At 42.5% G+C, this 131,015-nt stretch overlaps 1 protein-coding gene across 1 annotated transcript; it reads right to left on the bottom strand.

Annotated features, from left to right (window-relative positions):
- Positions 1-10,086: 10,086 nt before the first annotated feature.
- Positions 10,087-93,894, bottom strand: RNF24 (ring finger protein 24). Its single transcript, XM_072637031.1, has 6 exons — positions 93,752-93,894; positions 36,754-36,903; positions 30,686-30,728; positions 28,381-28,422; positions 18,709-18,788; positions 10,087-17,087 (listed from the first exon to the last, which is right to left on the bottom strand). The coding sequence occupies exons 2-6, from the start codon at positions 36,894-36,896 to the stop codon at positions 16,949-16,951; spliced, it is 447 nt and encodes a 148-aa protein (XP_072493132.1). The 5' UTR covers positions 36,897-36,903; positions 93,752-93,894; the 3' UTR covers positions 10,087-16,948.
- Positions 93,895-131,015: the final 37,121 nt, after the last annotated feature.

Genomic DNA, 131,015 nt, shown 5'->3' with positions numbered 1-131,015 from the left:
TCCAGGAAAGCAGTGATTTTTTTTTTTTTTTGCACCATGCCTATGATTTTATTAGTGTAGTGAAATCCCACACAGAAAACTCCCTTTGCTAATGTGACTCTGTGATTACTCTGGAATTTAGTCTTAGAGAGATTCCCAGAAGCCCTGAGGGGCCTTGACTTACCAGAATTTGAAAGCCAATGGAGAGGTGGTCGCAGAGGGTCAGCCTTGAAGGTGGTGACCACAGCCTAAGACAGCCTGAGCACCACTTTCTATGTGATGCCTTTCTTGACACCACTTCCCCAACCCAGCTGCTCAGGACTCCCTCCCATACTGTCTTGTATTAATTCTCTATATATGTTTTCTACTTTTTATGCACAATCTCCTCCATTAGCATGTAAGCTCCTTGAGGCCAAGAATTGTGTATTTTTGTCATTGTGTCCCCAGTGTTCCACCTAGTTCCAGGCCCATAGTAGGCACTCTGTACTTTGACTGATGAGGAAGTGACTTGCCCAGAGTCACAGAGCGCAGGTAAGAATCAGATCCAGAGTTGGAAAGAACTTTAGAAATCTAGTACTACCCTCTCTTTTAAAAGATGAGGAAATTGAGGATGGTCAATTGACTTATCTAGGGGCACGCAAGAGACAATGTGGTTCATGAGATAAAGCAGATCTAGACTTGAGTTCAAATCTGGTCTCTGACACTTACTAGCTTGTGTGATCTTGGGCAAGTCACGTAACTTCTCTTTCTCACAGTTTACATATATGTAAAATAGCACCCATCCCCACCTCCATCCCAACATTGTTCTGGGGATCAAATTAGACAAAAATTGTAAAGTACAGCCTAGTGTAAGTGACATATAAAATCATCTTCATCACCTCCCCTGTTGAGTTTGATTTTCTTTGAACCCCACCCATATTGCCCACTAACCCAATCCAGTCTGGGATCCTTGAGTTGCTGTGGAGACCCTGGAAAACGAATCTAAAATATCTGTTCTTCAGTCTCTGGGCAGGAGGTGTTGGCTACCGCCAGAGGGCAGCGTGGCCCCATGGGAATGATCCCAGAGCCCAGTGTCCAGGCTCTATATCCCAGGCACAGAGCAGGAGGCTTGTTTATGGACCACAGTGGTTCAAAGTGGCTTGTCTTGTGGAAGACTCTTGTCAAGCAGTGTCCTGGGGGTGTGGCCCCCACACCGATCCTCTCCCCTGAGAACCAGCTGTGAATGGGAGAACTGCGTGTGTCCCTAGCTGTGTATAGGGCACCAGCCAGCCAGGACCCTGGCCTTTGTCTTCCCCTGCCCCCATCACCCTATTCCTTTCCCAGCCAGGGTGGTGACTCAGGGGCAAGCAGACCGACGGAGCATGGGAAACAGGGATGGAAAATCCCCAGCCCAGCCCAGGCTGGGAGGCAGTCCCTCCTAGCATTGTGGGAATGCCTGGGTCTGTTCCTGGTTTCCCGGCTGGGGAGGGGGGGTAGTGGTGGTGGCAGGAAGAGGAAGGGAATATTGGGGAGTATTTCCTCTCTACCCTTTCAGAAGGGGCTACTCCACTTAGAACCTCTTTTGTGGCCTAAGGAAGAAAGTCAAGATGTAGTCTTAGCCCCTCATGTTACAGATGTGGACACTGGGCTGATGCCTTGTCCAAGGGTCCAGCGAGGGAGGTCGCGGAGCTGAGGGTCAAACCTGGTCCTCATATGAATCAGAGCTAAGATCTTATGCTCTTTTACCATACTATGACAGCTCATTTCAACTCTTTCCACCTGCCCCTGACCAGAGAGCCGAGGGCCCTCGGACACCTTCTCCCACCACCCCCAGGAGAAGAGGGACTTGACTGGAGCTTCCTGCCCTTGTGTGACTACCCACATGATGTGAATGAAGAGGAGAAAGTGCTGTGTTGGGGACGGCGTGAGGAAAAGCGACCCTGGTGACTGAGTGCTCTGGAGGGGAGCCCACCCTCTCACTTCTGAGAAGGAATCCTGACCTTGGGTCTCTAGTTTGTCTTTTCAGTGTCCCACTTAGCACTGTGTGACCTTGGGCAGATCCTTTACCCTCACCCCCCACAGTCTATCAGGGGGCTTCGAAGGTACTTTCCAGCTCTCTCACCTACTTTCCTGGCCATGCCAGACCCCTTGGATCCCCAGGGCACAACTCAACGATGAGGTTTGTCCTGGCAGTGACTACTCAAGTCCCTGGGGGTTTCCCCCAAAGCTTGGCTCCCATAGTGGGCACTATCAGAGGATCTACCCCTGCCTCAGGCTCCTGCCAGCCTGACATCAGCTGCTGAGAACCTGGGAACGGTAGTCCTGGAGAAGACTGAATGCCCACAACAGTACACACAGAGGTCCTGAGGAGCCTGGCTCTCAGAGGCAGAGGGGCCACAGGGTATTGCCCTTTATTCAGGCTAACACACTACTGGTTCTTGTAGAAATGTTGATTTGGATCTGGGAGGGACCTCAGAAGTCATACAGGCCACCCTCCTTATTTTACAGATGAGGAAACCAAGGCCCAGAGAAATTAAGACACTTTCTTTCCCAAGGCAAAATAGATGCCAAATGACTAAATTGGGATTTGAGCCCAGGCCCTCTCTCATAATCTGACAGGGTTTATGCCTTTTGATGGGCTATTTCCAAGCGCTTAGTGAGGTTAGGAACAGGGGACAGGAGATAGAGACACCCAGGCTGGTGTTAAGTCCTGCTCTCTGCCTAGGACTTTGATGGGGGAGAGGGAGTGGATCTCCAAGGGAGAAACCCACCTGACTAGTTATGGAAAGGGGAACAAGCTAGTCTCGTGGGTCCTTTGAATAAGCTACTAGTGGCCCAAGGCCCTGGATACTCAGGAGCTGCAGATCCTCTAGGTTCCCTCTCGTTCTGTTCTACATCACATCTCTTGGAGGCCATCTCTGAAAATGTAGCAGAGGCTCACTTGTCTCCTAAAAGACTCCAGCCTGGAGGCAGTTGGATAAATGGCCCTGGGGTCAGCTTAGGCACTCCCCTTCTAACCCCCCTCCCCAGGCCAGTGACACTTCTGCCCACTCGTCTCAGGCAGATGTGTGTGCTGGAGGGAGAATTTCTGTTTCTTTGAACTCCCTCTGAGAGGAAGGACAGAAAGTGAAACTTTGAAATAATTTGGCTCTGGAAGCCTCTGGAAGCCTCTTGGGGGAAGAGAAGGAAATGAGGGAGATTTTTTTCCCAAGAAGCCCAGTCATTCCAGGAAGCCAGTACTCTTCAGAGCTTCCTCCTAGCATTCTCGATCTGCTCCTGCACCTCTTGTGAAAAGCCAAAGTAACAGACTTTCCACTTCCAGGTCCATCCCACGGTTCTATCCTGTCCTGAACCAAGTGCCCTCCATGCTGGATGCTGGGAGGAGACAAAGAAAGCAGAAGACACAGTCCCCACCTGCTCTGGGGATTTAGTGTGATAGGGCAGTCAGAAGTGAATGTAAGGCTGCATTTGGAAACTCTGGTCTTAGATCTGAGGGCCCTGCTGTCCTTGGTCCTGGTCAGGCTGCATCTGGAACAGAGTGCTTTGATCTGAGCACCCCACTTTAGGAAGGACACTGACATACTTCAGTGAGGTCACAGGAGGGAGTCCAGGTGGTCTAAAGCAGGGTTCAGGGCCTTAGAAAGTAGAATTAGGAGCAAAGGGTGGAGGTGGCAGAGAGGCAGATCTAGGCTTATTAAAAAGAAAACCTGAAAAATGGCACCTGTTCCCAGATGGAAGGGGCTGGCTTGGGAAGTAGTGGGGTTCCCTTCACTAGTAGTCTTCTGGAGCAGCCAGGTGGCCCGGTGGATAGAGTGTTGAGACTAGTCAGGAAACCCTGAGTTCGAGCCCAGCCTCAGACACTCACTAGTTGTGTGACCCTAGGCAAGTCATTTAATCTCTGTTTGCATTAATCTACTGGAGAAGGAAACCTCACAGAGAATGGTTTACAAGGTCATGAAGAGTCAGACATGACTGAACAGTAAAAATGATCTAGCAAAAGTTGGATGACCACTTGTTGGGTATGATGTGGACGGGATTTTGCTCAGATGTGAGGCGGACTCACTGGCTTCTGGGGTCGCTTCCAGTTCTGGAATTCTGTGGAGACCTCAGTTCAGTGGAAGGAGGACCTGACTTGATGGAGACATGGTTCCTACCCTCAGGAGGCTCTGGTCTGCTCGGGGAGACAGGACTTACAAGTGAAGGTCAAGCTCTGTCAACCTCCATGTTTAACTCAACATTTCCTTTCTCTTCCCTAGACTACGGCAATTACATAGTTGATGTTAAAGAAATAATTACTGCTTCATTCCTTCATACCTCTAGAGGGGGAATGTCCTCACATTCATCCATTCCCTCCTTTCCACTGGCCACTGGAAGAGATAATTCTCAGGGTTTGTTTGTTTTTTCTTTTTATCAATTTATTTATTTATTGTCACATTTGAGTTCCAACATGTTTCTCTTCCTGCCTCCTAACCCCACATTGGAGAATACTAACATTTGTCACAGACTCAGACACACACACACACAACCATATGATACGTAACTTCTATTTTATCAGTACTTTTTCTGTATGTGGTTAGCATCTTCATTCAATAGTGCTATTACTGTACAGTGTTCTCTTGGCCTGCTCATTTCACTCTTCATTATTTCATGCCAATCTTTCCAGGTTTTTCTAAAATCAATCTGCCCATCATTTCTCATAGCACAGTAGTATTCCATTACACAGTACAGTTGTACATTCCACACACCACAACTTGTTCAGCCGTTCTCCAATTGATGGGCATCCTTGTAATTTACAAATAGCTGTGACAAATATTTTAGAACAATTAGATCCTTTCCCTTTTTCCCTGATCACTTTGGGAAACAGACCTAATAGTGGTATTGTTAGGTCAAAGGGTTTACACAGTTTTATAACTCTTTGGGTAGGTATAATTCCAGATTGTTCTCCAAAATGGTTGGATCAGTTCACAATTCCACCAAAGGTGAATTGGTGTCCCAAATTTTCCACATCCTGTCAAACATTTGGCATTTTCTTTTATCATTTTAGCTGATCAGATAAGTGTGAGACATCTCAGAGATGTTTTAATTTGCATTTCTTTAATCAATAATCATTTAGAGCATTTTTATATGACTACATATAGCTTTGATTTCTTCCTCCAAAAACTGTTCATATCCTCTGTCCACTTATCAACTAGAGAGTGACTTGTATTCTTATAAATTTGACAGTCTCCTGTTACTTTGAGATATGAGACCTTTACTCAAGAAACTATAAAATTCTTCTCCCCCTCATTTCTCTGCTCTCTAATCTTGGCTACATTGGTTTTATTTGAAGAAAAACTTTTTAACTTAACGTGATCAAAATTATTCATTTTGCATCTCACAATGTGCTTTATCTCTTGTTTTTTCACAAATTCTCCTCTCCATAAATTTGATAGGTAACGTGTTCCACGTTCTTCTAATTTACTTATGGTATCTCCGTTCATATTTAGGTCACGTATCCATTTTGATCTTATCTTGGTAAATGGTATAAAATGCTGGTCTGTACCTAATTTCTACCAGACTCTTATCCCAAAAGCTTAAGTCTTTACATTTGTTAAACACAAGATTACTATGGTCCTATAGTACTGTGTTCCACTGATCCCCCATTCTATTCCTTAGTCAGTACCAGAAAGTCTTGATAATGACAGCCTTATCATGCATTTCAGGATCTGGGCTTGCCAGACCTCCTTCCTTTCAATTTTTTCCATTAATTACTTTGATATTCTTGACCTTTTGTCCTTCCAAATGAATTCTGTTATAATTGTTTCTAGTTCAACAAATTTTTTTTTGGTAATTTAATTGGGATGGCCCTGAATAAGTAGATTAATTTAGGTAGAATTATTGAACCTGGGGCTTGAAGCAGAAGGAAGACTCTGAGGTGACTTCAAGGTCATGAACCCGGGTGCCATCAACAGAAATGGGTGCCTTTGAAAGGAGACACGAGTTCTAATGTGGACATGTGGACTTTGACCTATTTATTCATCATATAAAGGTCTCTGAGGCTGTCAAGTCCAACTTCTTCATTTTACAAATGAAGAAACAGGCAGAGAAAGATGACTTACTTTCCCATGGTCACATCTAGTGTCTGAGATAGGATTTGAACCTGGGGTATTCTTAAGATGTGTGGCAGGCAGTCGATAATATGGGACTGGGCCTCAGGAGAGAGCTTAGGGTTGTGTATATAGATTTAGCAGTCATCTGTGTAGACATGATGCTTGACACCTTGGGTGATGAAGACCTTGGGAGACCTTGACACCTTGGGAGATGAAGAGATCACCAAGGCAAAGGGCATATGGAGAAATAGGACAGAACTTTGGGGGAGACTTAGTGGACCTGACAGGAAGATCCAACAAAGGAAATAGATTAGTGGTGAGATAGACCACTATGGGAAGAAAATCAGTGGAGGCCAAGGGAGGTGAGACTGGTCTCTTGGAGAAGGATACGGCCTTTGGAGATACTTGGAAAAAAACAGCTTTAGTTGAGTAGGAGGGTTGGAAACCAGATTGCAAGGAATTTGAGAAGTAGGAGGTGAGGAAATGGAAGCAACAAGTATAGATAACTCCTTCCTAAAAGGTGATCCCCACAAGGGAGCCTAGTGTGTGGTCTAACCAGGGTAAGGGTATAGGTCAAAACTACCCACCCCATTTTAGCTTGATACCTTATGTAGGTGAGAATACATTTGATCAATCCATGATCAATCAAGAAGAGGCCACAGACCAAGTGTGAAAAAACCTGTGCCATTACATCATGCACAAGAATTGTGCTCTGATAGGCCAAGGAAGTTCCAGGGATCATTTATAAATTATCCAGCAGGGGAGAAAGGAGAAGAATTCCAGAAATCAGAGGATGTGGCTTTCTAGCACACCCCTGAGGAATCACTCCTGGGGGGCAGGGGAAGGAAAAGTCTTAGCTTCAGCCAGGTCTCCTTTCCCCTTATCACTCTGGCTGGAGAAGGGCCTTCCAACTTCAAAGGGACTGGTGGATGTTAAATGAGATTCCCACCTTCCCTTTGGTGTACTAAATGGTACCCAGGTAGCTGAGGGCAGTGTCTACATTCTGGGGAGCTGATGGAGGGGAAGGGAACACACATTTAGTAAGTACCTACTCTTTATAAATATATAGAATTTCTATAAACTGTTTCACCTTAAGTACATACCTTTCTATACGCTGCTTAAGGCTGGTTGATTGATAAACACACGAGTGTGAGCATGAGCCAATGGCATCCCAGAATTCTCTCGCCCCTCAGTATTACTCTTGGAATCCTGGGGGGCAGATGGAGCCAGCCCAGCTCTGGAGACCCTACTCAGCTCCCCTGGCACTAAAGAGGGCTGCAGGATGCTCCAAGAATATTTGAAGAGAAAAGGGATCCCTGAATATTGGAGCCGGAAAGAATGTTGGATCTAATGCCATGCCCCCCACCCTCTTATGGCTGAGCCAAGGGAAATGACTCACTTAGGGTCACCCAGCCAGCTAGTTGAGGGGCAAAGGGATCCTGCCTTCACAGACTTTCTTATGTCCACGTTCTGGCCAAGTTCTTTCTTCTCTTTGATACCTTGGTGACTTTCTCTGCCTTAGCCCTTCTCTGTCACCCTGCTGTCTTCTGGAAGGCCAGAGATGCCCATCCAGGAGAGGGCCTGGCCCAAAATGCTTCTGAGGCAATGTGGCAGGACAGAAAGACAGGGTCCTTGTGGTCACAGGAGCAGGGTGGGGTCCTGCATGCTGGAGGCAAATGCCACCTCCCACCAGAGCTAGGCTGTATGAGCTCCGCAGACACTTGTGAGCTGTGCGACCTGAGCAGCTTACGAAACCTCTGGGAGCTCCTGCCAACAGGGTCATGGTGAGGATTAAATGAGATAGGGGATGAGAAAGCTTTATTAGTCTTCAAGCTATATCCATGTGAGTCATTATGATGATCTCAACCATGTCTCTCTTAGGATAGGGAAAACCGCAGGGGCTGAGCTCAGTCCAGTTTTGCTGAATGAACAGCCCCCTCCTCCATTAGTGGGGAGGAGAAGGCAGCAAGGAGGGGCTTGGGCTCAAGTCACTGCACCTCTGGCTGCCTTAAGGGGTACGGTCCCTACCCCCCAAGGTGGTCATGAGGATGAAAGGAGATATTTGTAGAGTGCTTAGCATGGTGTCTGTGGGCAGAAATTGTAAGTTGTTCTGGGTCCCCTGACCCTGGCCCCCTCAGTCCGTCTGGTGAGTATATAAGTAGCCAGTATAAAGGAGCAAGAGCAGGAAATGAGATGGCCACAGGGAACCTGGGAGTCATCCCCAAACTCTCCCAAAGGTCAGAGGAGAAGAATTCACAAATTGTATCCTATATTGGCCAAAATTCAGGTCCTGGGGTCATGTGCTGACTCAGTAGAAGTCACCTGGGCTTTGCCGTCAGGGTTTGAGGTGTTATGATACATAAATCCCAGACAGATTCCAGACCATCAGGAACATGAGAATAGCTCTGAGATGATGTGGATATGTTAACTTTAAAGTTTTAGTGAGTTTTGAGATGATTTGGATAGGCTAATGAACTAACCCCCAAAGGCACAGAAATTAGTCTGTTCCCCCCCAAACCTATGAGACCTCACCCTCGTGACTCTGATGACTCCTCCTCCCCCTCCTAAGGATCTGAGCTGCTTGAGGCTCCCAACTCCAATCCTATGTGATGTGACTCATCCCCTTGCCATCCTCTTCCTCACTCGGCTTGCCTCCTTCCACACTCCCATTCCCCCATCACCCCCATCTGCCCCTGGCTTCATGTACTTTCTGCCACTGTACTGTCTGTGCTTAATTAAAGTGGGATTTCCTGCTGCCAGTTGTAGTCTGTCCTGGAGAGTACCTGAAGAACCAGGCATGCCTGCCATCATTTAATCAATTATCAAGTCAGCCTGGCACCCAGAAGGCATTTAATAAAGGTTTATTGATTGATTACTGTCTTAACTGGGAGACAGAAGAGATTCATGTACAAAATGGTGGGTGTAGGTCTTCTGAGTGGCATGGTGTGGGGAGAGAACCCAGGAACAGGCCTTCTTCTCTGTTTCTTCATCTGTCAAATGAGGAGGTTGGAGCAGCTGATGGCTAATGCCCTTTTCAGCTCTGGATCTGTGATGCCCTGATGCTGTCTTAGGCACTTATCCATTAGGTGTATTAATTTGTGCCTGTCTACAGAGCCTTTCCCTGAGGGAGGAGGCCATCTTACCATCATAGCCTTTCTATTACCACCTTGGGCACCCTGAAGGTCTAGCACAGTGAATGATAATTCTTCTCTGTCATCACCACCAATGGATAACCACAGGGGACATTGGTCTGTTTTAGCAGGGAATCCTGGACTAAGATTTAAGCCTTCTTAGACAGCTGGATCCCCAAGTAAGCCCAGAAGGCAAAGGCCAAGGAATATCACACTGGGAACGAAGAGGTAAAAAAATGAATGTGAGAGCTTCTCAAGAAGACATGACAATTATTTGTCCCCAGGGGTGGAAGTTCTAGTACTACGCATGAGAGGGCCAGGTCTGGAGGCCTTGGTGACCACAGCAACTGGGCTGGCCTGCAGGGTTGGGTTCTATTGGGGTAGAATGGTCACTCCCCATGCCCTGCCCTCCTTCCTTCTAGAGCAGCCTTGGGCCATCAGCCCTCTTGAGCTCACTACTGGTGTTGTCCAAGGTACACTGGGAAACCCCAATGGCTGTTCACCAAGAGTCAGCAGGCAAGGATGAGAATTATGTGAAACGAGAAATCTCTTTCCAAAGACACATCTGCCTTCCCATTCTGGCGGAGTTTAAGCTCTCCTAGCCTTTGCGGTACAAGTGTTCCATGGTGTGGACCACTTTCCCTCCCTATTTCCTGTTCTTCTGCCTCCTCCATGTTGTCCAGTATAGCACACGGGATGTTCCCAGCAACGGGCTCAGCCAACGTCACGGGCTGGTTAATCTTCTAGAATGAGTTTCACCTCCACTAGGAAATGCCCACACTTCACGATATAGTTTATTTCTTCACAGATGCCCCAGCTGCTTGAAAGGCTTTTGTTCAAATGGGACCTTGGCTGGGTGACCCCAAGAGATCGCCACAGAATGAGAGAATGTCAACTCTGACAACATGTATTTTCAAAATCTGCTTTTATTTACATTTCAAGTCAATCACATGCAAACTTTTAAAACAAGAATGTGATTAGCAAAAAGATGCATTAGAATTTTAAAATAGCAATTAAATATACAAAAATATAGCTTACAAAAACAGCAAATGTTTTAAAAAATGTTCTGCTGCAGAATCTTTAGTGTACAAATAGTCCGTGAAACCAGAGGCTCAGAGCTTCATGAACTTTTTCAGGAGTTACACGATATCTACTTGAATAACCCACTGGCACCACCACACAGAGTTATCTCTAGGACTGCCATGAGACACAAACTCAGTGACAAAAACACTCCCTTTCACAGGAATGGAGGAACTGCTGACCATTAATACTAGACATCTGGCCTTGCAATTATTCTGTTAAAGGAGAGTGGCACTCCAGCCATCCCAAAGGTCAAGAGATGATCACTGGGGATCTTGGGGGAGCTTGCTGGAAGAGCAATATCTTGGCAGATCCTGCTCAGGTTGAGCAGGGGCCTAAGCCTGTCCCCAACTAACAAGATGGCGCTGATTTTGGGCCCAGGTGCCAGCATCCGGGCTTGGATGGCCCTGGTGCAGTTAGAAATCAGTTCTCTTGATGTGTATAGGGATTTAGTTCTAGGAGAAATCTGTTCCAGCATCAAACTTCACGGTGGGGGTGAGAGTTTGGGATCCTTGGCCGCTCAGACAAACTGTGGTCTGGCAAATCAAGATGGCAGACAAACAATGCTGACCAGAACTACTTTTCTCTACAAACCTAGATTCTAAATTTGAACTTCAAAATATTTAGTTTTCAAGACATTTTTACATACTCTAAAATGGGAGTAAGCGTCTGAGTCCTGCTTTCCTGCCCCACTCTACAATCTACACTAACCTTTGAGATTCTCATCTTCATTTAGTAAAAACGTAGTGATTTTCTTACCCAGAGAGCGGCACAGTGCACAACATCCCTCCATTTCCTCAACAGTCCCTTGCAGTTTGGCTAAAGAAATGTTTAAAGTCAGGCTGTGGATCTGAGAGAGAGGGCTGGATGGATGGAGAGGAGATTCACAAAGTGCTTCTGAGTAGGATTTCTTTCAAGTTTCAGTTTTGAGGCTCAGGAATCAAATGCTTTTGGCCCAAGGTTGGGACAGGCTGAGTTTACTGGCAGGCCATGGGGAACCAAATGCCTTGTGGCCCAGCCCAGGAGTGAGGAGAGACAAAGGGAGATGGCACACAGCTCTGGATCTTGGTCTGTGTGTTTGGTGGATGACCAGAGAGGCAGTCTGACCTAATGGGACATGCACTAGTCTTGGTGTCAGAAGAGATCTGGTTTCAAATCCTAACTCTGTAATGAGATCCAGGGCGCATGACAACTTCTCTGGGTTTCAGTCTTACTTGGCTGTAAAATGGGGACATTAGACTTGTGATCCCTGCCCCACAGTCACTGAGGAAAGGGTTTCTGAGGGTGGAGGGGGTGAGATGTGGTCCCGACTTCACTGGTGACCCTACCAGAGATCGTCCCATGGGAGGGTGTCCGGGCACCTTGGGTTACAGAGGTGCACACTTAAGTCCAGAGACAAGAAGAGCTTGCCCACGGTTATGCCAGTAGCAAGTCAGGATTTGAACTCAGCTCTTTTGGCTCCAAATTCTGTTTTAACATAATGCGTCCCCCCACTAAGGAATAACTCTGGAAATAAAAATGGATAACCATGACAATGCTCCCATGACCTCAAAAAAAAAAATATGTATAGCCACATCCAAATCAAGATAATTTGACCTAATGCATTAGTGATCCCCCCAAATTCACAATAGAGGGCCCCTTTTCCTGACCAGGGTAGGCCACATTTGGCTTAGTGAAGACTCTGCTCCCAGCAGTTTGTTTCAAAATAGGATAAAAGGATGTGTAGGGAAGGAATTATGTAAAAAAGAGAAACCATTCTTGTTTCCTTTTCAAAGCAATACAGGGAGAAAGGAAAATAAATGGATTAATATGGTACACATAACAATACACATGCATGCATACACATAGCTAATTTCAAGCATGGTTACAAGCCAGTTTAGCTGCCACTAGGACACTGGACCTTTCCAGCTCACCAGATGGAAAACAATGCAGGCCAACCATCCACATACAGTTCCCTTCATGTGGGTGGGGGAGGGGGAAGAGGAAGGGAGAAGAGATCTTCAAGGCAGCCTAACAAGCTTCCTGTGGTTCCCTTCCTTTTCACCCACCTCCCATCACATCTGGAGTCTTCCTCTTTACTAGGGAATGAGGATAAGGGAAACGTTTCAATGAGCTCTAACAATCTAACAATGGAAAAGACCTGGCTAAACTAAGGGAAGTTAAGAACAAGGATTATGCCAACCACTCCCATATACTTGGCTCAAGCTGCCATGAATGCTCTGACGAGGTCTAGATCTGATCACTCTTTAGTTGGGCACTTAAAAGGTCAAATCAAGGGCATTTATGGCAAGGGTGAGGGAGGGAATGGAAAGTTTCTGATTTGTATAGAAACAAAGCATTCCATTATGTTGCAACAAAGCCAATGATATGCCTTACTGGAAAGGAATGTGTTTCAAAAAATGTTAACTCCATTTGTTCTGTGATTCTGGAATCAGTATTTCCAGATGAACTGACTATGACCAATGGAAGAGCCGAGGGCCCCCCTCTGAAATGTCTGTCACCAGTCAGCCATCCCCAGGGATGAGCTCCGGTGACCCATCGCTGTGTTGGGGTAATGTGTAAAGATGCAGCTGATGAACTGTGTGAGGGGGGACACCCCTCTCCCCCACCCCAGCTGGAGGCAATGGTGCATCTGAGGTAGTCATGAACACTACAGGACAAGAAAGCAATGGACGGGCAAGCCTTCAGAGGCAGGGAGAGGCTTCAGCCCCGGAAGATCAAGAGTATAGCCTGCGGCCTGTGCTCCTAATGGAAGATGCAGGGATCACTGGTTCCTGGGCAGCCCTTTGAGTGCTGCTGGGATAGTGAGTAATCAAAGCCTGAAGGAAATCCAGTGTCCTAGGGAAGTCTCAATACTGTATGAAGTCCGCATTTCCCTGTGGGTCACTGACTGGTCTGATCATGTTGTCAGTGTATCATAATGAGGTAATATGGCATCGTGCTAATAACACTGCCACTGCCAAGTGATACAGGCTAGTGCTAGGTGGGAGGGATTCAGCAAATGGGGGAAAAGACAAGCACAACTTGCTTTATGTTCAAAATCTGATTCTACAACTGTTGTCTCCATTATGAGAATGTAAGTCTCAGGGCACTTAAACACCTGTGCCCCTACTGCCTAGTACCATGCTGGCTGGGCACAGAGTAGGAAGTGCTGAATGCTTTTCCATTTGTTGATCTATTCATTATCCCTAAATGCTTTCTAGCAGGTATCCTGTCTACCTTCGCTGCAGACTGCTATGCAACAGACCAACTGAATGACTCTATAACAGGAAGTGCAGCAGCTGAGAAAGCAGGGAGGGCTGGTGCTGCCTTCCAGGCCTGGAATCAAAGCACCCCAGTTTCCATGTTCTATCCCTGAATCCCAATGAATTCGACAGATTCCAATTCAGCAGCTGGAGGTGAATGAATGGCCAGTGGCCTGCTGATTTAGTCCAACTTTCCAGCTTCCTTTCTTCATGTTTCAGCTAAAAGCACAAAAGTCACTGATCAGTAAGTAGGCAAAGGTCCCCAAACATCTCAATTAACAGATAAGATCTTCCTGGTTCTTCACCAAGGGACACTAAGAGATCAGGCAGTACCAGTGACTTTACCAGGGCTTTCGGCTTGATGCAAGGATCAAAGGGATTTCTTCCTCATTCCTTCTTTCTCTATCTTGGATTTAATACTGGTGTTAAATTTTTAACTACAAATAACCAAACAGTTCTGTATTGTTTTGGCCAGAATTCAAGGAATACACAATCACAGTCCATTTGGTATTTACATCAGTGCAGAACAAGTCCGGGAAAGAGTAGAGAATCCAGCTGGGGAAGGTCTTTAAGCTTGACTGAGAGGATCTCTCCGGTCCCTCCCAGTGCAAAGATTCTAATGGAATCAATACCTCCTTTATCTGCTCTGTCAGGGACTCTAGATTCATAGGAAACTGAGAAATGTGGTTGGCTTTTGGCGTGGTATCTTTATACTATATCTGAGGAGCTGCTGACTGAGCAGAACAGAGGGTAGATTTCTGTAATCTCCCAGCTCAGTTCTCCCAATAACTTCTTCCTTAACCTCAGTCCACACTTCATATTAACAAACGTCAAGATGGATTTGTGGGAACAGATGCAACTTTCTTCTCAGGAATTAGCCATACGGCCACAGTGTAGACATAAGATGAACTTCTGTAATACCAAGTTCAGATACCTTCTGATCCGCAAATACTAAGACGTTTTGGTTCTGCTGCTTTGGTTCAGTTGGGAATACATAGTAAACATCTGAAAAGCTTGCAGTTGAAAATAATATTTAAGATATTGGACTAAAATGTTTTGCCCTTAAAAAATAAAAGTCACTTGGTGAGGTCCCTCACCCAATGAAGCAGGGCAGTCAACATGCCTCAAAGGATGCAGTTCCACAGACAGCTGGGGTGGAAGGAAACCCCTTCGGAGGGGGAGGAGAAGCACAAGCTAAAAGCTTCACCAGACCCCAGATTTTTGATTTCTCTTTTGATTGTAGCCCTATATGGAAGACATGGCACTTGTTCCAAAGCAGCTCCATGTTCCTGTAAAGTTCTGGGATCTGGCTGTGAACAATAAAGCTAAGCTGTAAGGATCCTGAGATGAGTCAAAGCTTCTTTCTTGACGTTGGTCACTAAAATACTTTACTGTAAACCTGTCTCATCAAAGCTCAGGCAAATCCATTGGTTTCTAACATTTAACAACTGCCACAAATACAGAAGAAGGACAGACATTCAAAGCCATTACTGGCTCAGGAAACAAGCACAGAGCGGAACACGTGAAAGCACTACTAGAAAAGCAGCCTTCACTTCCACTGCCTGGTTAAGGAAACAACATGGCCTGCAGGGAACACAGTCATAGGCAGGAAACAGTGGATCCTGGCTCTCCAGAGCAGCAGCTTCTAAAGTGAACTCAACCTTCAATGTTTTTTCAAGCTAATAATAATTTTCCTTCTCTAACCTCTTAATCACTTCAATCAACTGAATGCTCCCTTTTTGATTCCTATGGATGGTGGGGATTGGGGTGCAAAGTTTGAAACACTTGAAGATGAAATCTCTTCCTTTTAGTTCAATCTTATGCCTGCCATGTTTCAAAGTGAAAGGGTCCCACCACCCACAGGTGGGGGACATCTTAAAGGTATAGCAGCCTATGTGGATATGAAGAGGGCAGTCAAGAAATTATGCCAAGTAGGTAGGATGGACTCTGAGAAATAGCTAACTAGAACATCTGCTTCTTTATAAGAGTTAATTTACAAAATATTTGGGTATCTCCAAAGATCAGACACTCTTGAGCCACTTCTATAAAAGTTTGTGAGTGCTAAGGAGAAAAAAGCTATCTAAATTCTTCTATAAATATGCTTTAAACCGTGTTCCAGATCCAAGTACAAAACTGAACACACAACCAATGGGTCCTTAATCCTGTGCTATTGAAGACAATATTTACAAGTTCAAATATTATTTTAAATACTGAGTGCTCCCTCCATGGGATGTTTTAAGTACAGTGCCTTGGAACTAACTTGAAACTCAACAACAGACACTTTGTTCTAATAAGAACAAAAGATGGAAAGAGGAGAGCAAGTAGCAAAGGGTAGAACTGGGATTGAATAGACAGGTTTTTGGAGAACAGAAGGAAGGGAACAATGGTGGGATTAATATTCTTCACTTTGCCAAGTTGGCTGGTCTTAGATATGTGGCTCTTGTAAGGGCACTGATTTTCAGGGGCGTTTGTGTCCACTCTGACTACATAGTCATTGGTAAATCCATTGGTGGTCCGGTCCATGAACGTTGTGTAATTGTGAACTCACTTTGAGTCAGTGGGGTAGTGATGACCCAGTCCAGAAGCTCCCTCGTCCAGTGGGTCTCCTGGCTGCCATCATCACTGTTGAAGACATCTGGTCACTCAGTTCTAGCAGGCTGGAAGTGCTGATGAAAACATGATGGTTTCTGCCCAGACTTTATCTGTCTCCTATTATTTGAAGCAAAACTCCAGTGTGAAGAGCTATGGAACACAGAGTCACAAACCCCTTTTGCCGTTGCTTAACCTTGCATATGCCATGTTTCCAGGTGAAAATGTACCCTGCCCACTGGGTCTGAGGCCCACAGTGGCTCAGGATTTTTCACTGGAACCACAGGATTCCAGGAAAGCCTCCCTCAAGGAAGAGAATGTCAGTGAGCCTTGAGCTGGCGCTGCTGGCCTCACCAAACACTGGTTCATCAGGACTTGTCTCGGGACCCACAGGAAGCATTCTGCTGCTGCAGTTTCATGCGTGGTCTACACACGTCTTCACCTGGCAGTCCAGTGGGGGGCAAGTCTCCAAGGCTCAGCCCCCACTCCTTTCTGTCATACTTACCATCACCCACTATTGCTTAGCAAAGGCAAACTCTACTTGGATATGAGTGCTTGGATTGCACATAGATTGACAAAGCTCACAGGAGACACTCCTGAAGCCAATGCTCTCTGACACCCACATCTGCAGGCTCAGACACTGCTGGGCCCTTGGTGCCAGGGCATCGGGTGGTCACAGAGGATTTTGGTGGTGACGAGATCCAAACATCTGGGCTCCAAGCTCATCAAAGAGCTTCTCAGGAGACATGGGGATCACTAGCATCACTGCAGGAAAAGGCCAACTCAGAGACTTGACATTCTCTGCTTGGGGTTCACTTCGATACCACGTGTGCAAGAGTCTGTTTTGTTGGAAGAGCTATACTATGTTCTCTGCTCCAGGGAGGGGTCCCTGTGGGGGACCATGGTCCTGCTTACTGTGCAGTTGGGCCAGCTGGAGAACAGGCATGTTGCAGAGGGGGCACACTTTTCGAACTTCTAACCATTTAATGAGGCACCTGGAAAGTGAAAGACAAAGAAGGAATTGGGGCATCAGTCACCTGTGCTTTAGCAATCCTTTCATCATGCCAGGTAGCTTTTCCTTTATAGTCAGATACTTCTGGAGGGTAGCTTTTCCTTTATAGTCAGGTAACACCTTCAAAATCCACAGACATTTCTTGCTTATAGTATTCACACTATTGTTGGGTTTGTCCTTCATTCATGAAGAGGACCATGACATCAAGATGATGACATGACTTGTAGTTGACTTTGATTTGAGTGAGGGAGGGCTATGCAAGGTCACCAACCTCACCTTCTTCTCCTGAGCCATCTGGGTCCAGTGGCCTGATATTCATCAGGATGGCTGGAGATGGCCCAGGATGCACTGGGAGACCTTGGGCACTTTCAGGCTAAGGTCTTCTCACATTCTTACTTTGAGTGAGATACACCCATTCGATGAATAGGCTTCTTTAGGTTGTTACCCAAGGGATGGCCCCTTTAACAACAACAAAAAAAAATCAAACTGGGAGGGGAAGGTCCTCAGAGTTCCTGGGTAAAAGAGGAACAATTACTATTTAGTAATTGAAGACAAGTGCACAGTTGGGCACCTGCATCCTACTGCACCTGTCACCTCCTCAGCATTTGACCTTTCTTCTCACCAATTTCCACCCACCTCCCCTACAATCTGCTTTCCCTCCCTCTCTGAATCTCTTCACATCCCCTCGGTCTGAAGGTGTGGGCCCAGATTTCCCAACCTCATCTCTCCAGGAAAGTAAACCAGAAGGCACCCAGGATGCACAGGAATGGAATGATGAACCATGGATGAGTCCTGGCTCAAGAGAATTCGACAGGTAACAACCAAACCTCGACAGGGCTGAAACTGTGTTTGTCCCTTCTAAAGAGAAGGATTTCTTAGGCATTCCATTTGCGGCCAAGGTTAGCTGCTTACATTTTATGTGGTTTCCCCAGTGACAGGCCCTTCCCTGGACCTCTTCTAGTCAAAGTCCATGCTGTAGAGGTGGTGTTCTTTGTCACTCACTGGTACTTGAAGGAATATGAGGTCTTAGAAGGTGGGAAACTAGGAGAACTATCTCTTATAAAAAATGAAGCACATGCAATTTTATTAGGACTACTAAAAGGGGCCTCAGGAAGTTGCTTCCAGGAAAGAAAGGAGAACAGCAAGAAAATGATTCTGTCTCGCTGAGCACAAACTCCAGCTTCTGATCACAGTCATGTTGTGGAGCACTTTGCGACGAGGGGGTCATTTTAGGGATGTGACCTCCAATGGTTTTGTGCTGGCCTGGCTCCTAACTGAGGAGAGCTCTCGACACTAGGGGCAAGGTGGAGTGAGCCAGTCAGTCCGGGTTATTTTTCTGCTTCCAAATGCTCATGTGATTCTCCATTAAGATGGTTCTAATAGTAATGGAGTTTCCTGGGATTTAGTAAACACAGTTTCAATTAAGGTGGGGCCACCAAAGTAACGTATCTGATCTTGGCCAATGCTTTTAGTGTGGAGGGGATACACATAAGCATTTGAACCTATTCCACACAGGACCTTGGTTTCAGAATGAACACCCGTATAAACTGTCACCAATGTGAGCTAGTAAATATACCATGACGCTGAAATAGCTCCATACTTACTTCCTGTGGAAAGCATGCTTACACGGACAGATCCCCAGCTCATCTTTGGGCTTGAAATCTTCTAAACAAACTGCGCAGATCTGAAAGAAACATTCCCGAGTGAGAGGAATCTATTGCTAGAAACACTCTAGCCTGTGAAATAGCCAAGCCCAAGCCAGGGGTTATGTGACACCCTCAGGGGCCTCCCACCTGCTGGGGCTCATCACATCTTGGTCAGTCGCTGTGGAAAAACAAAGACACAGACACCACAAGTGAGTGAACACTCCAGGCACTAGCTCAGCGTTGTGTCCTTTGTTATGTCTGGCCTGCTCACGCGTATCTAGAGAGGTCATGGCTAGGCTGTTCATATACCACAATTAGCTACAGGTAGACCCTGAAACAAGGAGCAGCTCCTCTTGGTTTCTGCGAACATCTGCTAAGCTCTTTACAAATATGTAATTTGATTCTCACAACAATCTTGTGAGGTAGGGGCTCTTATTTTACTATTGAGAAAACTGTAGCAGACTAACTAGTAAGTGTCTAAAACCAGAGGCAAGCTCAAGTCTTCCTGAGTCCAGGTCCGATGCCCAGGCACTGTGGTGCCACCTGCTAATCTATACAGGTTTTGATTCAGATACATCGTGATTAAGAACGTTTTGAAAACATGAAAAAGGTAATAGAAAAACCAAAGTGTCTGAAACGCTGGCTGCATTCTCACCAAATCTGGCATTCCCTTGGGCTAATCTTGCAGGTCAGGCTCTCTGACAGGCAAGGAAAGAGCCAGGCTGTCCTAGGGTTGACTGTGACCCCCTGGGGCAGCCACCTTTGACACCAGCAGCACCCAGGGGCGTAAGAGATGGTGTTACATAAATACACTGAAGAGAAGCTAAGTGTTTGAATTTGACCAATACAATCCCCCCTCCTCAGGCCCCTCAGTTCAGCTTCTCACTGTGCTGGGGAAAGCAGCCAAGAACCCCCAGCAGAGAACTTCTAAATTTACATGCCAACTTTCCACTGCAGATTATCTGAGAGCTTTGCATGGAAGGAAGGGTTCCTCAGCAGACTGGTGGCACTTCTCTGTAGCAAGCAGCAGGGATGCACAGAGGGTGGGCCGGTCAAGGCCACAGGAGCACAGGCTATTTTTAAGGCAGCATGTGAGGTTTTCAGGGTTCATGGGAAAAGGTTGCTCATGTACAAGGAACGTGGACTTGTTCTCTCCTTTCTGCTGCTTCAACTGCGATATGGAAAACTCTATAAACAACACGTCAGCCTGTAGTAAAATGCTATTTATAACCAGTGGCAACTCTCAGCTTGGCATCACCCTAGGGCTGTCAGCACCTATTTTCATCTGACATTAAAAAAAATGTATTTTAAAAAGTTGCTGAATTAATGCTCAGCAAAGTTCCCATCAATTTAGTCCTGGGAACCGTGAAAATGGGAGGTTTCTGTAGCAGTGTGTGTTTCAGGAAGAGGCATGATCCTGGGTTGCAGCCCAGTAGGGGGTTGAGTCTTTCCCCTTTGTGGGTCAGTGCTGGTCCCAAAGCTTGACCTCGAGGTCAGAGAAGAGGCCGGGGTCTCTAAAAATAGCTTTCCCATGCAAGGGTCTTCAGTCACACATGCTGCTTCTGCTTTATGCCAGGGCGTTTTTTCAGAGTGAGCAAGGCTTTCGTATTCTGGATAAACCCTAACCATTCTCCTGTCTGGCCTTGGGTGTACAGCCCCAGAGGGATGCTAAGGAGTGGCTCACATTATAGATGAGGAAGAGGGACTGATAACCACATTCTCCTTATACACCTTGAAACATATAAGTAAGTTAAATACTTGGATATGCCTTCAGTGCCTGAGGTAGCTGGCTTCTGAGCTAGAGGACCTGGGTTCAAATCCTCCCTCTGCCTCTTATGATCTGTGTGACCTTAGACAAGTCATTGACCTTCCACAGGCCTGTAAAGTGAGGAGTACTGGATTAGATGGTTCCTGAGTCTCTTCCAATTCTATAGCTATGATCCCATGAAACTGGGTGGAGGGGGAGAATAGGAATGAAAGGCACGGAATGAGCTTTTAATCCAAGCAGCCATGCGATGGCTTCTCCAGGCCCTGATCGGACCAGCAAGGTGTCTGCTACCAAAGAGCTTGTTACGTTTCTGGGGCTAAAAGCATTAATACCTTTTAACTTCATATTTTCTTCTTGTTCTTTGGGGATACTCCAGCTCACTTGAATCCTGATTTATAATAATATCCTTTCCAACTGAAAACAGAGGGAGAGAACCTATTTCTAATCCTTTTTTATATTTACAGGGGATGGGGACCGCACCTATGATGTCACTCACTGGTCTAGAAAACTTCCAGATGAAGAATTTCCTCCTCCAGTGTGGGTTGGCTCTTTCTCTGCAGCTCGGAGTCCTCAGATGGGTCAGAGGCAGGGCTGAGACCTCAGGCTGCCTCTGTTGTACAGGTATGTGCATGTGTGTATGTATGTACGTATGTGTATATGGGACTACTGACACATAGGCTAATTCCCATCCCCTGTAAATATAAAAAAGGATCAGAAATAGGTTCTCTCCCTCTGTTTTCAGTTGGAAAGGGTATTATTATAAATCAGGATAGTATAAAACTGACAACAATTTGGTTAGCTATTTCCTGTAAGAAAATGTTACTTCAAACAGGTCCACGGACAGCTACTGCTCACCCTCCTTCTGCTGCCTAGGATGCCAAGGTGTGGGAAGATTCAGAGGCCTGCCCCAAACACCAGAGTGAATCAGACCTGAAGGACTTCTGGTTCCTCAATCAGTTCTCTGTCCCTAAAACAAAAGTCTCCCAAACGCTGACAGACGTTCTCTAGGGAGGCTTCCATTCTCAGATCCACTTGATGACCCTGGCCTGTGAGAGGGGAAAGGACTTCTAAAGCTCCCTCCTGCTGGGACCTGAACACCAGAGTTCACCATTTTAGATCTAACACACACTTAGTTTTCTCCTGACCCTAGAGCATGTACAACTTCCACCCTTTAGGACTCATTTCAGGCACATAGCTGCCAAGGTGATAGGGTCACAGGATCATAGATGGGAGCTAGAAGGGGCCAGCTAAGGGAACTGAGGCACAGAGGGGAAGAAGAATTGGGGTCAGAGGCATGTGTACTGACTCCAGGTTCAGTCCACATTCAACCATATCACAAGGTCTAAGGTCGGAATGAAAGTATTTCTCATTTAGTTTGTACTTCCAAACTTATCTTCCCCTTGAAGAATTTAAACAACTTTTGATCAGAAGTGCTTCCTCCAGTAACTCTCAAAGACAGTATTCACCCTCCTAACCCAAGTACATGGGGGCCCAAGTGGGTTTCATCAAAGATGGCCCCAGCAGGCTTATGGGCAATGCTAACAGGTCGCTGCTGCTTCCAATATAGATGCATTCTTGACAAATACAAGTCTTTTCCAGTGACTGCTGACAAGATGAGAGTCTGTGTGTACAGTCAAAGTCATTTCCCTGATACTTCCTTTAAGGTACAGCTATCAGTCTTGTCCCTCTGCTGGCCTAGCAAGCACAACTCCAATACCCCCGAAGACTTCCAGCATGGCTGGCCCCTCATTCAGGGCACCACATTGGTCCTGACAGTAGACCACTGATGGCTGGGCGTGAACCCAGGTCTTCCTGACTTCAAGGATCTCTCTCCTACAGCAGGTTAGGGATGCATTTCAGAGTTGGAAAGGACCTTAGCAGCTAAGGCTAAGCCAGACACGAAGGAATCCCTATAACATCCTACCTGACAAGTGGTAACCTAGCCATCTGACACCACTCCTTCTGGGCCCAAACAATCAGACAGTAGGTATTTATTAAAGGCTTACTGTGTGCCAGGCACTGTGTTAAGTGCCTGGCACTTCCCTGACCTCAGGGAGCTCCTAATCCAATGATGGATATGCAAAGGAATACATACAAAGCAAGTTATATACAAGATCAATAGGAAATAACCAACCAAAGGAAGGGGAAGGCTTCCTGTAGAAGGCAGGGTTTCAGTTAGTACTCAAAGGAAGTCAGGAGGTCAGAAGGTAGAGGAGGGAGAGCACTCTGGGTCTGGGAGACAGATGGAAAAAATGTCCAGGGTGAGAGACAGAGAGAGGGTCTTGTTTGTGGAATAGCCAGGAGGCCTGTGTCACTGGATCAAAGCACATGTTTTGGGGAGGAAGGTATAAGAAGACTGGAAAGGTGGAAGGGGACTGGCTTATTTTAAACACCAAATGGAGGATTTTCTGTTTGATCCTGGAGGCCACAGAGCCTGGAGCTACTGGAATTTCCTGGGGGGGAGGGGGGCAGGGTGTGTGACATGATGAGGCCGATACTTTAGAAAAATCACTTTTGAATGCTGAGTGGTAGAAGAATTGAAGTGGGGGAGAAACTTGAAGCAGGCAGACCCATCATTAGACTATTGTAACAGTCTAGGCATGAGGTGATGAGGGTCTACACCCGAGTGGGGGCAGTATAGGAGGAGAGAAGGGAGCATATCTGAGAGATGGTGAACAGGTGAAATCAACAGGCCTTAGCAAGAGCTTGGATATAGGCGGGGGAGGGAATGAGAGATAGTGAGGAGTCTGGAATGACTCCCAGATTGTGAGCCTGGGGCCCTGGGAGGATGGTAGTGACTTCTACAGTCATGGGGAAGGTAGGAGGGGGAAGGATTAGGGAGAAAGATATAATGTCTGCTTTGGACATGTTGAATTCAGATGTCTGCAAGTCATTCAGTTTGAGATGTCTGAAACGCAGTTGGAGATGGGAGAGTAAGGCAAATCTGATTTCTCCTCAACACTCTGGGCTTCCCAGTGCTTGGAAACAGCTTTAATGCCCACCCCGGCCCCCCCCTCCCCCCAGTCACTTTTATTTCAGGTTTATATGTCCTTCAACCAGCCCTCACAGGTTGTGGACTCAAGTTCTCTCCCCATGCTGGTGTTCTTGGAATGACCTCCAGCTCTTCAAAGCCCTTCTTTAACAGAGGCCCCCCAAGTGAACACTGCCCTCCAGATGAGGTCTGATAATGTGAGGAGACAATGGGATGGTCACCCACCTCCTCGAAGAAGCTCTGCCTCTTTTAATTCAGACCAAGATTGAATGTGCTTTCTTGGTTGCCATACTGACTATCACCTATGGAGCCTGTTGGCCCCTAAAACCTCTACATCTTTTTCAGAATTCTTAACTAACCTTCTCTCCCATCTTATGGCTATGAAGTGGATTTTTGTGCCCAAGTATAAAACTTGACATCTACTGCCACCAAACTTCACTTTTTCACACTCACTTCAGTGCTTTTAGTTGTCAAGAAGGTGCTGTATTAATTCTGCCTTCCAGCTCTGTGCCTCTGCCAATGTGAGAAGTACAGCAACTATGCCTTTATCCTAGTCACTGATAACAGTTTTAAACTGCACTGGGCCAGTGCAGACCCCTTGGAGACTTTCTGCTATGGGGTCATCGAACCATTAACAAGTTCTCCAGAATCTGAACAACCAACCTGTTTGCAATCCATCTGACTGTATTATCACATTTTCATATCATATTATCATATCCACATTTCCCCATCTTCTTCAAAAGAAAAGCAGAGATACTTTATCCAAACTTTGGCTGAGTTCGAGGTGATATATAGCATTCCGCTCATCTGATTAGACTTAGTAATTCTGTCAAAAAGGGAAATGAGGTTAATCTGTTATGACCTCTTCTTGATGAAGCCAAGCTGGGCTTTGTAATCACCACTTCCCATTCTTTAATGAAATGCTTAAGAGTAATCAGCAGACAAAAGAGTGAAAAATTAAACATGAATACAGATGAAAACCCAGAAAAACCCTAGGTAACTCTATCCACTAGATAGCCACAGAATCCCATTCTAAACAGAGTGTCCTTGTCTAACTACTTGATACAGGTCCCTGAGCCAAATGGAGTAAAGGCTGCTGCTATGCTCTGCCCTGGCTGGTCACCTGATGATTTTCACAGACTCAGACATTCCAGAACTGTGGTTCAACTGCTTACTGGTTTCGGTATCAATATTAAAACAACGTTCAATGTGTAACCATTTTGCTCGGTTGGTAAGCATTTAATCAGCCACAGGGTGCCAAGCTCTGTTCAAGGCATTGTTTTCTTAAGCTACAGGAATGCACAAAGAAAAACACTTTGGTACACGACTCCTGCCACTAAGAAATCCAAAGAGAATGGAGCCAAGGGAAGTCAAGAAGCTCATGATGGTCCCTGGGAAAAGACTGTAAAACAAGGGTGGTTTTTCTCTGCTAGGCCTTCAAGTTATGAGTCACAAGTAGGTCAGCAGCATCAGCAGGGCAAAAGAAAGAGGGGGGAATGTAGATGGCAAGCTAATCTCAACAGAAGGCAATGAAAGGCAGAGATCCTAAGCAGGAGCTGGGTCACAGTACCGGGCACTGTAAGAAACAAGCCTCTTTCTGTTCCTATGTTGTCATTGTCCAAGTCTGAAATCACAACTTGTAATTCATGATCTTAAATAGGGCTTTTGGATTTGGAAAGGTTAAAATCCAGCAAAGATCAATGCGATGGTCAAACCTGGATACATTTTACCCAGTGTTAGGCTTGAGGCCTTGGGGAATAACTGTAAGAAGAGCTCTTTGATAAAGGAATCTAGCTAAGGGAAAAGGGAATTTCAGAGTTGACATGACTAAGTTTAGATGACTCAGGAAGACTTGAGTTCAAATTCGGCTTCTGACACCTATTGGGCATGTGATGCTGGCAATTTAGCCTCTCAGTGCCCCTAAAAACTCCCTAAAAATATAAACTGCAGAAGAATTGGCCTTCTGTGCTGAGGGAAAGCTTCCCTCCACCCTGAGAACTTCTTACAATAACGATCATAGGTCTGACCCCAGCCCAAAAACCAAATCCACCAACCCTGTTAACTAAAAACATCTGGCAGATAACAATGCCACTTTGTAGTAACATCTTCAAAATCCAAACCCTGTAGTAAAGTCATACACTCACTCTCATGGCACTTGGCTGACTGCCCGATTTATAAAGCTGCATTATCAAATTAACTGTCTCCAAATGTTATTTCACTTAATATTGTGTTTCTCTAGGACCAAATAAGTCAGGTGAGGATATGTCTGTAGATATGGGTAACACGAAAGAGGGGAAGGATACAAAAACCCTCACAAATATGAAGTCATAGCCAAAGTTATATAATAAATTGGCATCTTAAAGCTCCAGCCCAACCCCCACCCCCACTTCTGTCTGGCTCCTCCTCATCCCCATATGTCCTTGCTTTGAACTCCACGATGTCTCTCCTCTCAACTGGTACGGCCTATCCCCCACCTGGACTGTTAGAACTGTCTCCTTCTTGGCTTCCCTGGTTCAGGTTCTTCCCTGGCTAATCTTTCTTCCACCCAATTGCCAAAGGGATCAAAAATGCACAGGCCTAACTCCATCACCTCCCTTGCCCTAGAACATGCTCCAGCAGCTCCTTGTTGCCCCTTTGTATAAAAATGACAAGCTCTTGTTTGGCTCTGAAAGCCCTTTACATACATTCGAGGCTAGCCTCCCAGGCTTGTCCCTCACCGAGCCTCATACCTGATATTCCATCTCCTGTCTCATGTCTTTGAACAGCTGCCCCTCGGCCCTGACATGCACTGCCCACTAACCTTTATTCTCCTCCAGAAGGCTCTCCTAGGTGCTAGGGCCTCTTCACAAAAACTATATCTACCCCACATGCACTTCTAGGTGCACTGTACACGTGCTTTTCCAATAATAGGTTGGATGGAAACTCCTGGAACGTGGAGGCCATTTAGATTCTGTCCATCCTCACTCCTTCCCAGCCCAGAGTCAGGCCTCTCCGGCCTCCTCCAGCCATGCAGCAGCTCTGTCCTCTTTCTCCTCTCTTCCTACTGCTTTTTTCTGTGCTGTCTTGAGGAAAGGGGTTATTGTGCATGCATTTTGTATCTCTGACACTTGGCAGAGTGCCTGGCACACTTATTAAATGCATACCCATTTATTCACCCATTCTGTGCAGAGCCTGACACATAACTGGCCCTTAAGAAATAACCATCAATTGCATTTTGCAAAATTAAACAATTCAGTTGAACACAAATTACAAGAGTTTGAACAGAATATGTAAATTCCTTGCATTCATTTAACAATTCAATTCAGGTACCAGGGACACCAAGGCAAGTTCCTGCCCTCTAAGTCCACACATTCTAGTGTGGAAACAACACTCTGTACCCAGCTAAGGTTTTACAAGACACACTGAAGCTAGCCCAAAGATCTGTGATTCTCTGATTCAGGAGTTCTCTTCAACAATGCAGATCAGAACCCTGCTATAGAACTCTTGTCCATTTGCTGCCCAGTGGTCACTGCAGATCATCCATCTAAGCAGAAACCTCCCTGCTTTCTCCTGACATCACGACACTGGTGGAACTTTCTGGCTCTTCACTGGCCTTTCCTCCCTCTTGCCATGTGATAAATCCAACTGCTCACTGTTCTTTGGGGTTCCTTTCATTGGCCTATGTGGGTTACTCAATGGGTTTTTGGAGGTAGTGTATACCATGTCCCACTGCTACATAGGCAATACTGGTAAGATGCCTGTGTTGAAAAGAAAGACTTGTTTTACGGACAGCTTGGGGTCAGTAAAATAGCTTGGCAATTTCCTAAAAGCAATCTATCTGTTTTCTTCCTCTTCATTTCACGTCTGCCCCAGACAAGGTGTTGGACAAGCCTTATAGAGTGTCCAAAGTCCTGCTGAAATTTGGGCAACAGACATTCTTCATCCGTTTTTTCTGTTCTGTAGGGAGGGACAGACCAAATTCCTGTGAGGGCTTGTAGAGCTCTTCTAAAAGGACCTGCAATGTCTGGGGCCAAAATACCATCTGCAAACACCCATATACTGATATCACTCAGGGCTCCTTGGAAGATCCAACAACAGAAGAATCCCTGCTGAATTACTCTCTTCCATGAGGTGAGGCATAAAACTGGGAGATGTGAGCTTACTGAACATATCTAACACCATTACGGAAGAGATCCAGTGTAGCATAGTGGCAAGACTGAAGCAGGAGTCCTGGTGGGGGATGAGGTCCTCACGATATAAAACACGGGCAGCATAAACACAAAGTAATTTCTGGAGTTGCCACTGGGAAATCAAAGAAGGTCACCTGGAGGACGTGGCATTGGGGCTATGCTTTGAAGGCAGCTAATGAGTTACAAATTTAAAAAAATACCATGTTGGAATCTCCTCGCTGCTCTGATTTCAGAGGTAGTATTGGGAAATTTAGGATCAAACTTGAGTAACGAGCAGGGATTTTCTAACTAGTAGAAGGACACCAGCTGGTTAAGTAACCTTAGCTTATCCTGTACAATCAATAGTCTCCTGATGACCGGTCACTACCTGGGCATGTTTTCATTCCATCAGGTGACACGGCCCTCCATAGAATGGCAGGTGTCTTTGCTCATAAGCAGCCACAGGCAAAACTGCATAAAGGAATCACTACCAAACCATCAGAAGTAGGAAAACAGATCCGAGTTCAACTTCGGCTGAAAGGGAGGGTCCCAGCACAGCCTTCAAGGATACCTCCCCCAAACTGTCTAGTGCTTTCTCAGAGGCAAGTCAGGGGACTCAGCTGTATGAAGCCCATTACGGACTGCCATTCATGCTCTTAGAACAGGTTCTGTTTAAAACAAGAATGCTCCCAGTTAACTACCACATAAGATTCACTACTCACCTCATGCAAATTCAGTTCCTTAACTTTTTCTTTTAATATAACCTGAAAAACAAAAGCTTAAGTTTTTATGCTGATCTGCTTGTGTCCTCAGACTTGGTTGTCATTCTATTCATAAGCTTTTAGCAGTTTTTCTTCTGCACAGGCACCTCATTCCCCTGGAAGTTTAATGCTTATCAGAATTTTTTGTTTGAAATGAACTTACATAGCATTTTAATTAATTACTTTGTGGATCATGTTCAGAGACCCTTTACTCACTCCCAAGACAGTTTAATGCTATGTTTGATCAAAAAAAAAAGTCATCTAAATGTTTCTCCTAATTGGAGGATATAAAAAAAGGAACGACAACTAAAATGAATGTCAGAATAATGAGGTCCTTTCCACCTCTTAGAAGACAAAAGAGAAGGGCAGAGTATTTTCAGGAAGGACATCTGGGATAAAACTGGTTTTATGTTGTAGGAAGTACATTTCAGTTTAAAACAAAAAAGCAAGGAAGTCATGTTTAAGAATAAGAATTTGAGAACTGAGGTAGATCTCTTCCCTGTTCTCACTAAAGTAACAAAATAACTTTTATGGTAAGTCCCATTAAAAAAATAATTATTGCATACTACCATCCTCTGCCTTGGGAATGTGCCCATGTTCTAACAGCGTATCTCATCCACTCTGGGATAAGTTTATTTCCCTCTTTGGAGGCAGTTTTGCTTTCTGACTCAGCCAGGGGCCAGTTTCACTTTCTAGCTGAGCCTGCCCACGTATGGCTGGTGTGTTGATGTGCCAACATTACAGGAGGAAGCAAATAGAACGTAATGTTTGTGTAGTGTTACTCACTAATGTTAAAGGGCAACCAATGCTAAATAAAACAATTCAGCTACTGAAGTCTCTCTGAAGGTTTCTTTCACTTGCCTGCCTTTTAAATTGTTTTTTTATGAGACAAGAAAAGATAACTTTTATTTCTGAAGAACTCTTAAGAATGGTTGATGGGATAAGAGACCGCTGCCAACAGGTAAAAGTACTTTTTGGGCTTACTTAGCCAAATTTGGTGATCACCATTAATACAGAAAATTGAGAACTACTGGATGTATTAGGGCTTGGGGCTCCTTTGGACAGGTCATCACTAACACGCCTCTATTTAGTGCTTTGCTAGGTTACTTCACTGGCAAGTTATGCATAAGCTGATAAATGGGTGTGGAATCTGAAAAGAAAGCAATTCCTACCATAAGATGCTCCATTGAAATCAAAGCCAAAACAATGGTTTATTGAATGGATGCTAGCAAAATTGCCATTTAAAAGTCTAGGGCGTTTTAACTCCAGACAGAGAAGCTTCTAAGGTGATTACGATCAATGCAAACCACAAAGTCCACATTAAGTAGCTTCAGTTCTCATCCTCTGCCCTGTTTTCCACTTTATGGTGCTGTAATCTACACACAAAATCAGAAAATGTTGTGCCATGTAAAAAGCCAGCCAAATGCTAGTCAATTCACTCTTTGATGACAGAAACTTAAAGCAGTACACATAGCATTTACATACTTCCTTGCAAATGACTTCAAAGAGATTTAAAAGCAGACACTGACGTATGCATTAGATTTGGGGGTGATCATAAAATAGGAAGATTATGAAGAAGCAATTTACTGGGATGTTGAATACTATAACAAATGAAATTGTAGCAGCCTTTATAAATCATTCAATAAAAATGTTTTCAGATTAGATCTAAAATGTCCCTAAATAAATTTAAGAGCTTTTAGTAAGTAGTTTCTTGGTTTATTCACAGGTTCTTCAGCTCCTCCTGCTTTTAGCCCAAACTTTCCACATTTAACTATTCTCATTACAGATATACACATCTGCTTGAAATGTATATTTTTGTCAAATTCAAGTTTATAGAGCATCTACAAATGGCAACAGTAGAATATTAAACGCAGGAACGATGGATTCCTTTAACAGAAAAGAAAGCTCACTCCAATTGGCCCAACAATTTTTTTTATCCCAAGCTGTGGTCAATTTCCTGTCATGTCACTATGTTGGGCTCTTAGTTTTCAGTCGCTCAAAGTTCTAAGTAAAAAGGCCTGGCCTTGATATATTTATTTACAACTAGCCTAAAGGTTCAATGCTAAAATAAATTAATCAATTGACAGGCTTTACAAGGTGCTTAACCTTGGCCTCAGTGCTGAGCACTGGAAGAGAGAAGCCCAAAGACTTTCCACATTTCCAGTGGAAACAGCACAGTCACGAGCAGCCGGTCAGAGTGCTGGCATTCCTTTTTAAGAAAGAAACCAAATGAAAGAAAAGACACAAACTACTTTTATTATCTTACCTGTTTGTAGGCATAAAATTCTTTGTGGGCCTGGTGTCTTAGCCTAAAAGAAAACAACAGGAAGAAGGTAAGATTCCCCATGTTTTAAATCACCAAAAACCATGAACTATGCTAAATGCTGAGGAAACAAACATACAAAGTAAGAGATACCTGCTCCCAAGAAAATGACTCTCTAATTGGGGAAGACAACACACACAGGAGATTTCAGTTTCAGGGCCCATGGAAAGGCTTGGGACTTGGCCCTTTGGGCACATTAGTAGGGGTCAGAGGGCAGTGCCTGGGGATCTGGAGGGCATAATGGCAGTGCTGATCAGGAGGCCCAGAAGATCTCTGGACAGAGGAGCAAGCAGGGCAGATGATGAGGCCTGGTAGGACTCCATCTCACTGGATGTGTTACTCCAGCAATGACGCCCAGCTCATCCAAGCAGTATGGGCAGCCAGGTCTCTTCTCCAGCATCTAGGATGGGGTCTGGGCAAAAGGAGGGCAAAGGGGAAGGGCATGCGTACTGGTGGTTCTTCCTATACAACAGAAAAAAGGGGGACTGTTCCTTGTAACAAAGATGTAATCTGCAGCGGCTCATTATAGATTCCTGAGTGAAATTCAAATACCTTTGACTCTCATTTGAGGCTTTCTATAAATTGATCCCAACCTGCCTATCAATACCTTTACAATCTTACTTCATAGTACTCCCCCTACACATTCCAGCCAAGAGACAGTTCTTTGCCTACAGAACACACACCATGTATCATTGCTTTCAAATTTGGCTAGAAATGTCCCTAGTCTAGAAGGCCTTAAGCCCAACTGATTTCACCCAACTGACCTTTTACAGAGAAGGAGTACTTGAGACTATTTTTTTTGGCTCTGATGTGCTGTAAATCCTCAAGTTGTTTTGTGAATATGCTTTTTAGATGAACCTGACTGCATAGGTACAGCAGTCCCTCGGCATTTTTCTAAAAGTGTAACATCCACACTACATTCTTGAAATTCCATACATGAGGAGTTGAATCCCAAACACACAAACCTGACTATCAGTTTACAAAGAAAGGATGATAGAGAAGTGAGGCTTCAAACGGAGTTCTGGTCTTGGTTCTGCGATCTACTGGTTGCAATGGTCTGAGCTCTGACCCTTAGTAGTCAGGTGACCCTTTGAACTTCAGCTTCCTTAGGGGGTGTAATACTTGTATTACGTATCGCCTCACAGGATTGTTGTGAGGAAATTTCTTTGTAAATCTTCACATTGCATAAATATGAATCGTCATCATGGTTAGTAGTTGAGGGGACCTCCTCTCTCTGGGTCTCAGTTTCCTCATCTGTAACATGAAGCAGTTGAACTAAATGGTCTCTAAGATTCCTTCTAGTACAATATCCAGTGAATCTCAACACACACTATTGAAAGAAATTGTTTCTTTTTGTAAGGCAAAGACTCATCTCGTAATCCAAATAATCATTCATCAATGGGCTGGTTTGGTTTGCATTTCTGTGGACTAGATTTCCTTAAGGTAAAGATATATCTGTACTGCTGTGACTTACTATGTTCAGCACCTAGCACTGCCTTCATTTCAATTACATCATGCTCTCACCTCGACAAGGATATTAGGAAATGCTTATAGAGTTGGAGAGAATGAAATTCACTTACTAGGTTAAGAATCAAACATGATAAATACATTTCAATTAGATTTAAAATTTTTAGAACACAATGTTTTTTTTTCTGGGGAAACCCCCAAATCCTCAATTTAGCTTTTACCCTAAATACATTTCATTCTAAGTACAGTTTTTATTTCATGGTTAATGACAAGTCAAATATATGTAAATTTCATTTGTAAGCTTTAGCTAAAATTGAACCTTTTGCACAATGTTCTGCTAAGTTTTCTTTAAAAAAGAAAAAAGAATAAGAATATTTCATTTTTTAAAAAGTCTGCAAACTGCTAAGATTTATCTCAGGAATTAAGGTATAAGCTATAAAGGTAAAAAAAAAAAAGGAAAAAACTTTTGATACACTGAATCCCTAACTCCTCTGTTATAATCATTAAATTGGTGGCAAGAACCACAATCTAAAAATGCAGCATCTCTAATCATGACCTCATTGAACCTACGGATAGTAGCTTCCTCCAGGAGGATCTGCTCATACCTGCCTTTTGAAAAAGGTGACATCTTTATGAAAGAAAGTTGCTGAATGGATGAACTGTAGTCTTTGCTAACATAACACTTTTTCTCCTCTAAATGTGGATCTCTCAAGGTTGTGAAATCTTGAAAATACATGGATCACAGAGGTCGTAGATCTAGATCTAGAAGAGACCTCAGAAGCAAGCCAGGCCAACTCATTCTGCAGATGAGGATATTAGGCCCAAAGACACACAGGTAGCAGGGGGTAGGGCTGGGTCTTAGAACTGGGGTCCACAATTCGGAACTATCTGGCTGCTCTCAAACTCTCTTAATGCTCAAGGAATTTATTTAAAAGCAAATAGTCAGTGTTCCTGTATTCAGTAATTGCAGTACTATTTCCCAAAGTTATTTCTATTTATTAGGTGCCAAAAATTTTACAGAGATGAATAAAATTGCCAGTCTCAAGGTCAGAACACTGAAAATTGAAGTGCTAGCTGAGCAGGCCTTCATCACATAGCTGCTATGACAAGCCATATTTATTTCCAGAACATAACTCTTCATGTAATAACATTTAAAAAATCTAACAATCCTCTTGAGCTTTTGAACATAATGTCTGACACGCCACCAAATAAGAAACAGCTTTTTTTTAGCCTGAAGATTTCATATAATTTTTGTTTATTGCCCATAAATAGAAACACAGTTTCTAATCATGAAAACACATGAGTATGAAACCACAAAATTTCCCCAAACACTCATATATTCCTTAATAGACAAATGAAATTTTCTGTATTCTATTAAAACTATGAGATCTTGCATTTTAGCTCTCCAGACTGACAAGTTATTTGTTTCTTCTAATTTTAGAGTCTGAAAGGCTAAAAAGGAACAAACAAAAACCTCTAGTTTCTACATAATTGAAAAATTAAAAAGATCAATAACCTACATATATAATGTGTTAAGCTTATATAATCAACAAATTATCCATGTGTATAATCAGATTTTATTCCTTTGCTTATGTTTTCGTAGTAAGTAAACAAAATTGTCTGCTTCTTTTTTTGTTGGCTCATTAAAAACAATCTAATGAAGTACAATGCCATTGCATAAAGCCATGCTTTCAAGACTGGTAGATGTTATTAGGATTCTTCCATTCTTTTAATAAGATTAAGGGCTTAGTGGGGTTTTAAAATAATCAACAGCCTATAATAGGCCCTTCTATATTTTGGAGTGAAATTAAATATTTGATTCTCCTAAGCCTCACTTAATAATTGTTTCTTTTTCCTTTCGCTTCATGTGAAATGTATTCTGTCCTCTTCAGTAATTGTTTTGGTTTTAACATTAAACTGGCAAGTTGCCCACAATCTCCATACTACCATTCACAACATATATTGCTCTGACTGCAGTGGTCCTGAAAGTAGTTCTATTTCAATGATCACAAAATCCTAGAATTTCTGAGCTGGAAGGGATCTCGGAGGCCATCTGGTCCCAACCACACCCAACTGTACCCAACAAGCATCATCTAATCTTTCCTTGAAGGCCTCTAAAGAAAGGGGAACTGGGAAGGAGTAGTTTGTCAACGGGTAGGGAAGGAAGCTGGACAGCCAGAAGGTAAGAAGTAAATGGGAGGTGAGTAATGATAGATGGCTCTGTCTAGGAGGCTGGCTGCCAAAAGAAGAAGCACAGGACTCTACTCAAGCAGCCACTACATAATTTCAGGCCCTTGTCACCTCTGGATGAACTGTTGCAATATATTCCTGTCTGGTCTTCCCGCTCTGAGCCTTTCCCTACTTGAAATCCATCCTCCTAAATGACAAAATGATTTCCCTAAAAGGCCTAGGCCTGGCCATATCACCCTCCTCCTCCTCCACCGCTGAATAAATTCTTTTTCTTGTTCATTTGTTTTAGCTGTGCCTGATTCTGTGACCCCATTTGGGGCTTCTTGGCTATTTCCTTCTCCATCACATTTTACAGATGAGGGACTGAGGCAAACAGGGTGAAGTGACTTGCCCAGGGTCACACTGCGAGGAAGTGTCTGAGGCCAGTATTCCTTACTCCAGACCTGGTGCTCTATCCACTGCTGCACCCCCTATCATCTCTAGGAGAAGATCCAAACAGCTCTGGCTGGCATTTTTCCTAACCTGGCCCCATCCTGTCTCTTTCCATTTCCTTAGACATCTTTCCCTTCCATGAACTTTACAGTTCTGTTGATGTTCCTTACACATGATGCTACATTGCCTATCTCTCATTCTGTCTTTCCTAATCCCAATCTTCCGCTGATCTCCTAGTGACCTCCCCTCCTGCTGCTCCGCAGTTCTTTCCCAGGCCATTCAGTGGACACTAACTTTCCTCATCTAACGCCCTTAGTGAAACAGGAGTTTCCACTCTACGCTAGCCATGCTTCCATATGCTGTCACTAATCATGCCTTACCAAGCCCCAACCTTGGATCACTCCTCCCACTTGTTGCCTTTGCTCCTACCTGCTTGCTGGTCAACTGTATTGATTGGGTTCACTACTGATCACTCTAGAACAAATGGCCATAGCCTGGAAAATATTCCAGATCTTTTTCAAACTGCTTTCCAGTCATGCCTCTCCCATCTTGTACTTATGATGTTGCTTTTTACATTCTCAAAGACTTTATGGTTATCCCTATTGCACTTCATTTTATTATATTCAGGTCAATGATCTAACCTGTCAAGATGTTATTGGAGACTGACCCTATCATCCAGTGTGTTAGCAGTCTCTATCAGTTTCATGTCACATGCATTTTGGGTAATCAAATTATTTTGAGGCCTTTTCCATGTGATGGCTTACTGCTTCTGTGTCATGTAGTTTTTAGAAACACTGTTTTGTAATAAATTCAATTACAACCAATTTGTGAACTATACTGGAGAAGCCTGGAAAAACAAGGGTTCTACCAAAAAATGACTTTAAAAACACAAAGGATCTTCTTCTTTTGGCACAGCCACAATTAACTTTGGAAAATACAACATAGTTACATCTACGGTTAAGGCCTAAAAATTCATTAGAAGAGGGGTTTATGAGTAATTAGAATTTCAGAGAACAGCGAATAACTCACTGTACACAGCTTTTACATTTCTAACCAAGTATTTCCATGATTTTCTCTGTATAGAATGAAATCCTTGTTACCAGAAAAGCCAAAATTTTACCATGGATTCTTTGGTTTTGAATCACCAAGAAAGAACCAGTCAGCCCAAAGAAGGATCCACAAGAACCCACTGACGGTTAGAATAAGTTATTATAAAACCAATTTTATAGGGATTTTTTTCCTCTCTTCCAAGCTATGATTTAAACACATTAAACGAATATTAATTGTATGGTTATTTAATAACGTGGCTCATTTTTCACTCCTGCCACAAAAAGCTCTTTCGTTCATCACACTTTAATGGTGTCATATATTCTCACTCTTAGATTTGAAAATTAGGGCTCATTTTTTTTTTATTTTAAATCTGGGAACCACAGTGAAACAGCTGAAGGAACTAATTTGTAGCTGGTGCTGCAGAAGAACAATGGGACATGGGCTGTCCAGTGGCTTATGATTAGAGAGGGATTCATCAAAAACACTCAAACTGTCAGGCAAGAAATAAAAACATTAAATATTTTGGGAAAAAGAAACTTGATTTTTGAGTGTACCATACAGTTCCAGAAGGTCTTCATTTCTGACAATGTCCTACATTCCTGAACAGTGATTCTGTGTCATTCTCCATTATCATATGAAGGCTGTAGGTCATTTGAAACTTGTGGGAATGGATCTCTCTGTATCAGAGATACTATAAAAAAAGACTACTTAATCCTTCAATACAACTTAAAAGAGTAATACATATTGGCAACCAAATATCAATTCTGCAAATATACTGCTTCAATCCGTAAAAAAGTTTCACTTGAATGTATTTCTTTTATGACTTAACGTAGGCTGAAATGCCATAGAAAGGAAGTACAAAGTTGATTTACCTGATTAAGTAGCAACAGAAGAGTAAGCTAAGTATGAAGACAAAAATGGCAGTGCCGAAAACCACAATGTATATGTTGAGAGGCAGATTCTGGAACCCGATGTTAGGCATTCTGAAACCGTAATGTTGGAAATCGGAGCTCATGGATATGCTGGAGGGGAAAGAAAAATGGAGGGAAGGGAGGAAAACATGAGTACATTAAGGAGAGGACAAAAATCAAGCAGCATTAGCTTTGTAAGATTAAAGAAGAAAGGTGGGCACGCGACCACTTGCTGGTGCGCTCTTTTTTAGGCATTTCTGTGGTCACAGACTGATAACAGCACAGCGTCTAAGCTTGGAGGGGAAGGAGAGAAGAAGAGGGCAGGGAGACTGTAATGCACCAGGAAGAGTAAATAAATAGGAAGGGTCACTGATAAATTTATCTCATTTCCAGAGATCTTGTCTTCTTTTTGATAGAACTATGAATGAATGAATGAATGAATGAATGAATGAATGAATGAATGAATGAATGCCTAAATAAATGTTCTTCAGATTCCTCCTTCCATATGACACAATGATGGGCACACCTTGGGTCTTGCCATCGCCCACAAGTCTTCTACTTCCAACTTCATCAACTAGAGAATTCCTTTATTTGATCACAAACATTTATCTTTCTGCTTCCCCTCCACCTTATGGCCCTCACTCTTGCTCCTCACCCTCCCAGTGGCCCCACTCCCTCTACCCCAGAACATCATGCTTGGCATTGGCTGTACCCTCTTCCCCTTCCTATGGTGACCCGTTGGCAAAACAGTTCAGCTTCATACTATTCTTCGTACACAATCCCCTTGCTGCTTATTTTATCACCAATCATTTCTTGCCAAGCCTCAACCCTGAACTTTTTCCAGTATCTGAGGCTTTTGCTTCTCCTAATTTGCTGCTGAATGAAGCTGGAAACCACACTAACTGGATCCACTACAAATTTGGTACATTTCAAATGGGACCTCACTGGAGCAAGGCAATTAATTCTTTTACACGTCCCTGACTTATTCATTATCCCAATCTCCACTGTGGCTCTTTCAAACCTCCCCATCATTCCTCAGATTTCTTATGGTATCCCTTCCCCCACCCTCTCAGCAGAGGACCTTGCCTCATATCTTACTGAAAAAAATGAGACCATCCCTCCTCTCCCCTCTTCTTCACCTTCCATCACTTAAATGCCTTTTGCCCCTATCTCCACCTTCAACACTTTTTGCCTGAAGAAATGGTCCTTCTCCTTGCCAAGGCAAACCATCCTATGCACACAAGTGATTCTATTTCATCCGACTTCTCCAGGAAGCTGCTCCTTCTCTCATCTTCCTTCTTAGCTATACCCAGTTTCTCCTCAATTACTGGCTGCTTCCTTACTGCCTACCAATAAGCTCATATTTCCCCTCCCCACCCTTAAAAAAACCTCACTGACTCCAACCAACCCCCTAACTACATACCATCCTCTATTTTTCATCCCTTTCATGTCTAATCTTGAGAAAGCTATCTATAACAGGTGCCTCCACTTTTCTTCCCACTCTGTTAAATCCTCCACAACTTGGCACCAGACCCCAGACTCTCTCCAAAGTGACCGGTGACCTCTTATTTGTCAAATCTAATGGCCTTTCTTTAGTCTTAGCCCTCTGGGACCTCTCTGTAGTCTTGGACATTATTGTCAATCATCTCTTTTCCTTGAAATCCTCTTCTAAGTTTTTGCAATCCAACTAGTCCTGGTTCTCCTCCTACCTGTCCTCCTCAGTATCCTCTGAAGGACCTTCATTCAGGTAACCAGCACGATGAGTGGCCCCCCGTGCTCTGCCCTGGGCCTTTCTTCCTTTCTCTCCTGCTATTACTTTGCTTGGTGATCTCATCAGATCTCATGATTTCTTAACTATCATCCCTATGCAGCTGATTCTGAGGTTTCCTTTGTCTAGCTCTAACCTTTTCCCCAAATTCCAGATATTCCACATATCCCACTGCCTACTGGACATTTTGAAGTGAATTACCAGACACCTTAAACACGCAGCAGGTTCAAAACTGAACCTATTACCTTGCCACCCAAATCCTCCCCTCTTTCTAACCTCCTTATCATTTTCAAGGCCACCACCAGACTCCCAGTCATCCCAGCTACAACCTACATGTCAAACTAGCCTCCTCACTTACACTCCCTCCATATACCCAATCTGTGGCCAAGTGCTCTCTATCCACCACACCACCTCGCTGCCAGAAAGAAACGTTTTTAACAGTTCATTTCTAATCTCCCATCACTTGTACATCAAGAATTGCCTGTATCAGAGGATCACTCTTCCTCTTCAAAGATCAACGTCAGCCTATGGTAGTTCCCCTCTCAGAACTCGAAGCAAACTGGAAGCAAGAAAACTTGAACAAAAAGACAGCCCAAACATTCTAAGCTATGGTTTGACTGGGACAAGTTTCTCCCCAAATACACATTTTCCCCTTCCTATCCTCAGATACACATGGAGCAAGGAGAGAAAGCTAGAAAGCAATACTAACAGATTCCTATCACACACATAGCGAACACTAGAAAACTATGGCCATATAAAATTACACTGCACATTCTCAATGCTCATGACTGTTTCAGTAGTGTCACAGTCTTCTGAACCAGTCATTACTAGGGTTTAAGCTACTCCCTCTGCTTAATAGTGAAATAATTTCTTTCCTTAAACAGATGGTGCTTAATAAATTTTATCATTTTCAAAAACATTAGGCTTGAGTCAGCTGTGAGCTCGTTAACAGTCAAGGAGGAACAAAGAACGGAGTGGAAGAAATTGTGGCTTATGGAGAAGGAGCCTGAGGCTTGGGGTCAGTAAATCTCGGTTGGTTGTACTCCCAGCTCAGCCACTCAATAGGAAGTCAGTTTCCCTCACAGTCACAGATTGGTTCAGTAGAAAGACGGATGACCTGGGTCCTGGCTCTACTTCTGCCACTTACTAAGTGTGACCTCTAGCAAAACTCTTAATTTCTTAGGCCTCAATCTCCTTACCTATAGAATAGGCAATGACGAGTACTCTTAAGGTCTCTTCCAGACCCAACATTTGTGATTCTCCGTTATCCTGAAGGGCTGTTGATGCTGATGAAGAACTGGGATGGCAGATGAAAGCAAAGAGACTTCATTTTGTCTGTCTCTTGAGCACTTAGTGTACAGTGCCTGACATGTTGTTGTGCAGTCATTTCAGTCGTGTCCAACTCTCTGTGACCCCAGTTGAGTTTTTTGGGCAAAGATACTGCAGCGTTTGCCATTTCCTTCTCCAGCTCATTTTACAGATGTGGAAACTGAGTCAAACAGGGGGAAGTAGCTTTCCCAGGATCACACAGCTAGATCTGAACTCAGAAAGATGAGCCGTTCTGACTTGGGTTCAGTACTCTATCCACTGTACCACCTAGCTATCCAATCTGACACCTAGTGGTGCTTAATAAATGTTTTCTGGTTGATTAAATTCAGAGAAGCTCACTACAGAACAAAATAAATAAAACGAAGGCAATTCAAGTCAGCAAGCATTTCCATGTCCTTGGACAGTACAGTGGAGCCTGATACACATGTATACTACTGGATATATAAAGATTATAGGTTGGCCAGTTTGGGAATTGTTTTGCTTAACTATACATTTTTGTGACAGGTTTTATTTTTCTTGCTTACTCAATGGAGGAGGGAGGGGAAAATGGGAGGAAGAAAATGGAGATTTGAAAATAAAATATAATAAATCCCTCTAAAATTTAAAGAAAATTCGAAAAGAAATATAAAAAAGATTAGGAGAAAAAACACACAAGATATACTCCCACAGAATTCGTAGGGTCTTATTAAAAAGGGAGAAAAAGAACAAAAATAACGACTCTTGTGATTTCTGATAGCAGAAACAACAAATTACATAAGTTAATAAGAAAGTTAGAATAACTGGTCATAAACGTAAAACACAGTAATGAAAGCATGAGGTGGGGAGAATGGTTGGAGGGGTAAAGAGGAATTCAATGTGCTTATAAAAATTAAGGGCAATGATGGTGATGTTTGTTGATTTTTTTTCTATTTGATGATAAAGACAGAACCACCAATGTGTGTTCTGTCTATAATTTAGATAGATGGATACAAAGTTCATTAAGCATTTGTCACGTTCCTGGCGTTGTGCTAAGCTCCGAGGATACTGTTGTTCACCCTTGGCTCCTGAAGAGACCAACAATGTCAGGAGGGTGATGTCTGGAGGATATAAATATGAGAAAGCAGATGTCCCTGCCCCCAAGGAGCGGACGTCCTAGTGGTGAAGGCACTGCGAAGAGGGAACTGAAAGGTGGCCCCCATTGGGCAACTGTCTGGAGAAGAATGAAGTGTAAAAGACTTGTGGAGATTCTCCCCAGCATGGTCTCATGATAGTGGATAGGGAGTCATCAACTGAAGAATTTAGGATGGAGATCTATGGGGGAGGTTGGGCAATGGATGAGGAGGACGAAGAGGAACAGGAAAAAAAGTCTTGAGTTTGAAAACAAAAACCATCCCATAAAATTTCCTTCTAAAAGATTAAAAAAATCTTACTTGTGATTGAGGCAGAGTAAAGAACTAGAAAGACTGACTCTACCCAAGTTGAAAGGACCAGAGACCATTCACTACAACTTTCCCATCTGACATAAAAGAAACAGGTCTAAGGTGGTAAAGACGATCTTCCCACAACCACAGAGTTAGCTTTGCATCATCCGCATCTCCTAATGTCTAGGTCTGTGTTCTGTCATCCCACCTGTGCCTCTGAATTTAAAGGAAAGAATATAAAATACATACCCTATCCCACGTACCTAAGTCTCATTAAGCAACTCAACCAATCACCAAGTATTTAAATGTTTACTATATTCAGGGTCTGGGCTAAGTGCCCCATAGAGAGGAAGGGGAAGAAATGGTCTCCACCCACAAGGCGCCTACATTTGAATGGGGGGTTCAAAATATAAACAGATTTTGACATAGAAACATATACAGAGAGAAATACAGAGCAGATGGGAGGTAACTTCAGAGGAGATGGCACATTTTAACTTAAACGTTTTGGTAAGCTGGAAGTCCTCAGAAATGGAGTGCGTTAAAATAAGAAAAATTCTCTATTCAACTGTAGCCTGTTTTAAATGGTCTGAAATGTAACTTGGTTACTCAGAGTTAGTGAAATAAGAATTCCATAATGAATCTTAAAAAAAAAAATCCACCTATCCCTTCTACATACTATTAAAGAGGAAAAGGTCCTTGTTAGAAATACCAAGATCCAGGAATGTACACTGTCTAACTTATCCTATTTAATCATTTCTCCTATTTAATCAAGTAATAATTACTAAGTAATGTTTACATTCTCAATACACATTGGGGAAAGAACTGCTTAATAATGGGGAAGCAAAATTAATATGCATTAATCTTTTTTCCCAAGTTTATTAAACTATAATTCTTTTCTAAACTAAGAGAGGATATCATGATGAAAATTACATCATAAAATTATTTATTACTCAATCAAGATGAAGAGGCTTTCTAGAAGAGACCTAATATCTATTTGAAGTTTGGGCAATGGGTCATATGCAGGCGGACCAATTTATCTTCAGGGCAACTGCCTGAAAATAGGTTTCTCTTTAAATGAATTTGAGCCTAATTCCGAACATATATATTCCTAAAAATGAATAATTCCTGCAGAAAAAGTTCAGGGTTTTGTTTCAAATGGTACTCCTTGAAACAAAGATGTGGGACAAATTCACCACTTTAAAATCTGCAAATAATTAAATGTTTTAAGAAGCTCCCACAAAGCAGACCTTTTGCTTTGCCAGCAAGGTACAGCCCAATCTTAACAAAAAGGTCTTACGCCGTGACTTGAACTCAAGAGACGGACTTTGTCCAAACAAAAAAAGCCAGAAATTCCATCGAAGCAATTTGTCTATGAGAAGATGAAAGTCACTTTGCAAAACCAAAGGGAGTAAAAGTCTTTCATTATAAAAGATAAACACTAACTATGGTGTTATAAAGAATATCATTGGACCATGTCTTATAGATCCTACCTTAAAATACTGTATATTTATCTGATTGAGCAAAACTAAAATCTAACGTCACAAATTCTTAATTTGAACATTCCAGTTTTTGGAGGTGATGCTGGTAATGGCTCGCCATATCAGAATATTTCTATGTCGAGCCATCTATTGGTTGTTGTTGTTCAGTTGTTTTAGACATGTCCGATTCTTTGGGATCCCATCTGGGGTTTTCTTGGCAAAGACCATTTCTTTCCCCAGCTCATTTTTCAGATGAGGAAGCCAAGGTAAACAGGGTTAAATGACTTGCCCAGGGTGACATAGCCAGTAAGTGTCTGAGGCTGAATTTGAATTCAGGTTTTCCTGACTCGAGGCCCAGCACTCTATCCACTGTGCCACCAAGTGGACCCTGTAGTAGTGCCTGCTATTAAAATGACTCACTTTTCTGGAAATTGCTGACTGTGAAATGCATTCATGCTACAGGATCAAGTTTGGTTATACCAAATACTGTCGTGGCAAAAATTTCTATATAAGAAGGTTCTTAAGCCTAAGGAGAAAACATACTGATTCCCAAAATAATGAAAGCTCCTTGGGCCAGTTTCTTGAAATCTGTTGTATTAAGAGTTGATTTATAACAAAGGGAAGGGAGAGGAATAAGGGCCTGCTAAGTCCCGGGCACAAATACTATCTCGTCGGATTCTCCCAAGAACCCTGAAAGTATGGGATAGTATTGTTCTCATTTTAAGGATACTGAGGCATACAGCAGTTGAATGGCTTGCTCAGGGTCAGTGTCTTAGGCGAGATTTGCACTCAGGTCTTTCTGACTCCATGCTGCACCACCCAGCTGCCTCTAAATAAAAACCACAAACCCATATTTGTATACTGAAGGCTAATATTTCAGGTTAACATGATTAACCTAAGTTGCTAGAATTGAGAATAGCCAAATATGGTTGTAATGGCTGGAGCAAACGGAGGATGACCAGTTAAAGGAATGGTGATTACTGGGACACCTCCTCTCTGACGGTTTCTCTCAGAGGCCATCATCCTCCCAGTAACCCAGGGTTGAGGCATTAAAGTTACTTCGGACTCATCCTTCTCATTTTCTCCTTCAGATTTGGCAAAGTTCTTCCTTTGCAATCTCCCTCAAAGCCAAATTTTCTTTTACATTTCCCTGGACTTCCATTGCCTTATACTCAGACTTAAGTCTAAGAACCTCCTAAACTGTCTTCAGCCTCCAGCCTCTTCATATGCTTAATCCACCCTACTTATGGAAAACCATACACCACCACTCTTTCCAAAGCCTTCCAAGGCTCCCCATGACTGACAATACAGGGTCTTGGCATTCGGAGCTCTGTAGTCTTATCTCCTGCCCCTCTGATTCCTGTACTTCAGTCAAACTGATTCATTCCTACCTTGAATGCCCTTTCCAGTCCTCTTAAGTCCTACACTTTTTTCTCCTTGAAAGTCTAGCTCGTGTCACTTTCTTCATGAAACTATTCCCAGTTTTTTGTAGCTCTTGATATTTTTAAACACTTACTTTAGTCAGTAAACATTAAGCATCTACTATGAGTCAGGCATTGACCCTGCCTTCAGGCAGCTCATAAGTCTAATGGAGGAGGCAATAGACAAATATATATAAATATATACAGAACAAATTAGAAACAACAGAAGGAAGGCAATGAGAATTAAAAGGGATTGGGAAAAGCTTCCTGCAGAAACTCGGATTTTAGTTGGACTTAGAGGAAGCCAGGGATGGAGATAAGGAGGGAGAGCTGTCCAGCCTGTGTCACAGGATCCAGAATAGATGGGGTAAGGTATTAGAAGATAATAGAGGTGGCAGGGCAGGTTATAAAGGGCTTTGAACACCAAGTAGAGGATTTTATATTTCATCTCAGGTGATGGGGAGCCACTGGAGTTTACTGAGTAGAGAGCGATGTAACTGGACCTGCACTTCAGGAAAAGTCATTTTGGTGGCTGAAAGGATGGGCTCTAGAGGACTGACAATGAACAATGACACACCTAGCTCTTGACAAAGTGGCAATCATTTAAAATGCAGAATGAGACATACATTTGTGGACATGGACAATGTGAGAATTAGTCTTTCTTGACTATACATATTTGTTGTAAGAGCTTTCTTTCCCCTTTTATAATGGGAGTAAGTGGTGGCAAGGAGAGAAAATAAATGCTTGCTAATTGAAAATAAAAGCATTACTAATTCACAGGGTTTTTTTGGTCAATCTGTATTTTCTTTTCTTTTTCATGTATTTTCTTAATGAACTTTAATAATATAACTACTATCATGTGCATGATTGTGTTTGTCCATGAAATTGTTTGATATTAGAAACATGTCCTTGTCCTAGAAAACATAGGAACTGCTGTGTTCAAATATAAAAAGATACAAACTGGCTTAAACACCAAAGTCCATTCAACAAGCATTCAGGTTTGCTCAATATTCTGTCCATGACAGTGATGCCAAGGGAAGGTTATGGGCAGTTCTTCATTATATCAACCTTGAAAAAATTAGTGATCTTCCAAAATATACTCCTTTTCTTTAATACTTTACTGTGAATCTATTGTTAACAAATTCATTTCAATCTTTTGGAAATGACTTACAATTTCAGTTTATTTTTCTTGATCTTTAGTGACTCTCTACTTCTAGCATATTCATGATTTTACACACTTCATTCTTCCCAGTGGAAAAGTCTTAGATTTTGTGGCCCATGCTTCTATGACAGCCTCTCCATCCCTTTGTTAATTTTAGGTGCTCTTTTTTGGGTCTCTGTCTGACTCCATTATGTCCTTCTTAAAGGAAAAAAGCCAAAGAAGGTATCACAAAAAGAGGTTATAGCTTGTTCTGTGCTCCAGACAGGCAATTTAAAAATAATATTCAATGTATATTTCCAGTTAAACCATTTTTCTTTTAATATACTCAATATAAGAGCATTATTCTATAAACTGACCCTAGTGAGAAAACAATTTATTTCCTCTCCCCCCTCCACAAAAAAGTAAACACCTTTCCTTTTGGTGCTTTTCTAAATTGCAAATATTTATTACAAACAAATTTATTTCAGATCTCTAAGGTACAACTCAGCACACCAAAAAGGGGTGAATTGTTGGATTATATTTCAGTGGCCTCATTAAATTCATTTGCCAACCAAAAGATAAAGAATTTATTTCTCTCCTTAATGGGTTTAATGGGAAAGAAAAATGTCAATCAATGGAGCTTATTCATAGAAAGACGAACAGAAATGAGAATTTGACAATGAAATTTCTGTAAAGAGACTTTTCATCTTATTTCTGTCTTATATCTTGCTTTCATGCAGGGCTTTTTAACCTGGGTTTATGGTGCTCCAAGGATTTGGGGGAGAGATAGATGTCAGGGGCTGTGAACTTGGATGGGAAAGATACATTTTTATTTTCACTATCCTTGGCTTTTTTTGTAATCCTTTGCATTTTATTTTATGTACTTTACACCATTATTCTGAGAAGGGGCCTATAGGCTTCACCACACTGTGCCAAAGGGGTTTAGGACACAAAAAATTCTAAGAGCCCTTGCTTTGATGTGACACCAAGCAAATTAAAGGAATAACAAAAGACATTTGAGTTATAAAAATAACATCTGTATGTGGAACATTTAAGAGCTTGTTACTAACTTGGCTCAGTTAGATCTACTGATTATTCCTTAAACAGGCCCATAAGGTAGACCATCCATTCTAAGATAAAAAAAGACACAGAAATGTTTTTTTTTCCCCAAAGTAACAGCCCATGGCAAAGAAAATTTGTTCTATTTTCTTCTTTCATTTCAGCTTAAAATATCTAATTATTAGGTAGATGAACTACCAGCAACCATCTGGATTTTATTTAACATGGGAGCTAAAACTGCTCTGATATCTATAAAATAACTAAGTTTGTGGAAATTTTATTTTTTATTCAACAATGCTTCATCCTTGATGCAGTCTCTGAACAAGAAAAAAAAATGGAAATCATAGCCCACAAAGTTTACTTTAATTCTGACCACAAAACATGAAAAATGAAAATATTTCATTCAATTCTGATGGACAGAATTACTTTCTCTTAGATGTCCTATCTCTAGTCAAAAGGCAAAAATAAGACAGTCTCTACTCTCAAGAAACCCTCATCTTCTGGGGGGTATACAACATAGTCCTATGTCCATAGAAAAATAAAGTCTAGAAAATTGGAGAATGGAGAGCTGGTAAGTAGGGAGATAGGAAAAGGCTTCATGGAGGAGGCAGTACCTAAACAGAATCCTGAAGGAAGACAAGATTCTCAGGGGTGAATCTGAGGAAGGACTTCATTCCAGGCATGGGAGAAGGTTTGTGTGAATGCATTAGAAGGAAGGTCCTTTTAGACTAGTTTGGCTGGAATGTGGTGTGTACCTCCACAGGAAATGATAAGGCTGGAAAGGTAGGTAGGATGTCACATTTTATCTATGGGGTGAGGGAACCATGGGGGGTCTTTTTCAACAGGGGAGTGATATAGCCAGACCTGTTCCTTAGGAAGATTATTTTGGTACGTGTGTGGGAGACACATTGGAAAGGGAAGAGAGGACAAGCAGGGGAGTCTAAATGGGAGGTAACCATCAAGGTGAGAGGTGTTGAGGGGCTGATTGAGGTGGCAGCCAGGTGAACGGAGAGAAAGGAAAAGACTGAAGAGAGGGCTTGGCAACTGATGGGCTATGGGGGTTATGAATGACTCCAATGTTACAAACCTGGGTGGATGAAGAAGGAAGGATAGTGATGTCCTCAACAAAGACAAGGAAATTTTGAAGAGATACTGGTTTGGGGGAAAGGGAATGATTAATTCAGTTTTGGACACGTTTAATTGAGAGGGCAACAGGGCATCCAGATGAAGGAATACAGCAAGCATCTAGCAATGTGGGATATGGCTATGTAGATGACAGAGATATCTGCATAGTGCTTAAAATGAAATCAGTGCTTTACAAAGGTAGTACCTAAAAAAAAGTAACTTCCTGCACTTCTCCCCCTCCCCATCCCACTGATGAAGTCTCTACTTTTTATGTTAATTAAGCATTGCAAAAATTCTTCATAGACCTTTAGTTTAATAATGACCAGGGACTAGAATTTGTTGTGAACCACTGGCATCAGACATGGTCTATCTTAATCCTACTCCCTCGGTGATATGCTTATATTATAATTTTATGTAGAATTTTAATCAGTTTGTTTCATTCATTCTCCTGTGACTCAGTGAGAGTAAATTTCAGAATGCACAGTTTGAAGTAAAGGCAAAATGAAGAAAGAGTTAGAGGAGAAAAAAAGAGAAACAGATGGATTTAACCTCCATTTCAACCACACTACTGAAAAGCCCCAGGAAACTGCACATAATCTCTATCACAAAGCATCCAATGAAAGCCTGGCTTTCTGAATAATTCTGCATCAGCTGACAGAAAAGCCAACGTTTTCTTTCAGCAAATCTATGTGCATTCCCACTCAAAAGAAGGAAACTACAGGGAGGCAAATAGCTCCTTCACATGACATGGCTAAGTACATAATCATCTGTGTGTGTGTGTGTGTGTGTGTGTGGCACTTAACATTACAGGCCATATGGATCAATAACACAACTATATCACTCTTTATCCAACACTCAATTCAATGAAGACCATTAGGCCTCCTTTCATTTAAGCTGGTACTCATTCTATACTAACATCTCACTGCCCACTCCTTGGGTCAGGTAAGCACGAGATGTGGCAGTTAAACACTTTAGCCACCAAGGCAGTACTTCTCAATGTGTACCTTGCTATCTAGAAAATCTACTTTGTGGATGGATTAGTGAACAGAAAGAACTTCACTAAGTCCTGTTGCAGAAGGGTTAGCCCCAGGTCTAAGGGCTCTCCATGACACAGTCTTGGTTTACCAGTGTATCCCTCCCTTGCTGGTGTCATATCCCTTCAGGAGAATGCTGGCTCTCCTAGAGCTGGCTTTGCATCCCCAGCACCTTGTACAGGGTCCTGCACTTATGGTTGTTGAACTGAAGCAAGTTATTCTATTGTATGTGGAAGTGTGTTTCAACAACTGAAAATGGGGTTAATGCCAGCCTACCTCATCGGATTATTGGGAGAATTGAATGAGATGAGATGTGTTTATGGAAGCTGGCAAACTTTTGACAGATATGAGATACTATACTCCATGGAATAGGGGAAAACACACAATTTCCAAAGCAAGTATTTGGAGAATGTGAGTTCTATCTTAGGTTACACTAAGAGCCCTAGTGCCTAGGAGGAAAGAGATGATCATCCTGTGGAACAAAGCCTTGTTCAGAACATATCTGTAATGCTGTGATCATTGCTGGGTACTGTACCCCACAGAGAAGAGAAGCTTACTGAGAGTAAAGAAAAGCTATGCTTAATTATGGAAGTTCAAACAGGCTAGTTAGGCATGAAAAAGGGCCAACATATCAAAGAAAAACAGGCAAGAAGATAAGCCATAGAATTCTTGAGACAGAAACCCTATCCTTGTTTTCACAGGTCTTTATTTTACTTAGAAGAAGGAACATGAAAAGGAGTGGATGACCACTATATTAATGCCAACCTCACAGTCTAGGCCTGGCAGATGCTAAAGATGGTTCTCTATGCCAATTTAAAGATGCTGACTGAAAAAATCTACGAATGAATATGCATCAGAGCTGCTTTCTGTAGAACTGGTAAAGGATTAAAAAAACAACAACTTTAAGGACATTAACAGCAAAAAAGAAAATGAAGAAGCTAGAAGGGACTTATAAAATTACATTCAACCATTAAAAAAAATAAGTCCAAAACTGCCTGATGGATCTAGATTAACAATTCCTCACCAGTTAATTCCTTCAGTGAGAAAATGCGTTCATAGCTTCAGTTTGGGAGGGAAAAAGTCAGATTGGACTGGATTAGTTTCCCTTAAAATAGCGAAATGATCCCAGGATTGTACAAATAAATGGTTTGTGAGAATTTAAGTACTGACATCAATGGAAATTAACTACAGTATTTTCATTGAATTTTGAGCACTTCTGGGAAGAAATGTGGCAAAGTATGGATTTGGGAAAATGAAATGAGGCCAAAGACTTGTAGATTACATAGAAGCTTCACACTTTAAAAAAATCATGAACACTTAAAAATAATTTAGTGGGCACTGGACACAGTGTGCCCCAAATAACAAAGAAACAGATTATATTCTGACAAACAAGATGAGATTTGTTATTAGTGATGGGGGAGTTATCCCTGAGTAAACTGTCAATGCACAAACCACAAAATCATCAGAGCTAAGATCAGAAAAAAAGAACAAAGAATAACAATGAGAAATTATTGAACTGAAAATCAAAAATGGGAAATGGACAAGTGAAATCAATGTTGACTATGATTATTTCTTCCAGAAGTTTAACTAATTTAAATTAATTGCCAAAACAAGGAGACTAAAGGAGCCCATAAGGTGGGCAAACACCTACTGCCAAAGGTAATGCTGGTTTTAGACATAAACTTCTTGGAAAAATCTTACAGACAAGGATAACAGACAATCATGAATGGTATTACCTTATAAAGCAGAGAGGAGCAGTGGAGGGTAATATCAGGTTAAAAAAAGCATGGCAAGACAGCCAACTAAGCAAAGTCTTCCCAAAGACATTCAAGGATGAAAATGAAAGTAGAACTACAAACATAAGAAAAATGGAAAATATATGTAAAAAACTATTTTAACAAACAGTTTTCTCCATTAAAGATAGTGGAACCTTCACACTTGTACCTTGAGATCACAGTCTCCAAAGATGCTTATAGAGGAGACAGAAATGGAACTAAAGAGGATAGAGATGGGAAAAGCAGCTAGACTCAACCAGGTCTGCATTCGTCCTTTGTTTATGAAGAAGACCACACCATCAGAGAAATGATGACACGACTTGCACTTGATTTTGTTTTGAGTGAGGAAGGGCTGTGCAGCTCACCAGCCTCACTTCTCCAGAGCCATCCGAATCTAGTGAACATATATTCATCAGGATGATGGGAGAAGGCCCAGGTTGCCCTGGGAGACCTTGGGCTATTCAGGTACTCACTTAGAGTGAGGTAATGCCTATTCAGTGAATAAGGTTCTTTAAGAAGTAATCAGGGAATATCCCCTTTAATGAGCAAAAGAAAAAAAATAAGTAGATCAAGCTGGGAGGGAAAGAGCCACACTTACCATTGATAATCACTCTGAAGCCAGGAGGGTCTCAAAAAGGGACATTAAGTGAAGTTTGGGCAGGCACCCATTGTTGTGCAGTGTATGGGCTTCAGATTCAACCAAGTATGTAAAGAAGAGACACAGGCTGGAGATGATACAATTGTAAAGGCACCGAGGGACCACGTACAAAGTATCTGAAGATAGCAAACGTGGGGAAAAAATTTGGAGCCTTGTTACTGCTTTAGAAATAGGTGACTGAAAGAATATTAATAGCTACTTTATATCCACTCTCCCATCTACAAAAATTGGATGAATATACATACATACAAAAACTTCATAAGAATCATCTACAGACGAATCAAGAGCATTAGTGGGGAACAAATAAGTTTTTCTTAAGCCATCATCAACAACAGATACTATCTCACAACTAAATGAAGGATGTAAAGCATATAAGATCCCACTGTACGTGACTGCTCATTATGAAAGAACATTTGATTTGGCAGAACAAAACACCTCTTCACAAACTCCTTTTTTTTCAGCAAAGAATCTTCTATCCATACATAGAGGTCATTCAGTATTTCTTGCAAAATTTAAACTATGGAAATAATCCTGTTCAACAACTCTTTGTAAACACCAGGCAAAGACATGTATGCTTGCCAAAGGCATTCACTACTGTGATAGAGGAAATCCCTTCCAGAGTCCAAGCCAAGGAGGTATTTCCTGCTGATAGAAAGATTCTCCAGATGATCTTATTTTTAAAAATGACCTTGTGCTAATTGCTTCAAGCCTCAGGATACTGAAGAGCTTACTAGAAGAGACCGGTATTCAGAGGAGTTTGGCTTGTCCATCTGGACAGGAGAGACGAGATGGATGAAAGATGTCTATTGCCCAGATTTCAACAGTATTTAGATGGCTATCTATAACACCTGTCCAACAGTATGTATATCTGAGGAAGAGGGTACAGACAGACAATAAGCCTGACCTAGAACTGAAGGAGAAAGAGAGCAGGCTATATTATTTTTGGGAAATTGCAAATTTTTTACTACCTCTAAACTTCCACGAAAGTAAAGGCCCATCTTTTCAACTCAACATTTTATGGATGTTGCTATAGGGCGGCAAGACTTGGAACATAACTGCCTCTGAAGAACCACCCAGAGGACGGAGAGGAATACAAGAACTCTGAGGGAGAATAGGAGTAAAGGCACCATATTAAGTAAATGAAGGTGAACTGTCAGGAGTGAGGGAGGACAGGTAGACAGAATGCTTCAATAGTACCCTCTTATTTTGGGAAGAAAGCAAGGAAGACCCCCAATAGGATGGGTGGGGATGGATGGGCTGCAAATCTGCATGATTAGAGGGAAATTCTGAATCAATGAAATCACAGATGTGTTTGAGCATTTCAGTGAAAGTATTTATCAGTTTAGAACAATGGGTTAGATACTATAGGGAATGGAGAAAAGAAAAAGACCCTGGTTCTTCCCCTTGTGGAGTTTACAGCTTAATAGCCTAGAACTTATAGTTTTACGCGTTGTTTATTATCAATAAACCAAAATTACAGTTTAAAACTGCACAGATATGAGCTCCTCAGTGAGTTTGTGTATAAGCTAAGGCAAATAAGAGGAATCATGGCTTTATCTGGATAGTCTATTACTCCAGGTTTAGGTGAGGTGCAGCCATAGTGATCACTCTCCATCACTCATTCACCCTCTGGCCTGCTCTACCCCTACAGTGGCTTCTTGGCCCCCTGGGGACTCTAAGGCTGAATTAATTTCTTTTTTATTTTTTATTTATTTATTTATTTAACTTTTAACATTCATTTTCACAAAATTTTGGGTTCCACATTTTCTCCCCTTTTGTCCCCTCCCCCCGCCAAACACCGAGCATTCTAATTGCCCCTATCACCAATCTGCTCTCTCTTCTATCATCCCTCTCTGCCCTTGTCTCCATCTTCTCTTTTGTCCTGTAGGGCCAGATAGCTTTCTATACCCCTTTACCTGTATTTCTTGTTTCCTAGTAGCAACAACAGTACTCGACAGTTGTTCCTAAAACTTTGAGTTCCAACTTCTCTTCCTCCCTCCCTCCCCACACCTTCCCTTTGGAAGGCAAGCAATTTAATATAGGCCATATCTGTGTAGTTTTGCAAATGACTTCCATAATAGTCGTGTTGTATAAGACTAACTATATTTCCCTCCATCCTATCCTGTCCCCCATTACTTCTATTCTCTCTTTTGATCCTGTCCCTCCCCATGAGTGTTGACCTCAAATTGCTCCCTCCTCTCCATGCCCTCCCTTCCGTCATCCCCCCCCCCCGCTTATCCCCTTATCCCCCACTTTCCTGTATTGTAAGATTGAATTCATTTCTTAATGGTTACCAACTCCCACCCTGTCATACTCTTCCCATCTCAGTGATTCTGAACCTTCACCTATCACTGTATAAACCTGTGCTCTTTGGAATGCGTGCTCTATAGTTAAGAAATTTGCCTTCATCTTCAATCATGCCCTTTCTGACTCCTTTCATTATCTTGTACTCAGAAAAACCTGAACCCTTCTTGATGATGCAGTAGCCCTGGCCATTCCTTACTTGCCCTTTCACTCCTTTCCCCAATTTGGGGCAGCTAGGTGGTACAGTAGACAGAGCACCAGTGCAGGAGTCAGGAGGACCTGAGTTCAAATCTCACCTCAGACATTTGACACTCACTAGCTGTGTGACCTTGGGAAAGTCACTTAACCCCAACTACCTCATCCTGGGTCATCTCCAGTCATCCTGATGAACATCTGGTTACTGTATTCAGATGGCTCTGGAGGAGAAGTGAGGCTGGTGAGCTGCACAGCCCTCCCTCACTCAAAACAAAGTCAAGTGGAAGTCATATCACCATTTCTCTGATGGTGTGGTCTTCTTTGGCAACAAAGGATGAACACACACCTTTCCCCAAATTACTGGGCCTGGTGGGGGGACTGGAGCACTCTCCTTGCTTCCACTGCCACTTCCAGATTCACTCTCCGGCACCACCATTCAATAACCTCTCCTCCTTTGAGGTTCATTAAATCCATATTTATCAATCAATCAAGATTCTGATCCTCAGGACACCCACTTTTCCTTCATCAAATTTGTGGTCTCTCTCCTTCCCAACTCTTGCCCTCTTACTAGGGGACTTCAACGTCCGTATCGATATTCCCTCAAACACTCTAACTTCCAAGTTCCTCAACTTACTCATCTCCCATGATCCATACTTCCACTCTGCCTCTGCTACACACAGAAGATGATCATACTCTGGATCTTGTTTTTACCCACAAGTCTTCCACTTCTATGTTAATGAATTCTGAAGTTTGTTCATTGAGCATTATCTTTTATCATTCCATCTTTCCCTCTGCCTTACAACCTCTAACCCTGTTCTCTGTCTCATAGTGACCTCCAGTCTCTCCAATCTTCAATTTCTTCCAAGCCTTCACTGTCCTTCCTTCCCCATCTAGACCTTAGGTAAACCAGTTCAAGTCTACAATACCTTCTAATCTCAAGTCTGTCCTCTTTTCCTATTACTACTCTTGCCTACTATCCCCAGGCATGCATTACTCCCACTCTCCACTGACTTCCCCTGTCACTTGCTGCTGAGCAGTACTGGAAACCATGCTGACTAGGTACATCACAGCATTGAGGATAAGCTAGAAGTCTTTCTAATAAGATCAGGGATGGAATAAGGATGTCCATCATCACCATTATTATTTAATTTTATATTAGAAATGCTAGCTGTAAGACAAGAAAAAAGAAATTGAAGGAATAAGCATAGGAAAAGAGGAAACCAATATCACTTTTTGAACATCATATGACTTACTTAGAAAATCTAGAGGAGTCAAATAAGAAACCAATTGAAATAATTAACAACTTCAGCAAAATTGCAGGATATAAAATACACCCACATAAGTCATTACCATTTCTGTATATTACCAACAAAATTCAGCAGGAAGAAATATTAAGAGAAATTTCATTTAAAATAACTGCAGACAGTAAAAAAAAAAAAACTTGTAAGTTTACCTGCCAAAACATACACAGGAACCATATGAATACCATTACACACAAACAGAAACAAATTTAAATAATTGGAGAAATATTAATTGCTCATGCGTTGGCTGCACCAATATACTAAAAATGACAATGCTACCTAAGTTAATTTACTTTGTTAATGCTATATCAATCAACCTGCCAAAGAACTACTTTGTAGATTTAGAAAAAATAACATCTGGAAGAACAAAAGGTACAAAATATCAAGGGAATCAATGAAAAAAAAAAAGGATAGGAAGGGGGCCTAGAAGTACCAGATCTCAAACATACTAGAAGGCTGTAATCATCAAGACAATTTGGTACTGGGTAAGAAATAGAGAGGCTGATCAGTGGTACAGATTAGGTACACAATATACAGAAGTAGACAAGCACAGTAATCTAGTGCTCAATGAACTGAAAGATCTCAAATATTAGGGCCAGAACTCACTAACAAAAACTGTTGAGAAAAATGGAAAGTAATCCAATGGAAACTAGGTATAGACTGACACCTCCCACAGTATGCCATGATAAACTCAAAATGGGTGCATGACTTAGACATAAAGGGGGATGTCATAAGTGAGGTTGTGGAGGAGATAAGAGATCACTCGTCAGATCTGCAGATAAAGGGAATGAAGAAAGGGGTATGAGCTGGCTCTGTCTGACGGCCTGACTATGACTGCCAGACACCCAAGGAGTTCACAATTATCTCAACTTTGGGCCGCTGGTGAGCTGATAGAAGGATTAACAATAAAAGAATATTTCTGTTTGTTTAATGGGAAAGAAATTAACTGAGAGAGTTATTTCACAGTGTGATAAACTACACTGAAGGAAATACTGGAATTTGCATTATTCTAGAGCTTTAAAAGTAGGTGACTGAATCATCTGTGTTAGACTATCTAGGTGTTAACTAGCTTGGAGTCAAGGATTGGCTTGGTTGCTTATTGCTCTATAATGCTAAGTCTCTCTTTTCCAACAAAGTCCCCCTTCCTTCAAATCACACTTGAGCTTTCTAAGATATTCACAATGAGTCCTGGTTTATAAGCTCTCGGGAACCAGGAATGAACTGGGGCTACCCAGGGCCCATATCCCACATTCCTAAGGCTAAACCAAAACTAAACTGTTTTCTAGAGCTATAAGGAATAAACGGGTATTTCAGAGGGAAGTGTTTAGCTAAACCATAGTCTCTTAAAGGAAATTTGCGTATGGCCAGCTTGTGTGAATTAAATGCCTATAATGTAGTTGTCATTTTAGACTTTGATCTCTGAGAAAGGTTGCATGGTTACGTAACTAGACAACATTTTCACTACAATGGTTAGGATTGTATTCTTTAGTTTAGCAAAATCTCAGGTCATGGTAGCTTGAGAGGAAAAGTATTTTCAGTTTCTGGGGTTATTCTTTCTTTGCCTACCATTATCACTTTACTCTGCTAAACTGAACTATAGCCAGATGGATTTATTCTGGGGTCTATTTCTGCTAGATAATGAAACAGCTGAGACAATAAGACAGCTGAAATATATTATACAATACAACATTCTGGGGTGTGTCTGGTTTCTACCCTTGTTATACTTTCAAATATTCTGAACCGGTCACAGACATTCCACAAGGAGTGAATAATTCTACTGTAACTGAGTCACGAAGTGACTTAGTACTTGAAAGATAATTAGCACTGGCAGTCTCTTCTCTTTAAAAGTATTTTATAAGATAGTAACTAATCCTCAAAATACAAGGCAAGATTAGTTTGATTTTGCAGCCAAGCTCAGTGAGGTTAAATTATTCCTTCCCCTCCCCACAAAAATTAATCTAAGGTCAGATTTTTACCACCTTTTGGTGGAAGGAATACTTGGGTAGAGCATAGTTCTACATTATGTTAAATGGCCAGTACCAGTCTTGCCATGTACGTCCCAGGAAACATCAGAGAACCAGAGAACATGAAGTAAAAGATGCTTCACAAAACATATTTGCCCAGTTCTCTTTGCATCTCTTTCATTATCTATTTGGTAATACGAATTCTGAGGTATTCAAAATGTCAATTACATTTATTTTTTCCCCTTAAAATATCAGACTAAAAGGTTATGATGTAAGGTTACTTTCTAAGATCTGTATAGGGGACTAGAAAAGAATGATATTCCTACATTCTAGGATCTTATATGTTTCCTGTGGTGTAATCTTGGGAATATGACTACTATGCAACTTATTTACAATATTATACTATAATTCTCCCAAAATAATAAGCTGTCTTGGGAGGCAGAGAATTGTCACTAGGGGTCTTCAGGAAGAAACTGAATGATCATTTAAAATAATCAACCAACACTACTATGTGGCGGTGGCATAGAAAATGCTTCCTATATAACAAGGGCTCTTGAGTTGAGGCTTGAAGAAAGCCAGAAGTTGTAAGAGGTGGAGATGAGGAGAGAATTCATTCCAGCTATGGGGGTCAGACAGTGCAAAAAGCATTGACATGGGATATGCCATATGTGAGGTGTGCGTGTGTGTGTGTGTGTGTGTGTGTGTTAAGGGGAATAATCAATCAACAAGCATTTCTTAAGCACTTACTTTGTGCCTAGCACTGTGTTAAATGTGGAGGGTACCAAGAAAGGCAAAAGTCTCCCTCCTCTTCAGGCAATGCCATCCAGGAGGAGGAGGGACAACATGTAAAGATCTGGGGACACACAAGCTACATGTAATGTACACAGGAGGTGATCACTGGCAGAAGGTGGGATTTGAGCAGAGTCTTGAAGGAAGCAGTCCAGGAAACTGAGAGGTGGGATGAGGAGGGAGAGTCAGTCCATTCTGCATATGGACGGCTAATGAGAAGACTCCCTGAGTGTCATTTGTGAGGAATAGTGAGGTAACATCACTGGATCACAGTATGGAAAAGGGAGTAAAGTATAAAGAGATTGAAAATCCTGGAGGAAATGGAGAAGTCCTGGGGTTACTGGTGGGGTGTGACATGGTCAAATTGACATTGTAAGAATATCACTTTGGCAGTCAAGTGGAGGATGGGCTAGAATGGGGAGACCTGAGTAATGGAGGCTGTTTTGAAGACTGCTAAAATTCTCCAGGCATGAGGTGATGAGAGTGGGCACCATGGTGGCAGTGTGTGAATGAAGAGAAGGGCATGTTGACTAGACATGTTGCAAAGGTAGAACTGACAAGAACTGACAACAGATTGGATATTGGGAGGATAACATCAAAGTGTGAGAACTTGGAAGGATGGTAGTGACCTCAGCAGTAACAGGGAAGCTTGGGAGAAGGTTTTGGTGGGGGAACAATAAGTTCTGTTTGGGACATGTTGAGCAAGAGATTTTTCCAGAACATCTAACTTTAGATGTCTGAAAAACTAGAGATGTGAGACTGCTAGGTAGTGCAGTAGGTTGAACTCTGGACCTACAGTCAGGAGACTAGAGTTCAAATCCAGCCTCAGACACTTACTCAGGCACTAGGCCCCTGGGCATGTCACTTCACCTGTCTTCTTCAGTTTCCTCATCTGTAAAATGGGGATAATAATAGTACTGATCTCCCGAGTGTGTTGGGAGGAGTAAATGGGAGTGTTTGTAAAATGTTTTGCAAACCTTGAAGCACTATAGAAATGTTAGTTATTAGAAATAAGAAACAGAAATAAATGTGAGCTAACTAGAAATAAGGACCATCTCCTTGGAGATGAGCATCAAGCCTATGAGAGCTGATGGTAAAGTAGTACAAAGAAGTGGTCCTAGACCTCAGGGGGCACCACAGTCCACTGGAGTGACTGTGAAGGGACCGAGGAGCTGTCAGGGAGGAGAGTGCAGGGTAAGGGAGACCTGGACAGGAGAGAATACCAAGAAGAACAGGGTGACTGGCAATGTCAAAGGTTAAAGAGAAGCCCAAAAAGGACCAGGGCTGAGTAAAGGCCATTAGACTGGGCAACTAAGAGATCACTGATAACTTTGGACGGACAGAGCAATTTCAACTGAATGATGAAGTCAGAAGCCAAACTGTAGGGGATTTAAAACAAAAGGGGATAAGAAATGGAGGCACTGATTGCAGATGGCCTTTCCATGAAAGGGAGGGGAGGATATTGGATGACAGAGAAATGGTTGGATCAAGTGAAGCCTTTTTGAGGATGGGTGAGACATGCATGGATTCGTCTGTAGGCAGCAGGAAAGCAACGAGTAAACAGAGATCAATAGGAGAATAGTGATTGAGTAAGGATAATAGAAGGGGTAAAGTGCTGGAAAAGACTGTTTAGTAGGCCTGGAAAGGCAGCTTGGACCCAGGCTGTGAAGAACTTTACATGATGAACCCAGAGGTCAGAGGGATTTTAATGGGGGCAAGTCTTTATGTGACAATGTCAGACTTGTGCTTTAGGAAAATCAGTCTGGCAGCTGTGTAGACGATGAATTGGTACAAAGGGAGACAAGCTAGGTGGCTACTGCAACAGTCCAGGCATGAGCTGATGAAAACCTAAAGCAGAACTAGGGCTATGTGACTGCAGAAGAGATGGTGGAATGGAGAGATGTTTTGGAGGCAGAAATTGCAAAATTGGGCAAACAGGTGGATCTGTGGGATGGGTGAGGAGTCAAGGATTTACACTGAAGTTGCAGCGTTGGGTGAATGGAAGGGCAGAAACAGGGAAGTTTGGAAGAGGGGTGTTTGGGGAAGAAGATGAGTTCTAGTTTGCACATTTGAATTTGAGGTGCCTATGGGACAGCTAGTTCAAAATGTCCAAGTCAGTTGGTAATGCAGGTCTAAAGTGCAGGTGAGAACTATGCCTGCACATACAGATGTAACTTGGTAACTGAATTGATGGAAGTTAATGAGGTTTCCAAGAGGGAATGTAGAGGCAGAAGAGGGATCAGAACAGAACTCTGGTGTACACTCACAGTCAGAATGGGCCATGGATAATGAATGATCCACCAAACAAGAGTCAAATGTTAGACAGCTGGACCAACAGAGAGGAGAGGGTACAACATCAAAGGCTGCAAAGAGGTTAAGAAGGACAAGGACCGAAAAAGGCCACTGGATTTGATATTTAAAAGATCATTGGTAACTTTAGGAAGAGTAGTTTCAGTTAAGTGATGAGGCAGGAGGTAGTCTCTGAAGGGCTGAGAAGAAAATGAGAGGAAAGGCTGCAGAAACAGTGAATATTGACAGGTTTTCATGTTTGTCTGGGAATGGGAGAAGAATCCAGGATGGTATCCTAGTGTCTAGAGGGGTTTTTGAAGAATGAGGGAAACATGAGTGTACTTCTAGGAAGCAGAAAGGAAGGGAATTCCTATTTTAGGTGGAGACTAGACTAGGTAGGTAAACTCTGTCCAATTCTAAGATCCTGTAATGCTATGGTGCCAATTATGCAAGAGAGAAAATGGATCGTGAGAACCTAGTTCACAAACACCATCTGAGTTCTGGGGAAAATTGAGCAGGGAGGCACACAATCAAAAAGAATAAGGCACCACACTGTTACACCTGATGTGAAAAAGAATGTGTGAGCGCTATCTTCCATATTAAAAGAGGGTTCTGACCAAGATGGTTACTTATGTATTCCTATGGCCAGAAAAAAGTGATGTGAGACCAATGTTTTTCGTGTGGTAAATCAGGACCACAGTTCTTTGGTTAGAAGTGCCTGCCAGTCTTGTAGAATTTTCAGTCTTTTATGGCTCTAACCCTGAATCATGAGCTACATGCCATTTTTGCTATTAAAAAAAGTCACCTCATCTCTCCAGGGCAGGGCAGGGCAGAGACAGGTGGACAATCTCTCTCGAAGGAATATTAACATGAAAGAGCAATGACAACTCACTAGACAATCATCAGGCATTAGATGGAAAAATCAGGATACGCTGCAGTTGAAAAGTAGCTCCATTGTTTCAGTCATGTTCAGTTCTTGGTGACCCCATGTGGGGTTTTCCTGGTAGAGATACTGGAGTGGTTTGCCATCTCCTTCTCCAGCTCATTTTACAGATGAGGAAACTGAGGCAAACAGGGTAAAGTGACTTATCCAGGGGTCACACAGCTAAGAAGTGTCTGAGGCTGGATTTGAACTCAGGGAGAGGAGTCTTCCTGACCCCAGATAACAAGCCCTTAATATAGGCTAAAGACACTGAAACCCAGTCACCTACCATACCACCACTCTCTGTGCCACAGTGTCCAAAACTCCTGTATTATCAGTGGGCATATTAATGAAAAGGCAAAAAGGGATAGCAAAGAGTCTGTCGTGCTCTTCCATCATGCCATGCCACCTCTGTATCTTTCTCCAACTATCTCTTCTGTTTTTAAGAAGATAAGCTTAGAATCCACTGCAGGAAATTTAAAAAAAATGCACGCTAAGAGGAGAGTGGAGAGTTCATAGACTCCATCCCTTTTGCAGAATGTTACTTTTTAGCATGTAACAGAAACGCATTAGCAACACGTCACCTGAAGAAACAAGTTTGAACTCTTAGAATCAGGATGATCTATCCTTTCTTCTCCCGGTGTCATAAAGCAATGAGCTGGACCCTGACGTCATGGGCAATAGAATGTCCTGGTGCTTTTCTTTTTCCTAATGAAACATGAGTCAACATGATTGCTGATGAGAAAGCGTGTCCTCGTGGTTCAGAGTGAAACGTGTTCTTGTTTTGCTTGATTATGCATTTTTATTACAAGGATTCTCTCAAAATTTGGAACGTGGAGGTGGGCTAATGATAAAGTGGCCTCTTCCAACACCCAGAAAAGGTTGCTAAAGTACTTTTAAAAAAATCACCAAACAGAATAGAAATAAAAGGCAGAAGAAAACCCAGACAAGCAGGATACATGCTGAATTTATCATATATTTAAAACAGAAATTCACAGTTTTCATGTACAATCCTCTTTTTCTGTTCAACTTTGCATGTGTAATGGCACACCAATGCATATTTGGTGTTTAAGTTCACAATAAAAGTAATTAAAAAATAAAAACACCTTGAATAAAGTAAAAAACAAAACAAAACAAAAGATGGGAGAAATAGGAGGGGAAATGTATGCGCAAATTATAAAGGCAAGTGGTGGATCCAAACAGCATATTGAATAGAAAAGTTGATCAATTCTAAGAAACTGACTTTTCCTTCTCCAGCTCATTTTTTCAGATGATAAAACTGAGACAAACAGGGTGAGATGAATTTCCCAGGGTCACACAGCTAGTAAGTGTCTGAGACTGAATTTGAACTCATAAAAATGAGTCTTCCTGATTCCAAGCCCAGTGCACTATCTGCTGCACTGCCCTGCTGTGCTGCATCATTTTTATACGTTTATTATTTATGCATTTTCAAACAGATGTTGACTTGTTCCCATTCCACTGAGAATGCTCTGCCCCTATCCCTGCCTCCTAGTTTCCTTGGCTTCCCTCAACATTCAGCTCAAAGCCAACCTTTGGCAGTCTATATCTTTTTTTAAATTTTTTAAATTTTATTTATTTTCAGTGTTCCACAATCACTACCATATAAGTTAGATTTCTTTTTCCCTCCCTCCCCCATACCTTCCCCTTTCCTCCCCGAGACAGCATACAATTTTATATAGGTTCTACACATACATTCCTATTATATAAATTTTCACTATAGTCATGCTGTGTAGAAGAGCTGAAATGAATGGGAGAAATCATATAACAAACCAAAACATAATACACACAAAAAATTGATCTGCTACATTCTGCGATTGAATTCCATAGTTCTTTGGATGTGGAAGGCATTTGCCTTAAAAGACCATTGGGAATTTTTTTAAGTCCTTGCATTGCAATGAAGATCCAAGTCTACCAGAAAAACCTCTCGTACACTGTGGTCGTTGCTGTGCACAAAGTTCTCCTGGTTCTGTTCCTTTCACTAAGCATCAGATCATATGAGTCCTTCCAGGCCTCTCTGAAGTCTTCCTGTTCATCATTTCTCCTAGCACAATAGTATTCCATTACATTCATATACCACAACTTGTTCAGCCATTCCCCAATGGATGGGCACCCTCTTGATTTCCAGTTCTTGGTCACCACAAAGAGCTGCTGTAAGTATTTTTGTACACGTGGGACCCTTTCCCATTTTTATGATCTTTTGGGGATACGGTCCTAGAAGAGCTATTGCTGGGTCAAAGGGTATGCACATTTTTGCAGCCCTTTGGGCATAGTTCCAAATTGCTCTCCAGAATGGTTGGATCAGCTCACAGCTCCACCAACAACGAATTAGCGTTCCAACTCTCCCACATCCTTGGCAGTCTATATCTTGCATTACTTTGATATTCACATATTTACATTTGTCTTCCTCATACCCCTAGAGGGCAGGGTCTGGTTTTGAAGATGATAAAGATGAGGATGATGATGATGATAGCAGCAGCAGTGGCTGACGCTTACCATAGCACCAACATACACCAAGCACTGTGCTCAACTCTTTTTAACAATTATTGTCTCATTTGATCCTCACTACAACCCTGGGAAGTAAGTGCTACTCTCCCCATTTTACAGACAAGGAAACTGAGGCAAACAGGTTAAATGATTTGCCCAGGGTCATACAGTAGTTAAGTGTTGAAGGCCACATCTGAACTCAGCTCTTCTGGACTCTAGGCCCAGCGCTCTATGTACTGTGTCTCTCAGCTGCTTTCTCTGTAACCCTAGCTATAGGGTAGTGCCAGGGCACAGAGTCAATGCTTAATGAATGTCTGTTGTTAACTGAAAAACAAAATGAGGGTAACTGTGCCTGAAAGATTCCCCATGCTGCCACTAGCCTTGGGATGGTCCTGAGGCAGGACACATATCTGGTACCAAGTCCATATGGGAAGCCTTTTTAGCGAGGCAAAGGGCCTGCCTGAGCCCATGCTCTGTTGGCACGGCCTTCACCAAACCATTGTCACTGGTCTGACATGATGCGGCATGATAGTGGGATTTGAGTGGACAATAAAAAGCAAAGGAAATTAATGAGGAGAAAAAAATGGGACTATCACAAACCCTCAAACAAAATATGTTTTTTAAAAGAAAACAATCAAAGAAATGAGCAAACTGAAGGAAAAAAAGGGAAAGTTCCAACACAATCAGTGCTATGGATTGAAAGTCACTGAAGCAGAAACAAGAGAAGGACAATTTGGGGAACTTTGAGGCTTTCTTTAAGAAAGTTGAAATTGTTTTTAAGAACACCAAAATGGATAAAAGTTGGGTCAACGAACATTTATTAGACACCTACTATGTGCCAGGAGGGGATACTAAGAAAGACGCAAACAGAACCTGTCTTCAAGGAGTTCTCAGTCAAACGAGGGAGATGAAATGCAAACAACTCCGGATAAACAAAATATAGACAACACAAACTGGAGATGATCCAAGGGGAAAGGCACTATGATTAATGAGGATTGGGAAAATGCTTCTTGAGGAAAGTAGGATTTTAGGTGAGACCCAAGGAAGCCAGGGAAGCCAGGAGATGGAGGTAGAGGTGAGGAGGGAGAGAATTCCAGAAATAGAGGACGGTCAGGGAAATGAATGAAGTCAAGAGATAGAATATCACTGAATACATGAAAAGGTGCAAGAGGATAGAAGATCAGAAAGGTAGGAAGGGGCTAGTTAGAAAAGGGATTTAAAAGCCCAACAGAAGATTTAATAGTTAATTTGACAGGTGGAGGATGGACTGGCATAGGAACAGACTTGAGGCAAAAAGACAAACCAGAGGGCTATTGTAATAGTCCAGGTATGAAGTATGAAGCGATGAAGGCCTGCATTGGAAGAGGAGAGAAGGGCTGTATACCAGAGATGTTGTGAAGGTAGAATCAACCGTTCTTGGCAACAGATTAGATATGGGAAGAGACAGACCATCAGGAGCTTGGGGAACTAAGAAGACAGTGGTATTCTTTACAGTAATAAGAAAATTACTGAAGGAAATAAAGGAAAAGGAAAATGATAATGAGATGAAATAAAGAAGGCTCTAGATCACTTGAAACTCACCAGCTGAGAACAACCTATGAAAAATAAAATAGAACAAAGGATTTAATAAAAAACAGATTTTTTTTTTTGCTAGAGGTCAGAGAATGACAGACACACAAAAATAAACAAGAAAACTAGCAAAAAAAAAAAAAAAAGCCCAAACCCAACAAAATTATCAACACCCAAATTAAAAATTCTAGGAACTTTAGCAAACAAAAGGGGCTGGATCTGGAGAAAGGAGGTTGGAGAGATAACCTGAGAGCTACACCACTCTTCCCTAAACAGGAAGAATAAGTCTGACTGCTCTATTGCAGGAAACCATATAGGAAATATTCCAGGAAATATTCAAAACAAGGGGGCAGATTACTGAGATTCTGAGAAAGAGTGACAGAATTCTTAGGAAATTCATCAATCTAGAGCCACCTCACTGAGACACTTATCAAACTTGAAAACTACAATGACAAGGAGATATTTTACTGCTGTCACGATGAAAACATCTTTTTAAACTCAATTGCACAAGATTTTTTTGCCAATGCCAAATAATGACATATGATACACCAAAAGTCAGGGGAATTAACATTTCACACCTAAATTAGGTTCCCAGTGAAGCCAAATATACTTTCTTAAGATAAAATGATCATTTAAGAATCCACAAGAATTTCAAACAGTGTATTAGGCAGATTTATAGAAGCTTAGGATATGCAAAACCAAGAAGAGCTACTCGTCTGAAATTCACCCTCGAGATTATGTCATGTGAAACGTGTAACAGTGATTTCCATCTCAGTGTAATCTTTACTTGGGAACCAAAATTAACAGCATAAAATGACACAAATGGGCTGGAAGGAAAAGGGAAAAAGAGAAGGACAAAGTTGATTTGGGACATTGACGATAAAAGAATGAGAGGGAAAACAAGCTGAGTACGGAGGATGATATGGGAGAAGACAACGTCTGAAGAGCACTCCTGCCCGCCATCATCTCAGCAAGCAGCTGGTGACACAGAATATCTGTCAAACCAAAGTGGAACGGAGCAGGAGGCAGGGGGCTCTCCTTCACCAGAGGTCTTTAAGCAAAGGAGATAACTTTTGTTGGACGAGGTGACCAGATCTGATATTCTGTGATAATTTGACTCAACTCTACTGGTTCTGGTCACTCTACAGCTAAGGACACCGAGGCCCCAAGAAGTTAATTGACTTGTCCAAGCTCACACAAGGAAAGTAGCCATCAGTCAACAAGCATTTTTTTTTGCTTTTTTAATTATTGAAATTTAAATAAATAAGAAAAGAAAAGGAAATATATTATAAACTTAAATATTGAAACAAATGAAAAACAAGAAAAGAAAAAAAGCACAGCATGTGAATGTAAGAGAGGATTCAAAATGTACAGCAATAATTTCCATTTCATTGAGCTGTCCATCTTTGCTTTCTTGCTAGTTTTCTTTTCTCTCTGCTGGGTACTTTCTACTCTGTTCTTTTCCTCTTCTTCCCCTCTCTGCCCCTCCCCAAAGACTACAATTAAGTGTCGATGTATTTATATGTATAATCAACAGGAACCTCTTCAGGGCCAACTATATGCCATGTATCATGCTAGGAACTGGGGATATAAAGACAAAAAACCCAACAAAACAAATCCTGCTCTTAAGACCTTCAGTTTTATCAGGGGAGGGGTGTGTGTGTGTGTGTGTGTGTGTGTGTGTGTGTGCGCGTGCGCGTGTGTATACATAAACAACACACCTGCATGTATATAAAGCTTACATTTCATCACTTACCCCCACACACATATCTAGAACATTGCAGATTAAAGGGATCTCACAGGTCATCTCCTCTCCACCCATCACTTTGCTGATGGGGCCCAGACAGTTGCAGTGACTTCACTTGACAATGACAATGACAGTGACTTCACTTTGACTCACATCTGGGAGTCAAACCCAGGTTTCCTCCCTCTTTATTAACTCTGACTAAAGGGCAGCTTCACCTGGAGGATGAGCTTGCTCCATCTGTCAATTTATCCAGCTCCTTAGACATAGCAAGAACTTGACATGTCTATTAAACAAAGGAATGATCTTATAGGAAAAGGTAATTGCTAACACTTAACTGTCTGCTGGCTCCTTGAAAACCAGCTGAATGTTAACTTTCCTGGTGGGGTGAATGCGTATGCACGCATGCTCTGTTTTTTGTTACACTCCCTTAAGGTAGCCATCTTCATCTTTCAGAGAAGACCCAAATAATTATTTTAAGAAACTGCTCTTTCTCATCCAGAGCTCTCCCCAGGGACACTTGTCATTTAGTGTGTCATAGGGCTTTCTAAAATGACGGAGTTCTGTGCTATTAACTGAGGAAACAATGTTTAATTTTCATTTGCTATCAAAGTATAATTTATCTAAAACCTAACAGATAACAGCTCAAAGTACATGGTTTAAACTTAAACCAGATTAAAACAGCGTGGTCAAAGAGTGCAAAGTGAGCCTAAGAAGAATGCAGTAAGTGCACAGGAGGAAAGGTCCAGGCAAAAGGCTAAGAGAAATGTGAGGATGGTGGAACAACTTACAGATAAACCAAAGAAAGGAAGGAAAAAAGCAGAGACTGATAGCTTTCTAACCACGACCAAAGTCATTTAGGTGCTTTGGCTAGGGTTATTCCTATAATATTGAAATGGACATATGTTTAAAAATCATGCCTATGATTTTGCAGATTTTGACTAAAGTTGCTGTCCTCATAGCCTACATGGAACAATTTTTTTTTCTTGGGGGTGAGGGTATGTCTAGGCTTAACTGTTTTCTTTTTTTAGATCAAGTATTACGTAAGGCAGTGGTGTTAAATCAAAAAGATATAGGGGCCACTAAACTGTAGATAAAAATCTCTGCAGATGCATACTGATTTGGAAAGCTACATGTAAACATGATGTATGTCTTATTGTATACTTCTTTTGTTAAATATTTCCCAATTACATACTGGTTCCAGCTGCACTTGGGAGTGTTGTAGAGTATTTGATACCTCTGGTTCAAGGAATTAATTTTCATTTATAAAGTCAAATTCTGGCAGGTTGGTCCTTCTTTCCTTTTAACTCCAGAAATTTAAAGAAGTTTAAAATCTGAAAGCATCTGAAGTAAATTTTCCTAACACATCTTATTCAGTCCTGTCATGAAATACTTTATGTTATCCAATATAAATGTTGAAAGTTACAAAGTTTCCAAAACATCAAGCTAAGATTGGCTAACAGGCATAGAAACCATATTTTCTGAACCCAAAACTAGGTTACGATCCAAAAGATATTCCTTTAAGTTTGCTTACTTTTTAGTATCTACTGTTTCACAATATTTTATATCTCTATGAACACTGTATTAAAAGTCCAAAAGAACAATACTAATTAGTGTAAATTCTTGGTTTAACATGTCCAGTTATTAGGCACTAAATATTTACTCAGGTATTTTACTTCATTCTGCTAGAGAAATTTATTTTAAAAAACAAAGCAAATGAGCTAAATTACAAGTGGATGATCTTTATAAACTGGGTATGTTCCTGGTAAAGTTGCCTACACACCAGATTTTTATAAGTAAAACAATATTTGGCTCACTAACTTACATAATCTCAGCACCTCAGACTAGGTCATCTAATCAAATCTGAAATGGAACAAAGGTCTCCTCATCAACACACCTGACCTTCTAAGGAAACTCATTTATTTCTGAATATATTTTCATTTTCAGAGTATCTTCAAAGATTTCTGTTGGTTAATGAGTCAAAGTTGTAGAAGGATATGTCAGCTAAAGAGCTGTGTTTTCATCAGTGGGAACATCTCAGGGCAGTGTCTTAGATTTGGAGTCAGAGAAGCTTGAATTAGAATCCTGGCTTGCACAAGTCACTGAGCCTCTCCAGCCCTCAGTTTCCTTCTCTGTAAAATGAATGAGTTGGATCTGATGGCTTCTAAGATCCATTCCTAATCTATACCCATGATCATAGGATAACATGTAGCTTACAACCTCTCTAAAATTTAGCAGAAGGTCTTAGCTGCTGCGGCCAAAAAGTTCATGACTCTCCAGCCAAACTGGTGATAAGCATCTCTGAATGAACTTCATCCTTGGTCCACTGTGCTCAAAATCTTTAGAACTGGGTAGGATTGGCCAAGTTTTCATACTGGGAACCTAAGAAGATGAAAGATGTAGGACTTGCACATACAAACAATCACTCTGATGGACTAAGAGATTCCTAATGGGAATCCTTCCTAAAGAGTGAAGAGTCCCATAGTTGTTAGAAATAGTCACTTTCCTAATTTCTGCCCCTAAGTTCTGAATGGTTTTAGGGTTTGTATGTTGGAAGGTGAAGTAGGACAACGTTAAGAAACATTTTTCGTTTGGGGTACAAGCCCCTGCCCATAAACCTGAAGCATAGTGGGAATCAAGATGGCCCAGTAGTTATTTTACACTCCCTTCAAGAAACAACACTTCAGGGCTGGCTTTTAAAGGGCCAAACTTTCAGTTCCAGCATCTCCTCCCTCACCTCTAACTAAGCACATTAAAACAACTGCCAAAACCCATCAGCAACAAGTAGGCTGTAAACTGAACTGTTCAAGAGTTCCTCAAGATAATATTGCCATTTCAGCCGGAGACTAGAGCTGCAGGATTCTGTTATTAATACAGAAGCAGACAAAACAGAGCAGAAGAAAAGTGGTTTTGAAATTCATCTTTTCCTTACAAATGTCTGGAGAAAAAAATAACCAAACCAGGACAAATCTGTATAAATGAAACTGGATACAAATCACCTGCAATAAAAATCTTGGCTGTGTCATATATACATTCTTTTTTTTTTTTTAGAAATCCAATAATGAGTACACTTTAAACATTTCCCTCATTTCTATGCCAGCTTTTTCTTCCTTGTTTAAGAAATATCCTACTGGTCTCTTCTAAACTCTTACCATTTTTGTGGATAGAAAATAATGCTGGATAAGCACAATGAAATCCAGTTTTATCTAATCCCTGTCATTTTATCAGTGTGTTGAGCCAGTAATCCTCTGAGCTGATCTCACTGTGAGAGATCAGAAGGAATCTCAAAGACATTTCATTAGTTTTACTGAATAGGAATGTCATGAGATGTAAAAAAAGAACAGCAAAGACTGCTGCCACACAAGAAGTACTGACATCAGAAAACAGGCTGAGGGACCCATCCTAAGGAGGGTCGCTTTCAAATTAAAATCTCTACTTTTGAATACGTCAATATAAAAAAAACCCCGCAGCCTATAAATTATTTTCTGTGTCTCAAGTTGAGGCCATATAAGACAACCACATGAAACATATTAATAAAAAATAATCTTTTAATATCAAGGCAAATGGAACACTACAGAAAATTTAGTTATCCAAATATACAGGAAAGAAGGACCAGTAATAATGGAGAGCTGGAAGGCTGAAGTTGAAAAAATTCTTAATCTCTATCTTTCTGGAAAATATGGTATGTAGACGGTGGCCAGGGAAATTCTGGGATGGAATGATGTAAAACAAAATAAAAATAGAGAAAGTAATAACTGAAGTCCTCCCTTTCCCAGCCCCCAACCAACTCGATACATTCAAATAAACCTCAGCCTGGTAACATACCTCTAGGGTATAAAGTAGCTTGTAAAAGTCATTTTAGAACTTTTAGTGCTTAAGAAATCATAAAAGTTTTTGATGACTAAACAAAGGCCAACTGTCACGCTGTTCTTTCTAGAGAATGGCCCTATAACGTTGATGCCTTGGTAAAGTCCTAGAACACGTTAAACAACTCATGGGCACCCATGGAAGTCTGAGAAGGGCAGAGTGATCCATCCTAATTTAATTTCCCTTTTCTATGGCACAAAAGGCCCAATGCCTGCGAGAGAGAGAGATCAGGGAAGATTTCCCAGAGAAGGTAATTTGGGCTGGATTTTTAAAGAAAATAAGCACCACAAACTACTAATAATCATATGAAAACCTGCTCCAAGTCACTGATAATAAGACAAATGAAAATCAGAACAGCAGAAGGAAGCCTCACTTCACATCATACAAATTGGCAAAGATGACAAAAAAGGGAAATTATCAACGTCAGCAGACCATGGGAAGATAGGCACACCAAGATACTTTCTGTTGAGCTATTAATTGGTCTGTTATGGAAAACAATGTGCAGTTATGAGAGAAAACTCCCCAAACCCTGCCTGTCCGCTGGGCCAGAGATCCTCCTGCTGGGCATATGCTCCAAAGAGACCAAAAACAGGAAGACCCCACAGACCCCAAAGAATCTGAGAATGCTTTCTGTGGTACTAAAGGAATGGAAACAAAATTGGGAGATGGTCTAACAAATTATGGTGTATATGACATGTGAATGTGATGGAATACATGACTGCACCATGAAAAACAAGGAATAATCAATTGATAAGCATTCATTACGCAGCTACTATTTGCCAGGAACTGTGCTAAGGTTCTGGAAATAAAAGAAAAACAGCAAAAACCGATCCAAAACCCGTTCTTGCTCTTTAGGAATATGCATACTTTCAAGGAAGAAATACATACATATAAGAAAAAAATTAATCCATAAACGTCAGGTAAATACAAAGTATGCAAAAGCTAAATACAGAACAATTTCAGGTAGCGCTAATAGATGGGGTGATCGGGGAAGGCTTCAAGTCGGAACTGAATTCTGAAGAGAGGCAGGGATTCTTTTTTTTGTCACTGCAAACATAACACTCGTTTTAATCATATTTTTATTGAGAAGTTTTGGTTTTTCATCACCCTCTTTTCTAAATGTACCCTTGCTTCCTTGCCTACCCTGGCTGTAAAAGCAACGAGGTACACACGCTGATCCTGGAGACTGGAAGATCTGAGTTCAAATCCAGTCTCGGGCATGAGCTGTATGAACAGCTCTGCAACAAGTCACTTTAGCTCTATGTGCCTCAGTTTTTTATCTGTGAAACAGGAATAAATAGTAGCACCTCCCTCCCAGGGTTGTTGTGAGGGTCAAACTGAGGCAATATATATTTAAAGTACTTTGCAAACCATAAAGTCTTACATAAATTCTCCCTGTTCTGCTTCCTTCCCTCTTATCAGCCCCTATGAGCCATCATGCTTCTCTGAACTCTTCCTACTTATTGTTTCTAATTGTGCCATAATCTCCCGTGCCATTCATGCACCGCACAAAATTCTTTCTGTCATTCCCCAGTAGATGGGCATCCACGTTATTTCCAGTTCTCTGCGACCACACAAAGAGCTTCCTATGAATACTTTGATGCATATGGGACCTTTTTTTCTCTCTCTAAGCTCCCTACATGCTTAGCGGGGAGACCTCTGCATTGACATGTTGGTGACTTTCTAAGCATAATCCCAAACTGCTTTCCAGAATCGTTGGATCAGTAATTAATTCACAGCCTAAGGCTTGCAGTGAGGGAGGAATGACCACCTTCCAGAGCATCCCATTCCATTCCAGGATAGTCTTACTTGAAGTTTTTTCTTATCCTGAGCTGAAATCTGCCTTTCTGTAACTTCTACCCATTACTCTTACTGTTATGAAAGGTTCAGATTGTGTTTCCTGTGGAATCCTGGTATTTTGCACAATATGAACAGGACTCCATCATCAAATAAGTGTATAAAGCAACTGAAGGGATATAAAAAACCAACAGGCTCAATCTTCTCCGTTCTGCTCTACAGTTTCTAGCTGTTCTTAACCTAGTCCTAGACCACTCCCAGACTGGTTTCGATAAGTTCTGTCAGTATGTTTCAAGCCCTAAAATGCATGCTCTGTGGCCAAATTAGTTTGGCAAACACTAGAATAAAAACCCACTTGCCTCTGTGTACAAAGCACTGAACCAAATAATCTCCTGAGGTCTCTTCTAGTTGGAAGATTCTGAATATTTATTGAAATGAACTCCATTCCATAAAAGTTTTGCTTAATCCCCACCTAATCTTGAACTTCAGGTGAAGTATTTGTGTTCTCTATTTACACTTTAAATTGTTATAGGAACAAGTTCACATTTCAAGATGATTTAAAATTTGTTATTTTTAAATTCCTCCTCATTAAACTCTCATGGGGGAGAGGGGTGGGGAGGGAAGAGTCAATCTGATTTTACATTTCATTGGTAAAGGGAAAAAATCCTGGCCAATGCCAATCTGCCTGGCTATGCAATTTAAAGTCTCAGACCATGGGGCCAGGAGAGGTGATGGGATTTGCTCTGGGCCTAGTAACTTCATTGTAAAAAACTCTTACATGATATGGTCAGATATTTAAACAATGAATACTGTTTTCTTTTTTAAATAATTTAATAATAGACCTACTACAGAGAACAAATATAATTTTAAAGAACATAATTTTCAGTTACACTTTCTGTATGGCAACTGATTTTATACCCTTCCTTCTTCATTCCCCAATTAACTATGCAATATTTCTGTACTGTTCTGGAATTCCAAATGGTGACTACAATATATTCACAGTGAGAAAAATGAGACATAGAAAAAAGGAAGCCACAGCTGTGATCTCCATTGAGTCCACAAAGATTGGAATACTTGTCTCTTAAGAAATTAGTACTTCCTCCATCCTCTCTCTTTAGAAGAATTACAAGGCAACCTTTAGGAAGCAACATGTACAGTGTTCTAGAGATATGCAAAGACCATACTCCATTAAAAGCACCAACCAAAGGAATTAACCACATTTATATTCTAGGGCCCCATTTCCAATGCCCCTTTAGAATAGTTTCAAATGATGGTGGCTCTTCTGTACATATTGTGAGGAACCATGATAGAGCGGATTCGTTGCCAGCCTTATGCTTGAAAGACCTGAGTTCAAGTCCTATTTCTGACACATACTAACAATGAGACATAAATTCCCTCCCTCAAAATAAAGTCAAGTGCAAGACATGTCATCACTTCTCTGATGGCATGGTCTTCTTTGAAAACGGACAAACACAACAACAAAATCGCAGAGATGTGCCAACCACCGACCAATTTCAACACCGCCCTTCTCTACACCAAAGAAATCACAAGTCTAGTCTCTATCACTATATGTCAGGTACTCAGAAACCAAGAGGAAAAACTATAGTTCCACTGCTCAAGCAGTTTGCAGTTGGGGGATGGGAGTGGGAGGGGGTATTAACAGACAGATCAGTACAATAAACAGGCAAAGCAATGAAAGAACATCTGAGCATTTGAGAATTGGAGAAAGCTTCACAGAAGAAGCGTCCTCCAAGCTGGGTCTTAAAGCTGGCTATCAGAGAGACGGATAGAGTGAAAGATTAAAAATGGCAGACTTTTTCATGTCCATTCCCAGTGTGGCTGGAATGTAATGAGTCTAAATGACAGGTCCATAAAATAGTGAAGTTGGGTTGAGAGGCAGATTGCAATCAGATTTTGGAGGGACTTAAATGTTAAACTAAGGAGTTTCTATTTGATCCTTTGGACAATGAAGAGCTATTGAAAATTTCTGATCAAGTGAGGGGCTCTGGTGGAAGCTAGTGAGATTATTTTATAGCTGTTGGAAGGGGAAGAGAGAAGAGGCAGGGAGCCCATTTAGGTCAGGATTAAAATAGTTCAGGTGAAGGGTGATGGGAAGCTGAAACAGGGTGGTGGCACTATGAGTTAGTGAGGGGTGATTCAGAAGAATAATAGACAAGGACTTGGCAAATGTGATTGGTTGTGGGAGGAGAAGGAAAAGTCACAAATAACTGAAGCTTTAAAGCCAAATCGTTGGGAAGATGGTGATGCCGCCAACAGAAATAGAGTTGGGAAATTTAAATTATATCACAAAGAATTTAACTCTTTCCTACCAAATAAAAGTCATAGAATGGTAGTTTGGTACCTCTTTGGCATAAAACAAGCGCTGATTTTTTTCCCTAAGAGTGTTTATGTGGATAGACATTTTTATTTTAACCTGGTATTTAGATCAGCCAAAATCCAGTAGCAGCCAAATAAAGTGCTTAATTACATCTTCAAGGGGGGGTGGGGGGGGGGAAAGAGAAAATCAAGAATTATTACTAAGGCTCTCTTCCTTCTGATCACAACCTAGAAATTGCTTTTTTAACCACAACACATAGTCTTACTGTAGTAAGGCATAACTGGCCTTTGGGAATGGTTTTAGGAGGAAGGTTAGGAGAGAGGCTAATTCTCCTCCAATTATTCTCTAAGAAGATTCCTACGACTCCTATGGCAATAGATAGCTATAAACGTCTGAGTGTGCATCTGAATAGCAAAGCAATGATGTCCCCAGCAAATGTTAAACAGGACTGTTTACAGTAGTGACCCATGCCGGCTGACAGCCCACATGTACATCTATCACAGTGCAGCCCTCCTCCTCATTACCATAACTTTTCACTGTCTCATAGGGCTAAAGTTGTAGTTAAATTGGCTTCATTTTAATTGGTAATGGTAGAGTACTTGCTAGCCTTTATGCCATGTTTCTTAAGAGGCGCTGTAAAAGTTATTTTCCAGTGAAAGAAAGAAAATGAATGCCTGGCCCATCTTCAGTTTCCTTCCCCCATCCTTTCCCATAAACTATGTTAGCTCAGATCTGGGTTTTACATTGCCTGCCAAATGTTTTTCCTTTTCCATCCAAGACAAAGTATATTGGGATTCGATCCCTGGATTCTGTTTCAAGATAAAAATCACTTTGATATTTTAAATTAAATTTATGACATGGGATTGCATCCGTTTAGTGCATTTTGGTCTCCTCCTATATCTGACATAAGCACAGTGTGTATAAGAGAAACTTGGTAAGGAAAGACAACTTTAGGATCTTCATGGATGTGATGGGGTTACTGATCTTGAGAGTACAATCCACTCATCATCAAACAAACTGAAAAGCCATTCCATTGGCAGCACCACATTAACACTGCTTTGGGTCCCATTCCAAAATTAGCATGGAAAAGAGTTTACTTATGGAAAGAAAGGAGCTCTAAGGGACAGGAGCATCTGCTAAGTTAAGAACACATCAAGAACAAAGTGAAAGTCCAGAAGGGTCTACATAAAAAAACAAGCTTAATGACCTGTTTATTGAGCATTACTGACCCAAATGACTATTCACAAGACCAGTCTGAACCACACTTTAGGAAGACCTGATCAATGCAAATCAGAACTTTCAAAATGGTAAAGCAAGACTGATTAATTCAAAAGTATCAAAATATAGCATTCTTTCAAATAATAAGTTCCCTTAGTGCCAAATTTACATTAACCTTGTCAAGAAAAATCTTATTTAGAAGTGAGGAATACTTGTGATACTATCAAAGAGTGGCTTTGTTCCCACTTCATGTAGAGCCAATTATCAAGCTTGGTCTGACTCCCCAGAGACGAGGCCATGGGCTACTTTATGATTCTAGATTGTCCCTCGGGCAGAGAGAAGGCCAAGGCCAGATTCCCTAAGAGTAGCCAGTTGAAATGAAAGATGCCAACCAAATTCTCCAGGGCCAGTTGGCACAGAGGAAAGTGGCTGCACTCTGGGTTCTTACCCCCACAGTAGACAGGTTACAGCCAGCTGGCTCTCAATGGACTGGACTAGTTGGAGTGCATACAATCCCTTCAAAGCCATCTGGTATTTTTTAGAACCCTAAATTTATCCAACCTGACACTCTGATATCTGAATCCTTCAGCTCACTAGGGAGGCACTTGGTTGTTTGGTAGTTCCAGCTACCTATCTAGATAGGAGAAAAGAAACAGAAACAAAGCAAGTATTTTCTTTTAAAGTTTCATTGACTGTAATGAAAGACTAATCTATCATAAACAGTAATGAAACTATTATAAATGACACTTTAAAAACCCATGCCAAAATAGTACAGGGTACAAGGATAAGCCAAAAAATAAATTTAAAATATATAAAAAGTTACAAACGTCTTTGGCTACATTTTGATGTCACTTTGAACTATTTTTAGAGACTTTTTTTTGAGTCTCCTTTCTCTGAATTTCTACAGCATTTACTGTCACGTTCATTCAACAAATATTAAACGCCTACTGTGTGCGGGTACTGTTTTGGAATATGGAAAAGACAAAGCTTCGATAAAACAGAACGTTTAGACAAGCCCTGGTCTCTTGTTCTTGGGTAGCTTAGATGGGGGATAAAATACCAACATATATAAAACACATAAATATTTTACATGAGATTAAGTGCATTAGAACTGCATAAAACAACCCACTATTAAAGGTCTGATGAGAATGTAGCTGATCGGGGCAGTTGAGTTGGGAAAGAAGCAAACAGGTTATGAGAGGGAGAGAATTCTAGCTTTAATAGCTTTAATAAATACAGTGTGAGCAAAGATAGTATTGCAGATGAGCCTGAGTACAGTGCAAATAAAATAATAAAATGACATTACCATCATCATCTTAACAGCTAAAATGTATATCAGGTTCACAAAAGGCTTTCCGGCTTCTTTTCCTGAAGATCAAATCTCCTCCCCCAATCATCCCCTCCACTCTTTCCCAATCTACTGATTCCTTCCCAGCAGACCACACAGACAGGTGAGTCTCCCCTATCCTGAAAAAGCTCCTCATGAAACACTCCTTTCCATTCAAGCTCTCATATTAAATGCTTTCTTCCCTTTCCAAGGCAAAACTAGAAAAACAACTCTTTAAGAGTTCACTGTATCCATTTTCTCTTATCTCACTCACTTCTAATCCTTTGCAGTCTGGCCCCTGACCTCATCACTCAACTGCAGCTAACTCTCTCCAAAGTGACCTATGATCTCTTAACTGCCACATCTGAAGACTTCCTCTCAATCCTCTCAGAGCTTTTGACTGCTGACTATCTCATCCTGGACGCTCTCTCTCCTCAGGCTTATCAAGATCCTACTTGACTTTCCTCTCACCTATTGGACCACTGTTTCTGTTTCTTTTGCCAGATCTTCATCCACATTCCACCCTTTCAATGAATGCATCCACATGACTCTCAGATCTATATATCCAGCCTTTGTCTCTCTCCGTCTCCAACTGCCTACTGTAAATTTCACATTGGATGTCCTGTTGGCATCTGAAACAATCCAAAACAGAACTTTTCTTTTCCCCCAAACTTGTCCTTCTAAACTTTTCTATTTTGTGAGGACACTACGATACTTCCAGTGACCTAAGGAAATGAACTCTGTGACTCCTTTCTGTCCCTCATCCCAAATAAGTTTCCAAACCTTATCACTTCTACGACTCTGACATCTTCTCTCTGCTGACGTCACCCTTCCACCTGTCTATTCTTCTTGATTCAAGTCTCCCCACTCTCCAATCCATCCTCAACTGTCAAAGTGATTTCCCTAAAGTGGAGGTTTGACCACGTCACTCCTTTACTCAATAAATTCCAATTTCTCTCTATTGCCTCTAGGATCAAATATTGGTTTATCATTTAAAGTCCTTCATAACCTGGCTTCTTCACACAATTACTTTACATAATTATTCCCTTTTCAGGATTCTACAGTACTGGCAAGCTAGTCCTGCTCCTCTCCATTTCCCATCTTTATCTCTGCAATGGCTATCCCTTCCCTGGTGCCTAACAGAATCCCCTTTTTCCTTCAAAATCCAGCTCAAGATGGTTTATACATGAACCCTCCCATGAACTCCTCTTCTAGTAGTGCTTTTCCACCATCCTGAATTATTCTATGTGTTTATTTCATATACAATTGTTATATATGTTTGTATCTCTCCCAACAGAATGCAAGCACTTTGAGGGCGGGGACTGTTCCATTTTTGTCTTCTAGGTTCTGAGAGGACATTTATTTCTTTTGCTCCTTTTGGAATGTCAATAATTCATCATCATGCTGTCTCTTTCAATTGATCAAATATCTTTACCTACTCTTGACTCCTAAATTTGCACTTCATAGTTTTTACTCAGTTCTGGCATTTTCATCAGGATTCTCTCATTCAAATGCATTTTCCCTCCTATAGGACTATACTCAGTCGTTCTTGTCTGTAAGCCTTTATCTTTCATAGTCCAAGCTCTCCACTCCTGCAGTTTTGTGTGACCATGACTGTGGCTCTTCGGTGCTTGAATTCTTTGTGTCAGTCTCCATAATTTTGTCTTTGACGTGAAAGCTCCGGATTTTGGCTATGATATTCCTGGGAGTTTTCATTTTGGGGTTTCTTTCCAGAAGGCATTGGCAGATTCTTTGTATTTTTCACTTTGCCTTGTGGTTCTACTAGATATGGACAGTTTTGTTCATGATTTCTTGAAATATGGTATCAAATTCTTTTGGGGGGACGTGGTGGTGGTAAGTGGGGTTAGGGTCATGATTAGCAGGTAACCCAATGATTCTTAGATTGTCTTTCCTTGACCTGTTTTCCAGGTCAGATTTTTTTTTATAGTAAGACACTTGACATTTTCTTCTGCTTTTCCAATTTTAAAATTTTACCATTTTGTCACCCAAGGAGTCATTGCTTTCTATGTTGTCTATTCTAATTTTTAAAGAGTTCAATTCTTGGGTAAGCTTTATCACCACACATTCTAAGCTCTCAATTCTCCTTGTCAGTCTTGTCTTGCCCCACTAGCTGTCATTTCCTCTAACATTACATTTCAGATCTCCTGTTCATTTTTTCTAAGTCCTCTTGTAGTCCCTCAGTACAGAATGTTCTTTTCCCGAGGCTCTGTTTGGGCTTCCTGTGCAGTTACATTTTCTTCTGGGTTTACCTCTTGGGTTTCTCTCAGTCCAAGGTATGCTTCATTGAGCAGGGCATTTCCTTCTGTTCACTGAGCCTCAGTTTCTGGATTGGGGCTTTGTTTGGGGGTCAGATGCTGCTCCCTTCTGTATTCCTGGATGGCACAGGTTGCACACCTTACTTGTTTCTAGATACTTTGGCTAAGGCTAGGTGCTGCCTTCTGAAGGAATACTAGGTTTTGGCTCAGCTCTCCGATGGCTCAACTTGGGCTTTGACTTGGATCTCCTTTTTGAATAATCCCAAACCCAAAGTGAACTCTGTCCTGGGCTGTAACTCTGATATATCTCAACAAAAGGTTAATTGTGCTGGTAGCAGGCCTCCTGCAAGATCTCAGATCCTTTACTTTCCATGGTTTGATATGTAGATCACCATCCAAATGCCATCCCCCCTTCCTTCCTTGGGTTAACACTAACTCCAACCCTACCTCCATTACTCAGTAACCTTTCCACCTTTGAGGGTCATGCTATTCATATCTACCACCCAATCAAAATCCTAGTACCTGTTTTCTACAGAAGCCCCAAGTCACTCCCCTTCTGATACATGGTTCACAATTTCTCTCTCTTCCTTAACCCCTGCCCTCAAATTAGGAAACTTTACCATACATCTTGACTCTCCCTGAAATATCCTACCACTCAGCTCCTCAATCTATACACTTCTGATAACCTACTCTTCCACTCTACCATAGCCACACACACAAAGACGATCATATTTTGATCTTGCCATCAGCCACAAATGTACCCTCAATGTCCAAGAATTCTGAAATCCCCCTATCTGACCCAAATCCCTTTGCCTTCTCTTATAAAACCCTATTCTTTATCCACATTGTGACCTTCATTCCTGTGATCCCTCAGCTCTTTCCCAAGCCATCTACCCTGCACTAGCCATTCTCTCCTCTTTTGTCCAAGTCAAAGCCCCAAAGTGAACAAATTCAGCTCTACTCTGTCCTCTCTTGAAAGCCTAGCCATCTTTATCTTACTTCCAATCATACCCCCACCAATCCTCAGCCTTGGATCACTCCCACCAATCCTCACCTTCACACCTACATACATGCTACTGAACCAAGATGGAAAAATCATGCAACTGTTTTGACTGAGTCCACAACAGATTTATGTTACACAACCTCCACAGGACCTGCTGCTAGGTAATCCTACTATACCTCCCTTATCAATGCACTCTTCCATTTTCTACAGCAGTTCTTCCAAACCTTTTCATCCCTCCTCAAACCTCTCATGGCTTCCCCTACCCCCAAAAGCTCAGCTGAGAACTTTCCCTCATATATTACAGAAAAAATTAAGATTTTTCTGCCATGAATTCCTTCTTCTCTATTCTACTTAATCTCCTATCACTCAGGTGCTTTCTCTATCTCCTCCTTCACCTCTGTCTCACATTGAAATGGCATTACACCTTACCAAGGCTAACCCCTCAACCTGTCCAAGTGATCCCATTCTATCTTATCCCATCTGTCAGGAGGAGATGTCCCCCACTATCATCCCCAAGTATCACTTATTTTCAATCTCTCCCTGTTTACTGATTCATTCCCTTGTTCCTACAAATATACCCCTGTCTCCCCCACGCTGACAAAACCCTCGCTTGACCCTTCTATTCCTGCTAACTATTGTCCTATATCTCCTTGCCTTTGTAGCTAAACTCCTCACTAAGGTTTCCACTTATAGGCACCCCAATAGACGCCTCCAATTTTTTTCCTCTCACTCCCTCCTAACCCTTTACAATCCAGCTTCCCACCTTGTCTATCATTCCACTGAACCTGTTTTCTCCAAAGTTACTAATGATCTCTTATTTGTCAAACCCAACAGCCTTTGCTCCATCCTCATTCTTTTTGACCTCTCTCTCTGCAGCCTTTGACACTGTTGGTCACCGTAACCTTACTGTTGCTCTCTTTTCTCTAGGTTTTCCACGCACCATTTTCTACTGGCTCCCCTCCTATCTATGACTACTCCTCTGTCTCCTTTGCCTGATCTTCTTCCATATAACACTCACCAACCACAGATGTCCCTCAGGGTTCTGTCCTGGGTTCTCTTCTCTTCTCCCTCTATGCTATTTCATTTAGTGATTTTATTAGCTCCCATGGATTTAACTACTCTCTCTGCCGATGACTCTCAAATCCACCTTTCCTGCTCCAGTCTCTCTGCTGATCTCCAATCTCACATCTCCAATGCCTTTCAGACATCTCAAACTGGATGTTTAGTAGACATCTTAAACTATCTCCTCTAAACCCTCCCCCTTCCCTTCTACCTCCTGAATTATTTTAGAAGGCAACACCATCCTCCCAGGACCCCAGGCTCACAATCAGAAATTGGCCTGGACTCCTCACCATCTCTCACTCCCACCCTCATATCCAAGTTGTTGCCAAGGTCAGCAGATTTCACCTCTGCAGCATCTCTTGAATATACTCCCTTTTTTCTCCTGATATTGTTCCCACCCAAGTGCAGGTCCTTATCACATCACACCTGGACTATCACAACAGCCTGCTGTGGGGTCTTTCCCCACTTCAATCCATCCTTCACTCAGTCACCGAAGTGTGTCCCCTAAGCTGAAGGCCCAACTATGTCATCTCCCAGTCAATAAACTCTAGTGCCTCCCTCTTGCCTCCAGGATCAAATACAAAATCCTCCATTTGGCATTTAAAGTTCTTCATAACCTGCCTCCTCCTATCTTTCCCATTTTCTTATACCTTACTCCCTCATACTGCTCAATCCAGTGACATAGGCCTCCTGGCTGTTCTACAAACACGGTACTCCCTCTCTTGGCTCAAGGTATTTTCTTTGACCATCCCTCATGCCTTGAGTGTCTTTTTTCCTCCACTAAACCTACTGTCCTCTCTGGCTTCCTTTAAGTCCCAGTTCAAATCCCTCCTTTTATTAGAAGCCTTCCCCTCTCTTAATTCCAGTGTCTTCCCTTTATTAGTTATTTCTTACATATCCTGGATATAGCTTGCTTTGTATATCTTTGTTCGCATGTTGTCTCCCCCATTAGATTATAAGCTCTTTGAAGGCAGAACGTCTTTTGCCTCTTTTTGTATTTTCACTTCTTAGTAGTGCTTGGCATATAGGGTAGCTATGGGCTGGACTGGTTGGGTGCTAGTATGGCCTGGTCTCAAGTTGTGTGGCCAGGATGCTCGTGTGGGATACTTTCCTCAGACTTCTGACAATCTTTTCCTGAAGTTCTGGTCCATATGAATAAGTTTATAGCTATTTCTTTTTGGTTTTCTTTGTCCTTCTTCCTGCTGCATTTTTGGTGTTTGTAGGAGATCTGGGGTCCTCTAGGTACTAAGAACACTCCACTATCTTCCCACAATTCTCTGCCCATTTAAAATCTTTGTATTTCCAGTGCTATGCAAAGAAGAGGCTCTTAATATATGTTTGTTGCTTTATGCAAATATTTTTAATAACTGCCACTTTGAAAATGAGGAAACTGAGGGTCAGGAAGACAGAATGCTTTGTCCATTCACAATCTAGGACCAAAGCTAACATCTGAAGTCAGGCATTACATACAGCTTGGTTTTTAGAAAGAGCACATATAATACAATAAGCATGCTGGTTCCAAAGCTGTCTCAATCGTCTTCCTATTCTGGACAATCTTAAAAAGTGCTTCACTGAGGCCATCATTTTTTGCATTACTATTATTACCCTCTGTTTCTCTAAAGAGACTTTTAAACCCTCTCCTGTAACCAATAAGCCATCAAGTAAAACGGATGTTTACATTGTCCATGTGTGGAAATATCATGTCTCATTCTTCACCTCCACTCCACCAGTTCTCTGACAAGAGGTGTTTTGGAAACATGTTTCATCATCTGTCAGAATTCCGGGGTGCAAACACTGCCTCAGGAACTGACCCTCTAATACTGGTTATCTGTGTGATCCTGGCCCAATCATTTCCTCATGATAACTGACATTTCCATGGTGCACTGAATTCCTCTGAATTTCATTCTTCTCAGCTACAGAAGAGGGATATTCATTAACACCTACAGTATCTACTGGAGCAGTTGGGGGCACAGAGGATAGAACCAGGGCGTGGGAAGACTCATCTTCCTGAGTTCAAATCGGACTTCAGATACTTATGGGCTCTGTGGCAAATCACTTAACCCTGTTTGCCTCAGTTTCCTTATCTGCAAAATGATCTGGAGAAGGAAATGGCAAACCATTATAGTATTTTCTGCCAAGAAAATTTCAAATGGGGTCATGAAGAGTCAGACATGACTGAAATGACTGAATGATAATAAAATAGTATCTGCTTGCCATCTTCCAGACCAGGGAAGCCTTCCCCAACCCCTCTGAATCCTAGTGCCTTCCCTCTCTCTTTTCTTCTGCACACAGCTTGTTTGTCCATATTTGTTTGCTTATTGTCTCTCCTTGACTGTGGGGACAGTCTTTTGTCTCTTTTTGTATCCCTAGTGCTTAGCATAGTACCTGACATATAGGAGCTTATTAAATTTTTATTGATTTTACTGACTGATTATTGTAAGGGTCAAGTGAGATAATGTATGTTAAATAATTTGCAAAACATAAGTACCGTATCAATATCAGGTATTAGCCAGATGTGTTGTTTCCAAAGTCAAGAGAAAATATCCAGTATTGAAAAACAGTATTAGTGTCAAAAACTACAAACTCATCAAAAAGTATAAGGTCTGAAAAAAAGTCACTAGATTTGGCAATTAGGAAGTCACTGGTGACTTTTAAGAGATCAGTCTCAGTAGCATGGCAGCAACTGGACTGCAAGAGATTATGGTTGCAAAGTAGAATTTCAAAGTTTCAGCTCTGGCAGTGCTGTATTCTGAGAGATGGTGAGGTTTGGGGCAAGACCATCTTGATGCTCTGCAGAAGCTGAGTGGCTAAGGAAGTTATGGAAATTGAATATAGGCAAGATGTTAAGAAGGGCTGTCAAGTCAAAGTCACCACTTTTTAGGGATGTACACATTGATAATGAGGTTGACGCATGCATTGCCAGAGTCAGCTCAGTGTTTGGGAGGCTCTGAAGGAAAGTGTGGGAGAGAAGAGGTATTAGACTGACTATCAAACTGAAGGTCTACAGAGCCGTTGTGCTGACCTCATTGTTGCATGCCTGTGAAACACGGACAGTCTACCAGGGCCATACCAGGAAACTGAATCGCTTCCATTGGAACTGTCTTAGGAAGATTCTGAAGATCACCTGACAGGGTAAGATACCAGACACTGAGGCTCTTTCTCAAACTGAAATGCCAAGTAGTCAAACTCTGCTTCAGAGAGCAGAGCTCTGATGGGCTGGCCATGTTGTTCGAATGTAAAACATGCTTGCCAAAAAGACTATTTTATGGAGAACTAACAAAGGGCAAGTGTTCACATGGTGGTCAGAAGAAATAATGCAAGGACACTCTCAAGGTCTCTCTTAAGAACTTTGGAACTGATTGTGTGCTGTGGAAGACACTGGCACAGGACCACTCAGCATGGCATGCCCACATCAGAGAAGATGCTCTATGAGTGAAGCAGAATTGAAACAGCTCAAGAGAAATGTAAGATGGACAAACTCAGAGAATCCACCCCAAATGATCACACAGACTAATTGTGCCTGACCTGGGGTACAGCCTTCCCAGCTCTTATTGTTCTGATCATCCAGTCGGACACACTAAAACTTAACTCTAGCATTGCAACGTCATTCTGGTCCTCTTTGAAAATGAAGGATAACAACCAACCAACCATTAAAGTCTCCCAAGAAGGATATCAGGGTATGGAATTGGCAAAACAGACTACAAACCAGGCAATAAAGCCACTGCAAAATTTGGAAGAGCAGCCTGGAAAGCAATGCATTACCACACAAAGGATGAGAAGCTGGCATAAAAATAGCATGATTAACCTCAAATCAAGAAAGGTCCTTGAGGAAGAGTGGAAGGGGTCACTCTGGAAGCATCAGGTGGGAGTTTATTGCTTAGGATCTGGGAACCTCAAGGGAGGGCAAATTTTCATTTAAAATGAAGAAACAGAATAAATTTCGAATTCACAATCTGTTTACACTCTTATTATTTTCATATACATGTCTTACACTTTTCCCAACTGAAGTGTAAACTGTCAGAAAGTAGGGGCTTTGTTTGTTATAGAAGAGAGAGCCAGAAGAATTGGTTTAATTCTCACCCCCAATATTAGCTAAACATGTAACCACTGGCAAGTCACTTAAATTTTGTGAGCCCCAATTTCCTAGCCTGCAAAATGGGCTTAATAACAGTGCTTACCTTATAGAGTTGTTGGGCTCAAATAATAATGTACAAAAAATGTTTATACACCTTAAAGGGCTAGATAAATGCCAGTTATTCTTACCATGACATTTCTTTGTATGCCCTGAAGGGTCTGGCACACGCTCACATATGTTAGCCATTTAAGCAATTATTGTTTGAGATATTTTAGAGAATTTTATTTTTAGAAACAGAAACAATCTACCAATCCACAAGCATTTATTAATTATCTCTTACTGCCAAGCACCATGTTAAGTGCTGAGGACACAAATATAAAAGTAAGGCAGTTTTTGCCCTTGCAATCTACTAGGGAAAATTGGCTGGTAAGAAATGAGCAGGGAACATGAACCTCTGGACCATGGCATTAAGTTACAGGCTTGGCTCTAAAGCAAGCTATAAAACAAATGATCCTTTATCAGATGATGATAATTGTATTAACCTGCAAACTAAAGCGTTAATGTCATGTTTGGAAATAATTAGTCAGTCAGTCTTCTTTTTTAAGATTTTAGGCAGCCAGGTGGGGCAGTGGATAGAGTGCTGACCTAAGTTCAAATCCAGCCTCAGATACTTACTAGTCATTTAACCACCGTTTTCCCCAGTTTCCTCAGCTGTAAAATGGAGGTCATAACAGCACCTACCTCTTCAGATGGTTATGGGGGTCAAATGAGATAATCTTTGTAAAGCACATAACACAGGGCCTGGCACAGTGCTATACAAATATTAGCTGCTATTATTAAGGAAAACACTTTGGTGACTAAGGCAGACTCAGTACTATAAATTGGGATAGGCCATATAAATTATAACTAATTGGAAGGAAGGAGAAGGTCTCCTGCGCTACGGCTACACAGACACAGGCAATAATACAGACTAATCGTAGTCGACTTTCATTAAGGTTAGTTAAGTTTTACAGAAGTCATCTCATTTAATTCTCACAACAACCCTGAGGTAAGTCCTACAGGCATTATCATTTCCATTTCACACATGAGGTCATTGTAAAGGTCACATGACTTACCCATTTGTATAACAGGTGGGATTTGAGCTCAGGTATCACTTAGTCCAAAACATAACTCTCTCTTTACTACCCAGTGGTGTCAAATTCAAATGCTAACTGATCCCTGTGGGCTGCATGTGGACTTAGAAAACCACAAATCAGCATTATCTATGTTGTTCTGTACTTTTTAAAAAAGCATTTTCCAATTACTTTTTAATCTGGTTCTGCTACACTTGGCATTTTGCAGCCCCTCTGGGCCACCTCTGAACTAGACCCAGCTGACAAGGCAGTAAAAGAAAGTAAATGCTCAATGTTTCACTATGAAGTTCAGTAGGTGACTGCAGTATCATCTTTTGCAAATAGAATAGCAAAGGAGTTAAGGCAGAGAGGTTAACAAAACAACACTGCCCAGTTGGGGAACAACGCTGGATACAGAAACCAAGGCCCAGAGAGGTAGTGACTTGCCCAAAGCTCAGATCTGAATTGAAGCCCTCTGACTCCCAACCCATTGTTCCTTCCATTCTACCATTCTGTCGGTCTCAGAAGAGTCCTGAGTTCAGATTTTACCTGACATTTACTAGCTATGTGATCACAAGTCATTTGGCCTCTGATGACTTGAGTTTTCTCATCTGCAAAATAAGGATAATACTTTCAAGTCCTACCTCCTGCAACTGTAGTGAAGAAAACTCTTTCTAGGCCTTAAATAACTATATATTTACATGAGAAGAGCTACTACTAGGCAGACTTACATTCCTACAATCTGAAGGAAATATTTCATGTCACTGAGAATGGACAGCAGAAACAGCTGCTTCCCAACTTAGAGTTGTAGCCAGAGAAAGAAACCCAGAACTTGGGCTGTCAGCTTTGGAAATGATGAGAAAAAGATAAAAAATGATATCAGTAATATCTCTAGAAAGAAACTGCCTCTTTTTGCTGGATAGCACAGCCTTTATAGGTATGTGTTAGGGGTAGGAGATGGTTTGGGTAGTCCCTGATTAGGTGGGAAGAGTCATTTTCTTCCTGTTAATAATAGACTTGCCTCCCAGAGGTACACTGATTATTTCTGATAATTTTCACCCTACTACTAGAAAGAACAGTTTATCCAGAATGGATAACTTGATTCCGTATAAGAAGAGATCATGCAACACAAGAACCCTGTGCTGGAAACCAAAAGGCTGTTATTGTACAAATTCTGGCTTCACTACTGGCGAGATGATTTAAAAGCTGTGTCACCATTCACACCATTCACAACTCATGAATGCGGTGAGGTTAGGAAATAAAATACATTAAGTAATTTGAAATTCTTCATGGATACTGATAAATTCAAAGTGGGGCTATCAACGAACTCCTCTGAGATCAGTGGTGTCCAATGTAAGGGTAGTTGCCTGACCCCAAAGAGTGTGTGATCAGCCATTAAAAGGAAGGGTCAAATCCCACCTTCAAGCTCACTGCCAATTCTACAACTTGTCTCCAACACAATCATATCCGCCCTTATACCACTACACTCCCTTACTCTCTCATCTCCCTCTTCCATGCAAGGTCCCAACATTCTTGATTCTGAGCCAAGAGTGAGTACCCCAGAACAGTTAGAACCTAATCCAGGATTTCTTAAACTTTTTTTATGTCACAGACTTTTGGCTGCTTGGTGAAATCTATGGATTCCTCATAATTTTTATAAACGCACAAACTACAGAAATTACCAAGAAATCAATTACATTGAAATGTATATCTAACTATACCTATAATAAGTACTGGGCCCCAGATCAGGTACTCCTAACTTCACAAATATTCCCTGGGAACCCACCAGCAACTGAGCAGGTACCATTGGTCTAATCCTCCCTATCCCCAAGCATACTGATGTGTCCTGACCCTCAGATCACCTCCTGACAGCCAGCTCTGTGCATGAGTTATGAGAAAAAGCTCTGCCACTAACCCCTTCCCCGAAGCGGGACAGGACAAGACATGAATGGCTTGTAATCTGCATGTAACTGTCATTACATTAACCTTCTCTCCAAATTCACCCCTCTTCCAAACTTTCCTAATCTTGTGGAGGGCACAACCACCCTTCCAGTTATCCAGGTTTGCAGCCTAGAAGTCCATTCTGATCAGTCCCTCACTCAACCTCACTTCAGATAGATATTCGATCAGCTGCCCAATCTTGTCACTTCTACCTCCACAGCTTTAGTCCTTGTCCACTTCATACTCAAATGGTGCCTCAAGACTTTCCCCTGGCCTGCTGTAATAGCCTCCTAACTGGTCCTTCCTCAGGTCTTTTCCTTCTCCAATCTGTCCTCTAAACAGCTGCCTAAGTGATTTTCTTCAAGTCCAAGTCTGACCAGGTCCCTACTAAGTAACTCCAGTGGTTCCCCACCTGTTCTAGGTTTGAAAGTTATTTCATCGTTCCCTGGAAGGGGTAAGGAGGGCTTGGGGGTGGGTGGGAAATGGTGCTGCTGTAAGTGTGCTCATAATTACTGCTCCTGCTCACCCCTTTCCCAGATGGAGGAGTTCCGGTGAATGCCTCTATCTCTTCCTACTGCTCCTGCACCATTACAATCCAAAGGATGATTTTGGCTACAATTCCTAAAGACCAGCTAAGGCAGAAAGAAGAAGAAAACTGCATCTGTTATTGGAGTTCCCATACAGCTTTCTAATCATGCTTTCTTGAAGCACCAAAAATCCTATCACAGGGGCCAGAGATCACCAGATTAGCACAGGATCCCTTTCCCCAATGGCCCTAGCCTCAACTTGTCTGTCTTTGACTTAAACTCAATTCCCATCACTAGGCACTGATACAGGACCAGCCTGGGACCCTTTTCCCCAATGTCCCAGCCAGTCTTCTGTTCAAATGTTCAAACCCACCAGGGTTTCCCCTTCCCCACAGTCCTCCGAAACCTTGGCTGTGGGGTAGACAAGACAATTCATACCCACTACCATCTGTCTTGCCATAGCAATGCTAAGAACCACTTGGTTTTTATACTTGCTCTAAAGTTGAACTATAATACATTTATATATATGTATATATGCATATGTATGTGTATATATATGTACACACATACACACATATATGTATACATACACACATTCTCCTCCAAATAGAATTATTTGAGAACAGGAACTATCTTGATTATCAGTTTACATTCCTGGTACTTGGCATATTCTTGGCACAAAGAAAGCGCTTAATAAATGTCTTTCCATTCAATTTCATTTATCTCATCCTTTTCAGATGCCTATTTTGCATGTAAGTTTTATGATGTACATGATTATAAGTACAGTAGTAGGTATATAATTTGCAAATAAGTAAATATGCACGTGGGAAGGGTGCTCATTGTGTACCAAGAGGAGCAAACCATCAAAGTTTAGAAACCAGACCTGCAGAGATGACCTCAAAGGGACCTCTGAGGGCTCTTCCGGTGCCAAATCTATGCACCTGTGATCACCGAAGGAAAGAAAACCATCAAAAGAAAAACCAAGAATTAAACTGATTTTGATTCAGTGTTCAGGCCAGGCAGACACACTTTTAAGACTCCTCTGAAGAGGCTTTCAATTCTTAATCAAAGATGCTATGGTGTCAGTAGGGAGTATAGGAATCAAAAGAACAATTTGGCAGTGGAATCTTTCTCGCCTTTAGGTAGGTACACAGGACCAGGCAGTTTCCACTAATTCAGAGGATCAGGTAGTCACAAAGTGTTCCAAAATTATGAATTGACAGATTATAAATGTCTAAATGGCAGAAACATCTTTAACTTAATCCATAATAAATTCCATTTAGGTGTTGTTTAATGGTTTTTCTGGTTGACTAATTTTAGAATAAGCAAAATAAACAAATACAGAATTCATCTGCTTGTTAACTTTAAATATATTCGGCTTGATTAAGGGGAAATGGTGGTACTCCATTCAAATACTCTAGTAAATAGAAAGTTACCAAAGCACACCAGTAGCCTCAAATTTCATGCCTGTTTTAAGTTTGGTTACTAACAAATCTTCATCTCTTTCCACAAAAACCTGTTAATCCGATTAAACACTCTCCTGAAAAACCGATAAATAACATGGGGAATGAGAGGGTACTGAACAGGGCACTGAGTTGGTTGCATTTGAGAAATCCAGGTATAACGCATTTAGGGATAGCCATTTCCAAAGAATGAGAGAATACAGTAAAATACAGCTATACTGTTTTCAAAGAAATCTTTGTGCGATAGTCCAGAAGTAACTTCATGATTCTGAGGTATTCCAAGAAGATCATTATGCACATTATCACATCATCCATGTACTATAAAAGATCAGACATGTAAGTTCATAGAGTTTTATAGATTAACAAAATCCTAGAGAGGAGAAAGTTCAGTGTACTTAGACCTCTGAAATGATTTGTAAAGTGGCTTTCTCACATCTCTTAAACTGACCAAAAATCTCCTAGATTTAACAGCTTTCTTAAAAATTTCTCAAGCAGTGATCAAAATATATTTCATCAACAGCTGACAGAGGCATTTCATAATACAACTGGAATCCTTCAAAATTCAAGTTCTTGTTTTTAATTTGACTCCCTGGAGTTGATTTATTGATATTAAAGGTACTGACAGGGGTTCTTGATAGTACACCATAAAACCAAAAGCCATGCAAAGGAAAGTTCAATATTTGCTAGTTTCTACCTCTGTAAAAAATAATTTGATTATGATCAGACCCAAGCATGTATGCTTCTAAAATGCATGTCACGTAGCAGAACAATTTTGCCCCCTACTAAAAGTAATTGTTTTCTACAGGAAGAATATAAATCTTATTCAGGCCACAATTTTCTCTTAAAAGATTCAAGGATTCAAAGGCATTTGGCTTAAAAGGGAATCATAAGAAGGTAACCAATAACTTACATTTACTCATTGGTCAACATTAGATAATTTTAACATTAGTCAGTTTATTGACCATTAACATATTTTTACCACTTTTTCCCCTCAAAATTGTGAGGCCAAAAATTTCTTTGGAGACATTTCCTATTCTTGCAGCTGAGGAGGCTGCTCATATACAAAAATATAATTGTCCTTATAGAAGCAGTTCTAAAACCTGCCAAGCCCAACCTGAAAAAAGATAAAAAGAAGGCAGGCATGATGGTATGATCTCTGTCTATAGAATCAGTGGTTCCCTTTATAGTAAAATTTGCCCACAGACACACAGAACAACAAAGAAGGACCAAGTCAGCCTGGCAACATTAAATTCTTCAGGAATGTGGGCCCTAGAGAATCAGGACAATGAGAAAATGTACTCTAGCACTTCTGTTCTCCAGCAGTCCTGTATGAGGAGCCATTGAGCTGAACTGCATTACCAGAGAATTAAAAACAGGGCAACTTCATATGAAAGCAAAGGTGACCCACCAGGAAACCTTTTCCTAAAGGTGACATAAATAGACAAACAAACAGACAAACAAGACACTACCTTGTTATTTGAACACATGGAAATGGGAAGAAACTAAGACCACATTTTCTGCTAACAGTGCTGCCCATACATTTGCATCCAACTAAGTCCAGCAACTTTAACAAGGCACAGGATGCCTGGGCTTAGCGTGACGTTCCTACTTGAGCAAATTACTGATGTCATACCAAGGAAAAAAATAAAAAAGTATGGAATAATTCCAAAGGGACAAGATCAGTCAAGTGAACTGATGACCTCCTAACTCATATTATATTATACTATATCACTATATTATATTATGTTACGTTATATTATATCATATTTATTATAATTCTATGCCTGCATGGCCCCTACCCAATGCCCCACCCACCCACCTAGTAGGTAGCCACAAAGGAGGTGCTCTTATTTCCCCGACGTATGTATGCATGTATGTATATATAGGCATATGGATGTATGTATACCATACAGAGACAAAAGTGAGGCTTAGAAGGCACCCACGTGGGCACAGATGTGGATTTTTGTATAAAGTAGGAGCCCTCAGAACCGTGTGAACTGCTGACCAGTGAGGGTGGCAAATGCCCACCAGGGAGGGGATGCCAGGGAGAACGTGAGGGAGACAAATAAAGCCAACATCCACTTCGCTCTACCTGCTCCGCTTTTGCGACCCTCCATGCCACCCCCAAACACACGCTCCGAGTCCTGCTGGCCGGGTCAGACACAGCGGGCACCTCCAGCCTGGAAACTTTGTGTGCAGATTCCAAAGAGATAACGCCCCGCAGCCCACACCCAGTGCCCCGGCTGGCATCGGGAGGGAGCGCGGGCAGCAGAAGCCCTCAGGAGAGGGGCAGGCTCAGGAGCTTCTCGGGGGTCCGTGTGGGCGGGGATGGCGCAGGGGGAGGGCAGTGCCAGGGCAGTGAAGGCAGGAAGCTCATCTCCAAAGGGCACACCAAGTGCAGAGCGCGGGCAGGCTTATCTTAATTAGGACAGGACTACTGCCCAATATCTGCCAGGGGGGGAGATAAAGGAGAAGCAGAGGAGCGGCTTCACCACCCCCAGCGCCCCCGGCCTTGGCACCAGGTGCCCACTCCTCCAGCTCTGCCCCCGAGCGTCTCTCCCTCGGACCCCTTTCCCCATTACCCCCCTCTGTGCAGACCCCTCTTCACTCTTAACCATTCTCACCTCGGACCCATCGCTCTTCCTTCAGCGCCCCCCCCAGGATGCCCGCTGAGCGCCCCGAGCTGCCCCCCAGGGGTGCCCGCTGAGCGCCCCGAGCTGCCCCCCCGGGGTGCCCGCTGAGAGCCCCGAGCTGCCCCCCCAGGGGTGCCCGCTGAGCGCCCCGAGCTGCCCCCCAGGGGTGCCCGCTGAGAGCCCCGAGCTGCCCCACCCCGGGATGCCCGCTGAGCGCCCCGAGCTGCCCCCCCGTGCCCGCTGAGCGCCCCGAGCTGCCCCACCCGGGGTGCCCGCTGAGAGCCCCGAGCTGCCCCACCCCGGGATGCCCGCTGAGCGCCCCGAGCTGCCCCCCCGGGGTGCCCGCTGAGAGCCCCGAGCTGCCCCCCAGGGGTGCCCGCTGAGCGCCCCGAGCTGCCCCCCCTCTGGTGACCGCAGCCTCCCTCCTGACCCCCCCGCCCATCACTGTGCCATCCTCCAGACCCCAGCCCATCACAGAGCCCCCCTCACTCTCTCCATCCTCGGTCCTCCTGCCCCGCCCCCTCCCCGGCCCCCCCCCCCCCCCACTCACTGGCTCGGGTCTGCCGCAGGTCGGGGTCGGGCTCGGGGTCCTTCTCCTCCTCCTCCTCCTCCTCCTCCTCCTCCTCCTCCTCCTCCTCCTCCCGCTCTGGTGCCTCGGTCTGGGGCACCCTCGCGCCGAGGGGCGGGGCGGGAGCTCCCGGGGGCGGGGCATGCGGGGGCGGGGCGAGGCCGCCGCTCCTGGAGGGAGGAGGGACCCGGATGCTCTAGGGCGGCTGAGGGCAGAAGCGGCGTCGTGCCCCGGGAGTGCGCCTGCGCGGCCGGCTCCGGTCTGGGGCGCACTGCGCAGCCTCCGCGCTCCTGCCCCTCCCCCTCAGCTCCTGCTCCCTGCGGGCGGGGCGGCGGACCCGCCGAGTCCAGTGCCCCGGGTCTCCCTCTGCGGGGCCAGCCCCGGGAGCTGGTCCTGGGCCGATCGCCCGCCCGTCCGGGGGGCAGCAGGCGAGCAGGCACCCCCCCGGGGGTCCGGGCCGTCCCGTGCCTTGCATGCCCGCGGCCCACGCGCGTGGGAAGGCCGCGAGCGGACCGAGCGAGGCGCACGCTGCGTGTGCGGAGCCCCGCAGAGAGGCCCCCACGCAGCCGGGCTGGGGTTCAGGTCCTGCCCTGGTGCCCGCTGCCCTGTACAACAAGGGGCTCCTCATGCCCCCTCCGCCGTGCCAGCCTGCCAGCCGTGTAGCTCATACAGTAACCTGGGTGGCAGACCCAAGGTCAGGGTCCCGAAGGCCAGCGCTGCCAGCCGAGTGACCGTGGGCATGAGGTCGCCCTCTCCCCTGCGTCCTGGTGGGCAGAAAGGGTGGTCTCTGAAGCCCAGTTCTGCCCTCCTAGGGCCCCCTCGTGGGGGAAGTCCTGCCCTCACGTTCCCACCTCCCCATAAATCACTCTCCTCCCTTCCGAGACAGCAAGGTATGCCAGCTATTCCCCCACCTGCCAGGGAGGGAAAGGGCTTCACCGACTCCTTCATGCCAAGGTGTTAGGGACTTGGGGTACTGTGTGCCCTGGAGTGTCTGAATTCTGGCGCTGGGTCACTGGGCAGCAGTCCCAGGGCCTGGCCGCTTCCTCTGCTCCTAAGTGGGTCACCCGTGGAGAGGACCACTGCTCCTTCCCTTTTGTGCTGGGGTGCCTTACACCAGCTGTTTGGGGGGCACACATGCCCTATATGTACAGCTAGAGACGAGCTCTGCCCACCCAGAGCACACAGCCAAGGGCTTCCGAATGACCACGTGGAGGATTCTTTACAATCCAAGGCAAGAGCTCTTGCCCTTTTTGGAGTCATGGACCTGTAAGTATGAAACTTACAGATCCTTTCTCGGAATAATATTTTTAGATGCATAAAATAAGATCTATGATCACCAAGGAAACGAATTGTACGGAAAAGAAGTTGTCATTTTTCCCCCCTTAAATCACACCTTTGAAGACCTAATCTAGAATTTTAGACATCATCCGTCCCAACTCTGGAAATTTTTCAAATAAGGCTCAGAGAAGAAAGGGAAGTGGATCTCTCCTATCTTTCACAGCTACACTTCTAGACAGGCTTCACTTTAATTTTTATTCACCTCCCACTCAGTTCTCAGTTCCTTGCAGTCTTCCCACCTCATTATTCTATTGAAACTGCTTTTCCCAAGGTTACTAAGGATAACCTTACTTGCTAAATCTATTTAGTTTTAATTTTGTTTTTTCTCAATTACATGTAAACAAAATTTTGTAATATTTTTTAAAAATTTTGAGTTCCATATTCTTTCCCTTCCTTCCCTCCCTCCCCTCTTTGAGAAGGCAAGGAATTTGATATAGATTATACATGTAGAGTCATGCAGCACATTTTCGCATTAGTCATATTGCAAAAGAAAATGCAGACCAAAAAAAAAAAAAACCCATCCAAGAATAACTGAAAAAAAAAAGCATGCTTTGATCTGTATTCTGACTCCATCAAGTTCTTTCTTTGGATGTGGATAGCATTTTTCACCATATATCCTTTGGAATTGTCTTGGATCCTTGTATTGCTGAAAATAGCTAAGTTATTCTCAGTATAATATTGAGGTTACTGTGTATTATGCTCTGATTCTGCTTAATGCACTTTGTATCCATTCATCGGAGTCCTCCCAGGTTTTTTTAGAACATACTGCTCATATTTCTTGTAGCACAACAGTATTCCATCATAATCATGGAATTCTTAATGCTTGTTCAACCATTTCTCAATTGATGGGCATCCCCTTAATTTACTTGCCACCATAAAAAATTAGTTGCTAAATCCAGTGACCTTTTATGCAGGGCTCTTCCTTCTGGGTCTTTGTGGTTTTTGACATCGTTTATCACCTCCTTCCTAGATAATCTCTCCTCCTTAGGATCCTAAGCCTAGAGCTGGAAAGGAACTCAGGAGTCATGACGCCTCTTATAGTTGAGACTCACAGAGGTTCAGTGACCTAGTCTGCCTGACATTGCACATGTAGTAAACATCTGGGGTGGGATTTAAACCCCTTCCTTGCAGTTCCTTGGCTTTGTTGATGCTGCTCAGTCTTATTTCTCTCTAGACATCTCTTGACCATTCAGCTTTCTTTGCTGAATCAACCTCTTCCTGACTTCTAAACATGGTTATCCCCAAGGATCCTTGTTTCCTCTCTCTCCTCCATAGTTTCTTGCGTGGTACTTGCACTGATTCAATCATAGATGATGAACTAGGCTGGGATTGGAGGTGGGACATGAGGGAGAAGGAAGACGCAAAGATGAACCAGATGGCTGAGAGGAAGGTGGCACCATCATGAGGAATGTGTAAGTGCATCATCTCCGTGCCCATGATTTCCAAGTTTGCATATCTCATCCTAATGTCTTTTCCAGCTCCACTCTCATACTATCATCTTCCTGCTGGTCCTCTCACACTTGGCTTGCCTGGAACAGAAGCCATTATGTTTCCTTCCCAGACCTTTGCCCACTTCAAACTACCCTATTTCTGTTGATGATACTACTGACTTCCCAGTCATGCCAGGGTCAAAAACTCTGACTCGTTTTCACTACTTCCCTCTTCCTCGAATCAGTGATGATGTCAAGTGAGATGTCAAGTTTTGTCCATCCTGCCTCCATGATGTTATCTCCTTTTCTACCATGATACAACCTTTAAGGTGGTTCAGGTTCTGATGGCCTCTCTCATCTGAACTATCACAATAGCCTCCTACCTGGTAGCCTCCTCTGGCACTTCAGACTTTCTAAAACTTGGCCCCTTTTCCTATCTTTCCGTTCTTCTCACACATGACTCCCCTCTCTGGTACTCTGTGATCTAGTGACACAACATTTCACTTTCCTGTCTCAGTGTCAGTGCCCCAGCTGTGCCCCATGCCTGGAATGATCTGCCCATTCACTTCCCCCTCTTAGTTTTCCTGGCTTCCTACAAGGCTCAACTCCAAGCCCTTCTTCTGAGAAGGTCTTTCCTGGTCTTCCCAGACACATGCCCTCCCCTTTCAGATTATTTCCCATCTATGCTGGGGCAGCTAGGTCAAGCAGTAGATAGAGCATTGGGTCTGGAGTCAGGAAGTCTGAGTTCACATCCAGCCTTAGACACTTACTAGCTGTGTGACCCTGGGCAAGTCACTTAATCCTGTTTGTCTCAGTTTCTTCATCTGTAGTTTCTTCATCAGCTGGAGGAAGAAATGGCAAACCACTCCAAGAAAGCCTCAAATGGAGACTCACAAAGAGTCAGACACAACTGTACAACAACCACAATGATGAACCTTTCTTGTTTGTACCTAATGGTTTATGAGATGTCTCCCATGTTAGTGTGTAAGCTCCTTAAGGTCAGGGACTGTATCTCTTGTCTTGCTTTGTATCCCCAGTGCTTAATACAGAGATTGGCATGTAACAGGTAATTAATAAATGCTCATTAACTTTGCCTCCTGTCACTCCCTCTGCCAGTCAGTCCTCCCCACAGCTGCCTCATTAATGTTCCTAAAACACATACCTGGACTAGAGAAGGGTCTGGGGAGGAGACATAGTGAGTTCTGTTCCAGATAAGAGGAGTGGGGCAAGCCATGTCAGTTGACCCCCTTCACAAATCTTTACTGTTTCCCTTTTGCCTCTAGGATAAAATACAAGTTTTTCAGCCTGATACTTGAACTCTTCACAATCTAATTTCTAGCTGTCTTTCTAGTGTTACTTCACATTACTCATCTTTACTCATGCTCCATTCTAGTCAAACTAGCCTGGTCACTAATCTCTGAAAATGACCTGTCTTCTGTCTGGGCTTCTGCAGGAGTGGTTCCCCCAGGCTGGAATGGACTCCCTGCTCACCTCCACCTCCTAGAATCCCTGGCTTCCTTCAGAGCTAGGTGCCACTTCCTACATGAAGCCTTCCCTGATGTCTCTACTTATGGGGACCCTGGAAATCATCTTCTGTTTCTTTTTTATTTACTTTGTATAGCATAAAGAACTGCTAGAGCCAGTGGGATGGAGCAGTCTCCTGCTCCACTAAGGAGCCCTTCCACTCTCATCTCCCAGATCCAGGTTCAGTTCTTGTGGAGTCTGACCTCCAAGAAGGGGGATCAGACTCCTTTTTTCCCTGCTTATTGCCTTATTAAGACCCCTCACTCTGGTCATCCTGGTCATTTTCCATTAAGGCTTAGGTGTTGGCTTTAGGATCCCCCCCAAAAGGGAGGAGTAGGGAGGTTCTGAGCATGCAATATGAACAGGTATGGGACAGTTATTTCCTACCCACTAAAGAAATGCTAAACACAAGCACACATTTGGTAAGAATGAACTGCAACAAACTAAACAGCAGGAAGTGGTAACTGCTGGTATCCTCTGCTTGGAGGCTGATCCATGAAACCAGCTAAACATGAAGCCATTTTCAGGACTGAAATTAAACATTTTGCATTTCACTTTGACTCTCAACTGTTTCTGTGTCTTTTTGGCCAGCCAGGCCAGGGGCTGGGCTCATCTTCTGTAAGAGTACTAGGATATTTGCCAGGAACTTCTCCCCTTTGCTTCCATTTTGGGTCTAGAATTTTATCTTGTGTATCCTTTAAATATCTTTGAACCAGCTTATAGAGTATAAGCTTCTTGAGAGCAGGGACTGGTTTATTTTTGACTTGTATCCTTAGTTCCTAGCATAATCCATGACATCTAGTAGGTACTTAATAGATCTTTGCCTGGCAGGTTCTTCATAAATTGTCATTGATTGATTCCTTTTCATATTGATCCACTAACAGTGGTGTGCTTGGTTGTCTCCTATGTCTGGAATCCTCTCCTTCCTCACTGCTACCTCCTGGCTTTCTTTCATACTCAGCTCAGATCCCACCTTTTGCCAGAGATCCATTTCTGTTCTTCTCTTTGAGAAAGATACTGGTACCTTCCCTCAGATTACCAGACATTTACCCTCTCTGTATCTTGGATGTGCATAGCTATTTCATGTTGATTTCCCCATTGGAATATGAGCTCCTTGAAAGCCAAGGTTGTTTTTTTCTTTTTTTGTGTGTGTGTCCTGATAGCTTAGCACAGTTCTTGGCACATAGAAAAGACTTAATCCATGCCTGTGGAATGATTTCTGTCTGATTGTGAGCTTCATGAGGATGGAGACTGTGTAGTTTTTCATTTTTGTATCCAAAATATAGGAGGTGGTTAACAAGTGCACACAATCTCTGTTCCTGGGGTTCTTGGGCTCTGATTAGGTAGTCCTAGCCCTAGCTTTCTGGACCTCCTCCCACTCCTTTTGCAGCCCCAGGTCAACCAAACTGTTGACTCAAAACATGAATAAAAAGGGACTCCTACTAAGTAACATCTTTTAGAGTAATCCAGTGAGCCCACAGACTCCAGACCATGCATAGGAAAGACAGTTCAGCCCTCCTAGCCTAGAGAATTCTTCTTTCCTGCCCCTAAATTAAAAAAAAAAATGGCCTTGATTTCAAGGAGATGAGGTAAGCCATGAATTTCTCTCTCTGTTGTTGGCTTGGGATCTGAAATTGTGATTTATGAAATCCAGGGATCAGAAATTGGAAGAGGCCTTTGAGTTCTTCCAGTACAGTGGTCTCTGAAGTAGGGGCAGGGGCAGGGGGTGCTATGTCTTTATCCCACGGGATGCATGATCAACTAGGAAGATTGATTCCATCCTTTCCTCCCTGAGATAGCCAATCATGGGACTTGCCTCCAACACAATCATTTCTACCTTTTACCCATTAGCTAATAATAACAGTAGCTGGCAATTGTTTATGTAATCTTTAAAGGTTTGCAAAGTGCTTTATAAATATTATCTCATCTGATCGTCACAACAGTGTTGGTAAGTAGGTGCTAAGGCGGCAGTAGAATACCGGTCCTGGAGTCGGGGAAGACTCATTTTCCTGAGTTCAACTATTGCCTCAAACACTTACTAGCAGCGTGACCCTGGGTAGCTCACTTCTGCCTCAGTTTCCTCATCTGCAAAACGAGCAGGAGAAGGAAATGACAAATCACTCTATTATCCCTGCCAAGAAAACCTCAAATGAGGTCATAAAGAGTTCTACACAACTGAAAAATGACTGAACAGCAACAATATAAGTGTTAGCTCAATGTAATATGTCAAATGAGACACATTTTTGCACCAATATAGGAATTTGGTTGTTTTGACTATGCGTATTTGTTTCAAGGGTTTTGTTTTTCTCTTGAAGAGAGGGGTGGTGGGATTGAGAGGAACAGATACTTAGCACAGTACCTGGCACATAGTAGGCACTTAATGAATGCAAATTGACTAAATGAATAATGATTTTGAAAAAGAGAATTACTCCCACTCTCACTCCTTAATATAATGACCAGGGAGAAAAATGTACTGCTAGGGAAGGGTTCAAGATCCAGAAAGTATGGTGACCACTCACCCAATCTATCCCTGTCCTTTGTACAGAGGAGCACACTGAGACCCAGAAAGTGACTTCCAAGTGATGTCCAAGCAAAGAGCTGAGCTGGGCTTTGAACCTAAAGTCTCTGGCTTTCATGTCCTGAGTTCCTTCCACTACCCAGTTGAAAGCTAATAATACTCTACTCCCACAGCCCTCCTCGTCCTCCTCTCAACTTTTGTTTCTTTCTCTCTCCCTTCTCCTCCCATTTGACCTCCGTGAGAAAGGGTGGGGCAGATGGCGTGCCTGATCAGCCGCTTAGTCACTGGGAGGCATCAAGAGTCTCATGTGTCCCCCTTCATGGGAGATGCCCTTCAGATAGAGGGCCACGCCTGTTATCTTCTGAGGTTGGCTGGGGGAATTCATCCATTTGATCAGGGGCTCACCATCAACCCTACCACGCCTTATACTTAGAACCCCACAATGGAAGCCAAGATCACAGGACTGGTCTCTGCCCTCCCAATCCCAGGTTAGCCAGGTTGTTTTATATTGTTCCCCTGCCTCATTGTGAACCTTTGAACTTCATTATGAGGCAGTGTGACTGGGTAGTCCCACAAGCCAACAGGTACCAACTAATCACTTCTTAAGGCTCTGTTCTAGGAGATGGGGATTCATAAGCAAAATAGAAAGTCAATTCATGCTTTCAGGGAAATTATGTTTTATGAAAGATGTGCTATAAATACATATGACATGATACACATGTATGATATATAAACACACACTATAGATATATACTATAAACATGGTATGTATGCGATACATATATGGTATTCTACACATATGCATGATATAGGATACATACGATGGCATATAGATATATCTGTGTTATACTACAAACATATATGTGCAATACATATTATAATATAAATGTTATGTGGCGTGCTACAAATATACGATAAGCATGATGCCATATGATATGCTATACGTATCTAATGTATGATACAGATATGTATAGACCACATGTCACACAAGTATATATCCTATAGATGTGATACATACGTATGACATATAATATAAATATGTGTGATATGATATGTGAAACATGTGACATATGATATACACATATATGTTAAGTATATAATGATATGTATACGTGATAACTTGGCAGCTATGTATTACAGAGGGTAGAGCACCGGACCTTTGAGTCAGGAAGACCTGAGTTCAAATCCTGTTTTGGACACTTACTAACTGTATGATCCTGGGTAAGGAAAGTCACTTAACTGCTGTCTGACTCAGTTTTCTCATCTGCAAAATGAGTATATTAATAGCACTTTCCCCATCTGGATTGTTGTGAGAACCAAATGAGGTAATTTTTGTAAAGAACTTTGTAAAACTTAAAGTGCTCTAGAAATGCTCTGTTATTAATGAACTATTATGATAATTTGAGGAGTAAGGATCTAACACTAACCAGAAAAGTAATTCTTGATCTTTTATTGCTTAGGGCGCAGTATTCTTTGCCATGGGAAATCATAGTTCTCTGAACATTAAAGTTGGCAACATGAAGGGAGACACAATTGTGGTTTCTCTTCAATTGAAGTTTTTTTGTTGAGTCCATGGTGAGTTCAAGGTCTAACATGTTTTGAGGTTAGGTCATACATATAATAGACAAGTTTTGTTTATTTTATGAATTCTCTGCTTACCAAACTCCACAGACTGGGTAGGTAGGTAAAATTCACATTAAACTAAATTATTTTATAAATTTTATCAGGAATAACCTAACCTCTAAAATGCGTGTCCCTCGTAGCAAAATTCAAAGTGTACTCGGTGCCCTGGAAAATCTTTTGAGATCCAGAGGAGTCAGGAGAGGCTTGCCAGGAGTGACTTGGGACTCAGAGTCAGAGGTGAGAAAGGCAAGCATTCTAGGCAGGAAGCACACAGGCTGAAGTGTTGACTTTGGGGAGCAGTAGATAGGCCAGTTTGTCTGGAACCAGGCTGATTATTAAATTTTCACCGTGAACGTTTACACCTTGGAAATGGGCAAGCTACAAATCAGGGCTTCATTGATGGTTTTGTTGATTGTTGAGATTTAAGAAAGTGAGGGAGAAAATGTTAATAATTTGGTGTAAACTCAAAAATGTCGATGGTACTCTCCTTTACAGCCATTGGTAAACAGTTACCGACACATCCCAGTCTGTAACAAAGAATAAAGAGATGTGAGGGCTGGGACTGCCTTTTGGTATTCCTAGCCTTAGGACACCTGACACGTAGTAGGCACTTAATGTGTGTTTACTGAATGAACGAATGTGTGAATGTACAGTAAGTCTGGAAAAATCGGCTACAGCCAGATCCTGAGGATCCTGAGGAACTTTATATGCCTGACTGAGAAATCTGTATTTTGTCCTAGAGGTAATAGGGAGATACTGACATGTCTGGAGCACAGTCATTTTTGTGTTTTAGAAAGATTGCTTTGGCTGTGGTGTGGATGCACAGGAGGGCAAGAGCCTGGAGTCCAGTTAGAAGGTGATTGCATCATCTTGATCAGAGGTCAATCACTTGATCTTTTGGGGACCTGGTTTCCCCAGTGTTTTGTTACTCTTACAAGTGTAATGTTAATGTAAGTTTGTGTGTGTGTTCATCCATTGCTGAAGAAGACCATGCCATCAGAGAAATAATGACATGACTTGCACTTTGTTTTGAGTGAGGGAGGGCTGTGCAGGTCACCAGCCTCACTTCTCCTCCAGAGCCATCTGAATCCAGTGACTAGATATTCAGCAGGATGACCAGAGATGACCCAGGATGAGACAATTGGGGTTAAGTGACTTGCCCAAGGTCACACAGCTAGTGAGTGTCAAGTGTCTGAGGTGAGATTTGAAGTCAGGTCCTCCTGACTCTTGCACTGGTGCTCTGTCTACTGCACCACCTAGCTGCCATATAATGTGAGGTTAATGGTGGGTAGGGGGAAGAGTTAAAGATCTCCCTCACCCATTAATAGGCCTCATCACCTTTCATTAATTTCTATTGAGGCACTGGGTCAGAGGGTCCTGCCCTCAGGCTCCAAAAAGTGCATAAATACCCTGAGGGGAGGTTTTACTTTGGGGTTTACTCATTGGAAGTATTTGTTTGGCCAGATGAGACTCTGGGTAGCCACTAAGGAGCCCCCCCCAGCTTTGAAAACCCAGATGTCTCTCTCTGGTAACTATGTATGTATGTAATGGTCAGACAGTTGGATCTGTCTGTTGATCTATGATATATGCATTGCTTATTGTCAGACAGTTGGAAGCCCTGTCTGTTGGTCTTTATTTTTCTGCTTATATTTCTCTGTTGGTATATATGTTTGATTAAAGTGATTGTTGACCCTTCAAAAGCTGCTTTCCTTTTAGAAAAGCAGAGATCTAAGATCCTGTATAGCAGGTCTTCCTTTGTATGTTGGTGTCCTTGCTGTTACAGCAAGGAAGGGTCAAAATGCTACCTCCTACAAGAATCTGGATTCACCCAGTCCCCCCAACTCCCTGAAATTACTTTGCATTTTTTCTACTCCTCTGTTTATGTTTTACCCTCTTCTGCCTTTATATCTCTGGTGGTGCTTGACACTTAGTAATGCTTAAAGTGCTTGTTGATCAACTAACTGACTGTAAAATGAACGGGTTAAACTAAAATATAAGATCCTTCCCAGGCAGCAAGGTGGAACCATAGTTCATGAAGCACCAGGCCTAGAGTCAGGAAGTCTCATCTTCCTGAGTTCAAATCCAGCCTCAGACTGGCTATGTGACTCTGGGCAAGTCACTTCACTGTGTTTGCCTCAGTTTCCCCATCTGCAAAATGAGCTGGAGAAGGAGATGGAAAACCACTCCAGTATCTTTGCCAAGAAAACCCCCAGTGGGGTCTGAAGAGTCAGATAGGACTGAAATGGAAGAATTGAAAGAGATCCTTCTCAGTTCTAAATCCTATCCTTGGTCACAAGCCAGATCAATCCATATTGATCTATTGAGAGCCTGCTCTATGGAAGGCCTGCTGCTGTTGGGGAAAACAATAAGAGAATCCACTGCCTCTATCCATGAGGGCTGGGTTTAGGGTGGGGACAAAGCCAATATACATGAATCCTGCTGTGGTGGGTGGAAAGGAGCCTTCAGGCTAGAAGGCTGCAGATCTGGGCTCCAGGCTCAGCCATCTCAAACCCCCTCGCTGTGTGCAAACCACCTCTCTGGAAAGGGGCCTCCTTTTCCCCACCTGAAAAATGAGGACTGAGTAGGGCTAGATGATGATAACAAATAATATTTTGGAATGATTTGTGAAGGCTTAAAACACTCTCCAGATTTTCTGAAGCAATGCTGTGTTTCTCTATACCTACCTTCCCATCCAAGGATGATAGGCAATGAGAAGGTAGGGATCACCACCACCACCACCACCACCACCACCAACAGAAAAGTTTCTTGAAGAAGGTGGGTCTTTGACTGAGACTTAAAAGAAACCAGGAGTAGATATGAAAAGGGGGAGCATTCCAGGCTTGGGAGGACATTTAGGGAAGATGCCTAGAGTCTGGAGATGGAGCATCATGAACTAGAAGGCCAAGGTCACTGGATCACAGAGCACTGTCTCTCTTAAGCCTTTCATCTGAGATTTATTATTTGCCCTTGACATATTCTATTCATTGTTTCTGGGATTAAATAATGTCAAACGTCCATTGCACCTCGAATATCCTATGCTTGGCCCTGTTCTCAGCTGGCAACTGATCACAGTCCAGGTTGGGCGGGTCTGACATCTAGCCTGGGTAGCAGAATGTGGGAGCATTAGCTCCTAGGACACCAAGGCCAATGGGGCCTAGGGATTGTTTTCCCCAACAAGGGCTATATCACAGTTTGGCTGCTAGAAGATGAGTCAGCATTGGGATGTGGCGGCCAAAAAAGTAATGAGACATCAGGTTGCTTAGCTTCCAGGACGAGGGAGATGATTTTCTCACTTGACTCTGCACTGATCAGGCAGCATCTTCATAAAGGGATGACAGGTGTGGCTGGGCAGCTGCCCCTCAAATTGCATCAGGAAGAAATATTTTACACATCTTTGGGAAAAATGACCTGACTGCCAGAATCAATCCATCCTGGATCTGTGATGGGTGTGCCTGGAAGACCTGGGTTTGAGCCTTGCTCCCCCTCCTGTGACTGTGTGACCTTGAGCAAATCACTTTACTTCAGCATTTTAGGCCACATTAAAGAGCAGGTGTTGACCTGCTTTGGTGGAGCAACTTTCCTCACCTGGGAGTTCCCTACATCAATAAAATCACAGGTCCAGTCCCCATCCCTAAGTGGATCACAGGGTTTTAACAAAGCTTTTAAATATATATATATATTTGTGACCTGTTCCTTGCTTTCTATAATGACTTCAAGGTGTGGGACAGGAGAGTCAACTGGACAGAGACACCAAGTACGAATCCATCTCTCTGGGGCCACACAGAACAAATCTGATACTTCTTCAGCAGGTTGGCCTTTATCCTTCCCCTCCTAAGTCCTTGGCTCCAGGCTAACTAGTTCCACTTCCTTCAGTTAGTCCTCATTTGAAGGAACAGAAAACCTTTCACCAACCTGGTGGCCCTCCTCTGAGGTCTCCCAAGTGCTCTGGTGCCTAGACCTGAACATAAATCTCTTGCTATACTCTGGGCAGAGTACAGTGGGATCATCCCTTCCTTATTCCCCTGTCAGTTCTCTCTTCCTGGAAATCCTGCCCTCCTGACTGCATGCAACCCAAATTACACTGCATTCACTTTCAGTATACTGTTGTTTACTCAGGTGATGCTGCACAGCTGTCCTGGGAAAAACCCCCACCCTAGAGGCTTAAACTTGTTCCGCATAGTTCCAGAAGGGAGAACTAGCACCAATCCTAATAGCTAACATCTTAATGGACTTTCTGATTCATGCTACATTTCACATGGTATCTGTTTTGATTATATTTCGTATCATTCATGATCTCATTCGATTCTGACAGCATTTTTAGAGAGATCACTTACAGGCATGATCCCCATGTTGCTGATTCCAAAAGCTTTAGCAATTGGCTCAGGAAGGACATTAGCTGGCATTTCTGTAGGATTTTAAGGTTTGGAATGCGTTTTACACCCATTGTCTCCTTTGCTCCTCACACAATCTGTGAGGGGAGTCCTATAGGCATTGCCACTCTACAGATGAAGAAACTGAGGTGGAAAGAGAGATTCTGGCGACTTCTTCAGCCTCACCCAGCCAATCTCTGGAGGGGAATTCCAACGCAAGTCCTCTTGACTCCAAGGCTAGTTAGTGCCCTAGCCTGCAGGCCAGGCTGCTACATTCAGAGGTCATGGAACTGAGTAAGAGTGTGTCTCAGTCTGAGCCCTCATCTTTCGTTTGCCAGCTGAGAACAGGGCCAAGCATGGGATATTCGAGGTGGAAAGGACAGGACTGCCAATATAATTTAATCCCAGGAACAAAATGAATAGACTACGTCAAGGGCAAATAATGAACTGGAGACGAAAGGCTTAAGAGAGAGTACTACTGTGATCAGTGACCTTGGTCTTCTGGTTGTTCCTCACACACGACACTCCCTCTTCAGGCTCCAGCTATATCATCAAAAAGTAGGGGGAGAGAATAATAATTTAGAGCATCTACTATGTGCCAGGAACTAAGTGCTTCCACAAATGTTATCTCATTTGATCTTCACAACCACCTTGCCAGGTAAATGCTATTATTACCCTCATTTTACAGGGGAAACTGAGACAGGCAGAGGTCACTCTCAGCCTGGGGCTATTATTATTTCCATTTTACATATGCGGAAACTGAGGCAGACAGGAATGAAGTAACTTGACCAGTGTTGCACAGCTCCTAAGTGAGGCCAGATTTGAGCTTAGGTCTTCCTGACTCCTGGCCTGGTGCTCTTTCCCCTGTTCTAGCAGCTTTCTCTGGAGTAACTTTAACTAGTCTGCTTGAAGACCTCTAGAGGAGGAGATATCAGTGCTGTTGTCTGTCCTCTGCTTTTGAAGGACCATGACATCACCCTTCTTCCAGAGGAATGGAATTAGCCTATCAGGGCTTTGGAATAGGGATGTTAGGAAGTTTCCATCTCACATCTGTAAGCTGCAGTCTTCTCCCTAACTTTCCCTTCTTCCTCTGACTACTTTCTGTTCTGCCTTCTGAAGCTAAGCAGAGCAAGGCTAATCCCATTCCCACAAGATGGCCTTTTAGATACTTGAAGGAAACTATCCTATTTTCCCTAACTCCTCTGAGTTAAACAGCTGCTGTTCTAGGGAGGCAGATTGGAGCTGAACCTAAGAAAAAATGTCCTAACAGAACTTTCTGAATATAGAATGGGGCACTCTGTTAGGTAGTGAGTTCTCTGATATGGAATTATTCAGGTCAAGCCTGTATGACTATTTTAGGGGGATAAAAAAAGGATCTATCCATCAGGATGGAAGTTGTAATTTTTTCAGTCATTTTTCAGGCATATCTAACTCTTTGTAATCCCATTTGAGGTTTTCTTGGCAGAGGTAATGGAGTGGTTTGGCATTCCCTTCTTTAAATCATTTTAGAGCTGAGGAAACTGAGGCAAACAGGGTGAAGCCCAGGTAAGTGTCTGAGGCTGTATTTGAACTCAGGGAGATGAGGCTTCCTGACACCAGGCTGAGTACTGTGTTCACTTTGGGGTCACCTAGCTGCCCTAATGGGGGTTGAAAGGTCCCTTCCAACTCTAAGATTTTGTGATTCTGTGGTTAATCATCAAGGCTGGATCTAGGGCATCTGTCTGAAAAGTATAAGAATAGGAAACTAGAAATCAGAATAACTGCTGGAGAGCAGGTACAGTAGTAGGACATCAGAGGACTGCCTCTGTGACCTTGGGTAAGTCATTAGTTCTTTGGAAAATGAGAAGGTTGGGCTGTTTGGACTAAGATTCCTTCCAGCTCAAAATCCTGTGACCTGATTCTTTTTCCTCCTGTCTGCGACTCGATTTCAGCAAGCAAAGGGATCAGGATGCTCTCCAGGGCATTTCCCAGCCCTCCAAAGTCAGAGGGGAGAAGAGATGCTCAGTGTTCTGAGCCCAGATGGATGCTCCCATCTGGCTCATGTTCTTCTCCTCTTGGAAGTGTCTTTAGCAGCTTGGACTATGTGGGGGTGGGCTTGGATGCTTCTTGCAAGGCTTTTCCCAGGAGTCTGCTTGTCCCGGTTATCCTTCCTGGCATATTTGGTATGAGCCACATGCCACATAGAACTAATCTGCAAGGTCTGGCCCTGTGGCATTTTTCCGGTACTCATGTTTCACAGAGTTAGGGCTCAGTCTGTGGCAAGGGGAGGGGTCTGTCTGTGAGCCAGAGCTTGAGGGGAGACCATTGGTCAAGGTTAGGGCTCACCCCATGGTAAGAGCTGTTGGGCAGGGTCAATCTGTCATCAGGACAGAGGTCAAGGAGTGAGGCAGTTAGTATCAAGTAGACAATGTGAGGGTTTAACCTGAATCCCATACCTTTGGTTTCATGACTCAATATTCACAATTTCTAGGATATAGAGCCACTCAGAATTTGGCAGCCAGTACCCTCATTTGAGAGGGCACTCTTCCCTTGGTGACCCTTAAGGACCTCACTCATGCTCTGTGTTTCTCATTGGCTCTCTAGAGCTTCTCATCTTAGGTGTTCTTCACGCCTCCTGGGGATCCTTCTCTCCTCTTGGCAATATCTTTTTTTTCCTCTTTCTTCTTTCTTATGGGCCTTCTTCCCCCTTCAGATTCCTCTCTGGTTAGGAACTTATGATCCTCAGGACCTCAAAAGACTCTTGTTAAAAATGCTTGGTCCACATCACTAAACAAACCCCTTCTGTCCCTGCTGCTTCTGGGATAGGTGGAGAGTGAAGGTAGATCCTTCCATGTGCTCTCCTCCCAATCATCCTGTGAGCCAGGTTATGTAAATATCATCACACCCATTTTACAGATGATACTGAAGTCCCACAGCTTGATTCCAGGTCTCCTGGCTTCCAGTCCAGAGTTCATTCTCTCTGTAATAACTCACTTTCTAGAACACTCTGATCAAATCCTCAGAACAGCCCTCAGAGGTTAGTACAAGTACCATTGTCCCATTTTATAGATGAGGACACTGAGCCTCAGATGCATTCTCCCAGCTGGAAGGTACCTCAGCTAACCCAAGGTCAGCCTTACTGAAGTGTGTGGTTGTCTCGTAGATGTGATCTTATGGGTACTGGGGCAGGATTCTCCTTGTCCCACATACATTAGCCCCACTGGTGCTTGTAAGTCCACTATTAGACTTTGAATTTAGGAATCCTTTACATATGGGGAAACTGAGGCAGATACCTCTTTCCCCCCCTTTTTTCTTAAGGCTTCTCTTTCAAATACAATTTTTTTTACCACCTCTTACCTCCTTTTAGGAGGGGGAACTTCAACAGAATGTAAGTTCCTTGAGGGCAGGAACCTTAATAAATCCCTAGCACTAGCATAGTACCCAAGGCATAGTAAACATCTGAGAAATGCTTGTCAGATGAATGAAAGACTCGTTTTTCCTCTGTGCAGGGAGAGTGGGAGGTTGAGTTGATGAGCCATGATCCAGGCCCAGACAGGAGGATAGTAAGAGACACTGGAGGCATACCTCCCAACATCATCCTTTCCTTTCCCTTCGAGTCTCCAGCCTTGGACTTTATTCTAGACACTGATTTCACTTAGTACAACTGCAGCTGGGACCTGGCTATCTCTTCCGTCAATGTCTCAGTGTATTCAGAGTGTGAAGATGGTATGTGTGAGTGGTGGGGGTGAGAGGGTGGGGATGGTGGCGGTAGCAGCGAAAGGTTCTTCTGTGACTGGTACCCACCCAGATGGTCTCTGCTTAACCTTTCGGACAGAGCCCTCTCCTCCATCCCTTCCTTCCCCCAGAGCTCCTCTAGGAGGCCAGAGTTAACCAGGCTCTACAATGGTCCCATTGAGAAGACCCTTGGGCTTTACTGCAGTGGAAGACAAGAGGACAGTAGGGCCAATGTTTTCCGAGTCAGGGTTTGGGAAATGTTAAATGGGGCCCTGTGGAGCTTGGGGGAAGGGGACTTGGGAACCTGAGGATGCTGTAAAAGAGGCAGGGCTGCTCCAACATGCACAGGGATGGAGGAAAGCTAGTCATATTTCCCTAGCACTCGGGTGTCCCTGGGCTTCCAGCCCTGGCCTTCCAATGGTTATCACTTTCATTAACTTCTCTTATCTCTACCCTCCCCGTGCCTAGGTTAGCATTTGCCTGGGATACCTTCCAGGTGTCTTGGGAGAAGGCCATGTCTACTTTTATAGTCAGTGAGAATAAACGAGAGAACTCCCAGGAGGCTTGCTCCCTTCTCCCTTATCTGAATCTGTGTCCCAACTCTTGACCTGCTCTCTTATCCTCCAAGATACTGACCCTGACTGCTGCAGGATTCCAGTTTTAGATCAGGGAGAGATCTGAGGCCAACTAGCCCAACTCCCTCCTTTAACAGATGAGGAAATCGAGACTCAAGCAATGCCAGGAGATCTGAAATGACTTGTCCAAAGTGGCATAGGTAAGAATGAGCAGAAGTGGGATTTCACCAAAATTCAATGCCCGACAATGTTTAACAAATCTTTCCTTATTAGTTTATCAAACCGGAGATTTCATGTTTGTCAAATTTGTGAATGAAGAGGATGGAGAGCTAGACTAAAGGAAACAAACATTTATTAAGTACCTATTATATGCGAGGCACCTTATAAGTATGGTCTCATTGGAGGCTCACAACAGACCTGGGAGGTAGGTGCAATTATTATCTCCATTTTGCTGTTGAGGAAACTGAGGCAGACAGGTTAAGTGACTTAACTAAAAATCACTTAGCTAGTCAGTGTCTGAGGCCAGATTTGAACTTAGGTTCCAGAGCTCTACCCACTGTACCACCTAGCTGAGGGGCTTAGTATACCTTTATTTTATATAAGGGGAAACTGATGGGACATTAAATGACTGGCAAAATGTGCCAAGTAACCCAGGGTATCAAGTAGCAGAGTCCTAATTCGAACCTGTCTTCTGACATCAAATTCAGTGTTCTTTCTACCACACTGTGGCATGAACCTAGGAGGTGATTTCTTAAATGCTGGTTGGCATATGCCTTTCTTGACAGGTCAGAATGACGGGTCCGATCTCACAAGATGAAATTGAACAGGGAAAAAAAATAAGTCCTGAACTTGGGTTAAAAAATTACATGGTTATCTGAGATGGAGAGATCAATCAGTGCACAGTATTTATGGGTTCCTGTTATGTGATCAAAATTGTACTTAATTGACGGGCATATGAAGACAAAAGGAGTTAACATTGTAATGGAGGAAGACAGCATGGGCACATACAGGTATTTACAAGACATGTAAAAAGTGCATACAAGGTAACCTTGCAAGGGAAGGCGTTGGTACCTGGGGGTGACAAGGAAGGACCATTTGCAGAAGGAGGTTCCTGTGATAGTGGGCTACTCAATAGTTTGTGCAAAAAATAATCAACCTGGGTGTTGTAAGGAGGGGACTGCAGGCTCATTATAGACCAACCGTGTGAAATGGCTGCTTTCTGCCCTTCCCCTTCTCCCAGATGTCAATAATGACATCGGTAATGGTAATATTGATAATTTGTATAATATTTCAAGTCTGGAACATTCATTTTATGGGCTTTCCAGACACTAGCTCATTTGAGTCTGAGACGTAGATACTGGAGGTAGTTTTATCCCAATTTTATGAATGAGGAAACTGAGACTTGAAATGACTTGCCCATGGTCATGCAACTCGTGTCATAGGTAGGATCTGAACCTTGGTTTTTCTGACTCTAAGACCAGCACCTGTTAAATCCATTAATTAACATGCTTCTGTTACAGTATCAGGTACTGTACTAGGCACTGAGTGTGTCGTTTGTCCATGACATCAGGAAGGTGAATTAGAGTACAGTGAGTGAGGGCTTCACTCTCTCCTCAGAGTCATCTGGGTCCAGTTGCCAGATGTAGATCAGGACAAAGGGAGATGGTCCTCAGGCAATGAGTACACAAATAGAATAAATGTAATAATCCCTACTCAGAAGGAATTTAACACTCTATATCACGGCAAAATAATGGAGACATATGACAGGGCTTACAGAATACAGAGAGAATAAAAAGATATAAGTACACAGCCACTCGCTACCAGTTGTTGCCAGGATGGGGAAAGGCTTCCTGCAGGAGGTGATGCTTGAGCTGCATGTTTCTGGGAAGGCAACTCGTATCTGAAGGACCACGTTCAGCTCTGGGTGCCGCATCATAGAAGGACCTTGAAAAACTGGGGCAGGTCCCAGAGGATGGTGACCAGGCTGGTAAAGGCTCTAGAACCCATAAAATACAGAGAAAACCAGAGGTGTTAATCTTGGAAGCAAACACCTGAGGACATGCTGACTATATGTACATTGAAGGTCAGAGACTTGCTCTGTGTAGCTCCAAAAGACAAATCTACAGAGAGGCAGATGGTGGCTCCATGTAAGAAAAGCTTTCTAGCAATTAAAACTGTCCACAAGAGAGGATGAACCTTGCACATGGTAAGTGCTTAATGAATGCTCATTCGTTGATTCATTCTTGTTAGATGGTGAGCTTCCTGTTACTGGAAATGGTAAAGCATAAACTGGTTGACCAGCTCTCAGGGATGTTGCAGAGGAATTCCTACCTTGGGTGAGAGATTAGACTAGAAGATTATTTATTTTTAAGATCTACCCTTTGCCCCCATGATTCTAGGTAGTACAGAGGAGGAGGGGGTGGTTCAGGTGAAGGGTATCACCCAGAGAAATCAGAAGATGGGGAGGAGGAGAGGAGACTCAACAAGGAACAGTCTTACGGTGCAGCCTCCATCGTCCTTGGTCCAAGGGTAGCACACGCTGGGGTATCTTTGGTGTCCAACTGTGCACCTTTGAGCCACTTAGGGCTCAAACTTAGAATTTCAGTTAAAGACAATAGTACTTAGAAAGACTTCCCCATCATCCATAGGAGAAGAGAGTGGGATTATCTGGACCAATGAAGTGAAACTTTTCTGAATTGCCAAATAAGCAATAAGAAACGAAGAGCAGGGACTCAGGAAACTTAACTCTGCTCCACACAAGCAAGAGCCTGGGGAGGAGGGCCAGACGGGTGCAACGTTCAGTTGTCAAGTGTGTGGGGAAATGGGACAGGACTGGGGCTGTACCAAATGGATTTTCACTAGTTTATGCTTACATATATAGTGTCGGAACCAGGCCTAGAACTCGTTTTGGATTCCTGGGCCAACGTTCTTTCCATGACATCACTAGAAATTCCTGGGAGCAAGGAATTGAATATGAACTTTAGATCAGTAGAGAAACTGGATTTATTTTAGACACTCAGAAAAAGAGACCCACTGTTGCTGAGGCTCTTCTAGGCCTGGTCGAGGTGGAGAGAGGTTTGGGTTAGGAACTGAACACAAGGAAACCTTTGTGGACTATTTGGCATTCGATAAAAAGAAGCTTACTTAACAATTAAAAGGCAATTCAATTCAGTCGGATTCATCTTCCCTCTGCCTCCACATTTGTGTGGTCTGAGTCAGAGAGGTGTATTGGCTTCACAGCAATGAGAACTACTGAGTCCTCAAAGGCTGAGCTCTTTATTCTATGCCAGGTGACCAGGAAATCATATCAACAGCTGGAGCATTCTTTCTCCACCTAGTCTAGTCCCCAGGATGGCTTCCCTTCTCCTTCAAGGAGAAACTAGCACAGCCTCCTTGAGACAAATATGCCTACCACTGATCAGATAGGTTGGGTGAACTTGGATGACAGAAGGGATGATGGTACCTTCATGTGGCTGTGGGTCAGTTCTTTCAGTCATATATGACTCTGTGACCTCATTTTGTAGTTATCTTGGCAAAGATACTGGAGTGGTTTGTGATTTCCTTCTCCAGCTCATTTTAGAGATGAGGAAACTGAGGTAAGCAGGGTTCAGTTATTTGCCCAGGGTCATGCAGCTAGTAAGTGTCTGGGGCTGGATTTGAACTCATGAAGATGAGTCTTCCTGATTCCAAGCCTAGTGCTCTATCCACAGAGCAACCTAGATGCCCTAGGGGCACTGATAGAAATGGGGAAATTCAGAAGAGGGGTGGATAGATTTAGGGGAAAAGAAAATTAGTTTTATCGTGAACGTATTGAGTTTGAGATTCCTATTGGACATCTGGTTAGAAATGTGTACTAGACAGTTTGGGATGCTTGCTTGGAGCAATGAAGAGGAAGGAAACATATTTATTATGCATCTAGTGTGTATTTCTTAATTATCTACTATGCAGAGGTTAAGTGAATTTGCCCAGGGTCATGCAGCTGGTAAGTGTCTGAGGCTAGATTTAAGCTCAACTCTTATGGACTCCAGTCTCAGGGTTCTATCCACTGAACTACCTGTCTCTAGGGTTAGATATAGAGATCTGTGCAGAGATAATCCCTGAACCCACGGAAGCTGATTTGGTTACCAGGAGGGAGAATATAGTAAGAGAATTAAAAAAACTACAGTCCAGGATAGAGCCTTGGGGGACACCCACAGTTAGTGGGATGATGAACTGGGAAGAGGAGAGGTTGTTTAGGTGGGAGGAGAACCAAGAGAAAACAGACTGCTTACTGAGGAGGAGAGAGTGGTTAACAGTGTCAGATACAACAAAGGATTGTGAAAAGACCATTCAATTTGGCCATTAAGAGAACATCACTGACTGCAAAGAGCTCTGTCAGTTGAGTGATGAGGTTGGGAACGAGAGAGCTAAGGACTGAGTAGAGAGTGAAAAGGAAGTAGAGGCAATGGGAAAAGATCAGTTTTGGTTTTTGTCTTTTGTTTTCTTAACTTTGGCTGTAAGAGAGGGGAGAATTGAGGACGAAAGTGTGAAAAGATGGGGAGGTCAAGTGATGGGCGTTTCTTTTGTCAGCTGGGAAAAGACTTAGGTTTATGTGTAGGCAGCCAAGAAGGAGCCAGGAGAGAGGGATGAGAGGATGGTAAGAAGGAAGGATGGTTTGGAAGGCTATTTGCCAGGGAAAGAGTTTGTCTAGAGGGGTCGGCTTTGGTAAAAGAGCCGCATTTTCAACAGAGACTGGTTGGAATATGTTCTTATTAGGAGATAATGGGAGGTAATGACAAGAGATTGGGAGGTAGAGAAGGACAGAGGAGGGAGATCACTGTGATTAGTCTCTGTTTTTTCAGTAAAGCATGTCATAGTCCTTTACTGAGAGGGGATGGATGCCACCCTCTCCCTATGGTATAATTAGCCCCATTTTACAGATGAGGAAAAAGAGGTTCAGTGATTTGCCTGAGATCACCTAGGTGTCACCAGCTACATACATACAGGTGTTTCTGGGTGCAGGGAAATCCTGGCAATGGCAACAACATGCCCATTGCTGAAGTTTGTTTAGGCAAACACAGTTTAGGATCACATGCCAGAACACAAGAGGATGCTGGCACACTTACCGTACCACTCCTGACAGATCTGACAAATTACGGATGACCTGTTAGATCCAACCTGAATCTGTTTGGACACATGGTTTCTCCAAACACTTGCCTGGTTTTGGGGTAGCATTTTCCTGTTTACCCCTTGGGCCCTCTCCCCACCAGCACAGTGGGAAGATCCTTGGACTTGCAGTCACAGGTAATAGGTCTGAATCTCAGCTCTTTCATTACCTGTGTGACCCTGGGCAAGTCACTTAACTTCTGAGCCTCAGTTTCCCCTTCTGTAAAGTGGGGCAGTTTGACTTGATCTCTAAAGCCCCTTCTAACTCTAGCATTTAGCTTTTCTTTCTTTTTTTGGCCATCCTGTTCTTCTGTATTCTTGAAATACTTCCAACTTCTGATCCCTTTTTGCTTATATCATACTAACTGTTCTGTCCTCAGTACTTTCCCCACTTTGCTCAGAGAGCAAGTATGGAAAGGGCTTGATGGTCTCCTCCCCTGTGGTTCAACTCCCAATGCCTGTTGACTGCCTGGAAGACCGCCTGGAAGACCCAAACTTCCATACCCCTGGTAGATACGGTTGTATCCTCTGAGTATACTGTTAGTTCCTGGAGGGCTGGAATGATTTCACTTTCCTATTTGCATTCCAAATGCCTATCATAGTGACTGGCAGATGTATTTGTTTATTTAAATAGATTTACATTAATTTTAATAATTCATATTATATTTTAAAATATCTCTTGATTGCTAGATTCTTAGGCACCATCTTCTGCATGAAGCCCTTTCTGATCTGGGCCACCTGCTTCTGTCCTCCTTCCCACTACCTCGTATTTAATGACTTTAAACATACTTGTGCTTATGTACTTTATATAATACAGTGCCTGGCTCAGAAGAGCTTAATAAATGCTTGTTGACTGAATGATTTATATTTAGGATGTCCTCAAAGTACAGAAACAGTGCTAACACTTTTGGGATACATTGGATATATTTTTCATTTCCTCCATTAGAATTTAGATAGGGATTGTTAGGAGGCACCTAAGTGGCCAAGGCTGGAGTCAGGAAGATGAATCTTCCTGAGTTCAAATCCAGCCCTAGACATGCATTGTCTGTGTGACCCTGAGCAAGTCACTGAACCCAGTTTGCCTCAGTTTCCTCATCTGTACAATGAGTTGGAACAGGAAATGGCAAGTCACTCCTGTATCTCTGCTAAGAAAACCCTACATGGGGACAACAACAAAGAATCATTTTGTTGCTTGGACTTTTATCCCATGGCCTTGCACAGGGCTGGTACCAAGTAGGTATAATCGCTCACTTGCTTGATCCTTTTCATTCACTCATTCAGTAATTAATTATTAGGCACCTCTTCTGTCACCCTGTGTTCAGCATTGGGGAAAATATAAAGTTGAGATAATAATAATTTATAAACGTGCTTGAAGAGCTGAAAGGCTCTGTAACCAAACCAGATGAGGAAACTGAGGCAGACAGAAGTGAAGTGACTTGCCCAGGGTCACTCAGCTAGGAAGAGTCTGAGACTGCATTTGAACTCAGGTCTTCCTGACTCCAGGGCTGGCACTTTATTCACTGTACCACTGAGCTAATGGGCGGCTATAGTCTCCACCACCTCCACCTTTTACTTTAATTCTCAGCTGGGGCACACATGTGCTCTTTCAGAAAGAACTCCAGTATCTCTCAAGAAAACCTCAAATGGGGTCATGGAGAGTCGGACACAACTAAAACAACTGACCAGCAACAGTATTGTGGGAGAGCTCATTACCAACCTCCATCTCAGCTTCCCTTCCTCAGAGTAATAGCTCACATTTATCTGGTACCTGAAGGTTTGCAAAGTCCCTTATAGACATTATATCCTTTTATCTTTGTACACAGAAAGTGCTTCATAAATGCTTGTTGAATTTAATTGTTCTCCTTACCTGCCTTTTTTTTTGGATTTGATACCCAGCATGGACAAGTTTACTCTCTTAGCAAGAGATTTGAGACCACGCTCCCCTTTTTCTGTCCTCCTCGCTCACTTAGTAGTATTTTATTTTTTCCAATTAAATGTAAAGATAGTTTTCAACATTCATTTTTATATGATTTCATGTTACACATTTTTCTCTCTCCCTCCCTCCCCAAGACAGCAAGCAATCTGGTATAGGTTATACATGTACACTTACGTTAAACCTATTTCCACATTGGTCATGTGAAAGAAGAATCAGAATAAAAGGGGAAAAACCACAAGAAAGAATAAACAAAAGACAAGAAAGGTGAAAATAGTATGTTCCACTCTGCATTCAGACTCTATCTGTTCTTTCTCTGGATATGGATAACATTTTCCATCATGGGTCTTTTGGAGTTGTCTTGTATCGTTGTATTGCTGAGAAGATTCAAATCTATCATAGTTGATGGTTGCACAATATTGCTGTTACAGTGTATAATTTTCTCTTGGTTCTACTCATTTCCCTCTGCATCAGTTCATGTAAGTTTTTACAGGTTTTTCTGAAATTCATCTACTTGTCATTTCTTAGAACACGATAATATTCCATTATATTCATATACTACTACAACTTGTTCAGTCATTCCCCAATGGGTGGGCATCCCTTCAATTTCCAGTTCTTTACCACCACAAAAAGAGCTGCTGTAAACATTTTTGTACTTGTGGGTCCTTTTCACTTTTTTATGATCTCTTTGGAATATAGATCTAGAAGTGGTATTGCTGGATCAAAGGACACTCATAGTTTTATAGCCCTTTGGGCATAGTTCCAAATTGCTCTCCAGAATGGTTGGATCAGTTCACAACTCTACCAACAATGCATTAGTGTTCCAATTTTCCCACATCTTCTCCAATAGTTATCATTTTCCTTTTCTGTCATATTAGCCAACATGACAGGTGTGAGGTGGTAGCTCAAAGTTGTTTTAATTTGCAATTCTTTAATCAATCGTGATTTAGAACATTTTTTCATATAACTACAGATAGTTTTAATTTCTCCGTCTGAAAACTGCCTGTTCTTCTCCCATTTCCCTTGGGCTGAGTTGATTGTTTTCAATTAACTTAATTTTCTCTAGGGGCCAGTGATTTCTCCAACTGAAAGAGGGTTTAATGATTCTCTTTGTAAGAGAAGCCCAGTGGGCTTCTGTTTCCTAGACTCTCTTGACCTGAAGGATCTCTTCTGCCAAGAATATCCCCCCTCTCTTTGTCTCTCTTTGTGTCTCTCTGTATCTCTCTCTCTGTATCTCTCTCTCTCTGTATCTCTCTCTCTCTCTCTCTCTCTCTCTTTCTCTTTCTCTCTTTCTTCAGCCAGAAGGCCTCCTCCCTACCCAACCACCACCCCATCCTATGAGTCTCTAACTGCTCCTGGCCAGGGCCCCCTGTGGCCTCAGCTTAGTTACTCAGAATGTTTCCTTCTGGTGGTTCAGGGCACACCAGAAACCTGATAAACAACCTAGCCCTGTAATTATACCTTATAGGCTTTTCAGCAAAGTGGCCAGTTCACTCTCCTTTGGAATCAATCAGACAGACAACACCCACTTATTAAGGGATTGTTAGGTACTGGGCTCTATCTTAGGCACCAGAAATGCAAAAACAACTAACTTCCAGAAGCAAGGCACCAGCAGATGGTGGGAGGGGTGGGGGGGCTTTGCCTAAGTTTTTCTAAAGTAGTATTTTGAAGGAAATGAATCCTGCCCTTCCTAGGATTCAGATAGTTTGGGGGGGGGGGCAGCAAAATCTATTCACTTTTTTAGGGTAAAAGCAGTAAGTTGACCCCTCCTCTCAGTGAACTTATGACTTTCCCCCTCCTCTGTCCAATTCTTATTAACTTTCCCTGATGCTTCACAATACACACCACACTTTATTTCCCACCTCCTTGCCTTTGCATCCATTGCCTGTCTCCCATGCCTAGAATGTACCATCACCCTTCTCACCTGTGCCTCTTGTCATTCGTGGACTCCTTCAAGACAACTCCAATGCTACCTTCTTCAGGAGGTCTATCTCAGTCACTTTCCCTCCTTCCTGGCTACATATACCTTCACCCTTTCAGATTACTTTCATAAGTATCTCCTCTCTGACTAGAAACTTGAGTTCAGATCCTACCTCAGACATTTACTAGCTGTGTGACCTTGTGTAAGTCACTTAGCCTCATTTTTCCTTATCTGTAAAATGGGGATAATAATGGTACCTCCCTCTTGAAGTTGTGAGGATCATATGTGACAATGGGTAAAGTGCTTTACAAACCTTAAACATCATATAAATGCTGGCTATTTTTCTTATTATTTGCACGTTGTCTCCCCTAGGTGAGTTCCTCCAGGGCAGGGCCATTTTTACCTTTGCCATATTCCCAGTTTAGCCCAGGCCCTTAACAAATGCTTGCTTCCTCCAGCACCATAGAATGGAGAGGAATGAAAGCGAATTAGAGAGACTTGGAGAAAGAGGAAGGAAAAATAGATGATTATAGGAAAGAGAGAGATAGGTAAGAAAGGGAGAGACAGAGAATTCAATTTAACAAGTATTTGTTAAGCATATGCAAAAGATCATCCTACACATTTGAAGGAAAATAAAGAAAGAGAAAGGAGCCAGCAGAGGAGAGATTAAAATGGGGGAAAGCATCGATTATGGAATGACTGAACAAACTGTGACACATGAATGGAATGGAATATTTCTGGGCCATAAGAAATAATGAATATGAAGAGACAGAGGAACATGGGAAAACCTAAGTGAACTGGGGAAGGTTGGAGTAAGCAGAATTAAGAAGCAGTAGAGTTTTATTTTGTTTCTTCTTTCTTGTGGTTCCTTCCATTAATTCTAATTCTTCTGTACAACATGACTAATGTGAAAATATGTTTAACATGAATGTATGTGTAGAGGTTATATTAGATTGCATACTGACTTGGTGAGGGGAAGGAGGGGGTGAAAATTTAAAATTCAAAATCTTATGGAAGTGAATGTTGAAAACTAAAAATAAATTAATAAATAAAAAAAACTTGAAAAAAGAAACAGTAGACAAGGTGATGATAGCAAAGCAAATGGGGGAAAAACTAAATTAATTCAAGTGTTATGCATTTATAATTACCACACTTGACCTTGGAGTAAACTTGAGAAAATACCCTCTATAGAAATGAGAGGCTTTGATTTATTGACAGGCACAGTAAATTGCTTCTTTGCCTTTTCCCATCTATTCATTTGCATGGACCATCCAGGAGAAGTTTAGAGTTTTAAAACAAGCTGGGAAATCCTGAATCCCAAAGCTGTTTGGTGATTGTTGGGCAAGTGGATGTTGCCTGTTTATGACTTAACCTGAAGGATGGTGATTTGAGAAATGTAGTGGATAGTCACCCATAAATTAGGATGATAAGGGGGACTCAGTCACTTGCCAGGAAGAGCTGTGGAAAGAAAATGCTAATCATTTGCTATCCCATCTCTTGGGAGATAGCAAGTCTCAGAAACAACGTTCTCAGGGAATAAAACTGAAAAGACTTTTGCAAGTCTTAGCACAGGGGTCTCTGCTTTTTTTCTGAAAGAACACAGCAGTGTTGCAGCTAAGGTCTACAGCTAAGTTTGTAACTAGTGGTGGTAGAGACTACAGCTACCCATCAAGGGTATCTTGGACTACCCAGACTTGGACTACTCCCAGAGTCCAGAGGAATGACTCATCCAGTGAACAATTCATACAGCAGAGATGTTGTGACTTGTGAGCAGCAAGTCTGGCTAAGCTACCAGTATATTCACAGTGCTTAGCAGTCAGCTTTAAGAAATCAATAATATTGAGGCCTTGTAGTATTGGATTTTGAATTGCCTCAGCCACATGTATTCCCTGTGCAAGTGTCTCATTGTATACAAGTACCATGGTGCCTGATCTTCCCCTTGACATTTCCCCATGTATATTTATGGGACAGTGCATCCAAGATTAGAGAGGGAAATGTTTTGTAGTATCTTGAATGCCATTTTAAGTAAATGCCTTCTCTTTCAGTTAATTGTACCTGCTGGCTGATTGTTAGTGAGAAACACACTGGTGGGGACTTGTGATCTGCATTATTAGATTTGCAGACTCATAAGGTTACCCCTAAAACCTGAAAGTAGCAACCACTTTCTGGGGATCCAACTGGAGGGAATTTGAGTACAAGTTTAAGAAGTAGCCCAGAGGAAGTATTATATCAATAAAATAACATTTTAAAAAGGGGATGAGGGATAAGGAATGAAACGATAGAGGAAGTTATAAAAAGAGCCATTCACTCAGAAGAAGGGAGAATGAAACTACCTTTTCAAATATAGCTCTTTCAACTTAGTTCTAGCCGGTAAGTTCTTTATCCTGAATTTATGTGGATTTAATTCTGGCCCAGAGAGGGCCAGAAGTTTTTAACAAGTTTTTCTTCAGCCACTCAAGTAATAATAACTCCCAGGGTAATAGCTTCTGAGTTCCCTGTTCTTTTTCATACATCAAATTCACAGATTCATTTCATGGTCCCTCATGTTTATAACATACTTCATTCTTCCCAAAGCATGCATGTTAGTTGAAAGGAGATAGATTTCAACCCTAAGTCGATAATCCTATATGATCTTATGACCAGATTTGACTCACTACAAAAATGTGATAGCTAAGCTTTCTTTTTTCTAATTTCCCCTCATATAATCTTCAGTCTGTAATGGTTAGTTAACCTATGAGACCCTTACTCTTTCAGAGTCTGAATTTCCTCATTTGTCAAATGAAGATCATACCTTTCATACTATCTGTCTCATGGGAATCATAAGGAAAGTACTTAGTCAATTTTGACATGTTATACCAATGGTTCCAGTTCTACATCTCTTGTCCATGATCTTCACAGACTAGACCTGGAATGCCTACCTTAGCTATGCATTTTACAATCCCTAGCTTCCTTCAAAATTCAACTTATATACCACCTTCCACACAAAGTCTTTCTTGATTGGGGAAAAGAAAAAATTCCCCTGTACCAGCGGGGAATTCATGTCCCCAACCCCAACCAGGACTTAAGGAACTGCTGGGGGAAATTTATTCCATAAAGGCAACAGGCCAAAGGAGGAAACAAAAGGAAAGACTGAAAAGAGAACGTGAAAGCATCTTGGTGCAGAAGATTTGGGCTAAAGTTTCTATTTGTACCTCCCTCTGTCAAGACAGAGAAGAAGGACTGCCCTTTCCCCAACTTTTTCTGTGTCCACATTGTAACAGACATTGTAATATACTCTTCTCTATTCTGTAAGAGTTGCCCACATCCTGCTTTTGCTTCAAACCTAAGGAGGCTTGTGGTTAGACGTAAACATAAACTGATTATGTCAGGGAGCCAAACTTCTGCCTGGGTTAGAAATTTTCCTAATCGGGGGCTCTGAGCTATTGCAGCTGTGCTACCAACTTTCCATTTGATATAAACTTCATAAAATAGAGGAACAGGAGACCATGTGGATCCAAGGCCCTTTGTACTGCCCCTAGGCTAAAAAGTAAATTAATTGTTTTAGCTGAATATAGTTGGCTAAATCTTCAGAGAGAAAAAGGGCAAGTATTGACGAGGAAAAAATACACCCCAAACCAGGGGAATCAGACACACAGCCTGCCCCACTCCATGGTGCTACCCAAATAGATTAAAATATAATTGAGAAATACTTAACAAAATAAATAAGTAAAAATACAACAGAACACAGATAGTATTAATATTTGGTTTTCTAAGTTAATATGTAGCCTGTAGGAATGCTTCTGAACAGTTAAGTGGGCCCCTTTTCTAATTGATTTTGATGCTACTGTCCTGAACTACCCTCCAGAGAAAACATAGGAAAGACGTGGGAAGGATTCAGTTCTGCCTTTATTGAGCTGAGGAGAGGGAACAGAGAGCATATAATACTAGTCAGCCAACTACATTCTGCAGTGACATCCACACCCACTGGCATTATAGAATGGAAATGGGAAAATGAACTTCAGACTTGCAGTCATGAAGACCTGAATTCAAACCCTGCCAACAACACTTACTAGCCATGCGATCCTAGGCAAGTCACTTACTCTGTATCTCAGTTTCCCTAGATGTAAAATGAGCACCTACCTCACAGAGTTGCAGTGAGAATCAAATGAGTTAACATAGGTTAAGTGCTTTTCAAACTTTAAAATGCTACATAAGTAGCAGTAGTAGTAGCAGTAGCAGCAGTAGCAGTAGCAGTAGTAGTAGTAGTAGTAGTAGTAGTAGCAGCAGCAGCAGCAGTAGCAATAGCAGCAGTAGTAGTATTCCCAGTGCTTACTTAGCATACTGTCTGGCATCTAGTATGCAATTAATAAATCCTGGTTGAATGATTAATCTGATGATATGTATGTTTTTATCATCAAAAGGTATTAGCATAATGCATCTTTACAATTCTTTTCCAATCTATCAGCAAACACCTCCCCATCCTGTGTTCAATTCCCTATTCATCCCCCACAAACCAGATGAATTCCAAGTCTCATTCCTTTTTTCTGTTTCTCCTGTGCTCCATTCCCCAGAACCCATTAGATTCCTTCTCAGACTATTACAGGATTTCAGAAAGTCAATGTTTCCAGAGACCTCAGGGACCGTTTTTACGCATGTTCCTACTCTGAGCTCTGTCATACTAAATTGGTGTGGATTTCATTGGTGGCTCTTTCTGATTTATTACTGTTTTTAAAATTTCCTTTGGGCTTCTTCCTTCCACCTTTTGTCCTTTATGGGGACTTCTAGTCAAGGAGCTGGAGACTTAGAGCCTCATACCCCTCATAACTCTGAGTTATTGTGTTCAGAGGATCATAGATCCAGAGGTGGAAGGGACCATCTACTCCGACACCCTCAGTTTCTTCAACTGTAAAATGGGGATAATATATAATACTTATGTATTTGTCATCTATACTTCATCGGAATTTTGTGAGGATTGAATAGTGTCTAAATAAAAACAACTACTTCACAGTGTTGTGCGGGTCAAGGGAGAAAATATTTGTCAGGTGCTTTGAAAGCTTTAAAACTCTCTATAAATGTTAGCTAGCATTATTGGTGTTGTGAATGAGGAAGCTGAGGTTCAGGGAGGTTAGGTGACTTACATAAGATTCCAGAGGCAGGATTTGAACCCAGGTCTTTGAACTCCAGAACTAGACTTTCTCCACTTTGTGACATCCATTACTGTTTGTTGATGATCTCCATGTTTCTTAGTTCAGGAGCCCATGACCCGACCCCAAATCCTGTCCTTTCCTTTGGATTAATAATGACAATAATAATGCCCAACATTTCCTTGCCTTTTTCCACAGTTCATTTTAAGGTTTGAAAAGCACTTCATGCATTCATTTCAAATGACCCTCACAACAACTCAATGGGGAAGGAGCTATGTGACTCTCAGTTTATGGACAAGGAAACTGGCAGAAGTTGTCTTAGGAAAGAATTTTCATTTCTTCCAACTGCCAAGTCAGCCTCTCCACCATTCCACCCTGCTGATTCAACTTAATGGGTTGGTTTGGGTGATCTGACCCAGAACCACACTCTGATCAATGATGCTGCCAGAGCTTCAATCCCTGCCCCTTCAGTGAAGTTCTAAGCTGGATCTCAAAGACTGTTAGAGCTGGAAGGGAACTTAGAAAATATTTCTTCTTTTATTTTACTTGGGAGGAAACTAAGGCCAGGAAAAGCTGATGACTTGCTCAAGGGTTACACAAGTAGCACCTGCCAAAGACAGGATTTGAACCCACTGCTCCTGACTCCTAATTTAGATCTCTTTCCGTGCCCTCACTGCTTCTTGGGCAGATGATTCATTGGCACATTTAATAAATTAATTAAACACATTTAATAAACATTTGTTGGTTATTTGAAGTGAAAAAACCATGATAAAAAAATGATCTCCCTAGATAGCTATCCTCAGGAGATTTCTCATCTGGGTCCACTGTCATCCAGTCTTACTGCCCCACCCCTCTTATTTAAATTGTCTTGCTTCCCCCTCCCTCCTCTAGGAACATCAGTAAACATTGATTAAGCATTGATAGGCCAGGTGCTGAGCTAGGTATGTGCTAGAAATATAAAGGCAAAGATGAAATTGTCTGCAGCATTTCCTTGGAGCTAGGTTCATTCTGTCTCCTCTCCTGCCTTGGAGATAGCTTCTCCCTCTGTTCTGTTTTTGTTTTTGTTTTGGTGGGAAGGGGAAGGGTTGGACGGTTGCACCTTTCAGGTTTCCCCTTTCGCTGCTTTCCTGATCCTTCTCACTGGTGCTTGATATCCACCTTCTTTGTCTTTTTCTTGCTTCTTCCTGAAGACTGACATTGAACATACATGTTTCTTTTTGCCGCTCCGAGGAGACAGGAGCTGCAGATTCTCACACCAGCTCTAACATTAACTCCCTGAGTGACCTTGGCTAAGTGTCCTCAGTAAAAAGGTCTGGGCTTAGTGACTGTCCCAAATGATCTATTGGGTCCTCTCAAATGATGGTGCTTTTCCAAGATGGCCCCAGGAATTTCCTAGCATTTCCTATGGCAGCAGATGACATCAGCTCAGGGGTGTCATTTTTCTTTTCATCCCAGTTTCTTGCTTGGTTAGTCCTGTGTGTTTAGCCACGTTTTATCCCTTTTAAAAGTAACACGATACTGGGAAGTTGGTATCAATGTATCTTGTCTTCATAGATGTTCTAAGTCATTCTCTTCTTATAGGAAGCACTGGTCAAGCCTGGATACTAAATACTCCTTCCTGACACTGTCCTCTCTTGGTTCTCCTGCTCCTTTCCAGTCTCCTTTGTTGGATAATTATTCACATCCCTCCCTCTCAGTGTGGCTATCCCCCAAAACTCTCTTTCATTTTTTTCTCTGTTCATTCTTTTGTGGTGACTTCATTAGCTCTGATAGATTCAGTTTTCTTTTTTGTACAGGTTACTCCCAGATCTGTGTCTATGATTCTCCTCTCTCTCTGTGGAACTCTTTGGAGCACATTGTCTAGCACTTAGTTGGTACTTAATCAATGTTTGCTGGTTGATGGATTACCCATTCATGACTTGATTCTGTGAATTTTTCCTCCTCTAATTGCCTTCCCATTCTGGGGGTACCTCTGCTTGGATGTCCCAGTCTTCTGATTCAGTGACTACCTGCTGGGACCAGTATTTCAGGGGGGCTCCTGTCATGTTTGAGTTCACTCACTACTCTCCTCCTAAGCATCTTCCTTTTGCTGTTTCCCAGCTCCCCTTTCTGCTTTCTCCATTAGAATTTAAGTTCCTTGAGGGTAGATACCATCTTGTTTGCTTGCATTTGTATTCTTTGGATTAATGATTTATCTACTTATGTATCTGTCATCTATACTTCATCGGACTTTTGTGAGGATTAAATAGTGTCTGTATAAATCTGAAAGTGCTATTCTTATGCTAAGACTCTCAAATGGATCCATGATGACATCAACTTGGATGTTGCCTCCAACAAGGAAGAAATTGGCATGCTATCCTTGCTTTCCTATTCTGAGTGTTTCTTTTTTTTTTGTCCTCCCACGAGCTTGATGGAGGGAGTTCCCTTCCCCCCCACCAACATGTTTGATTGTTTTCTCCTGATAGCTCAGGGAGCACTCACTCAGGTCATCTCCCTATCACCCCTTACTTGCTCTTGTCACCTGACGAGCCCATTTTTCTCCTTTTCATCGTCATATATGTCCCTGATAACTCCCTTTTTCTGGAGCTGTCCTCTAAAATTCTCCATTCATTCCATGTAACCATCTGTTCCCATCTACCACATGGCCCTCCATCTGCATGGTTCTCCTTTTTAATTCTTCTGAGACTGTTATGTTTCATAACTCGCAGCCCTATGCTCACAGGAGAAGAGAATTGAGATGAAAGGGATGGGCCTTTGTTTCTGGGAAAAGTTTGGGTTCCTTAAAGGAGTTTTGTATTTTCCTGAAGGGCATTTGGCCTCTGGTAGGGAGGTGGTTTCTTTCTTTTCATTTTCTGTGCCTGTCACATAGGAGGCACTTAATAAAGGCTTAATGATTGACCAGTTGGGTGATTCTGTTGAATTCTTGGCCGAATTCAAGATCCTTTGTCTATCTAGTGCCTTCACTCTATTAATTATCTTCAGTTTATCCTTTTTATAGCTTGTCTGTACGTAGTTGTATGGCGTCTCCTCTGTTGGACTGTGAGTACAGAAGCTGCCCGGTGCTGGGCACATAGTAGGTGCTTCGTAAATGGTTACTGACTACCCATTTGTTAAAGGTATATCGATATGGATAGGAAAGCCAAGTTTTATCCCTTTTAAAAGTAACACGATACTGGGAAGTTGATATCAATGTATTTTATCTTCATAGATGTTCTAAGTCATTCTCTTCTTATAGGAAGCACTAGTCAAGCCTGGATGCTGAATACTCCTTCCCGACACAGTCCTCTCTTGGTTCTCCTGCTCCTTTCCAGTCTCCTTAGAGACTGGGTTGTCCTTGTAGCTATACAGTTTCAATCAGACAGTGGTTTCTAAGCATTTTTGACCATTTATCTCTGTTGAGTAAAAATAACTTAGTTTGTACCTCCCCTGTCTGCGCTTCCCCTCACCTGCCCCAACCCTCACATATGCATGATAGGCAATATGGCCTATTGAATAGAGAGCTGGCCTCTGAGCCCAGAAGAGCTGAGTTCAAGTCTTGACTCATACTTATGGAGATGCGACTGTGGGCTCATAGTTTAATGTCTCAGACTGCAAGAAGGCTGTAAGTTACAGACTTGCATTGTTAGAAGGCATTTCCTCACTGAGGAAATCAGTGAAATCAGAGGTCCAGGCCCCATTCTATCTCGTGCTATAGTTGTTGTTCATTTATTTTGGTCATGTCCCACTCTCCATCACCTCTATCTGGGGTTTTCTTGGCAAGGATACTGGAGTGGTTGGCCATTTCCTTCTCCAACTCATTTTACAGATGAGGAAACTGAGGCAAACAGGGTTAAGTGACTTGTCCAGGTCAACCATTTGGGGTTTTCTTGGCAGAAATACTGCAGAGGTTTGCTATTTCCTTCTCCAGATTATTTTACAGATGAGGAAACTAAGGCAAACAAGGTGAAGTAACTTGCCAGGGTCATACAGCAAGTAAGTATCTGAGGTCAGATTTGAACTCAGGTCTTCCTGACTCCAGGCCTGGTGCTGTATGCACTACACCATCTAGTTGCCTTATCTCTGTCATAGAACTACTTATTTATAAATTATATGTATTTATATGGATAATTATTCACATCGCTCCCTCTCAGTGTGGCTGTCCCCCAAAACCCTCTTTCATTTTCTTCTTTCTTCATTCTTTTGTGGTGACTTCATTAGCTCTGATGGATTCAATTTTCTTTTCTGTATATATTTTCTGTTTCTGTATTATTCTGTATATATTTTCTGTATATTTATATATACACACACACACACATATATATATACACATGTGTGTATGTGTAACAGGGACATGGAGCTGCCCTGTTAAATAATCATTGCTTTGTTATCTGTATTTCTTGCTTAGCCCCCTATTAGATTAGAAACTCTGTGAGGGCAAGATCTGTGTTGTTTTCAAACTGTGTGTGGCCCTAAGACAAGTCAAGTGAACAAGTAATCAGGTACTGTGTGCCAGGCATTGTGCTAAGCACTAGAGATACAAAGGAAAGCAAAATAACCTCTGCTCTTACGGGGCTCTCAGTCTAATGGGGCAGACAATATGCAAACAATTCTGTACAAATATAGACAAGAGAAATAGAGAATCGCAGGGAGAAGCCAGTAGCATCATGGGAGAATGGAGCATTAAGGGAAAGCTTCTTGTAGAGGGTGGGACTGTAGCTGAGTCTTGAAGGAAGCCAGAAAAACTGGGAGGTGAAAGACAGGAGGGAGAGAATTGCAGGCCAGGGGAATTACTGGTGAAAATGAAGTAGGTGGGGAGATGGGAAGGAGACCAAGGCCACTGACTTGTGGAATATAGGGAGAGGTGATATGCAAGGAAGGGGAACAGAGGACTTTAAAAGCCAAACAGAGGATTTATATATATTAAATTTCATATTGGATTCTGGAGGTAATAGGAACCCACTGGAATTTATTGAAAAGGAGTTTGATAAGTCAGATCTGGGTTTAGGAAGCTCAGTCTGACAGCTGAGTGGAAGATAGGCCAGAGTGGAGAGAGACTTGAGGCAAGGAGACTCATGAGGGGACTGTTTCAGTAGTCCAGGTATGAGGTAATACAGGTCTACATCAGGGAAATGGTAGTGTCAGGAAGAAAGAAGGAAGTGTAATATAGCTGGAATAAACAAGACTTGGCAGCAGATAGGATGTGGCAGGTAAGTAAATGAGGAGCTGAGGACTGGGGGTCTGGAGGGTGATGACACTCTCAGGGCCCCTGTGCTTAGCTGCCTGTTGGGGGCAGTGGGTTAGCAGTTGTTGCTGGTGGTGATGAGGAAAGTGGGCCCCTTCTCCACAATGAATTTCTCCCTTTGGCGATTGCTGCAGGGGCTAGGATGGAAGCAGGTCTTGTGGTTTGTGGGCTGCTGCTGTTCCCAAGGATGTTGGATACAGGGACCTGGGCTGTCTTTATCATGGTCTGAAGAAAGATGGCGGTCAAGCTGGTGGTGGTGCGTTTGACTTCCTTGGCATGTGCTGATTTCACTCTCCCATGTTGCTTCTGGACTGATTTATCCTCTCTGTGTGTGACAGTTGGTTGGCAGTTGGTGGAAATGGCAGATGGTAATTGAATCCAGAGGGGTAGGGTTTTCCCACACAGTGGGGTCTTAAAAAAATGCTGAATGAATGATTAAATGAATAAATGGTGGTTTTGCTCCTATTCCATCCCCTCCAAACCTTACAACACAGTAATTCTATCAGGTTAATCTTCCAAGTGTACCGATCAGATGAAGTCATTCCTCTAAGCATGAACCTTTCAGACTCAGTGCAGGTGTGGTGGGCACACCCCAGCTCTCAATCAAGTACCTCTGCTTGTACCACTGGCTGCTTCCTGGTTATTAATTCATAGCCATTCCATCCCAGTGTCTGCCATGGTGCGTCTGTCTGGTTTGGGCCGCTTCTCTCCACCTGGTGGCCTGTTGGATTTGGCTCATATTTAATTTCACTCTGGCCTGCTAGTCTGGATTTGATGTTCGTGATTATCTCACCTATTGGCTGTGTACCAC

The sequence above is a fragment of the Notamacropus eugenii genome, chromosome 1, assembly GCF_028372415.1.
Source record: "Notamacropus eugenii isolate mMacEug1 chromosome 1, mMacEug1.pri_v2, whole genome shotgun sequence".
In the NCBI taxonomy this organism is placed as follows: Eukaryota; Metazoa; Chordata; class Mammalia; order Diprotodontia; family Macropodidae; genus Notamacropus; species Notamacropus eugenii.
The sequence above is the reverse complement of the archived record's forward strand: the minus strand, read 5'-3'. Positions and strand labels throughout refer to the sequence as shown.

Bases quoted from the DNA above. Each gene is read 5' to 3' on its own strand.
- RNF24 (XM_072637031.1), bottom strand. From the start codon at position 36,896: ATGAGCTCCGATTTCCAACATTACGGTTTCAGAATGCCTAACATCGGG. The intron at 30,729-36,753 runs GTAAATCAACTT...GTTTTCTTTTAG, and splicing joins TTCTGTTGCTACTTAATCAG to GCTAAGACACCAGGCCCACA. The intron at 28,423-30,685 runs GTAAGATAATAA...TTTGTTTTTCAG, and splicing joins AATTTTATGCCTACAAACAG to GTTATATTAAAAGAAAAAGT.